Below are 144,179 nucleotides of genomic sequence, written 5' to 3'. Positions count from 1 at the left end.
ACGCCTGCGCCGCTCCGCACTCCGACGGCTACAGACGGAGTGCCAGAGAGCGCTCTGAGAGGGAGAGGCGCCCTCAGAATGAACCACCCGATCAAGCCACAGCACTCTCTTTCAACCATTTATCTCGCGCGCTCTGGAAAGAGCACTCGAGAACGCGCGGAAAAAACCACGCGAATTCGCCATAAGTGTGATAGGGCAATTGCTGTGTGGCTGGACGATAGGGTGGGTCAATGTGTTGAGGTATGTTAATGACTACCTGATTGTGCTGAAAGGCAACGTTAACACAGACATCTAAAGTGTGATTGCCTCGATGTTACATGTATTTGCGGATTGTTCTCCGGGACTAAAGTTTAAGGCTGAGATCACTTCTGAGGGTGCCCTAGAATGTTTATATCTCAATCTTCGATGTGAGCCCTCGCATTTGTGTTGGGCCTATGAGCCTAGGTCTAAGAAAGGGCTCTTAGTATATGAATCCGCACACTCTAAGACAGTGAAAAGAGCCATTGCACTGTCCAGTCTCCGCACCGCCTTCTTTAAGTCATTCCACCATAGGTGTGGTGACAGTTTTTTGTTGCAAGTCAAAAGGTTTTCAAATGCTGGTTTCTCTTTGGGAGTTGTCATGGGCGTCGTAGAATCCTTGGCTAAGGCGTTTATAGGGCCTGATAGTACTGAGGCAAGACAAAAAAAAAAACTTGCCGTTTATGCACAAGGTGTCCCATGGTGTCAAGAAGGTTGCCAGTAGGTACAACGTGCCAGTTGCGTTTTTGGCTCCAGCTAAGTTGGAGTGGCTGTGTGCGGCCGTGAATCGAGGTGGCTGCGTGGGCACACAATGCCAAGTTAATCACCGCAACCCGTTTATCGCCTGCGCATGTGGGGTGGTGTACCTTATTCCGTTGTCCTGTGGAAAAGTGTACATTGATTAGACGGGGAGATGTGTTAACGACCGGGCGAGGGAACATTCTCTGTCCTTAGGCTCCTTCCCGTCTGGCAACCTAGCGGTCCACTCTGACAGATGTGCATGCTCTCCAATGTTTAATGAAATAAAAATTTTAGCCCGACATAAAACTAAGTATGCTCGGAAGATTGACAAAGCTTTTTTTATTGGCAACCATGACGTGGGCTTGTGCATTAGTGTTCCGTCACTTGCCCTGGTTAGTGATGAAATGAATTTTATCAGAAAGGCAGGTGGAGGATGACGTGTTATCGGGCCGATTGGTTTTATGTTTTTCTCGTTTCAAGTTTACTTGCTAATGGCACAGCAGTAAATATTTCAGTTGTAAGACAGCGCTGTGTCTGTGTGTTTCCTTTTACTGGTACTTCGTCTTTTTTGCGCTCTTTTAACCCATTCAATATGACCATCAGCCAACTTGCCGAACTTTACACCTTGTTGCAATCAACGATTAGCAGAAACGGAAAAAGAGGCATCATTAAAGGTTCCTAGTCCAGCGGTGTGAATGTTATATTTTTTTTCTATATGTTTTTCATGTTCAGCTGGCCCCATTCACAAGGCGAAAGGACATCCAGTGCCGGGAATCAAACCCGAGCCAGCAGCGTGTGAGCCCAGCGCGCTGCCGACTCCGCTACGTATATTTTTTGGAGCGCAGCTCTTAGGCGCCGTTTCCGGCTTGAGTCGCGTCTCCGCCGCTCTCGGCGTCGGCGTCGGCGTAACCGCCACGGTGCATTATGGGACGTGTGACGTCACTGGTGACGTCACTCATGACATCATCAGTGACGCCATCCTCATCGTCATCGTCATCAGCACGATAATGTAACTGATGACGTCATCAGTGACGTCACTGATGACATAATTAGTGACTTCATCGTGGTGACGTCATCCTCATCGTCATCATCACGATGACGTCATCACTGGTGCGCCACTGATGACGTCATTGTGACGACGTCATCACGATGACGTCACGTGACCGCACGGGGGTCTCACGTGACCCGGTGAAGACACGTGACCCCGGTGACATCACGTGAGCCCCGCTACATCACGTGACCCCCTTGAGGTCACGTCACGAAAGTCACGTGACCTCACGGTTACACCGACGGCAGCGCCGACGCCACTCGGAGGGAGGGGTAGCACGCAGGATGAGGAGATGAGCAGGAGGAAGGAGGGATATACCCTCCCCTCAGTACCGTTCTCTGGTGCTCGTCAAGAGCGGCGCTCTAATTTGGTGTTACACCGAATTAGAGCACTCTAAAAGCTGCACTCTAAAAAATGAAAGCGACTTTCATTTTTTAGAGTGCAGCTCTTAGGCGCCTGTTTCCCGCTTGAGCGGCGTTGGCGTCGCCGTCGGCGTAGGCGTTGGCGTAACCGCGGAGTGCATTATGGGACGTGTGACGTCACGGATGACGTCATCGGTATCCTCATTGTCACTGATGACGTCATCAGTGACGTTTCTGATGACGTCTTCGGCATCTGCATAGTCACCGTCACTAATAATGTCATCGGTATCGTCATCGACACTGATGACGTCATTAGTGACGTCACTGATGACGTCATCCGCATCGTCATCGTCACTGATGACATCATCAGTGACGTCACTGATGACGTCATTGGCATCCACATCGTCATCGTCACTGATGACGTCACCAGTGACGTCACTGTTGACATCATCGGCATCCGTATGGTCATCTTCATCGTCACTGATGACGTCACTAGTGATGATGAGGTCATCAGTGACGTCACCGATGACGTCATCGTCATCGTCACGTGACCCCCGTGAGGTCACGTGGCCCAATGACGTCATCAGTGTCGTCACTGATGACATCATCATCATCGTCACGTGACCTCATAGGGGTCACGTGACCCCCGTGAGGTCACGTGACCCCGGTGACGTCACGTGACCCTCGTGAGGCAACGCCAGCGCCGCTCGGAGAGGGGAGTACCGGACAGGATGATGAGGTGAGGAGGAGGGAGGAAGGATATACCTTCCCCTAGTACCCTTCCCCTCCTCCTCCTCATCAGGTGCATTCTAATTCGGCGTTACAGGGAGTTGTAAACGGCTTTCATTTTAGCGCGCAGCTCTCAGGCGCCCTTTTCCGGCTTGAGCGGCGTCGGCGCCGCCGTCGCCGTCGGCGTAAGCGCACGGTGCATTATGGGTGAATTTTCCCGAAGGAACCTGAGGTCCTTCCGAAGGACCTCGGGTTCGTTTTAGAGGACCTCGGAAGAACCTCGGGTCTTTTTCGGGAGGACCTCGGGTTCCTTGAGGAGGACCTCAGATGACATCGGGTTCCATCGGGAGGACCTCGGGTTCCTTCGGGAGTACCTCGGAGGACCTCGGGTTCCTTCAAGAGGACCTCAGGAGGACCTCGGTTCCTTCGGGAGGACCTCGGTTTCCTTCGGCAGCACCTCGGGAGAACCTCAGGTTCCTTCGGAGGACCTCGGGTACCTTCAGTCACCTCGGGGAAAGGGGTCACGTGACCCCTCCCCCCGAGAACACGTGACCCTCAGTACCCTTCCCTCCTCCTCCTCAAGCGCTGCGCTCTAATTTGGCGTTACAGGGAGTTGTAAACGGCTTTCATTTTTTTTCTTTATTACATACTCCTCCACGTAAGTGTTTTCTTTTTTTTTTTTGTTGGCGGGTGTATGGCACACACAAGACAGACCCATGAACGCGGACACGAGAGGTAAAATATGCCAGTCAGAGTTTGCCTAACATCGGAGGGTTAAAATTTTATCATAGTCGCAAGCTTTTCCTTGAGTGGAAGCCAGTCATGCATGCATTACTGGCCCTTGAGGGACCCACCAAATAAAATTATCCTCCCACGAAAGTAGTCTTGTGCTTCCCGCACATCAGTGTCAGCGGTACGCAAGGTCATCCGTGCCCTCCAGATGCTGTGCGAGCAGAAAAGCATAACGCAATCAAAACGAACTCCACCTTCATGGTCGACCGACAGGAAACTAATCCCATGAGGGACTAGCGGGGGTCTTTCTGGAAGGTCCGCTAAGCTACGTCCCACAGAAAGACTGCATCCCAACAATCTATAAAAACATGGTCATGTGTCTCCGGCCTCTTACAAAGAAAACAATGCGTACCCTATGGAGCAAGCAGGCCCTTTTCCTCCATTCAGTTTTTAGCCATTTGTATGAACTTTAAAAAAAAAGTATTCACACCGGGAGGAATTAGCATCTTCTTCACCCGCTTTAGAAGATCCTGTCCTGGCCCGCTACAGTACACTGCTGTGTACATATGCGCAATAAAAACAATCTACATGACACCCTTATAAAACCAAAATTCGTTTCACCCTGGTGAAATATTTGAAATTTAAACGCGCTGCTGAAAACTGATATGACGCCAATAACCCCTTAAAATACCCGTAAATGCCCCCTGACGAATCCGCTACGTAGGAGCGCGGCATTATTGAGCCATTTAAAAAGCGCATCGCCCGATCCAACAGGAAAGAAAACAGGCCAAGTTAAAAGAACAGTAAACTAAAGAGTCATCTGGAAGACAAAAAGTCCAAAGTCATATCGAGTGTAGAATGGCTTGAGTCGACCGACGTGTACCACCTCGGACCGTGATAGGCGTCGTGATGATGCTTGCATTACGTCGGTCACCAGTTCGTAGTTGAGCTCCCCGAGGCGATAATGTACCCTGTACGGTCTGAAGTGCCGTTTCAACAGTTTCTCCCTGAGGCCGCGGTAACGAACAACTGTCCACACCCCCTACCTTTCTCCGGGCTGGAAGGGAACCTTCAGAAGACGAAGGTTGTAGCGACCAGCGTCGACACGTTGATGGTCTTGAATCCGGAGTTGGGCGAGTAAGCGGACTTCTGCCCGTCGGGCGTCGCCGCACGCATCGTCAACTGGCTGGTGTGGCAGTATCGCGTCGAGCATGGTCGTCACATTTCGGCCATGCACCAGCCAGAAGGGCATCATCCAGTGGTCTTTTGCGTCGACGTGTTGTACTCAAACGTAACGTAGGGTAACACCTCGTCCCACGTCCTGTGCTCCACGTCGACATACATGAATATACTAGGGAGTTTTCGTAGATGGTTTTCGACGTCCCGCAGCGCTATCCGCAACCCGCTACGGTACCCAGAACTCTACAGTCAAGGCCATCGGCACGCAGGCGCAGTAGCGATTTCTTGGTTGTGGAGAGCTTAGCGGAGGGAGAAACGCGGTCTACGAAAACTCCTTAAAAGGCCTCTGACCGCCAGTGCACTGTTACGTCACAGTGCACTGGCGGGAACTTTGAATTGGGCCCCGTACTTATTTTTTTTGTAAAGTACGCAACTCTATAGTGAAGCATTTTTTTGTGTAATCTCCTTATAGGCCATTTCAACGCCTAGCATAAATTTTTTTTTTTTTTGGCGTGTCAGAGGCTTTTGAATAGGGACGTTTAGGAAACCGTTGCCGTGCTCCGCGTACCGCACTGCCGGAGCCTTTGAATCATGCTTATAAGCGCCCGCCCCGCGGTCATGGTACCACCTGGGCGCGCGCTTAAAAGCATGCCTCAAAGGCTCCAGTAGGGCGGTACGCGGAGCACGACAACGGTTTGCCAAAGGTCCCTAACATCGGCGATGGTTTTGTTTAGCCGTTTTCTCATCCCGTTCGTTGTTCAATAATCTACATATAATCTTTCTGTTAGCCCAAGCTAGAAAGATTATATGTAGATTATTGAACAATGGTTTTACATGACGTGGATGGTTGTTGACAAGGCTTATATGTTTCTTCTTTGGTTTACATCACATTAAACCTCTGTTGCAAGTGCGCTCCACTGTGTGTGTCTTCTTTTACTGGTCCTGGTTTTTTAGCGCTTTTAATCCTGAAACGTCTGTGGATAGTACGCCTTCATTCGACGATGGTTGGTGTGTCTGAGCCAGAGGATCTTAGTAACTTCAATTCATAGGAGACAGACGACCGTGCATGCGAGGCCTCGTGCCGTCTCGTGCTTCACATGCGCAGACCTTTAGCGGGGTTTTCGCACATGCAGAACATCTGAAGTTCCCTCGATGCAATGCGGCAGCGGTGGCGTAGTCAAACTGGCTGGTGAGATCGGCCTATTGCTCTGGCTTGGGACGTCTGGTGCTGGTGTCGTAATTTCTTTGAACCCATTGGAAATAAATCTAGCAAAAACTTTCCTGTCAAAAATATTTACAGAAGTGCAGAAATACCAAGTAATCTAGGCTTGCCGTCAGGGTCTTTAAATTTAGATGGGAGACGCCTCAAATACGTACTACCATTCGGTGTATCACGGTTATCATCAAGGTAATTTCAATTTCAAAATTTCCTCAAAATACGCTCAAAACACTCAAAATGGTCATAATTCTGGATCTTATTAAAAATCTCCAGCGCGCTTGGGGGACACTCCAAGGGTTGTATGACCTCCCTACTGAAAAAAAAATATAAGTTTCATACGGGTTGACCTGTTTGAGTCATACGATGTTATGGACATACGGGGCCCGCATGCAAACAGGTTGTCCTAAATGTGAACGGGTCGCAAAGAGGAGCACCCGAAAGGATACGGGTCGACCCGTAATGCGGGTCAACCGTTGTGCAGGTCCACCCGTGATGCAGGTCCACCCGTACAGTTCCTGTTCATAAAAAGCTTGAGCTGGCAACCCCCGGTCTGCCTTTCGTATTCCGAGGCTGTCCACTAAAATGAAATCCTGACACCCTTCCTGAGAAGAGCATGCAAAAGAACTAAAACAAGGACTCGAAAGCAGGTACAGCTGACGAAACAGATATATTACACGCATGACCAAAGCAAATAACCCAGCACCGTCATCACATCAACGGAAAACTGAGTTAGTTCCCAGAAGTAGCTAAAGCGTGCAGCTTCCTGTTGATATCTTGAAGTTGCTTCGTGATATGCTTGTTCATGAGACCCTTCCGTTGCCTAGGAGACACATCCAAGGATGCTTGTCCTATGTACAGTGTGCTCAACTGTTAAATATAACGCGGGAGCAGTGGCCGAAACTGATATCAGTGCTGTAGAGCGATTAAACCAATGATGCGGCAGAGAATAAGGCGGCTCTTCTTGCGATTGTCCCCACTCCCCGATACAATTATTGCATGCCCCCCTCGTTTCTTTCTTTATCACCCATGCTTTAAATTTTTACTTGTTTGTTCTGCCTTTTTGCCACTCTTCTTGAAAGGCACCGCTAAATCACATCTAGCGATGCATCGCAGAGATTGCGGTTGCGAACCACAGTTCGAAAACACCAGCATATTATTTCAACACCACGACCAAACAAGCCGAGAGATGGTAGAAGCCTACAACATCATGAAGAGCAACAGTTCGTGTGTGAGCCAACCTTCGGTGACTATGACTCCCAGCGAGATGAAGTTTTTGGATTCAGGGTAACCCAAGCTCCTGAGGAAAGAGGAACACCTGTCTACAATCGGATGAAAAAGAAGAAAGAGGCATATTCCACGAGGCGCTAAGCAAGCGCGCGAACATTTGACTCCATGTTTTTAATTTCATTGTCATTCTTCCTTATGTTGTAATAACGAACCAGTTGCTAGTCAGCGCTTTGTCTTGTGTACTCTTCGTCTCTGTGTGTCCTCGTCTCAGTCGCGCTGTTTTTCAACATGAACTCTCACCAACTTGCCCAGTTATCGATCCTTATCAATTTCATTTCTTCTACAAAGGGCTCTTTTGTATGTTCTCACGACTGTCTTTCCAACCCTTCCATGTCATCATCACTCATTGCTATCTACGTGTGCAAGGCAAGGGCGGCCTCCTGGTATGCAAGATCTTCCTCCTGCCCACCGGACCTACAAGTCCTCTGCGGATGGTTGGTACCATCCCCGGGTCACTCGGGAAGACTGTGTCGAGTTTTGCGCTCTGAATGGTGGCAGCAAGTCCGCCATTTCAAGGAATGCCTTCGGATCGCCCGCTCTCGAGGAAGAAATCAACACCAAGCCTCTCGTCTTTTAGCAGGATGGTTAAGGACCACAGCACAGGCCAGTGAGTTCCTTTGGAACCAGGTTCGTCTGACAGTACCATCCAAGAAGAAATCTCATCCAAAGGAAGGTAAAGTTGTCGTCTTGGGCGATCTACCTGTCCCAGAACCGCACCAAAACATCCTGAAAAAAGGACCGAAGTTTTGCTTCGAGCCCACCCTTAAACGCGTTGACAAATTGGTTTTGTCCAGGTTCATTTCACGAAATGTACCAGAGGAGGGCAAGCCTAGGTGCATCACCGAATGTGTAGACGTGTTACTGAAAAATGAAGGTAGCCCCAAAAGATCCCGCAGTTTAGATCCTACGATTAACTTTCTCTCATCCAACAACTTGAATGTTATGTTATCCGACAAAGAGGGGTGTTTTGTAGTCATACCGAATGGTTCATTCTCCGAGAAAGCTCATATAGCTATCCAAAAGAATTTTAGGGAGGTATCGGAACGTCCAGGTGAGATAAAAAGAAGAACCATTAAGTTTCTCACTCAATTCAACTTACACAAAGTCGCGTCAGGAGCCCAAAAAAGAGAGGACCTCACGTTAATAGTGTTTTTCTCCGCTAAAACCCATAAACCCGGAATCCATTTCCGCACCATAGTATCGGAACGCAACACTTGGCAACACGCAATCTCGGGATATTTACAAAAACACCTAAATTCCCTTTCAATCGTTGACCCTTTACGTATCTTCAACTCCAAGGTGGTTATTGATTTTCTACAAGACAGCAATCTAGAGCGTGTACAGCATTCAGCATTTATGTAGAAGACTTATACTACTCTTTGCCTCGTGATGACCTCATGGTAAGCGTTCAAGAGTGCATTTCGGAGTATAACAACGAAACTAAGTTTACAACGCAATGCGGAATAACAGTTGAACATTTCCTTGAACTATTATCTGTGCATTTAAAATCTTATTTTATAGGGTGGGAGGAAAAAGTGTTCGTTCAAAAGTCAGGTGTTTGTATAGGGTCAAGAGTAACGCCTGTACTAAGCGATATTTTCCTCGGGAAAATAGGTAGAGCCCTAGTTCAAAAAGTGGAAAATCACACCATTAAGATCTTTAGATATGTTAATGATTTCTTGGTATTTGTTGAAGCCTCCGGTTGCGAAAAAACACTAGATTACGTCCCTAAAGTATTCCATGAGCTTGGCCAAGGCCTTAGGTTCACTTATGAGACCCCAAAAGAGAGTCGAATTCAGTTTTTAGATCTCCTCGTTGAATTTACAATAGAACACATTTGCTGGTTGTATCATCCTAGAACATCAAAGAGTTTGCTAAACTACCAGTCAGCGCATTTGAAGCTCGTAAAAAGAGGAATAGTGTATTCCTGTTTGAAATCCGCTTTAACAAAATTATGTGTTAACACCGTGGGCGTTAGCTTCAATTCCCAGATTCAAAGGATTAGGGATTCAGGATACCCAGACTCAATTATTTCATCAGCATGCGATAGTTTAATAAAACTTGTAAAGATTAGTTGCAATTTCATGCTGTAAGAACCAGTTAAAAAAGAAAAAAAAGAAAGTTTCGGTCATTCCTTATCTTCACCGCATTTTACAAGGACTTAAAAAAGTCGCATCCAGATACGAGGTGAACGTTGTTTTTTTCAGGCAAAAACAAACTAAGTAGATTATGTTCCGCTGTACGTGCACGCAGGGAGGGGATAGCAAGATCGGAATATAACATATGTAAGGTAAACCATGGGATAAAGTTCGTGTCGTGCGTCAAAGGCGTGGTTTACCGCATTCCCTTCTCTTGAGGGCGCTGTTATATCGGCAGACTGGCCGGTGCTTAAAGATCCGACTAAGAGAGCACCACAGCTCCTTGAAAGACACCGCTAATTCACATCTAGCGATGCATCGCAGAGATTGCGCTTGCGAACCATAGTTCGAAAACACCAGCATATTATTTCAACACCACAACCAAAGAAGTCGAGAGATGGTAGAAGCCTACAACATCATGAAGAGCAACAGTTCGTGTGTGAGCCAACCTTCGGGGACTATGACTCCCAGCGAGATAAAGGTTTTGGATTCAGGGTAACCCAAGCTCCTGAGGAAAGAAGAAGAACACCAGTCTACAATCGGATGAAAAAGAAAAAAGAAGAAAGGGGCGTATTCCACGAGGCGCCAAGCAAGCGCGCGAACATTTGACTCCATGTTTTTCATTTAATTCTCATTCTTCCTTAAGATGTAATCCGTATTGGGGAAAGGCCCGCCCGAAGCGTAGGGGATTAAGACGTCGCCGATCAGGCGAGCATATACTTCTCCCGTGAATCGTCCTTCCAGCCTGACGAGAGTGCCAAGTCCATCCTGAGAAGTAGCTTCCCATATATTAACAGAGCACCGGCCACTGGAGAGCACTTGCTGGAAGTAGGCAGCATCATACCTAGTAAGAACAAAAAGTGTTAGTAAAACGGGTTCACAAAAAAAATCTTATTTCTTCAAAAGTAGCAGGTGTCGATGACACGCTGCCTGGCATGTCCGCCTTCGTCCCTCCTTTTTTGTTTTCTACGATACATACTCCGCGTTCATTCAAAACATTACCTGTGACAGTCCGGTCTCCACAGACGTCGTTTATGGTCGAACCTTGTGCAAAATGTTGACTCGTCACTAAAGATGACGTCTCTCCAATCATCGAACGTCCATGCCCGATGCTCCTGTGCGAATGTTAGCCGCATCGCCCGATGACGAGCTGTCAAAAATGGTTCCTGACAAGCCTTGCCAGTCCACATTCCCGGAGGCGTTGCCTTATCGTGTTTAAGGACACATTAAGGTTGAAGGCTTGCCTGATTTGTTGCGCTGACATGAAAGGGTCATCGACAATCGCTGCAACAATGAGGTGATCATCTGCGACCAGGGACACGGCATCACGTGAATTTTTTTAAGCCTAGTCATAAAAAAAGTCGGCCCGGAAGTGCGCCGGTTGGCGGTGCACTATAAAATTCTACCTCGTTCGGTGGGACTTAAGAGTTACGGTGCCGTCGAAACTGATGGTCGGAATTAAGACGGCGAGTGGTCCTGTCTGCATCTATTCTCGTATCCCTGTTGTTTTGGCGTTTAACTTGAAGCATGACGGACGGAGCCGACCGAGGAGCGACGCGGCGATGCCCGAGATTGTCGAGATGCGGAGTCTGCCAACCATCGAAGCTTGAAATCTGCGTGATAACGCAGAGCAGTGCTTGAGCAAAAGTTCTGACGACGGAGAACGACATCAAAGGTGTAGTCTCTATCGAAGAGTCATCTTGCAAAGTGCTTGCGATCGCGGCGGTCGCGCTTGATTGTAAAGGACGAATCGTGCTGGTGTTTCCTAACCGCGATGGGGTTGTGTAGTGTACGAAATTGCAGTAATCGGTCCGAGCGGTCGAAGGAGTCGCCCACTGATATTTCCTTTCATCGGTGAGTGCATTCACCCTTCGCTGATGAAACGCTTCATTGGCAAGTTCACTAAATGACCACATGCTTGAGAATGAACCTATGGAGAACCACGCCTATATGCGGTCTGTTGCACAGAAGTACCTGGGCATCAGACAGCCAAGCATAAGCACGGTGTCCACAGATGAACTACACCAACGGAAAGTAAGGCGAAGGCACACCGAACTCGCACAGTTCAGAAGCCAGTAGTTATATATATAAGCCAGATTAAACAGATTGCCACGTCTTTTGTCAACCTTGTAATTATTTTGTCTGTCCTGAAAGGGTAACTATTTCATAAGTCAATGTTGTGTTGCAAATCTATTGCTATGCGGTAAATAGGTGTTGTACATATTGTTTTAATTTTCGATGATTCTAATGTAAATAAAATACGTGAATTAAGACACTTCGAGACAAGGGGAACTAGGCTTTACTCGCGGTGACAAAATGAAGCTGCCTCAGCAAGGTAAGTTGATATTCCACAAGCACAGCAGGAGTGGTATAGGTTCACAGTGATTCGTTTTCATTCCTGCGTTGGATCTTCCGAATTTTCGGGCGGACGCCTCGCATCGCTAAATCCTTTCTCTTTGCCGAAGACATCGCGGTGACAACGTCTGCTCTTGTGCGTTTTCGCAAAAAAAAAAAAAAAAAAACGATATATGTGTATATATATATATATATATATATATATATATAGATATATATATATATATTTTTTTTTTTAGCAGCTTGGAAGAGAATGCTAAAGCGCACGGATGGACCGCTGCCAAAGACCGGCTTGCTCGAATGCGGCGTCTCAGCTGAGACGGACTTAAAAAAGCACTGTCAAGGTTGGAGCGCGCGAGCGCATAAGACGCGATTTAAGATTGAGCACTACCTTTGACAGCGCTTTCTTGAGACAGTCTCTGTTGAGACGCTGCTTCGAGCGCGCCGCTCGACTTACATTACGAAGCCTCCTAGAGATTCACCAATGACGTAGGTGCACCGCGAAGAAGTGCTTTAGTTCTGAAATTCCACAGTTCATGCTCTATTCGTAGCGCTCGAGAATTACAAGGCAAAAGAACAACAAGCAGACGCTACGAATACGACACCCACCGCCTCAGCGCTCACGGCCTAGTCCGTAAACACAAGGCAAAAGAACGGCAAGCAGGCGCTACAAATCCGACACCCACCGCCTCCGCGCTCACTGCCTACTCCGTAAATACAAGGCGAAAGACAAGCAGACGCTACAAATCCGACACCCACCGCTTCCGCGCTCACTGCCTATTCCGTAAATACAAGGCAAAAGAAAGACAAGCAGATGCTACAAATCCGACACCCACCGGCTCCGCGCCCACTGCCTACTCCGTAAATTGAACGTACTACAGCTTACCATAATAGCGCCTCTACTAGAACCTACTAGAAAAAGTCACGTGGCGGGGCCGCCTCGTCCCGAGATTCATACCGTTTCCGGAAAAAATGTGTGGAGGGTAGGGGGAGAGGCGGCTTCAGAAAAAGTTGCCTTGCGGAGGCTAGGCTCGGGACGTCATGCCATCCCCCTGTCTGCGACCGAGGTTGCTCGTCTGCGGCTTCGGCGAGGTGCATCTTCGACTCTTCTTTCGTCCCGGTAGGCTCAAATTATTTTGTTTACGGCCAGAAGTGATATGCTCGTCCGTGCTGAAATTGTTCTTAGGGGCAATCCAGACATCGACATTGCAATAACGCGAAGCCTGTTTTCGGTTGATATTGTCGAGAGCACTTTCAAGCTGAGCAGAGAAACGGTTTCCGTTTTACTAGGAAAGAGAGGATCAGAAATTTATCCTGTTGAGTGTCATGCGTAGTGCGTTATCAACCAAGCATGACGTGTATTTAGTCACACCTACGCATTTACCACGCGGGGCTACCATCTCTCGGTGACCTTGCAGTTTCTCTGATAATGGCCACCTTCTTTAAACAACAAAAACAAAATCGAATGTTGTCGTCTTGGGCGATCTACCTGTCCCAGAACCGCACCAAAACATCCTGAAAAAAGGACCGAAGTTTTGCTTCGAGCCCACCCTTAAACGCGTTGACAAATTGGTTTTGTCCAGGTTCATTTCACGAAATGTACCAGAGGAGGGCAAGCCTAGGTGCATCACCGAATGTGCAGACGTGTTACTGAAAAATGAAGGTAGCCCCAAAAGATCCCGCAGTTTAGATCCTACGATTAACTTTCTCTCATCCAACAACTTGAATGTTATGTTATCCGACAAAGAGGGGTGTTTTGTAGTCATACCGAATGGTTCATTCTCCGAGAAAGCTCATATAGCTATCCAAAAGAATTTTAGGGAGGTATCGGAACGTCCAGGTGAGATAAAAAGAAGAACCATTAAGTTTCTCACTCAATTCAACTTACACAAAGTCGCGTCAGGAGCCCAAAAAGGAGAGGACCTCACGTTAATAGTGTTTTTCTCCGCTAAAACCCATAAACCCGGAATCCATTTCCGCACCATAGTATCGGAACGCAACACTTGGCAACACGCAATCTCGGGATATTTACAAAAACACCTAAATTCCCTTTCAATCGTTGACCCTTTACGTATCTTCAACTCCAAGGTGGTTATTGATTTTCTACAAGACAGCAATCTAGAGCGTGTACAGCATTCAGCATTTATGTAGAAGACTTATACTACTCTTTGCCTCGTGATGACCTCATGGTAAGCGTTCAAGAGTGCATTTCGGAGTATAACAACGAAACTAAGTTTACAACGCAATGCGGAATAACAGTTGAACATTTCCTTGAACTATTATCTGTGTATTTAAAATCTTATTTTATAGGGTGGGAGGAAAAAGTGTTCGTTCAAAAGTCAGGTGTTTGTATAGGGTCAAGAGTAACGCCTGTACTAAGCGATATTTTCCTCGGGAAAATAGGTAGAGCCCTAGTTCAAAAAGTGGAAAATCACACCATTAAGATCTTTAGATATGTTAATGATTTCTTGGTATTTGTTGAAGCCTCCGGTTGCGAAAAAACACTAGATTACGTCCCTAAAGTATTCCATGAGCTTGGCCAAGGCCTTAGGTTCACTTATGAGACCCCAAAAGAGAGTCGAATTCAGTTTTTAGATCTCCTCGTTGAATTTACAATAGAACACATTTGCTGGTTGTATCATCCTAGAACATCAAAGAGTTTGCTAAACTACCAGTCAGCGCATTTGAAGCTCGTAAAAAGAGGAATAGTGTATTCCTGTTTGAAATCCGCTTTAACAAAATTATGTGTTAACACCGTGGGCGTTAGCTTCAATTCCCAGATTCAAAGGATTAGGGATTCAGGATACCCAGACTCAATTATTTCATCAGCATGCGATAGTTTAATAAAACTTGTAAAGATTAGTTGCAATTTCGTGCTGTAAGAACCAGTTAAAAAAGAAAAAAAAGAAAGTTTCGGTCATTCCTTATCTTCACCGCATTTTACATGGACTTAAAAAAGTCGCATCCAGATACGAGGTGAACGTTGTTTTTTTCAGGCAAAAACAAACTAAGTAGATTATGTTCCGCTGTACGTGCACGCAGGGAGGGGATAGCAAGATCGGAATATAACATATGTAAGGTAAACCATGGGATAAAGTTCGTGTCGTGCGTCAAAGGCGTGGTTTACCGCATTCCCTTCTCTTGAGGGCGCTGTTATATCGGCAGACTGGCCGGTGCTTAAAGATCCGACTAAGAGAGCACCACAGCTCCTTGAAAGACACCGCTAATTCACATCTAGCGATGCATCGCAGAGATTGCGCTTGCGAACCATAGTTCGAAAACACCAGCATATTATTTGAACACCACAACCAAAGAAGTCGAGAGATGGTAGAAGCCTACAACATCATGAAGAGCAACAGTTCGTGTGTGAGCCAACCTTCGGGGACTATGACTCCCAGCGAGATAAAGGTTTTGGATTCAGGGTAACCCAAGCTCCTGAGGAAAGAAGAAGAACACCAGTCTACAATCGGATGAAAAAGAAAAAAGAAGAAAGGGGCGTATTCCACGAGGCGCCAAGCAAGCGCGCGAACATTTGACTACATGTTTTTCATTTAATTCTCATTCTTCCTTAAGATGTAATCCGTATTGGGGAAAGGCCCGCCCGAAGCGTAGGGGATTAAGACGTCGCCGATCAGGCGAGCATATACTTCTCCCGTGAATCGTCCTTCCAGCCTGACGAGAGTGCCAAGTCCATCCTGAGAAGTAGCTTCCCATATATTAACAGAGCACCGGCCACTGGAGAGCACTTGCTGGAAGTAGGCAGCATCATACCTAGGAAGAACAAAAAGTGTTAGTAAAACGGGTTCACAAAAAAAATCTTATTTCTTCAAAAGTAGCAGGTGTCGATGACACGCTGCCTGGCATGTCCGCCTTCGTCCCTCCTTTTTTGTTTTCTACGATACATACTCCGCGTTCATTCAAAACATTACCTGTGACAGTCCGGTCTCCACAGACGTCGTTTTTGGTCGAACCTTGTGCAAAATGTTGACTCGTCACTAAAGATGACGTCTCTCCAATCATCGAACGTCCATGCCCGATGCTCCTGTGCGAATGTTAGCCGCATCGCCCGATGACGAGCTGTCAAAAATGGTTCCTGACAAGCCTTGCCAGTCCACATTCCCGGAGGCGTTGCCTTATCGTGTTTAAGGACACATTAAGGTTGAAGGCTTGCCTGATTTGTTGCGCTGACATGAAAGGGTCATCGACAATCGCTGCAACAATGAGGTGATCATCTGCGACCAGGGACACGGCATCACGTGAATTTTTTTAAGCCTAGTCATAAAAAAAGTCGGCCCGGAAGTGCGCCGGTTGGCGGTGCACTATAAAATTCTACCTCGTTCGGTGGGACTTAAGAGTTACGATGCCGTCGAAACTGATGGTCGGAATTAAGACGGCGAGTGGTCCTGTCTGCATCTATTCTCGCATCCCTGTTGTTTTGGCGTTTAACTTGAAGCATGACGGACGGAGCCGACCGAGGAGCGACGCGGCGATGCCCGAGATTGTCGAGATGCGGAGTCTGCCAACCATCGAAGCTTGAAATCTGCGTGATAACGCAGAGCAGTGCTTGAGCAAAAGTTCTGACGACGGAGAACGACATCAAAGGTGTAGTCTCTATCGAAGAGTCATCTTGCAAAGTGCTTGCGATCGCGGCGGTCGCGCTTGATTGTAAAGGACGAATCGTGCTGGTGTTTCCTAACCGCGATGGGGTTGTGTAGTGTACGAAATTGCAGTAATCGGTCCGAGCGGTCGAAGGAGTCGCCCACTGATATTTCCTTTCATCGGTGAGTGCATTCACCCTTCGCTGATGAAACGCTTCATTGGCAAGTTCACTAAATGACCACATGCTTGAGAATGAACCTATGGAGAACCACGCCTATATGCGGTCTGTTGCACAGAAGTACCTGGGCATCAGACAGCCAAGCATAAGCACGGTGTCCACAGATGAACTACACCAACGGAAAGTAAGGCGAAGGCACACCGAACTCGCACAGTTCAGAAGCCAGTAGTTATATATATAAGCCAGATTAAACAGATTGCCATGTCTTTTGTCAACCTTGTAATTATTTTGTCTGTCCTGAAAGGGTAACTATTTCATAAGTCAATGTTGTTTTGCAAATCTATTGCTATGCGGTAAATAGGTGTTGTACATATTGTCACGGGTGGTGACCAAAGGAACACTAAATAAACAGAAAGAAAGAAACGTTTAATGTGGCGAACTTGTGCCAAAAATAAAGAAGGAAACAGAAGAAAGCAGAGCGTCGCGGGCGTCGAAGTCGGCGTGTCAGCAGAATCGAGCGCTAGGGCGAGACTGACTCGACAAGGTCGCGGGCGGCCTCTTATCTAGAGTGCGCCGCTATCTCGAAGATTCGGCGAAAGCGGTTCGAGCGTCGGGTGATTGGGGCGAGAATGAACACGCACTTTCTAGAAAACAAAAGCAGGGATAAATGATAGAAGTTACGTGCGGCACATGAATAAACGGGAACTTTCTGGAGGACCGTGACCGAGCGTTGCTTTCTCAGCCTTGCGCGCGGCATTACTCCCCCCTTTAAAAGTGCATCGCCCCGATGCAGTGTAAAGCAAATCAATATAAAAAAGAACGATAAACTAAAGAGTCTTTTGGAGCACAAAAGGTCCACAGTCCTATCGAGCGTAGTACGGCTTCAGGCGCACGACGTGGACGACCTCAGGTCGTGGTGGGCGGCGTGACGATGTTCGTGTTCCGTCGGGCATCACCTCGTAGTTCAGCTCGCCGAGGCGACGAAGTACCTTGTATGGTCCAAAGTACCGTTTTAGCAGTTTCTCACTGAGGCCGCGGCGACGGATGGGCGTCCATACCCACACCCTATCTCCGGGCTGGAAGTGGACGTCCCTGCGACGAAGGTTGTAGCGGCCGGCGTCGACGCGTTGTTGGGCTTCAATACGGTGTCTGGCGAGCTGGCGGACTTCTTCTGCCCGTTGGGCAACCACCTGGGCGTCGTCGCTTCCGTCGAGAGCCGGTTCGTGGGGTAACATCGCGTCCAGCATTGTCGTTACCCTGCGCCCATGCACCAGTTGAAAGGGTGTCACTCCGGTGGTCTCTTGTACGGCCGTGTTGTAGGCAAAGGTGACGTACGGCAGCACCTCGTCCCATGTCTTGTGCTCCACGTCGACGTACATGGAAATCATGTCGGCGATGGTCTTGTTGAGTCTTTCCGTGAGCCCGTTGGTCTGCGGGTGGTACGCCGTGGTGCGACGATGGCTGGTGTGGCTGAGACGCAGGATTTCTTGGGTCAGCTGTGCCATGAACGATGACCCTCGGTCTGTGATCAGGACTTCGGGGGCGCCATGCCGGAGGACGATGAACTCGATGAAAAACTTGGCGACTTCCACAGCAGTCCCTGAAGGGAGGGCTTTCGTTTCGGCGTACCGCGTGAGATAATCTGTGGCGACGATTATCCAGCGGTTTCCCGATGTTGACGGCGGAAAGGGGCCAAGTAGGTCCATTCCGATCTGCTGGAACGGTGCGGTCGGGGGAGCAATCGGCTGCAGGAGACCGGCCGGTTTCGTTGGCGGTTTCTTACGTCGCTGGCACTCGTGGCACGATCGGGTGTAGAGGTGGACGGCTTTGGGGAGCTTTGGCCAGTAATACTTTTCACGAATACGGGCCAGTGTTCGGCTGTAACCGAGGTGTCCCGACGTCGGGTCGTCGTGACATGCTTGAAAGATCTCCTCCCGAAGGTCGGTCGGGATTACCAGCAACCACGGTGTGCTGTTGTCGCCGAAGTTCTCTTTGTAGAGTACACCTTGTCGAATGGCGAAGGTCGGCAATACTCGTGAGAAGACACGTGGCACGGCACCCCCACCCCCTTCCAGGTGCTCGATTAATGCGCGCAGCTCAGGATCGTCCCGTTGACGTCGTGCCATGTCGTCGGCGTTTACAGCTCCTAGGAAGCTCTCGTCGTCATTGTCGTCGCTGCAGCCGGAAGGGGTTTCGACGGGGGCTCTGGACAAGCAGTCGGCGTCGCTGTGCTTCCGGCCGGACTTGTAGACCACTGTCATGTTAAACTCTTGTAGTCGGAGGCTCCATCGAGCAAGACGTCCTGACGGGTCCTTCAGGTTAGCAAGCCAGCAGAGCGAATGGTGGTCCGTGACTACACGGAACGGGCTCCCGTACAAGTACGGGCGGAACTTCGTGATTGCCCAGACGACCGCAAGGCATTCTTTTTCAGTCGTGGAGTAATTTCGCTCCGCCTTGGACAATGTCCGACTTGCGTAGGCGATGACTCGCTCGGTGCCTTCTTGAACTTGAACCAGTACCGCGCCAAGTCCTGCGTTACTTGCGTCCGTGTGAATCTCGGTTTCCGCATCCTGGTCGAAATGTCCAAGAACAGGAGGCGTCTGCAGTCGTCGCTTCAGCTCGTCGAATGCCTGCTGCTGCTCCTCGGCCCATTCGAACTTCTCGGCGTCCTTCGTGAGGTTTGTGAGCGGTGCGGAAATCCTTGCGAAATCTCGAACGAAGCGCCGATAGTAGGCACATAGCCCAAGGAACCTTCGCACGGCCTTCTTGTCTCTTGGCACTGGAAATGCTGCGACCGCGCGAGTCTTCTCTGGGTCTGGACGAATGCCTTCGTTACTAACCACGTGACCTAAGAACTTCAGTTCGTCATAGGCGAACCGGCACTTTGACGGCTTGAGAGTGAGCCCGGCGGTCTGTATGGCATGGAGAACCGTGCGGAGTCGTCGCAAGTGCTCGTCGAAGTCAGCTGAAAATACTACGACGTCGTCCAGGTAGACGAGACAGCTCTGCCACTTCAGCCCTGCCAGTACGGTGTCCATGACACGCTGGAAAGTTGCTGGCGCCGTGCATAGTCCGAAGGGCATAACCTTGAACTCGTAGAGTCCATCCGGCGTGACGAAGGCTGTCTTCTCTCGGTCCCGTTCGTCGACCTCGATTTGCCAGTAGCCGCTCTTCAGGTCCATCGATGAAAAGTATCGAGAGTGGCGCAGCCGGTCTAGAGTGTCGTCGATGCGGGGCAGTGGGTAGACGTCTTTCTTCGTAACCGTGTTGAGCTGCCGGTAGTCCACGCAGAACCGAAGAGTTCCGTCCTTCTTCTTAACCAGCACGACTGGAGAGGCCCATGGACTGCTTGAAGGTTGGATTATGTCGTCATTCAGCATCTCTTGAACTTGCTGCTGGATCACCTCCCTTTCCTTCGCGGAGACTCTGTACGGTGATCGATGCACAGGGCGCGCGTCGTCCTCGGTAACGATGCGGTGCTTGGCAACCGCGGTCTGGCGCACCTTCGACGACGTCGCAAAGCAGTCGCGGTATTCGGCGAGGAGGTTAACCAGCTGACGTCGTTTAGAGTCCGGAAGCTTAGGGTCAATGTCGAGCTGCGCTGGCGACGTACTGTCTTGCTGGGACGGCGAGAATTTGTCAGTAATCGCGGTGATTTCGGCGGGGTTTCGGAGTTCCTCGACGTGGCCCACGGCTGCACCTTTCGTGAGGTGTTGCGTTTCGTTTCGGAAGTTCGTCACGAGGGCCACAGTCCGCCCATCCTGAAGTTCAGCTACTCCCCTTGCGACGCCTATGCCTCTTCCCAGGAGCAATTGGAGGTTTCCCTCGAGAAGAACTTCACCATAGGAAGCTTCATTGATCCCGACAAGTACGAAAACACTCGACCGCGGTGGTAGGTTTACGTGGTTTGCGAGGACTCGGACCGTGGGTGACGTCGCTTGGGGTTCCTCCGATGGTGGAGCAGGTTTTCGTAGCGTCAGCCGGTTTGTTCCGAGGTCGATGACGGCGCCATATTCGCAGAGAAAGTCCATTCCGAGGATAACGTCCCTCGAACAGTCTTGTAGAATGACGAACCTGACAGGGCACGTTTCACCGTGGATCTCGACGCGAGCAGTGCATCTCCCGACTGGTGTAATGAGATGTCCTCCGGCGGTTCGTATTTGGGGTCCTTCCCACGGCGTCATGACTTTTCGAAGGCGGCGGGAGAGCCTCCCACTCAAGACTGAGTAGTCTGCTCCGGTGTCCACGAGTGCCGATGCGTCGTGGCCGTCAATGACGACGTTTAGGTTGTTGGACACCGTTGCAGGAGCGTCGTAGCGATGCGTGGCGTCGGGGGAGTGGGAGCGCTCCGTCGTTCTTGGAGGCTCTTTACGTCGGTCGTCTTCGGCAACTCCACCTCCAGGGGTTGCCGCGCCTAGTTTCCCCGGCGAGGAGCGAGGGGTGACAGGCTTTCACGTCGGGGTCGGTGCATCGGCGAAGCTGGACGTCGCGGCGATGGCGACCGGAACTCTCGGCGGGACGCAGGCTCGGGGGACTGGGGTCGTCGCAGGTACTCGTCGATCTCCCGAGGGCGTTCACCATACCGGGGGCGCGGGTCGTTTGGGTGGAACCCGCGCAGCCCGAGTCGTCGGTATGGGCATCGGCGGTACACATGGTCGGGTTCCCCGCAGTGGTAGCAGAGCGGGCGTCGGTCGGCCGTTCGCCACACGTCGGTCTTCCTCGACGAGGGTTGCTCCGGGCGGACGTCCTGGACTTGCCCTTCCTGGCGTCGAGGATACTGTGGCATCGGAGGGTCTCGTCGGGGTGGCGCCGTGGCCTGGTGGTTAGCTTGCGGCGGTCGTCGGGCCATGGCGGCGTAGCTCAAAGTCGGCTCCTCTGGCGTCGTCATGTTGGTCGGAACCTCAGGTTGGAAGGCCCGATGAACTTCATCTCGCACGACCTCGGCGAGCGACAGGGAGGACGGGCGATCCATAGCGGGGAGCATCTTGCGGATTTCTTCCCGGACGACTTCACGGATGATGTCACGGATGCCTGGGAGGTCGGTACCGAGGTTGTATCCGGATGTCGCCAGAGTAGTCACGCCAGGGTGTCGCTCGTAGTGCCTGGCGCGTGCTAGTAGGGCACGTTCCATATTCGTCGCCTCCGTGACGAACCCGTCCACAGTTGTCGGGGGATTGCGAATGAGACCTCCGAATATCTCGCTTTTCACACCCCTCATAAGGTGTCGCAGCTTCTTCTCCTCTGTAGCCTGAGGATCGGCGCGGGCGCTCAGGCGAAGAACATCCTCGACGAAGCCGGTGACGCTCTCGTTGGGGCCCTGGGTTCTGGTTCGCAGTAGGTCCTCGGCTCTCTCTCGGCGGTGGTGGTTGCTGAACGTAGCCTTGAGATCAGTCTTGAACATGTCCCACGACGTCAAAGAGGACTCATGATTCTCGTACCAGTGCTTGGCGGTACCCTCAAGCGAAAAATAGACGTTGTTCAGGCGCTGCTCATCGGTCCAGCAATTGTGGCGGGCAACGCGTTCATACTGGTCAATCCAGTCTTCGACGTCTTCGTATTGCTCGCCGTGGAATGGAGCAGCCGTCCGCGGTACGACGGGCAGGTAAACGACGGCTGGAGCGGCCGGGGTCTCCGACTGGTTGGCCATCGTCGTCCTCCTTGTTTGCCTGGTCCTGGGTGGCAAGGGTCCTAACTCCGGGGGTAGGCCAAGGTTCCGGCGACTTAATCGGATTTCGGTCTGGTCCTCGTTGGGTTCTTGGGGGCTTGTGTTCGGACTTGCACTCCGAGAACTCGGAGGGGAGCGCTGCACGGGCATGCGGTTACCCCGCACCTCCACCAAAATGTCACGGGTGGTGACCAAAGGAACACTAAATAAACAGAAAGAAAGAAACGTTTAATGTGGCGAACTTGTGCCAAAAATAAAGAAGGAAACAGAAGAAAGCAGAGCGTCGCGGGCGTCGAAGTCGGCGTGTCAGCAGAATCGAGCGCTAGGGCGAGACTGACTCGACAAGGTCGCGGGCGGCCTCTTATCTAGAGTGCGCCGCTATCTCGAAGATTCGGCGAAAGCGGTTCGAGCGTCGGGTGATCGGGGCGAGAATGAACACGCACTTTCTAGAAAACAAAAGCAGGGATAAATGATAGAAGTTACGTGCGGCACATGAATAAACGGGAACTTTCTGGAGGACCGTGACCGAGCGTTGCTTTCTCAGCCTTGCGCGCGGCAATATTGTTTTAATTTTCGATGATTCTAATGTAAATAAAATACGTGAATTAAGACACTTCGAGACAAGGGGAACTAGGCTTTACTCGCGGTGACAAAATGAAGCTGCCTCAGCAAGGTAAGTTGATATTCCACAAGCACAGCAGGAGTGGTATAGGTTCACAGTGATTCGTTTTCATTCCTGCGTTGGATCTTCCGAATTTTCGGGCGGACGCCTCGCATCGCTAAATCCTTTCTCTTTGCCGAAGACATCGCGGTGACAACGTCTGCTCTTGTGCGTTTTCGCAAAAAAAAAAAAAAAAAGATATATGTGTATATATATATATATATATATAGATATATATATATATATTTTTTTTTTAGCAGCTTGGAAGAGAATGCTAAAGCGCACGGATGGACCGCTGCCAAAGACCGGCTTGCTCGAATGCGGCGTCTCAGCTGAGACGGACTTAAAAAAGCACTGTCAAGGTTGGAGCGCGCGAGCGCATAAGACGCGATTTAAGATTGAGCACTACCTTTGACAGCGCTTTCTTGAGACAGTCTCTGTTGAGACGCTGCTTCGAGCGCGCCGCTCGACTTACATTACGAAGCCTCCTAGAGATTCACCAATGACGTAGGTGCACCGCGAAGAAGTGCTTTAGTTCTGAAATTCCACAGTTCATGCTCTATTCGTAGCGCTCGAGAATTACAAGGCAAAAGAACAACAAGCAGACGCTACGAATACGACACCCACCGCCTCAGCGCTCACGGCCTAGTCCGTAAACACAAGGCAAAAGAACGGCAAGCAGGCGCTACAAATCCGACACCCACCGCCTCCGCGCTCACTGCCTACTCCGTAAATACAAGGCGAAAGACAAGCAGACGCTACAAATCCGACACCCACCGCTTCCGCGCTCACTGCCTATTCCGTAAATACAAGGCAAAAGAAAGACAAGCAGATGCTACAAATCCGACACCCACCGGCTCCGCGCCCACTGCCTACTCCGTAAATTGAACGTACTACAGCTTACCATAATAGCGCCTCTACTAGAACCTACTAGAAAAAGTCACGTGGCGGGGCCGCCTCGTCCCGAGATTCATACCGTTTCCGGAAAAAATGTGTGGAGGGTAGGGGGAGAGGCGGCTTCAGAAAAAGTTGCCTTGCGGAGGCTAGGCTCGGGACGTCATGCCATCCCCCTGTCTGCGACCGAGGTTGCTCGTCTGCGGCTTCGGCGAGGTGCATCTTCGACTCTTCTTTCGTCCCGGTAGGCTCAAATTATTTTGTTTACGGCCAGAAGTGATATGCTCGTCCGTGCTGAAATTGTTCTTAGGGGCAATCCAGACATCGACATTGCAATAACGCGAAGCCTGTTTTCGGTTGATATTGTCGAGAGCACTTTCAAGCTGAGCAGAGAAACGGTTTCCGTTTTACTAGGAAAGAGAGGATCAGAAATTTATCCTGTTGAGTGTCATGCGTAGTGCGTTATCAACCAAGCATGACGTGTATTTAGTCACACCTACGCATTTACCACGCGGGGCTACCATCTCTCGGTGACCTTGCAGTTTCTCTGATAATGGCCACCTTCTTTAAACAACAAAAACAAAATCGAATGTTGTCGTCTTGGGCGATCTACCTGTCCCAGAACCGCACCAAAACATCCTGAAAAAAGGACCGAAGTTTTGCTTCGAGCCCACCCTTAAACGCGTTGACAAATTGGTTTTGTCCAGGTTCATTTCACGAAATGTACCAGAGGAGGGCAAGCCTAGGTGCATCACCGAATGTGTAGACGTGTTACTGAAAAATGAAGGTAGCCCCAAAAGATCCCGCAGTTTAGATCCTACGATTAACTTTCTCTCATCCAACAACTTGAATGTTATGTTATCCGACAAAGAGGGGTGTTTTGTAGTCATACCGAATGGTTCATTCTCCGAGAAAGCTCATATAGCTATCCAAAAGAATTTTAGGGAGGTATCGGAACGTCCAGGTGAGATAAAAAGAAGAACCATTAAGTTTCTCACTCAATTCAACTTACACAAAGTCGCGTCAGGAGCCCAAAAAGGAGAGGACCTCACGTTAATAGTGTTTTTCTCCGCTAAAACCCATAAACCCGGAATCCATTTCCGCACCATAGTATCGGAACGCAACACTTGGCAACACGCAATCTCGGGATATTTACAAAAACACCTAAATTCCCTTTCAATCGTTGACCCTTTACGTATCTTCAACTCCAAGGTGGTTATTGATTTTCTACAAGACAGCAATCTAGAGCGTGTACAGCATTCAGCATTTATGTAGAAGACTTATACTACTCTTTGCCTCGTGATGACCTCATGGTAAGCGTTCAAGAGTGCATTTCGGAGTATAACAACGAAACTAAGTTTACAACGCAATGCGGAATAACAGTTGAACATTTCCTTGAACTATTATCTGTGTATTTAAAATCTTATTTTATAGGGTGGGAGGAAAAAGTGTTCGTTCAAAAGTCAGGTGTTTGTATAGGGTCAAGAGTAACGCCTGTACTAAGCGATATTTTCCTCGGGAAAATAGGTAGAGCCCTAGTTCAAAAAGTGGAAAATCACACCATTAAGATCTTTAGATATGTTAATGATTTCTTGGTATTTGTTGAAGCCTCCGGTTGCGAAAAAACACTAGATTACGTCCCTAAAGTATTCCATGAGCTTGGCCAAGGCCTTAGGTTCACTTATGAGACCCCAAAAGAGAGTCGAATTCAGTTTTTAGATCTCCTCGTTGAATTTACAATAGAACACATTTGCTGGTTGTATCATCCTAGAACATCAAAGAGTTTGCTAAACTACCAGTCAGCGCATTTGAAGCTCGTAAAAAGAGGAATAGTGTATTCCTGTTTGAAATCCGCTTTAACAAAATTATGTGTTAACACCGTGGGCGTTAGCTTCAATTCCCAGATTCAAAGGATTAGGGATTCAGGATACCCAGACTCAATTATTTCATCAGCATGCGATAGTTTAATAAAACTTGTAAAGATTAGTTGCAATTTCATGCTGTAAGAACCAGTTAAAAAAGAAAAAAAAAGAAAGTTTCGGTCATTCCTTATCTTCACCGCATTTTACAAGGACTTAAAAAAGTCGCATCCAGATACGAGGTGAACGTTGTTTTTTTCAGGCAAAAACAAACTAAGTAGATTATGTTCCGCTGTACGTGCACGCAGGGAGGGGATAGCAAGATCGGAATATAACATATGTAAGGTAAACCATGGGATAAAGTTCGTGTCGTGCGTCAAAGGCGTGGTTTACCGCATTCCCTTCTCTTGAGGGCGCTGTTATATCGGCAGACTGGCCGGTGCTTAAAGATCCGACTAAGAGAGCACCACAGCTCCTTGAAAGACACCGCTAATTCACATCTAGCGATGCATCGCAGAGATTGCGCTTGCGAACCATAGTTCGAAAACACCAGCATATTATTTCAACACCACAACCAAAGAAGTCGAGAGATGGTAGAAGCCTACAACATCATGAAGAGCAACAGTTCGTGTGTGAGCCAACCTTCGGGGACTATGACTCCCAGCGAGATAAAGGTTTTGGATTCAGGGTAACCCAAGCTCCTGAGGAAAGAAGAAGAACACCAGTCTACAATCGGATGAAAAAGAAAAAAGAAGAAAGGGGCGTATTCCACGAGGCGCCAAGCAAGCGCGCGAACATTTGACTCCATGTTTTTCATTTAATTCTCATTCTTCCTAAGATGTAATCCGTATTGGGGAAAGGCCCGCCCGAAGCGTAGGGGATTAAGACGTCGCCGATCAGGCGAGCATATACTTCTCCCGTGAATCGTCCTTCCAGCCTGACGAGAGTGCCAAGTCCATCCTGAGAAGTAGCTTCCCATATATTAACAGAGCACCGGCCACTGGAGAGCACTTGCTGGAAGTAGGCAGCATCATACCTAGGAAGAACAAAAAGTGTTAGTAAAACGGGTTCACAAAAAAAATCTTATTTCTTCAAAAGTAGCAGGTGTCGATGACACGCTGCCTGGCATGTCCGCCTTCGTCCCTCCTTTTTTGTTTTCTACGATACATACTCCGCGTTCATTCAAAACATTACCTGTGACAGTCCGGTCTCCACAGACGTCGTTTTTGGTCGAACCTTGTGCAAAATGTTGACTCGTCACTAAAGATGACGTCTCTCCAATCATCGAACGTCCATGCCCGATGCTCCTGTGCGAATGTTAGCCGCATCGCCCGATGACGAGCTGTCAAAAATGGTTCCTGACAAGCCTTGCCAGTCCACATTCCCGGAGGCGTTGCCTTATCGTGTTTAAGGACACATTAAGGTTGAAGGCTTGCCTGATTTGTTGCGCTGACATGAAAGGGTCATCGACAATCGCTGCAACAATGAGGTGATCATCTGCGACCAGGGACACGGCATCACGTGAATTTTTTTAAGCCTAGTCATAAAAAAAGTCGGCCCGGAAGTGCGCCGGTTGGCGGTGCACTATAAAATTCTACCTCGTTCGGTGGGACTTAAGAGTTACGGTGCCGTCGAAACTGATGGTCGGAATTAAGACGGCGAGTGGTCCTGTCTGCATCTATTCTCGTATCCCTGTTGTTTTGGCGTTTAACTTGAAGCATGACGGACGGAGCCGACCGAGGAGCGACGCGGCGATGCCCGAGATTGTCGAGATGCGGAGTCTGCCAACCATCGAAGCTTGAAATCTGCGTGATAACGCAGAGCAGTGCTTGAGCAAAAGTTCTGACGACGGAGAACGACATCAAAGGTGTAGTCTCTATCGAAGAGTCATCTTGCAAAGTGCTTGCGATCGCGGCGGTCGCGCTTGATTGTAAAGGACGAATCGTGCTGGTGTTTCCTAACCGCGATGGGGTTGTGTAGTGTACGAAATTGCAGTAATCGGTCCGAGCGGTCGAAGGAGTCGCCCACTGATATTTCCTTTCATCGGTGAGTGCATTCACCCTTCGCTGATGAAACGCTTCATTGGCAAGTTCACTAAATGACCACATGCTTGAGAATGAACCTATGGAGAACCACGCCTATATGCGGTCTGTTGCACAGAAGTACCTGGGCATCAGACAGCCAAGCATAAGCACGGTGTCCACAGATGAACTACACCAACGGAAAGTAAGGCGAAGGCACACCGAACTCGCACAGTTCAGAAGCCAGTAGTTATATATATAAGCCAGATTAAACAGATTGCCATGTCTTTTGTCAACCTTGTAATTATTTTGTCTGTCCTGAAAGGGTAACTATTTCATAAGTCAATGTTGTGTTGCAAATCTATTGCTATGCGGTAAATAGGTGTTGTACATATTGTTTTAATTTTCGATGATTCTAATGTAAATAAAATACGTGAATTAAGACACTTCGAGACAAGGGGAACTAGGCTTTACTCGCGGTGACAAAATGAAGCTGCCTCAGCAAGGTAAGTTGATATTCCACAAGCACAGCAGGAGTGGTATAGGTTCACAGTGATTCGTTTTCATTCCTGCGTTGGATCTTCCGAATTTTCGGGCGGACGCCTCGCATCGCTAAATCCTTTCTCTTTGCCGAAGACATCGCGGTGACAACGTCTGCTCTTGTGCGTTTTCGCAAAAAAAAAAAAAAAAAAAAAACGATATATGTGTATATATATATATATATATATATATATATATATATATATATATATATATAGATATATATATATATATATTTTTTTTTTTAGCAGCTTGGAAGAGAATGCTAAAGCGCACGGATGGACCGCTGCCAAAGACCGGCTTGCTCGAATGCGGCGTCTCAGCTGAGACGGACTTAAAAAAGCACTGTCAAGGTTGGAGCGCGCGAGCGCATAAGACGCGATTTAAGATTGAGCACTACCTTTGACAGCGCTTTCTTGAGACAGTCTCTGTTGAGACGCTGCTTCGAGCGCGCCGCTCGACTTACATTACGAAGCCTCCTAGAGATTCACCAATGACGTAGGTGCACCGCGAAGAAGTGCTTTAGTTCTGAAATTCCACAGTTCATGCTCTATTCGTAGCGCTCGAGAATTACAAGGCAAAAGAACAACAAGCAGACGCTACGAATACGACACCCACCGCCTCAGCGCTCACGGCCTAGTCCGTAAACACAAGGCAAAAGAACGGCAAGCAGGCGCTACAAATCCGACACCCACCGCCTCCGCGCTCACTGCCTACTCCGTAAATACAAGGCGAAAGACAAGCAGACGCTACAAATTCGACACCCACCGCTTCCGCGCTCACTGCCTATTCCGTAAATACAAGGCAAAAGAAAGACAAGCAGATGCTACAAATCCGACACCCACCGGCTCCGAGCCCACTGCCTACTCCGTAAATTGAACGTACTACAGCTTACCATAATAGCGCCTCTACTAGAACCTACTAGAAAAAGTCACGTGGCGGGGCCGCCTCGTCCCGAGATTCATACCGTTTCCGGAAGAAATGTGTGGAGGGTAGGGGGAGAGGCGGCTTCAGAAAAAGTTGCCTTGCGGAGGCTAGGCTCGGGACGTCATGCCATCCCCCTGTCTGCGACCGAGGTTGCTCGTCTGCGGCTTCGGCGAGGTGCATCTTCGACTCTTCTTTCGTCCCGGTAGGCTCGAATTATTTTGTTTACGGCCAGAAGTGATATGCTCGTCCGTGCTGAAATTGTTCTTAGGGGCAATCCAGACATCGACATTGCAATAACGCGAAGCCTGTTTTCGGTTGATATTGTCGAGAGCACTTTCAAGCTGAGCAGAGAAACGGTTTCCGTTTTACTAGGAAAGAGAGGATCAGAAATTTATCCTGTTGAGTGTCATGCGTAGTGCGTTATCAACCAAGCATGACGTATATTTAGTCACACCTACGCATTTACCACGCGGGGATACCATCTCTCGGTGACCTTGCAGTTTCTCTGATAATGGCCACCTTCTTTAAACAACAAAAACAAAATCGAAGAGCGACCTTTTTTTTTTATCGCCGAGTCTCACATCGGTGATTGTTTCGGAGCTGGGAGTGTAACTCCAGAAAACAACAGCGGCATAAGCTGCCAGAGTGAGCCGGTAGATGACGCGTGCAGTCTCTCCGGCCAGCATTCCCGCGTTATGTTTAACAGTTGAGCACACTGTACATGTCGAAGGAATCTGAAAAGAAAAAAAAAGAAACATGGAAATTATCTATGTGCACTGCTGTTAAGTCAAACTCGAAGAAACCCGTCTACCAGTTGAATCTCGCGAGTAGTTCTATATAAAAATTTTAATGAATTTGACAACGAACAGGCACGCTGCATTTAGAAACATTTACTCTCAAAAGAGCGTCGGTAGGTCCTGAGGGACGCTCCATGCGGCTATTCAGAGGCCGCTTTTTCGTTCTTCAAGGTCTCACCGGCTCACCCTCTCCCTGCTTCCTACGAAAAGGAGATATTTTTTTTCTTCCGGGCGACTAAAGCGGTTTCCCAAAAGAACAAAAAAAGCCAGCTTTTTCTGCAAGCTGGCTTTCCCCCAACGTTTTTACCATTCACGGGGAAAGCCAGCTTGCAGAGCAGTTCGATCTATCGAGAGATGCTCCAATTTTAGTTCAATGTAACCACATGTTTCACTATGCATTTTCCAGCCAGCGCTTGTGCCATATAACGAAAGATGCGTTATATGGTGGGAACCGCTTATATAACGGGAGCCTTTTAAGCAATAATGTTCATAACGAGTTGGAGGACGCGAAATTTGGCCACTTCAGGTTACGGTTCCTGAAAGGTCGTTGTCCTGTTGACCGGCCGCTTCCATCTCGGAGCTCGCGGGCTGAAGATGGTGCCGTGTGCGTCGTACTGTCCCTTGGTCCGTTTCCATCATGTAAGACCTACGCTGTCCTGCTTGGCCTTGTATCATTCCCTGCGAAGCCGCACCCGCGTGGATCCAGACCGCTGAGTGGGGGAGGGGGGGGGGGGGGGGTAGCACCTGGCACAGTCTCTCGTCCTATGGCGTCTGTTATAGTCAGACGCCTCTCTCGCCTTACGAACCTTGTACCGTTGTCGATACCTCTTCGAGTGGCGCCAGTGAGGTCTCAGTGTAGTTGGCGCACTCGGAAGTGTTGAACGGAGCTTCCGTCCCATCAGAAGCTCTGCAGGGGAGAAACCTTCAGGCCCTGGGGTAGTCCGGTGTGCCAGAAGAGCTTGCGCCGCATCTGATGATTTCGTCAGCAGGTTCTTTGCAGTTTGTACCGCTCTTTTGGCCTCCCCGTTGCTGTGGGGGTAATACGGACTAGAAGTCACCAGTTGGGCTCCCCAATGGTTCGCGAATCACCGGAACTCGCTCGATCCAAACTGGGGACCGTTGTCTGAGCGTATAACTTCCGGACATCCATGTCTTGCGAAAACTTGTCTGAAGACTTTTGTCAAGTTTTCCGCTGTCGTTCGTGGAAGTTCCTCAAGCTCGAAGAACTTTGAGTAGTGGTCGACGATGACTACATACTTCTTCCCTCTCAGCTGGAGAAGGTCCGTTCCGATCTCTTGCCACGGACGATCGGGTAGAGGAGTTTGAAGTAGGTGGTCTGTCGGAGCTCGTCGATATTGCTGGCATGTAGGGCAGCGACTTACGTATTCTTGTATTTGTGTGCTGACCCCGGGCCACCAGACAGAATCCCTTGCTCTTGCACGGCATCGGACGACACCTTGATGTCCGCAGCGTCTTCTTTCTAGGACCTCTCCTTGCAGACGGGGCGGAATAACCAGCCTGTCGTTCCGCATGAGTAGATTTTGCACAACCGAAAAATCTTTTGCGAGACTGGTGAACTTCTTTAAGTTCGGAGGAAGCATGTCCGCCTCGGGCCACTGTTTTTGGCACAGTCTGAATCCACGCGGGTGCGGCAGTATTCCATAACTTTTGCCGTACTAGGGTCTTTGGACAGTTCAGTACTCAGCCTTTCCAGAAAGGTACCGACAACGGTACAAGGTTCGTAAGACGAGAGAGAGGCGTCTGACTATAACAGACGCCATAGGACGAGAGACTGCCTGGTGCTAACCCCCCCCCCCCCCCCCCCCCCTCAGCGGTCTGGATCCACGCAAGTGCGGCAGTATTCCATAACTTTTGCCGTACTAGGGTTTTTGGACCAGTTCAGTCCTCAGCCTTTCCAAAAAGAAAGAAGATGCTGGAAGAAACTCCACTGTCAGCATCTCGTACTCTCGAACGAATGTTTCACTCCTGTCTGCGTCTCTCGGTGTGACCGTAGAGTTGTCTGTCGTTGTTAGCGGCTCCCTGGACAAGACGTCCGCGGTGTATATTTTCTTGCCTGGTACGTGATAGATACTGAAGTCGAATTCGAAGATGCGCATTCTTAGCCGCTGTAGCCTCGGTGTCATTTCGTCGAGACGTTTTGTCGTTAACAACGGGACCAGGGGCTTATGGTCTGTCTCGACGTGAAATACTTGTCCTACCAAGTAGGTTCTAAAATGGTCACACGCCCAGACGATGGCCAAAGCCTCCTTTTCGACTTGGGCGTACCTTTGTTCTGTCGGCGTCATGGCTCTCGACGCGTATGCCATGGGGCGTCTGTTGCCGTTCTTTTCCTCTTGGAGTAGGACCGCCCCTAGTCCATACGAAGAAGTGTCTGCCGTTAACGTCAGCTGCGCTCCTCGTTTATAGAAGGTTAGGGCAGAAGTATTGCACAGGAGATCTTTGACCTCGGAGAATGCTTTTTCTTAAGGCTCACTCCAGAGCCAGCTTGCATCCTGATGTAGTAGATCTCTAAGTGGCTTAGTCTTGTCCGCGATGTCAGGTAGAAACTTGCCGAGGTAGTTTACCATGCCTAAAAACGATCGTAGCTCTGCCATGCTTTCCGGCGCCGGCATCTTGACAATCGCTTCTGTTTTCTTAGGGTATGCCGCGATGCCTCTCCAGTCCAGGATGTGGCCCAGAAACCTGACGCGATTCTTGGCGATCTCGCACTTTGCGGAGTTCAAGGTCACTCCGGTGTCACGGAGGCGGCGGAGCACCACCTCGAGAGTTCTGTCGTGCCCTGTTTTGTCGCGGCCGAAAACTAGAATGTCATTCATGTGACAACTAATGTGGCAATGCGGCGAGTTGGTTATGCATGTTGAAAGTAGTGAAAGTGCACAATAAAGACGAATACGAAGACGGAGAGGCAAACAGGACGAGCGCTGACTATCAACTGAATTTTTTATTGGAAAAAATATAAGCCGCAAAATAAAACCAGCAAAAGCCACAAATACTAAAAATGTGACTAGTCATCAATGACTCGGCCACCACAGGTGTCAATAAAGTCCACTTTCTTTTTTCCCGGGGCATGTGACAAACATGCCCCGGGATTTCTTCTATTATCCTCAGCATCTCCCGCTGGAAGGATTCTGGCGCCGTCGCGATTCCAAATGGGAGTTTCTTAAACTTAAAACGCCCCACTGGTGTGATGAAGGTTGTCAGTTCTGTTGATTTCGGAGCTAGTGCTGCTTGCCAGCAGCCGGAATTGGCATCTAGTTTGCTAAATACCGCAGCTCCTGCGAGCCTTGCCAGGGTCTCTTCTACCGCGGGCATGATGATGCGCTCCCGCACCAGCTGCGGATTGAGCTGAGTGTAGTCCACGCAGATCCGGATAGAGTTATCTTGCTTTTGGCAACCACCATGGGAGCGCACCACGCTGTGGTGTGGTCGACTGGTTCGATCACGTCCATGTCTTGCATGCGTTGTAGTTCCTTTTCTACGCTGGGTACAAGCGGAAAGGGCACCCGTCGCGGGTAGGCGATTGCAGACGGCTTAGCGTCCGGGTGGAGGTTGATCTTGTACTGGACGTTCATTTTCCCCAGTCCTTGGAAAAGCGATGGGTACTTAGCGTGCAGTTGTTAATCCTACTCTATGTTGCTGTCAGCGTTGACTTCCTGTAAGCTTGGCAGCACCTCAAGGGCTTGAATAGCCGTTCGTCCAAGCAGAGGGTATCTCAGCCGGTTGGTTACGTAGATGGTCTTTCTGGTTGTTCGCCCACTCCAGGTTATAGTTGCCTTGAACTTGCCGGGTGTGCTGAGTGGAGAGTGTCCGGCTCCAAAAAGATCCGTCTCTGTTGGCTCCAGCGCTGCCAAGGCTGTCGCGTCGCACACGCTAGGAGGGACAGCCGTAACGTCCGCTCCTGTATCCACCTTGAACGTTACTTCACTTTAGCTGTGATGAACCAGGGGCTCCCGTTTCCTGAGTGTACCAGCTCGCCAAGGAAGACTTCGTTTAGTCTCTGCCCATGTGCTTGTGATTTTCGATTTTCTATCGCATGCTTTGAAAAACAGACGCTCTCGAAGTGGCCTAGCTTTTTGCAGGCGTTACACTTCTTGCCTCGTGCAGTGCACTGAAGCTGGGTGTGCTTCTGTGAACTGCCACACCATCGGCATGTCCACGTTGAACTGTTAGGACGTCCTTGATTTTGCGACGTGCTCTGACGTTGGGTATCTTTGTTTACGCTTTTTCCTCACGGATGTCTTTTAAGTTCTTCGAGGACGTCGCTTCCAGTCGTTGCGCTGCGCAGCTCTGACTGTTGCCGCTTAACTGTCTCCGACGATTGTGCTGTCGTGGTCGCTTTTTCCAATGTAAGCTGAGCGTCCAGCTGGAGTTTCTCACTGGGTTTTGTGTCGAGCAGTCCTACCACGGTGCGATCTCGGATGAGCTCGTCCCGCAGAGGGTTATACTGCCAAGTATCCGCCAGTTTATGTAGGGCCGTGACGAAGACATCCATGGCTTGCCCGGTTCTTGCTTTCTCGAGTTGAATTTGGCTCGCTCGAAGATGATGTTCACCCGAGGAATGAAGTAGGTGTCGAATACGGCCTTGACTACATCGTAATCGATAAGCTAATCTTCGGTTAAGTTGAGCGAGGAGAGAACATCCTCTGCCTCTCTGCCCATCGCATAAAGGAAAGTGTTGACCTGAGTCGATGCGTCCCGGAGATGGAGTCCTGAGATTATGCGGTAGCGTTCCCACCGGGTTATCCATCTCTTCCAGTCATTAGGATTCCGGAAATCCAACTTCTCCGGGAGCTCGACTGCGAAAGGATTGAAGAAGGATGCCCCTCTGCTGGCCTGGGTGTTCGAAGAACCCGAAACGTCAGCGTCGTTAGGCATGGCGTAGTTCGGCCGCTGGTTCGCTTCCTACCTGGCCGTGGGGTCACGATGGCAACCCTGTTGTCGCTTCTCAGGTCCTCAAAGACGGTAGAAGGTCTTTGATCCCACCGCGGCCACCATGTCGTGTACCGAGTCGGGTCGAGTCAAGAGGACCAAAGACAGGAGCCGCAAGAGCGAGGAGAGCTACGCCGGTAACCTTTATCGAACAACCACCCAAACCTCGAGCCCATACGCGCGCACCGCATCCGTACACGCGCATCAGTCCCGCGCTACCCGAGTCATGCTGATCTGCCAGTCAACACAGCCAGCCAGCGCTTGTGCCATATAACGCAAGATGCTTCCCCACTTATATGACACTCCATACGTGGACGGAACTGTAACGGAAGTAAACGTGAACAAGAAATTGCCCTTTTTTTCTGGGCTATTGAGACGATCCATTTTCTACGTTTTTTTTTCTTGTAAGTTCTCCATTTTTTAATACAGTCTCGGGTAATTTTCATTATAATTATAACACCCAGTTGACAAACGTCGGCATGAAAATATTGGGCAACGAACTGTGTTGCAATGGCGCAATGGCATTGCCGTGGCAACCCGGTTGTTTGCCAGATGTTTACATTGCGCCGTCCACTGAATCGCTGTTGAACAGGTGTGATTTGGAGCCCAACACTTGCCTGACCTGTACGAAGTCGGCGTATAGCGGACGCTCTCTACACCGCCCCGGGAGCGTCGTCTAGAGCAATGCGTCATGGCGCGGCTTTGAAACGCGAGCGTGTCAAGCGTCGTACGCACGAATGCTAAGAATGGCACCACGGGTTGAGAAAGCCGTAGAAGGCCATGTTCATGCAAGTGTCGTTTAGATCCGCGGTGATGAGAATGCGCATTCGCATGGAAACGTTTTTTTTTTTTTTTGGCGCGACTATTGTATTGAAAGCCAGCTGTGACAGCGGGCAGACGAAGCAGACCGCAATAGAAAGGCACGCACGTAGCAGACGACTGAACGGTAGGCAGCCGATGGGAGCTGCGCGTCGGTCGCGTCGGTGGAGTCGGTGTGCAAGGCAGTCTGGGATTGAGTTATTTATCTGGCGTCACTGAGCATGACGTCATGCCGGCTCCTGTGGTATTTAGACGTTCTTGGACATAATGAACAATATGATGATGATATTGATAACGTGCCTATGCTAACACAAAGCACAACACAACAACCCTGTTTGTTTTTTAGACGTGTCACTACAAGATTGACATTTCTGTTCCGCAAGGCTTAGAAATGCAAGATACAGCAGTCAATACACTATGCATATATTTGACATTAATGGAGGAAGAGTAACTTTATTAAACGGCTATATGTTTTCTTCGTTCTCAGACTGCATTTGTGATTTCAATTTATCCCAGTCGTAGGGTGTTCCTCCCGGTATTGTTGAAATCGAAAGCCCCGGCGTGGATATGTAGTCCCCAATTTTATCTACGCACCATCCGTGAATACACATCTGAAAGAAGATGTTGAGAAGATCAGTGACGTCTTATGTAGCAAAACACTAATGAAGTTGCTAAGCCAAAACCACACCGATGCGGTCACAAACGTGAGTGTATCCCCAAAGTAGTAAAAAAAAGACGTCGTAGCAGTGGGCGTGTAATGGGTAGATGAATACACGCGAATGAAGGCTGTGAATCGGGCGGCAGCTTGCGCCACCTGGCCAGTGTTCGTAATTTCAATGGTATACGTTAAATCAATCCCTGGGATCGTTTTTACAAGAAGCGATAACCATCCCTGTGATTGTGGCCTCCCATCTTGTAGCTGCTGTCGTTTGCGTACACTGTACGACTGGACAGATGAGCTAACTATACTCTGTGGCCGGTTAAGAAAATCAGAACAAGCTTCTCTCGCAAAGCAATTTACTATTTTCGTCCAGCAGAGCGGACGCTGGAGAGTAAGCGAGTCCCTTCTCATCACCCCTCGCCTCTTTTGCCGCGTTTGATTTGCTAAAGTGGAAAGAGGGGAAAGCTTTACATGCAGAGCTCGTAATTTTTCAACTTCTTCCTTCTTAGCTTTCCTCGTCAACTCACAAAGCGCGCAGCGTTACCAAATGTACCTGGGCGGAAATACCTCCAGCAGTTCAAGAGGAGGGAAAAAGGGAACTCCTTTCTTGTTCTGACCCTTTCTATGTACACTCGCACGTCGCTATTCCTTGCCAGAAAAGTAGGCCTTCGCTCAAAATTCGGACAAAAGTTGCTTTCCCCCTCTACCGCCCTTGGCTACCGCAGCACTAAGCGAAACTATCATCCGCTAACCCCTAAGCTGACACTGCCGTGGAAGCTACGTGCTCGTTGGGCCAGTTACACTTCCATCTTTTGCCACGGGACCAAGTTTCTTTCGCGCATGCCCACGAACATAGAATGGGGTCACGTGATAAGAGGGAGGCGGCTGATTGCTCGGGCAAGCGCTTAGCTCCCACTGCACTGTCAGCTTAGGGGTAAACGGAGTAGTTTAGGAACGAGAAAGCGGCACAAAATGACAACGGATCAGACGAAGGCAAAGGCGGACAAGGCGCTAACTAGAAATTACTAAAAATTAAGTTTTTAATTGAAGAAATGCATGAATGCGTCGAACTCCTGAATAATCCATCACACAAACGTCAACGCACATTAGGCTCTCATTGGATAAGATACTCTATCTCTTTCTTAAACAGGGAAACCGAGGGAGGACTGACATACGCGCCTTCCTTACGTTATAATATCTGAAATGCTTCCGTCTTCTCCCTCATTACTTTGTTCTTTTATCGCATCATTACTGTGTTTTTTTTCAAGCTGAGGGGCACACCCAGCCCTGTCACAAAGAATTGCCAAAAGGCCCGCAAGGGACGATCTCACAAATAAGGAATGCTCCCTCAGTGGATCATTGACACTTCTACCAGATTGAATACTGCACTGTTTACCACACGATAACGGTATTCTGTTCAATCATGAACAAAAAGGGACCAGTGAGTGGCGCTTTCGGAGCTCCTTGATTGACCCCATTAGCTCGTAGCGTCGCGTGTGCTTGGACTTAAAGGGGAACACTACCCAGAAAAAAACAGTTCCTGCAAAAAAACCTTGATTTTCAAAACTGGCATATTTACAACCACCAACATTTAAAGAGTATTTTAGGAAAATTGCATTAGTTTACATTGCATAGTAAATTTTTTTATGAATTATTTTCGGTTCACCGATGCTAAAGAAAACGCAGCGCTTGGAGCAATTTGAACTAATTTTCTTACATTCCACTTTTTGGCTTAAATTTCACTTCAGGAGAACTATCGTTTTGTTATTACGTAACTTGTACTCATTTTTAAGAGATTTTCATGGTAAAATTTTAAGGGGACGATAGCTATGAGCTTGTACTTTTTTTCTTATTTTTCTAATCTTCCATGCTCAAGAACTAAAATGTTGGACAAAAAATGGAAATAAAAAAAAACAGTATTTGTGTGGCTTTTTCATCATGAAAGATGGTAAAATATAGAAATATACCTCTATAGCTATCTTCTCTGAACTGCCTTAAAGCAATATAATGCATGAAAATAACAAATGTATAAGTAATTTCAAACCGATAGTTTTCCTACGCAGACACGCCCACTTCCATCTTTGAACATTTCCATTTTTTTGTCCTTCACTTAGGTTAACAAAATTTGGCACAAATGTTCTCAACATCAACGGAAACAAGCAGTGTGAATGTCATTTAAATTAAACAAGTGTTTCAAACGTTCACTTTTTTTGGGCAGTGTCCCTCTTTAAGCTGAAATGAAGCATAGGCGCCAAGTCATTAATTATTGCCCTCATTCCACAGACCTTCAAAAGTTTTCCTGTCTATTCGCCACGCAAAAAGTCCCTCTTTAGAAAAACCCCACCGCTTACGCCCTTTGACCTAGTGTCGAAAAACCCTGTCGCCAAATAAAAACGCTATTAACTTCAGTTTATAAATAAAACAAAAAATGCAAATGTTACGTCCGTTAGTTTGAGTCGATAACGGCAACGCGTTCCATTCATTTTGATGTAAGGTAGGTCGTCAACTCGTTCCTTTATTTTGCAAGTAACGAGTAAGTATTTCGTTGCTTGTTTTTTTGTTTACACATAGAATATTAATTAGAAAGCATTTGATACTTAAAAAAAAATGCGTTATGTGTTACGAAGGAACCGACTGGAGCTTTTTTTTCTCTTTTCAAAGTTAAATAAGTGTCCCTTACACTATCGATGCTGCATCAAATTCACAAACACCATAAACACATTTACCTACTGTATGAAAACTCTTTGCGTGATTACTCTAGAAAAGTTAATCTTGCACAGTGGTGTCATAAGAGGGACGGTAAATTCTTTCCCGTCGTCAAAAAGTTTCATCAGCCGAACCCCTTAGACGCCCTAATCTTGCAAGTTAGAGATACACCGAACTGAAATTTTTCATGCGCTTTTAGTGGAACACGTACGTTCTAAAATATACTGCCCCCCCTCCCCCCGCCCCTCACCGCCAAAAAAAGATTAGTGCTATATTGCCGCGTGCACGATCGAGAAGATCCGCTTCTTGGTTCATCTAGAAGATTCGCGTACACACTTACTCCGACCGTAAACGATAAGAAGGCCAGATTGACCGTGCCTAGTCAGTATCGCTCACTTGCTGTTACGCCACCAAATCGCCGCCCGCTTTCCTGCTGTCTCAATGCTCGTTTTTTTTTTTTTTTTTTTTTTTTTTTAATTTGGCACAAGTTCGCTTATTAAACCTTTTACTTTCGGTTCATTATTTTCCGTTTCGTCGCCTTTATCCGTGACAATATGAACATCGGGATACTTATTTTTAGCGCCGTGATGTGCTTTCATTCAGGGACTTTCTCTTGGGACGACACACGGTAGTAGAACTAAGTTTAGGGCCGCTCTCACGATGACAATGATTATAAATTATTAGAGGCGAAGCTCCTTAGGGTCTAGCCTTGTCCGTCCGGCGTTCGTGCTCACATCGTGTGCCATTCCCATCTGTCTTCTTAAAAAAAAAGTGCTGTCGCAGTCGACAGGATTCAAACCTGTGCGGGGAGACCCCAATGGACTTCTTGTCCATCGCCTTAACCACTCGACCACGACTGCGGGACTAGAGGGGGATCTGACATGTGGTGGTAACTCAAGAGCTGGGGATGTCATGGATGAAACATTGCATGTAGCCGCTCAACGTCTATGCAGGAGCGGGCGCTGCGGTCAAATGCTTATATAATCGCGTTAAACTTTGCATGCATTGACTCAACGTTTATTATAGACGAGAGGGCGTTGCGGTCAAATGCTCAACTGTGTATATAACCGCGATCCATATCACACATTCTCTTTCTGACATGGACCGTTGACTTGAGCGGTGGAGATGCATTCCCACGGCTTCTAGTGGATCCAAGCCGATCCGCTAGAAGAACCACTGGCTCTGCATTTCAAAGACCATAAAGCAGTAATATTGAAGTCGAAGCGGAACCCGGAACTCAGCACTACCTATGAGCAATAAAAAAAGTCAGCACCATCAACACTACCTATGAACAAAATCAGTATCATCAGCACCACCAGAGCTTCGCCCCAATGAACATCATTCACCACGTGGAGATGCGGTCATTTTTTTTTCGCGGAGAAGGCTCATTTTTGTGGTAGACCTCTGCGACGAGGCTATAAAAATATTCGTTTGCTTGTCTGTTGTCTGTATGATCGATTCCGAAACGTACTTCTACTTCTGGATGACATGCCAAAACATCAAAATCGCCCCGACCACGAATTGTGTATCGCGACTTAAATATTGGGCTAAATTATTTTTCTCTGTGAAAAGGTTATCTCATAGCGTAGCTACCTATCCAAAACTTAACAAATCAACATTTTCTATCAGAATTGAATTTCCAACTAAAATTACTCCAAAACCTAGTTTAGAATTGTGCGGTACGAAGGCATATTTTAGCTCACGCAATCAATGCAAGGTCCATTTTAAAGCGATAGTTTTATTAAGCCCGTGTCGCAGAAAAGCCGGCGTCACCTTGGTGGCGTGGGACCTGAAATCCTGGATGGTCGATAGGGTCATGACGTCACAGTCACATGGCCTCGCGCGGGAATTTCAAACAACCCACAACGCTCACGTGAAACGAGACGTCACGCGAGCAAAGCAAGTAATTAAAAAACTGACGTGTAATGCGAATTAAAGGTCGCCGCATATTTGAAATGATTCGACTTTCTAAAGTAATTCATTTATTGACTTAAATAAAACATCTTACGAGTTTTAGGCGGGATTCGAACCCACGACTCTTCGGGTGCGAGCCAGACACGCTTCTTCTTTTTATTCGACTAGGCTACAGCACGTTTGCAAGGCTCGTGGACGAAAGGGGAAAATAGGGCTACAAGCACGCTATACCTTCAACTGTAAGAGTGGAAAGCTATTGCTTTCGAGTCTTAAATGTGAAGTTATAGCGTCCTCCGGTATATCCTCAGCGTCTCGGGTTTTTCTGACAGGGTTATTCCTTTTCATGGATTTTGTTATTTTTTAGATCTTAAGTTCGATGTTGGACAAGAAGTTTCAATTATGGGGGAGTGTACAAAATAATAACCCGACAGGGGCGTAGGACTTTCCAATCTCAGAGACCATTCGCTTGACCCGAATAATTTAGGAAAAGTCCAAATAACGAAAATAGAAAGAAACGAGGTGAGGCGCATGGTTCCCAAACAAAGAACCGACCTGTAAGACGGTGCAGTGTGTCTGTTTTCTTGGACTAGCAGAACATAAGGCTGCCGATAAACATTTATTTTCCTGGAGGAATCCCATAATAAAGAACAGCCGGGCAAATTTCTTTTTCGGTTTTCTCTGATTCCCCGAAATCCTGCTTGTGCGTACGAGCTTCTCTGTTTATAGGTATACTCCGCAAAATACATAACGCTAGTTATAACCAAATGACGAATAAGGAAAATCAAGTTGTATGCGTACTCGACCATCCGGACCACATTCGGCTCCGTCAGGCACAAATACCTCTTGCTTCCGAGAACCGCCAAGGCAGCATAAAACGCGGCATTCGGCAGTAATTCGTTGCCCGTCCACTTCCTGTTAAACAAAAATTTAAAAAAAGAAAATAAACCATAAATTTTAATGCATCTTGTTGACATCACAGTTTCTACCCCGACTGCAATATTTACGCGCTGTTAGAAACAGCAGAAGATTTATAAACGTGGGGATGTTGGAACAATTTTGGCAACCGATTCGATTATGAATTAAACAGCGGTGGCATCGAATCAAGTAAAAGTACGATTCGAATACTTTTTAAACATTGGGAAGACTGTAAAATAGTACACTGTCTAGAAAAATATTTTAACGATTTTCTAGGAATTGTTGTGACAACACATGGCTAGCCGACAATGAATATATTTTAATGATGTTAATAAAAAAAAACTGAAACAATATATATAAAAAAAGTCTTGAGGATTGTGGCACATGAGCGGAACCGCGCCAGAGCGCGTTTAAAATTGTTTGCCTTCACTGCGCACTTTCTTCGAACAACTTAGCGCTACCATGTACTTTTTTTATGTTGAGTGGTGGCACCGTAAGAGGCGGCAGCCAATTTAGAAAAGTAACTGTCGTTTCAATACACTTTCCAAAAGCTGTCAGCAGCACTTTTGGGCAAACGTGTAGCCGTAGGCGGATAAAAGAAACCGTACAAATAGAGAAAAATCGGTACTGCAGACGACGATCGGGCCTACGAGAAGAGCGCAGTGACGTCTTACGGTAGTTGTGGGCAGCGCACCTGTGAAAGAAATCTCTGGGCGCTAAACCGTCCTGACTATTAGTAGGAAGATTTTTGAAAAGTTTTTTAAACTATAACAAATAAATTTAATACAAATAACGAAAAAAATAAAGCCGTATTTCAAGTGGCATTACACATGACGAAATTACGCACACCCTTAGAAAATTATTTATTGATATTCTAATTAGCCTTTGGAACGTCGATTATAGCCTCGTTTGCTTTGAGGAGTGAATCCCCTTGGCGATTTCTGCCTTAAGTCACTTAGAAGAACCCTCTCAACCATAAACCAAAGAATAACCAACATTCGCATTCCAATTGGTATAATCTTTGCTTAACAACCAACGACCATTAGCAAATGCATGCAAATAGGAGGAATTATAAAACTTGTCGCTGCCAAAGTGTGCCACGTGTTTTATATATATATATATATATATAGAGAGAGAGAGAGAGAGAGGGAGAGAGTTTAAAGGAAGACTTGGATCATGAGGAGCGTACCGAATCCTCCATGTAATATTTGTGGCCCATTCCTATCCGGGAAGCACAAGAGAAACATCCAAAGGCCCCCCCAAAAAAACACAAAAAAAAACAATGGAGATATAAACAAAAAAATACACTGACACCAACATCAGAGGGTTATAGCGGTTTGATACAAGCCGCCGCACTACCGATAGGTCGGGGCAGCTCCAGCGATTCACAGGGCTGTTTTACCCCAACCAGTACGTATGCGTGGGGACCATATCATGTAACACATTCTTTTGGGGCTAAAGAAAGCATTAAGAGGGGCGGAGCAATATCTCGTGCGATTAATCCTTTCTTAAATACTCTCCACCCTATGCCAGGTCAATTTCTATATAGCGAAAAAAGCGTTGCGGAAAAAGCGTAATTTTTAATATCAAGAAGTTTTTAAAACAACGCCCGAGTCGTTTTGGGCGTCATTCTCGTTAAGAAAAGTATTGTATATAAGTGCGCTTCTATGTAATAGAAGTGCTATTATCCCCACCGGGCACTCCTTGTACGGTGTTCCATAGGTTTCTGTACAAATATCAACACGTCTCTCCAGCAGGAAGTCAACAGGATATTTTGGTATCATCGGTTTTGGTCTGTCCTTCCAGCAACCATTTTCTGTTTTACTGTAAAAGAAAAAAAAAATATAAATAAACCGTTCTTATTTTCTTTCTATTTCTTTTTTTTTTTGTGTAAAACATTTTTTTTTTTAAATTGGAGTTCCTCTTTTAAAAAAATAGCATGCGTTTAGAGAATACGAATTCATGCAACTTCGATGTCTACAAACAAAAGGTCTATTCAAACGTCGTATTTTTACTAAAGAGCGACAGTTCTTGATGGCACTAAAGGTATGCTCCTCTTTTATTTTCAGTTTCCAGCTCTAACACGAAGGTTGTAATGCATTGTCTGACGAGTGTGTTCCAGGAGCACCTTTTAATATATATATTATTAATATTATGGTTGAACGAATCGTTTCAAAAAGATTAAATGAGTTTTACTTGCACTCAATTGTTTCTTGCTCTTTCAGACAGATCTATCTAGGACTATAGCGTAAATAAATATACGGACACAAAACGTTTGATTTTCATTCGAACATATTTTTTAAAGGGGGTGAGAGCTTGGCGAGCGCAGTCTGCGTCATACATTTATCAGACTAGGCGGACATTAGACGAGGCGATAATAGCCAATGTAAATTGCATAATTTACTCGGATTCGCTAATCAACTTTTCAACTATTGGTTTAGGGATCATACTTTAATTGCAGTATTGTCGGCTATTGCGGTTGGAGGCCAGGCTGGTGAAAAGTATTTGGGAGAGGGTAATGATTTTTTATGTACAACTTTGTCCTTTTCACCCTTTTAACACGATTTAGACATGATGCGCTAAAAAAAGTTCCACAAGCTCTGCCCATAATAACCATTGGAGGAGTGACGTATTCGTTTCAATAATGTCGCTATCTCGGTAGCGTGTCCTTGGTAGGTGCGCCGACGGCGCAAGTGAAGAAGTGAGTGAAACTACTAAAGTCAGATACAGTATAAGAAAGACAGTGCAAGGGGGCAAAGAACTCACACGAGAAAAGCTTTTGTGGAAAGGATGACGCTCCTCTTGACTTCAGCTTTCCTAGTAATCCCCCTTTCCCCCTCGCACTGTCTTTCTTATTTTATATCTGAGGCGAGGAGATGTAACTATGACGGGCGCTCTGACCCGTTTGTTGTTTCTACACCTTGTTGTTTACCAACACAAGGCCTGTGAACATCCCCACAGGCCTTCTGGATATGTCCATGCCACCTTCTTCAATAGAACGCAGGGCACAGTGCAACGCAAAAATAGTAACAATAAACGAAGTTACATTTCCGGATCTCTCCCGAAAGCAGTGCCGGATCTCGCCCGAAAGCAGCGGTCATAGAATGCGGGCTTGACCCACTTCGGATTTTGTGCTGAGCTGGGCATATGCATCGTGCCTGCTGCATCCAAATACATCGGTCATGCAGGACGGAGTGGTAACAAATAGCCCCCTCCCCCCTCGGGCAACCGGAGAGCACGAACTTCAGCCGAACGCTGACGCGGCGTTCGGTTACGCCAGCCGATCGCTGAGTCATTGTTATTGGTTGTCCCCATGCGTGTAGTTCTAAAGTTAGTCGCTTGGGGCGCAACTGTCTTATATCCTCCCCAATCGGTCACTCTTCTCGAGCTCATTGTAAGCAAGGTCTGCGGCGCTGTTTTGGGCGCAATTTTTAAATACGACTAAAATTGTGAAAGTTTACAATATAATGCCTCGAAAACTAAGACATTTACTGAAATAATAATAATCCTCCCGACGTCTAACCGTAATTGTCGTCAATACTGCGATTGTAATGTTCCCATGTGGCCGCTCGCGCGGGTAAACGTTGCAGTCTAACAAGGACAATTGTGATGGTGTAAAATCACGTGGCGAAAGTTCGCTGTCATCCAAAAACCAAGAAGATTATCATAACCGATCAACAAAGAAACATGCGCTCCTTTTCCGACAAGGCAGGTGACGGGACATGGCACTCTGGAATTTACTCCTTCAGTGGCTTTCGATGACGTTCAGCAAGTGGCTCATCAAAACCATAGGTATCTCCTCAGTAATTAAAGAAGTTAATTAACACAGTGAAGTTATTTATCTGACTTATCGTGACGATTAGCCCCCCTATAATGTGTACGCCCAGCCGTTTAACTCACCTGCCAAAAGCGCATTAGTGTAGCTTTCAATATTTTTTAAACAAATCTGTAAATCTTAAAATACCCCGTCTAAAGACGTGTGGGATTTTCAATATCTTCCAGTAATATTATCATAAATTATTTTGAAGTTGTAAATGTACGTGAAGTGAATTAGAAGGTTTTGAATAATGTGTAAACTTAAACTCACAGGCTTATCTCCAAGGCATCAGAATACCAGCCTTGATAATAGGTACAAACACCACATATGGTAGCCTTAACTGCCGTTGTAGCTATCCTCTGTGAAGGTACTAAACGCAGGGTACGACAAACAGTTATGATACTCATCAGTTTGTCATGAAAACTGAAATTGCAGCAGAGAATCCACACCTGGCGACATATTATGGTGTGTTCATCATATTTGTTCGAGCCTGTTGTTTTCAGTTTATAACGTGGTATTGCTAAGTGAATACGGGTATAGATGATTGAACTCGGGCGGAGAATTGGAGATGAAGTTCACCTCCACTTGCCGTGTTGGAAATGCATTCCTTAAAATTATTCGTAGAAGGCAGGATGCCCCAGCTCTATCCAAACCCGATCGGCAACCACCGGTGAGGGCGACTGTCATGCAAACTAATTTACATTAAAACTTGGGTTTGGGCTAGTTGGTCCATTACTGAATAAAAGGTTAAAAAGCGCGAACAAACGAGGATAATAAAGAAACACAGACGACAGGACAGGCGCTTCTCTCTTTGGGAAGCGCCTGTCCTGTCGTCTGTGTTTCTTTATTGTCCTCGTTTGTTCGCGCTTTTTAAACTAATTTAGTTCGGGCCTTAGTGATAACGCACGATATCTTATATAATTAATCATAGCTAAAGGCACCATGGATTTGTACGTGGCGGTAATATTGAGCTTGCCCTAAATCAAAAATCTAAATTAAAGATGTTTTTTTTTCTTTTACTATAATGAACAAGGTAAAACTTGTGACGCAAGTGCTGGAGCGCAGAATTTCACTAAATGATACGTATATCAAGAATAAGTGAGAAAAAACGTTCATCGGAAATCGTGTGCTATTTTTTATTATATATTCCACAAACGATTGCAATACCTCGGCTTTAGCAGGTGTATCGCGGTCGCCCATGGCCACGATGCCGCCCGTGACCTCTTCCACGGTACCTCGGCCCTAGCTGAGGTATCGTGGTCTAAGAATTACATGACCCTAGTCAATAAGCACCATTATACAAATGTGCTTAATAAATGCATGTCTTTGTCAATCGTTGTAGAGTTGCTCATCAGAAAAAATAAAATGTACAATAAATACTCTCTTGAAGCTACTCACTGCTTCCTCTTGTAATGTTCAAAGATCGCTTTTTTTCCTTCGTCGCTGAGGCCATAATGATAGGATCCCCCGCCGGGTTGGGACAAAAGGGATCCGTCGCTTATCCGTGGTCCTACTGCGCCCAATCTACATGTATAAAACAAACATGAAAAGCATCAAAACATATCTTGCTCCATTTAAGTGTTCAGGAAGTATTTGATGCTATAATTTACGACAAATAGGGCCCCACCTATAGTAATACTATTAATAAGCTTCACTTTTTTTACCCACGAACCACCTTAGAGGGCGCTTGCCTGGTGCACGTATAAGATGGCATAGGCATAAAAGTAAAACTGAAACAACAAATACACGAAAAATACTAGTTATAGTAGTAAACGGCGTGCTTTCACACACTTTATTTTATGAACTAGAAATGTATTGTTTGTGTTTAAGAAAAAGGTGAAGCGGTGTAGAACTCAAGCTTTTCTAGAAGGTGAGATGATTTGTCCTTCGTTCACTTCCAAGTTTCTGAAACGACTGCCGTAAATTTGACATCAGAGCTTTTTATACTTTTCTACAGAACACGGCCACTGACTTTCAGTGTATTTGAAAGTGAGAATTATTTCGCATGGCCGACTTACATGGTTGACATGCAAAATAAATTCCTGGGATTCCAGAAAGAAATGGCAAAAAAAAAAGGCACGCTCAGAGAAGAAGTGGCAGTTTCATGTTGATCTGTCGACCAAACCATCATATGGAAATATTTGTTTTATGAGGAACGCAGTGGAGCCCTAAGTCCAGTCTCAGTCTTTCAGACACGCGGCGCCGTTTAAAGTGTCGCCACATTTTCCTTTTGTGCCGATCCTTTTTTCTGGTTGTTCTGAAGCTTTCACAGCTGGCGAAGTTTTCTTGAAGAGTCTCAGAGTCCTCCCTTTTGCCTATTCTGGTTTCCTTAGAGCGCAGCTCTTAGGCGCCCCTTTCCGTGTTTCACGGCATCGCCGTCAACGTAACCGCGCCATACATAGCGGGAAAATTGTATTGCTGCTGAGGTCACGTGACGTCAATTTTACCGCTAAATCTGGAGGATAAACTGAATTTGTTAATAGGTGACGTGCCACCAGGTCACGTGATGTCATTTTCCCTTCTAAATTTAGCGGGGAGACTGAATTGGAGGAAAAGGGGGGAGGAGTGGGTGGTGGAGGAGGAGTAGGAGGAGAGAAGAAGAAGGGGTTAGAGGAGGAGGAGGAGGACCGGCATACCCTGCCCTCCTCCTCCTCAGGAGCTGCGCTCTAATTTCGCATTACAGAGATTTTTATACGTCTCATTTTTCTTCTGTCTTGTTTCGCAGTGGCGTCTTGCGGCCCGCGGAGCTCGCGACGTAGGTGTTTGGAACCCGGCCAACTGGATTAAGGCTGGTTTACACTGTTGCAATTGACTACGACAAAGTCCGATGGTTCAAGACTGACAGAAGCTCGAGGAAGCCAGCGGGATTGTCCAAAAATCGCCCACTTCGACGCTTTGGCAGCTGCAGCCATGTTGCCGTGAATTCTGCTTACTATTGATACGCGCTAGCGACGATAGCGCGTTCTCAGTGGCTGTTGACTGTGGCCGACTGCTTGTCAACACAATTGTGTGCATAAAGTTTAGTAATGCGGTTTCCTGGGCGAGTTGGTACTGAAACTTTGAGAGCATGATAGGGGCTTCAAGATAGGGACGAGAGTAAGAACGAGAAAACACAATGCGCTAGCGCATTGTGTTGTCTTGTACTTATTCTCGTCCCTGTCTTGAAGCGCTATCATGTTCTCAAAATGTCTGTATAAGCTTGGCTCAAGCGCTCTTCGCAACGCTACGTGTCCGCTTACCGCTAGGAACGCACCGCGCTCAAACGCAACTGTGCGCATGGGCGTTTAGACCGTGGCTTACCGTGACACGATTCCCCTTTCAAGGCCAAATTCAATTTAAATTCAGTAAGAATTAAATTCTTACTACGTTTGTGTGTGTTTGAGCATAGACTTTATCAATGTTACAACTCCAAGAATAATTTTGTTCGTAGTTGAAGTACAAGTTAAGAATTAGTTCATAGGTTTATTTAGCAACTCAAATTAAACACATTTTCTAAATTCACTAACTTTACTCCATTCAGCAGGTGATTTAGTATATTTAAATACTGTGATGTTCCTGACATACGCACTCGTAAATAAAGAAGAAGTGTTGGGGGAGCTCGAGAGATCGAGGCAGGATCTCGGGGCACAACGCTTATGGAATGGCTATGGTTCTGGTCTCAATCATTGACGTCCTAACATAACAAACTGGCGACGAGGTACTCCGTCTAGGATTGACTTCAAGGAAGCCGCTCAGCGCTACGACAAGGGCCATGTCAACGCTCGGAAGCATCGAACCCTTCGATAAAGCGGGAGGGGATTGGCCAACGTATGCCGACAGAATCGGCCAATTCTTCATCGCCAACGACGTGAAGGAACCGAGACGAGTGGCGGCATTCCTGAGCATCATCGGCGGAAGGACCTACGCGCTACTCAAGAGCCTCGTAGCGCCGGATGCCCCATCAAGTAAGACCTATTTCGAACTTGTCGAGATACTTCGGGCGCATCTGTCACCGAAGCCAATTGTGATTGCTGAACGCTTCCGCTTTCACAAGAGGGACCAGAAGGACAGCGAAACCATCCTTGAGTATGTCGCAGCACTGAAAAAGTTGGCTCAAACCTGCGAATTTGGAACAGCGCTGAGTGAAACTTTGCGGGACCGCTTTGTATGTGGCTTATGCAATGACAGCATACAAAAAAGGCTGCTTTCAGAAGAGGATTTGACTTTCAAGAGAGCGCTTGAAATGGCGGTAGGAATGCAAGCCGCATCCTCCAGTGCGAAAGTTCTACAAGGCTCAGGGTCGTCCAGCGCGGAAGTTCTTAAGGTGGGAAGCAAACCTTTAGCAAAAGAAGGTTGTTCACACTGTGGTTACAAGAATCACGAGTCGGTCAATTGCCGCTGGAAGGGCCTGGAATGCAGAAGATGCGGAAAAGTAGGGCACCTGCAAAGAGTTTGTAAAGGCTCAGCTCCAAAGTTGCAAGGACAAGCGTCTAAACCCTTCAGTAAGCGCAACGAAAAGAAAACGATGAAGGCTGTAACTGTGGAAGATTCCGACGAAGAGATAGAAATGCACGAGCTAAGAAGCGCGCGAAATGATCCGTTAGAAATAACGCTATCGGTCAGTGGAATTCCTTTGAGAATGGAAATAGACACAGGAGCAGCAGTATCTGTTTTGCCATTACAAAAGTACCAGGCTAAGTTTTCGCACCTCAAAAGGCAACGAAGTAATGTCGTTTTGAAGGCATTTAACGGAGCAAAGATTAAGCCCCTGTGGGAAGTACAAGTGAGGGTGATGCATGAAGACAAGGAGTCCAACCTGAAGATGGAAGTGGTCGATTTCAAGGGACCACCTCTTCTTGGACGTGACTGGCTAAGAGTCATGAAGTTGGACTGGGCGAACATCAAAGCGATACACTGTTCCGAAGAGATAGGAAGACAAGAGATTGACGGTCTGATGAATGAATATAAGGGAATATTCTCAGATGAGCTCGGATGCGTAAAAGGAGTTGAAGCCAAACTCAAACTGAAACACGGAATGTCTCCACCATTTCAAAAGGCGAGCCCAGTACCACACGCATTAAGGGATGCTGTGGCAAAGGAACTGCTGGCTCTACAAGAAAGAGGCATCTTGACTTCGGTAGAAACAAGTGAGTTTGCTTCTCCAATTGTCCCAGTCGTCAAGAAGAACGGCGAGATCCGGATCTGCGGGGATTACAAATCCACCGTGAATCCTGTGATTGATGTGGGCAGTTATCCCTTGCCCAGAACCGAAGAGCTGTTTGCAACGCTGGCGGGAGGGCAGCTATTCACTAAACTTGACCTAGCCAAAGCGTACTTACAAGTTCAAATGCACGAAGATTCAAAGAGGTACTTAACCTTGAACACGCATTTGGGGCTTTTTCAAGTCAACAGGCTTCCTTTTGGAGTAGCCTCAGCTCCAGCAATATTTCAACGAATGATGGATCAGGTACTACAAGGCCTGACGCACACCACCTGTTACATTGACGATATCCTAGTAACAGGAAGAACAAAAGCGGAGCAGCTGAAGAACCTGAAAGAGGTTCTGAAACGCCTTAAAAAGAATGGCATCCGACTTCAAAAGGAGAAGTGCGAGTTTTTCAAAAAAGAGGTGTCCTACCTAGGCCATGTCATCAGCAGCGAGGGACTACGGACACTGGATGACAAGGTGGCTGCTCTACGAGATGCACCCGAGCCAAAGAACGAAGCAGAGTTGCGCTCCTTTTTGGGGTTAGCTAACTACTATGGCAAGTTCATCCCAAACTTGGCAACCATCTTGAGTCCTCTCAACCTCCTGCTGCACAAGGATGTCCAGTGGAGTTGGAACGAACAATGTAGAAAGGCCTTCAAGACGCTGAAAGAGAAGGTGACGTCAGCACCAGTGCTGATTTACTTTGACCCAACTCTTCCGATTGTGTTGGCATGCGACGCCTCAGCGTACGGCGGAGGAGCGGTGTTGTCCCACATCATGAAAGACGGGACAGAAAGACCCGTATCGTATGTCTCACGAACACTGTCTACGCATGAGAAGAACTACTTGCAGCTTGAAAAAGAGGCCTTTGCCATTGTTTTTGGTGTAAAAAGGTTCCATTACTATCTGTATGGGTACAACTTTACACTAATAACCGACCATGCTCCACTTCAAAAGATTTTGGGACCTACGACTGGAGTTCCGACGATGACGGCAGCACGCCTTCAGAGATGGGCTTGCAGACTGGCAGGACATCGATACAACATCGTTTATCGTTCGTCTAAGGAGAACGCCAACGCCGATTGCCTTTCAACACTCCCGCAAGCTGCGAAGACTTCAGACGAATTCGTCGTAGATGAAACCTACGTGTTCTACTGCGACTATTTCAGCAACTTCCCAGTGAAGAGCACAGATATTGCAGAGGCTACGTCCCATGATCTTGTCCTAAGGCAAGTCTTGGAGAAGGTGCTCAAGGGCTGGGGAAGTGAAAAATACGCAGAAGAAATGATACCATACTTCACGCGTCGGTTGGAACTATCGGTTCATCAAGGCTGCCTAATGTGGGGCCTACGGGTAATTGTTCCCCTAACTTTGCAAGAGACAGTCCTTAAAGAGCTGCACAGCGATCACTTCGGTAGCGTTCGAACAAATAAAATAGCTAGAAGCTATGTGTGGTGGACCACCATCGACAAAGACATAGAAGACGAAGTGGGAACCTGTAAGCAGTGTCAAGTGCAACGAAACAACCCAGCACAGGCACCGTTACACCCGTGGAGTTGGCCAACACACCCGTGGGAAAAAGTCCATATAGACCTGGCTGGGCCATTCATGAACAAGATGTTCTTCGTGCTAGTCGATGCACATTCTAAATGGCCGGAGGTATTCGTGTTGAACTCAACGACGTCCGAAGCCGTGATAAAATGCCTGCACCAGTGCTTCGCACGCTTTGGACTGCCTGTCAGCGTGGTATCCGACAATGGGCCACAGTTCGTGTCTCAAGAGTTCAAGACCTTTGTCAAGACAAACGGTATTGTGCACATTACGTCTGCACCGTATCACCCGTCGACTAACGGATTGGCAGAGCGATTCATCCAGACCATGAAGAACCACTTAAAGAAGACAACGTCTGAGGTGTCTATTGACACCAAGGTTTCAAGGTTTCTTCTATCCTACATAAACACGACTCATCCAACAACAAAAGAGGCTCCGGCCAATCTAATGATGCGGAGAAAGCTGCGAACCAGACTAAATCTTCTGAAACCCACCATTTCGGACACAGTGGCGAGGTCTCAGTTCAAACAACAAAGATCGAGGCCGGAACACGAATGCACGCTGACAGAGGGTGATGATGTCTACGCGAGGAACTATCGAGAATCGTCAAAGTGGACGCGTGGTACTGTCGTTTCTCAAACAGGACCGGTATCCTTTCAGGTACAGGTGTCCCCCGGCAGGATATGGAGACGCCATCAGGATCAGCTGATCCCGGCTCAGCCGCAACGAGAACCGTCACCAGACAGTACTCACATGTACAAACCGGTGTGTGTCTCGACATCATCGGAAGAGACTTCAGTGGCCAACAACCAACAAACGCGTCCTAATCCTGGAGCGTCAGCGGTCATTGTCGAGGCCGAGGACATCGAGACGCAGACTCCCACAACAAGGTCGGGGTCGAGCGACGTAACGGGAGACATGACTGATGAACATCTCAAAGTGGGGCGGTATCCTACTCGAATCCGACACCCACCAAAGCGTTTTGCAAACCAGTAACTACCTTTAGTGGTTGCTTAATTAAAGGGGGAAAAATGTGATGTTTCTGACATACGCCCTCGTAAATAAAGAAGAAGTGTTGGGGGAGCTCGAGAGATCAAGGCAGGATCTCGGGGCACAACGCTTATGGAATGGCTATGGTTCTGGTCTCAATTATTGACGTCCTAACATAACAAATACCAAATAGCTACGGTGAAAAAGGTAAATGAAGGCGATGCCAAAACCAGCATTCAAATTTTCCAGCGCTCCCCAAGGGGGTGGAGTCACATACATAACATGCAAGTTGAAAGGGCAGTCTAAAAAACACAGCATTTTGCGCGTTTCTTTTTCTTCTCACGTTCAACTAGCATTAATTTCACACCATCAAACTTCTTATAACTCGTCCGGAACAAGCTGTAGTGCCCGCATATGTCCCCAAATTACAACATTTGACTTCACCTTTTCAGTATCGCCAGAAGAGTCTCAGCCTTTCCGACTAAATATCATTTTTCAGTAACTTCGCGAAAAAAAAAGTAATTGCGACTTGCGATTTGGGTAACTAGTTCAGATGTGTCTATAATGTGTTGAACTAATTTTGAGGTAAATGTTTTATCAGGGACTAAAAATGGTAACCGCAAGCCAAGCCAAAAGTCATTTATGAGCAAATATTTGGCGTTAACAGTAACGAAAATGGAACCAATATTTTCATTTGGTATTAATAGCAACCCTAATCGTTAGAAATTAACCGGTATCCAATATATTCGGTCGGTTATTTTGAGTGTTTAAAAATAACAAATTGACGTCCCTACGTGGATTCTTCGACTGACATCGGCCTTTGTAGACGCAGGCATTGTGGACCAGTGGTGCTTTCCATTATAAACTCATGTCAAAGTTGATTTTTAACTGCCAGATTAATAGACAATTCAGCTTCGGTGGACACGTAATTGACACAACAGGTCCTGCTGTGATAATTGCTTCCCCTGCCTGTTTCGCTTTGTCTTTTTCAAAGTATGAACCTGTAACTTATACTTCTGAAATGTTAGACCAACTTCGTGCTTCTAACTGCCAACACACTCGACGCAAACTATAAAAAATCGAGATAAATTATTCTTCCTTCTGGTCTGTCGGACAATAAAATGTGATAATATAGTAAGGGTGCAGACGGGGGAGTCAATGAATTGTGACCATGTTGAATAAACCTGAGACTGAGGCAGAAATGAATATATAAGTCGAAGGAACAGAAAAGGACAGGACGACGTCTTGAGACGTCGTTCTGCCGTCTTCTGTTCCTAACGTCTGTACATTCGTTATATTTGTACAATTAAGGAGCATTTTTATTTTATTTACGTATTTGTAGAGCCATCGGAAGCTTCGAACGGTTTAAAAAATATTACAACGTCTGCTACTAGGGCTTTGGCAAGACGAACGACCTGGCAGCCGCATAACATCAGCCAAGCGGGCGGATGCGGCGTGCTGCAGCCGTCATCGCGTGGATTTCTCGACGTTCTTCTTTGTGGCGAAGGGGAGTCGGTTAAAGCGCAACCAGGTGGAGCGTGTTCAAGCGTCTCTTGAGCATCAGCTGCGTCGCAGAAAAGATCTCTTCTGTGTGCCATAAATTTGAGCGAGCTGACGCTACAAACACAAACACGTTTTAGAGCGCAGCCCTAATGCGCCCGTTTCTATGTTTAGCGGCGCCGGCGTCGGCGTAACCGCGCTAAATTTAGCGGGAAAATTGACGACACGTGATCTCAACACGGATTCAATCCCCCCTAAGTTTAGCGGGGAAACTCAGTGTCTCCGCTAGATTCAGCAGACAAATTAAATTTCTTCGCTAGAATTAGCGGGGAAATACCCCGCTAAATTTGGGGATTTGATTTGGTGTTGATGTCACGTAACGTCAAGATTACCTCTAAACCTATTAAAGAAACTGAATTTTTGCCCTAAATCTATCGGAGGCTCTCCGAAATTTCCCGCTAAATTTAGCGGGGAATTGAATTGGTGCTGAGGTCAGGTCGCATCAATTTCCCTGCTAAATCTAGCAAAGAAACGGGATTTGTTCATGCGTGACGTGACAGCAAGTCATGCGACGTTATTTTCCCCGCTAAATTTTGCGGTGAAACTGAATTGATGTTTAGGTCACGTCGCGTCAATTTTTCAGCTAAATTCAGCGGGGAAACTGTGGGAGGAGGGAAAAGTATGGGGGAGGAAGAGGGGAGGAGGGATACGGAGAAGGAGGAAGGAAGGTAGAGGGAAGTGGGGGAGATAATGAGGATGAAGGGGAGGAGAGGAGGGGAGGGTACGGAGGAGGAGGGGAGGGGCGTATCCTCCCTTCCGCACCCTCTCCTCCTTCTGCATAAGAGCTGCATTCTAATTTCGCGTTACAGAGATTTGTAGACGTCTCCTTTGCTCACCCTTACGGTGAAATGGAGTACATATTTCCACGGACGCCTGCATAACAGCTATGTCGGTTATGGTAGTCTTTGTTATCAAAAATAATTGTGCATTACTCAATTCTCTTGTTCGGTCATCCCCTTCGTTTCACTGTTGAGTTCAGTGGTTTTAACCTTATATTGCATATTTCGCGTGATCTGTTCTGGAATCTAAAATTTACGCGTGCATTAAGCAATGGATTCCAACCTAAATTCAAGATTATAGTAGGTCACGGCAGACTAGGTGGCTACCGTCCGATAGCAACTGAATCAATTATATTAGTTTTCCACCCATTCAGATAGCAGCGATCTATGTCTATAGTCATGTAGTGAACGGAAGCTCGTAAACAGGAAGCCGAGACCAACTTAACAACAGCCGCTAGGTGTGCTGACAGTCAAGTGAGCCGCTGGAACCAATGGGAGTGGTCACTCCTTACGTTACACTCCATGGTCAGTCTTTCGCCTCCGCTCTGTCCTGCCATTACGTCGCTACCGACGCTTGTTATCATCCGCTCAATCTTATGTTGTTTGGGCACAGGTTCGCCCTAGTAAACGCTTAGTTTGCTTCAGTGTTTGTTTCCTTATGAGATGTTACTTGTGACATTTTGGTGGAGGTGCGGGGTACCGCTTTTTATGCCTGTGTTACGTACCCCTCAGAAGATCTGTCGGGCTCGACCTTTTTTTCAAAGCCAGGAAAGCTAATTCCCGTTGACGAACCCGACACCCGAACCAGCTGCCATACACAAGGCCTGCACCCGGAATTCAACCCTCTATTGGCCAAGCCAACAAGAACTGCGGTCACGATGAACACCATGTCGCAGCAAGACGGAACGCAACCGACGTCCATCGTCTACGTGCAGGCCTCGCCGCGGACGCCGGCGACTTTCCATGGGGATCTTTATGAAGACGAGGGCGACTGGTTGAGCCAATACGAGCGCGCCTCCCGGTTCAAGGGATGGGGCACGAGCAAAGCCTACGGAATGTCCACTTCCCTCTGAAAAACATGGGTGTCGTACTGGCGACATGGTATGCCGAGCTGATATCGGAGGTGTCCTCTTCGAAGCTCCAGGCTGCCTCAACTGCAGCACGATTTAGGCCCCTCGAACTAAACTTCGAGCAAAAGCTATTGTTGCCGTCCGTCCACATGGTGACTAGTGCAAGTCAGTGCCTCCCAAGTTCGCACGCATGAATTTTTCCGGACAAGGTGCCTCAGCTGCAGGGGAGATTTGTACTAACTCGAGTGTAAAAGAGTTATTGATATAGACCTTGTCGAAAATGGCCTTCTGCGCATTGCCATTTTTGTCTGCTGGGCTTTGGAACGCCTTCTGAGCATGCGCTGTTGATTTGCTCTGCGGTTGATCAGACGTTAGGCATGCGTCCACAGCTCAGCATTTTTCGCCCAAGTGATAGGCGATGGAAAGGTCCATAGATGATGGGCTTAAAACTCTCCCATCTCCCCCTAGTTTTCTCTTCCCCTCCCAAAGTCGTGATATTTCGACAGCAAATAACAAGTAAAAGGCATAATAAACCAGTGGCAGCGCGATATATCATCATGCTCTACCGCCAAACGATACCGCCCACCCGCAGAAAAGAAAACCAAGGAGAAACATAAAAAAGGCTAAAAGAGAGCGAACCCGAGGTGCCGGAGGGGCGACCGCATCGGTGGCGAGCAGTTGACCTTTGCTCTGTTTGCTCATTTCCACATGTAACCTACTATGGTCTCACGTGATGGTTTAAATCCGACCAAAAAATACATTTTTTAAAACTGTTTCACAAATAGAGTTGAGATTCTCGGTGAGCAAACCATGTTATGATAGTCGCTATTTTGAAATAGAGATATATGAAGTTTGAAAGCGAACAAAAACTGTGTGGCGTAGTAAACTTTGCGTGAAAGTGTCAGCTGTTTCATTTGCGAGGTACGCCACGGACGATTTTTCGTCGAACGCTTTTGTCAAGGTTTTTTAACCTGATACTTTTTGGTGTGTCAGCTTTGTGTCGTGCACTGGATTAAGAATTTTGCCTCTGAAGTTCAGTCAATTAAATTTTTTCTTTGCACGATCTTTTTGGTGAGAAGACCTGCGAAAACAGCACTTCGAAAAAATTCACCTGGTCCTGGTATCAAACCAGGGACCTCTCCATTTTCAATGGAGTGCTCTATACTGTGAGCTAACAACGAGTTAGACGTCAGTACAGCAAACTTGTTTTATTAGCTGCCACCTGTCTAAGAGCAGCTAATAGCTTTAGCCGGCCTTATTTAACTATGGGTGACGTCTCTACCCAGTTCAGCTCGCCTGCACCTTTGCATTAATATCACGTTGTCAAGTAGTCCGATTTCGGGGATAGTGCCCCGTGAATAATTCTTTTAGGGGGAAGGGGTGGGGGGGGGGGGGGGGGGTGCGTAGATACGATCAATACAGAGCATCATAGACTTTTGTGCGATTTCTGCGATAACGAACAATGTTGCGAATAGGACGTCTGTCAGAAGCCCTCCAGTGCCCTTCTGATGGGAACACATTTGGACAATATTGCGCAACAATGTTAGACAAAACAAGTGTTTGGACGGCTGGTCGTCTTAATACCTCCGCGTTCCTTCGCGAACACGTGGAGTAAGCAATGAAACGCAACCAACAGTATCGGTTACTTCGTCTTGGATAAGGGTTTGTAAATAAGTGAAGTAGATAGAGAAGGTCTGAGAATGTGTCAGTATCTGAGGAGCGGGAGTAATAGAGACGTTGCTCAGAACTCGCGATACTTGTTTGCGCACTGCTTTATGAATGAGGCTTTTGATGGTGTCACGTTCAGCGATGGAATCGTCATGTGTTCTGAGACTTAAGACTTCAGTAAGGTGTGAGACTCTCCTTGGAACTAGAAGCCTTTAGTGTCATATTTCTTGAAATTTCTGACAGACTTCTGCAACCTTGTCTACCGCCAATGCGTGTTGCGTCGACAGGAGTTGAAAGTCACCCGCACTAATGCCTTTTAGGATGTGGGTAACATTTTTCGGTTATTTCGAATCAACACTTCGGAAACGTGGGATAATACCCTCAATATATGCTGAAAATGAATTGTTAGAGCTGTTAGACCCTAGTTGCAAACTTGTGTTTTTATATTAGTTTGTGGACGGCGGACCTGCCGGAGATTTCTTTAAGCTTGCTGTTAAAGACGGTCCACGTTGGCAAACAAGTTACATTATTTTTAAACCACACGTTTGGGGACGTCAGACAGGTAGAATGCAAGGTAAGTTAGCTTTGCGTAATCGTTGCATTTGTTCTGGCGGCTAGCCCTGTCCTATGAGTCAAGCCAGTCTTCATCATTGTCATCGCCAAACCCGGAGTACAGTTTGGAGTCTGGCTTCGAGCAACACCGGAACAGACGAAATGTGGGGATTTTATTTGCGCAGCAGCAGAACTGGGACCTGAGGATGTCGTGGTAGAGACGTCGCTTATAATACTATGGCCAGCTATGAATATTAACTATAGCTAGGATTAGTTAGCTGTGAAGCTCCAGAGCAGCAGAAACTTGCCTGGTTGGCCGAGAGATTGCAAGGGGGTCTTGACAGAAGATTGCTGGCAATACTCCTACACTTGCAAGATGAAGACTATTGTTGCTTTCAGGAATTATTTATTACTGTGACCGCTCGGAACGCAGGCCAAATCGGAATGGTCCAGGCTGAGTCAGCTGAGTCTAGAGACGCCTAATGACAATTATGATAATGATGAGAAGAAAAAGAAACTGGTGTCGTGATTATTACGCTGGTGACTATTGGAAGCCTGTGGCAAGACAGTGGCGCCACATTGAGGCTTCTGGCTGAAGCAGTTTGCATTGAACACTACCAGACTGGCTTAGATTATAGTCTGGAGCAGATGACTTTAGTTTCTAAGGAATTTCAGCTTGCCTTTGCACAGCGCTATACAAAATGTTCGGGGTAACACTCGGCGCTAACTTGGTTTATGCGAGACCTGGAAATTGAGAACGCAGATCCCATACAAGCCCCGCCGAAAACCGCCGTGATAACACCGTCTACACGATCCGCCAGCCAACCGCAAAAAGCAATATGATAAGATGAAAAGTGAAACATGCATCTCATGTTTCACATGGTATATGATAATTTTATTTCTATGATGTACAGTTTATTATATTTTGTGTGTAAGCAGATTCACCATTGAGTGTCCATTTTTTTAGTATTTCTAATATGTATAGTTTATTATCTTTCTTTTGCATTTTTATCTTTTTGTGTGAAAAGATTCGTCACAATGTTTCCACTTTTATTTCTATAGTTTATTATCTTATCTTGCCCCGACGCTGGCAGTATGGGGGGCTTCGGCTTTGTCAAGCTGTCTATGTGACAGCTTTTTCTGCAGGCCTCCTGCATCATGTATTTTTGGTCCAAAATAAAACATTATCATTATTATTATTATTATTATTATTATTATTATTATTATTATTATTATTATTATGTAGATCTTATCTACTAATGGCGCTGATAAATAACGTCTCGTAGTAATTTTCTGACCGTCAAGCACGCAAACGCCTCGGAGAGGCATATTCTAGCGCAGATAAAAGAAAAACATGGCGGTATGTTGCCTTCGTCAACGCTCGTCGTCGTTGCCGCTTACAATTTCGGGACATACGATTGAACCCGGGCTCCGATCAACTCCTGCGGGTAGCGTGACGTAAAAACTGACACTGAGCAATGCTGGGCAGAGTAGGTTTTTGAATTTCAAGGTTCCAAACCTTTACCCTGGAGCGAGATCGAAAAACACGGCCGCGGGAAAGCGCAGACACGACCAAGACGCTGCTGGCGCATTTGAGGAGGTACGTATGTATAGAGCTTTACTATGCGATGCGACGTGGACACTTTCGGTGGTGGCGCTGCTCACCAGCTTCTAAGACAGAGCATCGCTCCCCCTTAGGTTACACACTCGCAATGGACGAAGTAGTTCTTACTAAAAGTACTCGTTGTTTGTTTACATATTTTTACACGGTTGAAATGCTTTGCACGTTGGGATACATAAATAACAAAAAATAAGTCACATTGCGCACACACGTGTGTGATATAGCTTGGAAACTGTTTTATACTTAGAGTTTTCACCTGGCACCAGATGTTTTATTTTTCAAAGTCTGTGGTCCTCGAGACCTATGGGTGAAAAAATTCTCCAGGTGGAATCTCCCTCAGAAAACCGCACTTTATTGACGACCGCGCGACTCGTTATGCTTATTCTGTGATAACTGCAGCGATTGAACCATTTGTAGCCTAGTATAGTTCATAATTATAAAACAACAATACTATGTTCTACATAATAATAAAGCAGCACATTTAAGGGGTGCGTAAGAATTACTATCATGACGTAGTATACATATGATTCAATTTATACCTCTTTAATTATGGAACGTGTACGGATATTAATTTTCCCTTGCTAACATTGTAATAAAACCGCTATCTTACAAAACGTTTACGGAAATTCGTTAAACAAGCTTTTTTCGTCTAGAAACACTTGAAGAAATAAGTAGTAAACATGCTTTTGTGAAGACACGAGAGAATATCTTGTTAAAATAATGGGATGGAATAGTTACTTGATCATGCCAAAGACTCAGCCCTAACGGTACCTCAATCACGCAGAAAATTGACATGACTCACAAAAATGCTATTTGCTGCGCCATGTCTGTTGCACCGCTGAAAGATACGCCGTCATCGTAAAGGAGACCAAACTTGTCCTTCGTGCACACTCCACCTATCGTTGGCACACCTGTCAGTAGATAAAATGATCTGCATTTCACTTATGGCGTGCGCGCTTTGCTCATGGTTCATCAAAGCATATATTTGATTGCCCTAAACACGCAAAAATGCGCAATTCTTAGGAATGTTTCCTTTGCTGACTTTTTTTTCAGTTCTATTAATAAATAAATAGTATGGTTCTTATTACCTTACTAATATTTACATCCAAAGATAGGAATGGTCAAGTTCGATCATGAGAAACTAAGAAGTCATGTGGTATACTGCTCGTGCCCTGAACCGCTCGTCGAAGAAAGACCACGTGGTCTATATCTGGTTTGCAATTAGACATGGCTGCCCGTGGCTTTGAATGGAATTTATATATATATATATATATATATATATATATATATATATATATATATATATATATATATATATATAGTCCGGCCTTCGTCTTCCTGACGAAGGCCGGACCCCGACCAAAACGTCGAAGATTAAATCGTCCGTTGTTGCTGTTTTCCACTAAGCGTTTTTTTCTTCTCAGTTTTATACCCACGCCTTCGGCCTCCCGCCACCTTGCCCGTTATATATATATATATATATATATATATATATATATATATATATATATTTATTTATTTATTTATTTATTTATTTCCGTTTTATACATTACAGTATAAAAATTTTAGAAACAAAAATCGTATCACGCCTACATATTATTATCAACAGTTTAGTGTTTGTTTACGAAGTCCAATTTTGGAATTTTTTTTACCGTGTTTTACAGAAAAATAATTTTTTTTTAAATATTTGTATGCATTTTGTCTAGAGGCTAACTAGTATCTTTATAAATACTTGCACTTTAGTGAGGTTACCACAGGTTTTTGTATAAACATGGGTGGCAATGTCTAATAAGGCTTGGATTTGGACTAGTTGGTTTGTCTTTCTGATGTGTACTGCGCTGCAAAGTTACACTTGACACAGAAAGACGTAAACTACGAAATGGTATGAAACAGAGTTGAGAACATGACGTACTTGTGAATGCGCTGCGCATTCACAAGTACGCCATGTTCTTAATTGTCTTCCATACCATCTCGTAGTTTGCGTCTTTATATGTTAAGTGTAGCTTTGCAGCGCAGTACACACCAGAATGGCGAAGTCTAGCACTGCAAAAAAAAGTATGAGGTAGTCTACCTGTAAAACATCATCCTAGATTCCGAGTTGCTGTTCCGTGCTTTCGATTTGGCAAAGGCCCAGGGATATGTACTCACCGATCCAAGACCCATGCGGCCGTAATGTTGGAGGTTCAACAGACTGGCTGTAAATAAAAAAAAAAAAGATAAAGAGTGTATCAAATTGTCAATTTTAATAACCATTGCGTTGCCGGTTTTTTTCTATAATTAAGAACAATAACATCATATTGGCCCTGTAGACATTACGTGAAATACTGACGGGGTCTGAGTTTTCTCTTGTTGACAGCCGCTCGTGTTGACCGCATTTTTGCTCTGTGGTTATCAACCGGAATTTCATTACCTTTTTAGAGCTTTGCAGTCCAGAGGAAATCAAGTTATCGTAGAAAATGAGACCCGAGTAAACACGCAATGATGTTATATGTTTCAGGGTTCCTACTGCTCACACATTTGTATAAACACTCCTTCGAGGACCAACATAAATGTGGAGTTGCATTACAAATGTCTATATCCTTTCATGGCACACTTAGGTAAACAATTTTAATTGATCATGCACTCTAGTTATACCTGTTATTGAATATGCAAAATTGCGTGGGATCAACATGATTTTGAAACAAGGTAAAGCCTAGTGACATTCCTTCTCGTTTATCACTAGAAAATACCTCCGCATTCAATTTCTTCAATTCTCCCAAAACTCGAGTCCAGGACTAACTGTGACGGGTTGAAATAGCTTTTCCAAATGATTCATAATAGAGCATTTTCAAAAGTTGGCGCCATCTCGTAGCTGCTCCGTCGATTCTTCGAGTTCGCCGTTGCTTGGGCCGGCATTCTGAGCATGGATTGGACACAGCTGCGCCGGCATTCGGCGTGTACTCGGCTGAGCTTGAAACAAGAACAAGCGCTACGTCAGCGTGCGGAGAGGTTTCGGGTGCACTCACACGCGTCGTGCCCCAAACAAATGTTTACCGTCAACGTTGCTCGATAGGGTTTTGAAAAGCGTTTCTTGAGATGGATTTAATAAACAAGACTAACCCACAATCGGCCACGTAAAGGTGACGTCACTGCTCCAAACAAACCGTTGCTAGGAGCGTCGCCAGGGACGAACACTTGTAATTAAATTTCACTCCAAAAAAAAAAAAAAAAAAGTTCGTTTAAAGTTGGACGTCATATTTGAACGCTCAAAAAGAATAAATAGACGCTTTGAGGCAGCTTTGTTTGGGCGCCGCCATAACCTAACTTTCATCATTACCACAGCAGGAAAGGTTTTTGCCATTTTAGGTGCTGCTGTGCCCTGCTTCCTAACATATAGCCTCTTCTGGAGGCTGGTCGACGTCTGACTCACCAGCTCGCATCTTGGTGAGGCAAGAGAAGATCGGCAATAGCGGCGCAATCAGGCTAGTGTTTAACGCGTCTACAGGATTGTCAGAAGGGCGAGTGCTCATGCGAGGTGGTTAGGAAACTAGAAACATTCAAACCCTAAAACAAAAAATTATATATATATATATATATATATATATATATATATATATATATATATATATATATATATATATATATATATATATATATATATAAAACGAACACAAAAACACAGTGCTGATCAGTCCGTTCTTTTTTTTTTTCCTCTTCCCGTTTTGGGGTTTAAATGGTAAAGAAGCCTGGATCTCTCCCTTTGGCCTATCGAGACGAAAGTTTGCCAAGAATCGATCGTTTCTGAAGTATCTGCGAAGGCAACTTCCGTTCCTCGAGACGTCTCCAGATGCCTGCTGCCAATGACGGATGCACGCAGAATGAAGAAGTATTTTGTTTGCAACAGCTTGAGTCATTCTCATAATGCTACGATCTGATCGCCAATTTATTAGGGACATGCCAGGTCTAACAAAAATAATCATGTTTATAAAAAAATAATTGTGTTTGTGTGCGATAGGGGATACTTTCTGCCAAAAATCCCGACACGCTTAAAGATTCTCTGCATAACAATAAGGTACTTCATCGTTGAGAGAGGCACCTTTTGATTATAATAAGGCGGCGTTAGGCTCTCCTTTCGATTTTGCAAATTGACGTGCGTCGGAACAAAGAAGCAATAAATTTTACTCTAATATGATTAGTTCGAGACCCCAAATTTATTTTGCAGGCTCTCAATAGGGGAATGCGTTTTGCATCTACCTGTGACTACCACTCGATGAAAAGAAAGTATATTGTTCTTTTATTTTCAACAAGACCCCCCAAGAAGACATAATGTATGTTTACAGGACAGAGCGCTCGATCATACAAATGTGCAGTGAAGCACCGCATTCTGTGTCGCCTTAGGTCTTTGAAACACTTGCTAGCCTGAACTTTCACTTCGCTACACTACACGTCATCGCCGTACCTCATCATCATTAGGTGATAGCACTGATTTCACCCTTCCTATTGCACCTCATCAATTGCCACGAATGGCATTGATGAGGCGACGAATGACTGAAGGAAACTAAACGTTTAATGGGGCGAACTTGTGCCTAAACGAAATAGAATAAGGCTAGCGTCGCAGGCGTTGTTCGCGGCGTAACAGCAGGATCAAGCGCTGGAGTGAAACTGACTCCGGCTCGGCACGCACAGTCGCTTATGCCAACGTTACTAAAACACTCAATTGGAAAACTGCCATAGAGACTTATCTGAAAAAAGTGGCCCCGATCTTTCCTCGAGAACCGTGCTAATCACGACCACAACGCCGCCGATTCTCCCACAGCGGCCACTAGAGGAACTGTACGTTACTTCTATTTTGGCTTTAATCGGCCTTTTTGGAGCCGAAACAGATACAGCGGAAGAGGTGATAGGGGTGCCACCCCCGTCTCCCCAGCGGACGCGCCGCGACTTACTACCGAAGGTAAAATGCACCTAGGTCGGGACACGCTACCTGAAAGAACCGCTGAGGCATGGTTGTATAAAGACAATATTAATTGTGCCGCAAAACCCTGCAACCTAAAGATTTTAAAAACATCACGCGCCCATCATTTGGTACTAAACTCGAATAAATTTCATACAGAAAGAGTCTTTTCCGTTTGTTTTTACGCAGCAACATGCTTTCTAAAAGCTCAAGGTGACCACAGTACAGACAAATGCTAAAGAGTGGCGCTGTTGTCGTAATTAGCTCGGTCTCGGTGGACGCCAGCGGCCCAAGTTTCGTCGGCGAGTTTGCCAACTGAGTGTTCTAGCAACGTTGGCTTATGCACACGCCTGGGCCTCTGGAACAATCGGAGCGTAGAATATACGAACCTCGAACAAAAAACATAGATCTCTAATTGACCGGAATGGGACATTTACAGAAATAGCAAAAAGGCACTTCCGCTCGCAGGAATCAAACCTCTGCCCTTTCCGTGGGCGCAAAGCACGATAACCATTCGGCCACGGACGCACCTGCTCGGAGAGGCGCCTAGCAATATCGAAGACCGTCAGGCGTCGGCCCGCTAGCTGGTGTACCTTTTCTTTTTAATTGTTCGATTGTGTAATTTTTCTTTTATAGAAAGTATTTTTTTATTTCGTTTTAATTCATTTTATATGCCTGTCTGTGTATGTGTGCATTACTTGTGTTCTAAAAAAATGTTGGTATGTAAGCCTCCCCCTGCAATGATGCCTCACAGCGATACAGGTTTATTTTTGTAACTAAAAAGGCTGTGCCTTGTGGACATCCGGCGGCCGCCCAGCTTTGTTGCCCGACTACGGGGCACAGGGGGCGAAGCTTCCCGCGTGGCGGCGGAATCAAGCCGGGCACGCGCACCTCGCGCGCGCCGTCTTAACGAGGCGGAGCAGAAGCGGAGCACGGGCAGTCGCTGTCTGGGCTCAAGCCCCGTTGGTAACGATGTTAAATATATTGATCGTCTCGTTCATGTCATATTAAATGTAGTTTCTTGTTGTTAAAACAGTTGGCTTTGTGTTCTTCCTACGGGTCGGGTATGCAGCAAGGCGATCCGCCTACGATGCGCCTAAGCGTGGTATGCTACCCACTCGCATGAATTTCATGGGGCTAGGTTTCGTCTTCCGGTAACCCTTTTATTCAATCCCCGTGCTTCCGTCACGTCCGCATTTGTTGCATTGGCGTATAGTTTTGCGCGCTTGTGCTGTTTTTTTTTTTTTTTTTTTTTTTTTGGGGGGGAGGCTTTTTATTATGCGCTTGTGTTGCACTTGTGTTGGTTTCTGGGAGGGGGGGGGGGTTCTTTTCTTTGTTTTGTGCTTGCAGCTAAACTTACACGGGAGCAGGAAGCAACCGCACTGGCAGCAGCGGCACAAATGAACATAATCGTGAAGGTTACGAAGATGTGCGACTCCGTGGTGCAGCGCCTGGCCCTTATACCTAACCAGCGTGTGACTCCCCGCAGGAGCCCAGACCACACTTCTTGACTGTGCCAGTCTACGCGGGGTACGACGACGTCAAGTTAGCGGCAGACCTCCTGGTGAGTTTCAGACATACCACCTTGCCTCCCGTGCCTCGGAAGCCTTCATCGTGGACCGAATTCCCCCGCTGGCGTTGGAAGCCAGCGCCAGGTGCTGGTTGGGGTCGCTGGCCTCCTTAACCAGCCTGGCGAACTTCAAGACGAGGCTTCGAGAAGAGTTCCTTCTTGCGGGCTCCGCAACGGAGATTCTCTGAGAGCTCAAGACAAGGACGCTGCACCCGGATGGAAGTCTGGTCCGGTACGTTCGGGCCATGCAAGAGCTCTACAAGAGGGCGGACCCCAATTCACCGGAGTCGGACAGAGTAGCTCCGGTCAGATGACGGTGCCACCCAAGATACCCCACCTACCTCGTCAAGCGCTCCTTCGAGACCCTTGATGAGTTAGCCCGGGCCAAGCCCCTCATCAAAGAAGCTCTTCACACCGAGCGGAACTACGGGCCGCCGTCACCAGCCAAGTACGCGCGAGAAACCGGCATGCGCATGGCGGGACCCCGAGGCCTCCACGCGAGTGGACTGTCCGAATGAGGCATCCCTTCTCCACCACGTCAAACAGGAGAGTCGGCGTGGCATGCATGGCAGTCTCCCGTGCGGGATAAGCGGATGTACGCCTAACTCTCATCGAGAAGTCCCAGGAAGTATCAGCGGGGCCCGTGAGGGTCCCGGGCGGGGGTCGCCATGACAGGTGGGAGGTCAGTGGCCGCGCCCTATCACAAGCTGGGGCCCAACGGAGATCATCACCCAAGCGAACTATCTTTATTAGTCTGCTCCTGCAAGTGCTGAGGAAGACTGGAACACTGGGGTCAAAATCCCGCAGCCATGCAGCATTGACCCCCGCCGCAGCAAAACAAGCCTTCCCAACAAAAGCCGGTCGAAAGTCTGGTGGAGGCCCTCCCATAGTGGTTCTTTACCCAATCACTGGAGGCGGTCCGACGGTCACTTCGGTGCGGGTGGCCGAAGCAGCCAACTGCCTTGGGACTGGTGCTACGAGTGCAAGCAGCCCGGCCATCACTAAAACCAGTCTCCAAGACTTCTGGACACGACAAAGAAGAGGTGGCACGAGACGGCGGTGAAGGGCCGGAACCAGAACCAGGGAAACTATTGCGGCTGGCGACGCTGAAACCAGACAGCCAGTGGCCAACGGCCATTGCAGTCCTTGAGAGCAGCGAGGGCGCGGCACAGATTCCATCGGAATGTCGAATCCAGGCCGTGCCTCACATAATTGAACCGCGCATGACGATTTCACTTCTTGATATTCTCATCGCCGCGCTTTTGAATTCTGGGGCCGCTATCTCGCTTATGGGGGATTTCAGTTTTGAACTCTCCAAAGCAAACAAGATACGCCTCCGGGAATGCGAAACCCATTTGCAGCTAGCTTCTTGTACAGCGATAACAACTGGAGGAGCCGTGAAGGTGCAGACTCTGTTTAGTGGAAAGGAGCGGCAAAAGCAATTTCTTTATCTGTTTGAACTCGTGAAACCTGTGTTCTTGGGCCAAGATTTCATTACAGGCGAAAGCATGACACTCGACGTCTTTTGCGGCGGATACCGGCTAAGACAACAACCGGAGCTGACTCCACTTACCAGACGGGAGGACTGTATCCGTAAACCGCGCACTGCAGCCTACTTCACCCTGGCCTCGAACGTCTTGAATTCCGGCGTTCGAGAATTGTTGCGAAAGTGCCCCGCAAGTAGCCAGCAGAAGCAGGTGCTGCAAGCCCTTCTGCAGTCTTTGTCACCGTTACGTACTGAAACGCCTGGAAAGACTGAAATCCTGCTACACCGCATTGAAGCCGGTGACGCGCCACATCGGAGGTGCAACCCTCGACCGATGAGCGTCCACAAAAGGGCACTGCTAAATGCGGCGCTTGAGGAGATGATCGGCACCGGCTCAGTATGTGAGTCGAAGAGCCCTTGGGCGTTTTTCGTTTTTCATGATCCGAAAAAAAAAAGACGGAACAGCTAGACTCTGTGTGGAATACAGGCGGCTTAACGATGTGTCCGTACGAGACAGCTACCCTTTCCCCAGCCATTTCTTTGTGATGTACGCGCTCGGTAACGCGACCGTGTTTACAACGCTGGGTTGCAGTCTCGGGTTTCTTCAGACCAAGATTCACCCACCAGATGTTTCAGAAACGGCTTTCATCTGCCTCATTGGGCTGTTTGAGTTCACTCGATTGCCGTTTGGCTTGTCTAACTCTCCAGCCAGTTTTCAACGCCTTATGGATGTTGTATTTGGGAACTCGAAGCACGAATTTTTCCTGGCATGCATGGATGACGTGGTTGTTATCTCGAGAACTATTGAGGAGCATGTCGAATACATCTGCATTGTACTTGAGCGAGTGTGAAATACTGGCCTCACGATTCATTCCGGAAAAGTTCAGTTGGCCGCGCCCAAGATTAACCTTCTTGAATTCGTTGTGGATAATGGCACGCTCCGCCCCAACGAACATAAGTTGAGCGCACTAGCGAAATACCGAACCCACAGGACGTAAAGAAAACAAAAATATAATTCGGAATGATCGCATTCTACAGGGATTTCATTCCACAATGTTCCGAGATATCCTAACCGCTCAATCACTTTTTGAAAAAGAGGCGTCAAGCGATGTTCGGCCGAAAAAAAATGGGCATCCGCAGCCCTTTCAGCATCCATGTCTGACAACGCTTGATTACATATCCTAGAGTTGAACAAGCCAATCGTTGTGCAGGCAGATGCAAGCGCATTTCTCTCGTACATGTCGTGTGTATATATATAACACAGATGGGTATATATATATATATATACACACACACATGTGTGTTTTCCGAGAATAAACTTCAGCTACAAGTAGTGCTCTGTGTTCGTTTCCTTTACCTGTGCGTTGTTTTTAGCGCTGCTACACTCAGAAAGATGGATCACCAACTAGCCCAAATGGATACACTTCTATCACAGAAAAGGTCAGTCGGAACCTGAAGATTATGTTAATGGTCTACACCGAGCGCAACAAGGGCTGGGACGCGAGACTGCCGGATCTCTGACATTCGCAACCCGTACGATTACTAATCGGTCAACGGACCTAAGTCCTGCCCAATTGAAGTTTGGCAAGGCGCTCGCGTTTCCGCTTTTTAACAGCCTCCTTTCTACAGAATCTGGGGGAAGGCTTTGCCTCTACGTGACGTTCGCAGAGAATCTGCGAAAGTGCTTCCATGACAACGTTCAAGAAGGACCAGAAAAATTTAACATCGCCCGAGTGAAGCAGTGGGAACAGAACAAACAACGACGTGACCTGCAGTTTGAGGTGGGAGATTTTGCAGTCCAGCGTACTCACCCACTGAGTTACGCCGCTCGAGGCTTCACAGCATCCCTCGCAAGCAGGTTGGAAGGTCCGTTTAGCGTGCATTAAAAGTGCTCACCACTAACTTACAATCTAGTTCACTGTGAGTCTGGTGAAAAAACCGGAGTTGTTCATGTCACCGACCTTAAGCCATGTCCGACCTTAAAACCGTAGTCGGGCAACTCGGCTGGCGGCTCCCCAGCCCAGTTGTCTGACTACGGGGCACAGGAGGCGAACTCTCCCGCGTGGCGGCGGAATGAAGGCGGACATGCGTAGATCGCGCGCGCCACCTTGATAAGGCGGAGCGGAGGCGGCGCAATGGCAGTCGCTGCCCGGACTCAAGCGCCGCTGGTAACGACGTTAAGTGTATTCATCGTCTTGTCTATGTCCAATTAAATGTAGTTTCTTGTTGATGCTGTTGGCTCCGTGTTATTTCTTCGGGTCGGGTTTGCAGCAAGGCAACCCGACCACAACGTGAGCACTCTTGGCTTCTGAAATACAAAAAGAATTTGTTCACGAGAATACAAGCTTGGTTGTTGGTCCCAAATATCAAAGGGCGGTGTAACAATATATGTATTGTGCGGAAATACCGTTTACAGTGAGTCCCTGACGTTCATAACCTATACGAAGCGCGTTCGTTTTTCTCCCGCTGCAATTGTAGTCGCAAAAAAAAAAAAAAAAAAAAAAAAAGTGCAGAGTTCGACTTGTCATTTCGCAGTCAAAACGAGAAGCCACGTGATCTGGAGCCGAGTATATGACGCCAACGTCAATCATAGCCAACTTTGTATTTAGCAAAGCACTGAACATAACGCGGAGTTTCAGACATTGTTATGGTTCGGCAATCGTCGTCATTCCAGCTATTCGACATGAGCCACTATCCGAATGCTTGTGGAGCAAGTGATTATCACTAGTTCATATCAAGTGCTCACGTAATGATCGGGTACAATCTTCAAGCCGCATACAAATATCGTCATTGGGGGATCATGCAGGCTCGGCGGTCTCCAAGCTACGTTATCAGGTTTTTGCGAGGGAGAGGTTCAAACAAAAACGATTTTCTTCTTGAAATTACACCGTAACAAAGACGTTTCTTGGTCAGTAGCCTTTCGCGCGAGTACGTTCGGGTCCCCATTAGTGGCAATAAGCTCTTCTGAAGTCAAAAGAAAATTTTAAGTGAATATCGTTGCACTGCCCTTTTGATGCAACACAGTCGCGTGTTCCATCAAAAAGAACTACTACACCCGCGAAGTCATCGTCTCGTCTGCTATGCTCTTTTTAACAGTGCGGTGGGAGTAAGGGGTTTCCAGACTAATCAAGTTTCTCACTTTCATCACCTTACTCCGCTCTCTGTGTGTGGATATGGGGCAGGAGCGGGACCACGTGGCGAGAGGTATGACTGCTCCAACAAACGCGTAGCTACCACCACGCTGCCAGCTTAGGGGTCGACGAGGTATAGCAAGACAAAACCAGTTGTTAAAGTTTATTACGGCCCTTCATCAACGCTTGATGGCACTGAAACGATAGAAAAGGTCTTTATGGTTAGAAACTGCTGGGACACAATGCTTAAAAAATGAGTCACTTTTTTATAAGAAAAATTTAAATCTCGCTTTCAGCCCCTATGCATTTGTCCATAACAACCGCCATAGCAACGTTTTGTTTGGATCACAGCGCCATGTCATGACGTCATCCCTTACGCAGTCAATTTACACGCGCAGATGCTCTGGCATCTTCATATCAAATAATATCCGCCCGGTTTTATTTAAATATTGGTTTAAGTTTAGTTATTTTTGTAAGATATCCTAGAATGGAATGCGCTGTCTTGTCGTCTACATTGCTCAGATGATTAATTGCGTTGAAAATATACTTTTAGGCGCCCATTGCATATCGCAATGTGCAGTGAAATCTTTTATTCATATTGGGGTAATTACATGTTACATTTTCTGTATTAGCTTTTTCCTCTGGTCTATGCATTTTTTCATGGCATTATGTTGGGTTTCTTCAATGGGCAAATGTTTAGTTCGTTATTATTAGTATTAACTGGTACGTTTTGCTTTTTTTCTATGTCGTGTATTGTATCCCAGTAATAGCGTTCACTGGCTATTAGAGGGTGGCGAAATAAATGAAAATAAATAATTAAGTGATATAAAATGAATAAATTAATATGATGTTGACAAGACTTATAGAGGGAATTATCACTTTTAGATTCCTACTTACCTTTGGAATTTTCAGAAATGACTACGTTCGGCTTCCCTGCTCAGCATCGATATTAAGATTTACTGAGATTACCTAAATGTATAATATACTTTGGTCAAGTCAATGTCAAACCTAAAAAAATGCCCCGAGTCTAAAATGAGAGAAGGCTATATAAGAGACGGAGTCCTGAAATGTTTAGTTCAAAATAATATTTGCGAATAAAATGGAGCCTGAACGAACTGTGCCCGTAAGTCATGTTTAATGAAACTTCTACATTTTTTAACAAGATCTCGTTCATTGCAAAACAAACACCAATATGTCGAACCATGCTTACCCTGTTACAAACAAAACTAGGTCTGCCTCCCCAAATGATACTTCATAACCTAGAGCTCCATCCTTCATGAATTGCACTGATTGGTAATAGTTGACCATGCCATAGAAATCACCCCTTGCGTATCGAAAAATGAAATCGTCATCCACCTGAAAAGGTATAAAACCATCCCTTAGAATAGCTGTTATCATACAGGTGTTTGGCATAAAAGAAAACCGTAATTTTGTCACCGCAAAAATAAACTACAATTTGCCGAATGCTTAGTGTTGGCCCATGTGCAGGACTAGCAGTCAGGACCAGATACAAAATTGTCAGGACTTACCTTTACCTGATTCAAAAATCATCGACGATATTCGAAAAGTTTTAATTATAAAATGAGGAGCGTTCCAGTTAGCGTTCGACTTTCATCTTCATCTATTAGTGGGCTCCGAGGGCCACTTTTTTCCCATTGAAAAGTTTAGAAAATCACTTTGACTTTTTAATTAGGTGGCTGTTAATTGTGAAACTTTGGCAACTGGTCCAAACTGCTAGCGCAATATTAGGGCCGAGGCTGAACGTTCAACATTTCGTCGTTTTTTTTTTGTTTTGTTTTTTTGCGGTGAGAAAATGGCAGTTCTGTTTTCTTCCAGACTTCCGCCATTTGTAATCTTGTAATTCTGAAATACAGCTGCCCCACATGAACAGCCACGATTCGTCACTGGTAAAAGAGTAGCACAAAAAGCATGGGACACAGAAGTAGACACGGGCCGAGCACTAACTTGCAACTAAATGGTATACAAAAAAACACCCAGTAAACATATCTTTCGCACACACACCTGGAAAGTCACATGTATCTTGATGAAATAAATACCATTCAGCGTCCACACGAAAAAAGACAAAATTATCTTCATGATTAAGGGCGGCAATAGAAACAGTGTTGTAATGTTCTGTGTATGTGCACTACACAATATGCAGCGGCATAACGTAACAGGAAGGGCGCAAAATGTACATTAGAACATTATAAACAAACCGTAAGAAGGAAACAGCCTGTACTCAATGCAACCAAAAAAAAATAAAAAAAACCTGAACCCCACCAACAGAATCGTACTCTTTCTTTTTATTGAAAGTACACATTCTACGCCAATGCGATTCTTTGTCACAAGTGTCTATCAAAGCTGCTTCTAGCATCTCCCTTTTCAACCTTTCGTTTTTACGCCCCGCCACTTGCACACCGCTCAATGTAGGTGAACATCCACAAATTTGCAGTGCGTTCGCACGTGTGAACCAAACCGCCTATAAGTGAGGCAGTGTATTCTCGCAGTCTGTCATTTAAACAGTGTTCGGTTTGCCCTATATGCACCCTACCACAACTGAGAGTAATCTTATAAACTACTTCAGTGGCACAGGCCGCAAACTGGCTAACGTGACTGATACACGAGGAAAATAAAAAAAATCTCACTCATTTAAGCGGTCTAAAAGATACTGAAATTTCGTCATGTGTGTTCGCCGCTCTCGCAGATTTTTTGTTGATTACCCAAGAGCCAAGGCCGGGTCAACTCGTGGGTGTAATTAAACGCGCTAAAGGTGATCGAGTCTGCAGCAGTTCAAAAGCAAAAAATTAAAGCAAACAGCTTTTTGAACGTGTGTTTGTCAACGCCTCATTCTCCTATATTTTACTTGAATTCTATTGATAAGGCGAGCTCGTGTAACCAATATGCGTGCAGTGGCTAGCTATATGAATGCGCAAACAACGACCAGGCAGTAAAACCACGCTTTCGCACCGTTCCCTTGCGTGCGTCGGGGGTGCGAAGGTATCGCGTTCGGCTAGTAACTAAACCTATTTTAACACCTCCACTGCTATTATGACCCTCCACTCGCTGCCTGAGAGACTGCGTGGTCTGTAGTTCCTGGTCCACCAGAGCTAAGCGTTAACACACATTTTTGTTTTATGCGGGTAGCGGCAAATCTTCAAACCAAAAACCAAGGATTGAGAAACAAACGCTTCGCACTTGTCGGAGTCTTCTACAGCCCGGCTTAGAGAAGGTCATGCAAGAACGTTTTTTCGTAACTAAAAACAAAGCGGGCGAAAGTAGGGAATCGTGGAGATCATTTGAAGTAGACGACCGCGTACTGGCGCAAGGCCATCGTCGTGGCGAGGCAAAGTGGTTGCTTGGAGTCGTAAAAGAGCGGCGCAATGCTGCCACCTACATCGTTCGGGTGGGAAGGGGACACAGGTTTGTGAATGCAGACAAGTTGTGGCCGTACTCTTTTGAAGCCGCCGAATCTGTGCCTAGCGCGTTTTCTTGTTCACTGCCAAGTTAATTGCAGATGCTCTGCCGGAGGAATCGATCACGAGGCTTCCCGTGCCAGTGTTGGAGTCGACAAGCCCTGCAGCACCGCAGCCGGGGCCGCCTGAAAATGCTCCTCCGCATCAGCCGGATCCCAGTCAGCAACCAAGCCCCGCATCGCAGACGTCGCATCGAACCTTTGCATCACCTCAACAGCTTGAACCTCTGCGGCGCAGTAGTCGTACTAACAAGTTCCCGGACTGGTACAGACCATAACTATTGTGTAACGAAAATAAGGGGACATGATTGTGCTGCCATGCTAAGCGCGCTATGACGTCACTATCGTGACGACTGCTTATCAGTAGGGTTCCGTGTTTTCGGATAAATCCGACACTCCGAAAAACAACCGCCGGTAAAACCTTCGGAAAATTCAGATTTTTCGGATATAATTCAAATTTTGATGTGCCAATGCCCCCCCCCCCTCCAAAAAAAAGCAAAAACATAAATAAAGAGGGTATTTTGCAATTAAGTTTGATCAGCGCACAGAGTCAACGGTCCCGGACAAATGCCACCACAGTTATCTTTCAAATATCGGATGATTGACAAAAAGGGTATTACTGCATATGTCGTCAAGGTTCAGGACGACATGTCTTTCGAATCACGACAAAAGCCTTTGTATTGGCTTGAGTTAGTTCATACTATTTGTGTTTTAAGAGGATGGAGAGGTTGTGTTTTTGTAACAGTTAAAGCTATGGACCATACAGATTGCATAAAACTAGAAAAAGGGCAGTTGAAACTTCCCTATTATGTCCTCTACCACTTCACCTCGCGCGGCCGCGGGGTAGCATCAATAGGATGGTATTTATTTATTTATTTATATCAATACACCCAGATCCAAAGGCATTGCAGAGGGGAGTGGGTTGTATTCAACAAAAAAATTATACAATGAATGACTTAACGGCAGAGCAGATATTAGTTATGAACAATAGAAATTAGAAACAGCAGTTTTAAACCAATCATCCGCCTGGATTATGACGATGGAGGTGGGGAAGCGGTTCCAATCCAAAGAAATCTTGGGAATGAAAGATTGTTGAAATGTGTTCGTGCTACATAGTGGTACACCTACTTTATGAGGATGATCAAGACGGGATGAAACATAGAAAAGTGGTGTGAGGAGACGTTGACTGAGGAATGAGTTAGTGTGAAATACATTATGGAAGGGACATAAACGGGCTACATTTCGGCGTGAGGCACGACTAGGCAAAGATAAGTTAAATTTCATAGAGGTGACAAATGCAGTACGTTGATATTTATGAGGATAAAACAAGCGGAACGATTTTGAACTGCTTCTAGGGGGTTAACCAAATTCAAAAGGCTCGGGTCCCAGATAGACGGCGCGTATTCAAGCTTTGAGCGAAGAAGTGTTTTATAAAGAGTTAATTTTAAAGAGGAGGGAGCTAAAGGAAAAATTACGTTTTAAAAAGCTAAGCATGCGAATAACATTACTAATAACGTATTCAATGTGTATTTTCCAAGAAAGATCAGATGTTATGTGTACGCCCAGGTACTTGTAAGACGACACAGAAAGAAAAAGAACATTGTTAAGACAGCAGCAGGGAGAAACTGAATGATTACGAGACACTCTCATTACTTTGCACTTGGTTGTGTTAAGCTCCAAATGCCAAGTTTCACACCAATAAAGAATAACGTTAATGTCTGTCTGGAGCTTGATAACATCTGAACCATCATCGATTTCATGGCGAATGACACAATCATCTGCAAAAAGGTTAACTGAGAAAGAAATGTTATTGGGCCGGTCATTAATAAAGATTAAAACAGAAGTGGGCCTAATACAGGACCGTGAGGGACGCCGGAGGTCACTGACGCGAGCGGAGATGTATGGTTATTGGCGGTAACGAACTGGAATCGGTTAGTGAGAAAGCATGGATCCAAGCCAAAACATTAGCATCAATGCGAAGGTTATTTAGTTTCAACAAAAGCAACTCGTGTGAGACTTCATCGAACGCGTTCGAGGAATCCGAAAATGCGCAGTCTATCTGGGACCCCCTATCAAGAACGGAGCGCAAGCCTTTAATAAGTAATAAAAGCTGGGTCTCGCAAGAAAATGATTTTCGAAATCTATGTTGAGTAGCGTTGAAAAACAGGTTAGACTCCAAAGAATTAACAAGCTGAAAATAAATGACATATGTTAAAGTATTTTAGACGGTATGCTAGTGAGTGAGATTGGTCTATATTTGTTAGGGGAATGCTTATCACATCCTTTGCGCAACGGAACCAGCTTCCCAACTTTCCAATCGTCTGGGAGGACACCGAGATCTAGCGATTGGGTGAATATTTTTGACAGTATAATGGAAGAATATACATTAGTGTTTTTTTTTTAATTCGGAGTTAACATTATCGACACCAGCACTGGATGATATTTTAAGGTTATCGATTACTCGAGCAATGCCAATGGAATTCATTTCGAAATGTTCCGTAGGCATGAAGTTGCAATGAGGTAATGAACAAGATGACATGTTAATTACACTGGAAAAAGATTTAACAAAAGCCGTGTTTAAAATATCAGCACAGTCTTTACTAGGTATGACACAATCATCCACCCTGATTGAGATTTTGTTCGAATTGTTATCACCAATAATGTTCCAAAACTGCTTAGGTTTAGTAGACAACATATTCGGCAAGGTCTGATTAAAATACACAACATTAGCACCGTGAATAGCAGATTTGTAAGCCTCATATGCGTTCTGATAAGCCCCCCAACGTTTCGAGCAGCCCGTAGCATTTGCAGCGCGAAACAATTTTTTTTTTTGATAGAAAGCCTTTTAATGTAACATTAAACCGGGGTGAATGAGTGTGTGATCTTATCAAACACACTAGCTACGAGCACCTGGAGGTAGTCGCTGGGAAGCTATACGAGCTTCCCAGCGACTACCTCCAGGTGTTTATTTTTAGGTTATCGACGTTTATCGAAGCCACACATATGTGCAACTTTTGCAGTGGGACAAATTAGTATTGCCAATGAAAATAGCACCAACACCAAATCCAACTGAAGAAATATGAACTGAGATAAGCACGTTTTATTTTTTTTCTTCTAGCATTCGTTTACACCCGAATAATTTTTGTTTATTTTTCATAAGAAACACTGCGAAATTAAGCTCCGAATTTCGGAGATTTGAAATCGGACAATAATTCAGCTCCTATAAACTCCAAATTTTCGGAAAAAAAGTAAAGTCCAAAAAACACCGTCAAAATTCGACGGAAAATAATGTCCGACAACACGGGATCCTACTTATCAGCTATAAAAGCACTGGGAACACGAAACTCCATGTTGTTGGGACGGGCATGCTGGCCTCATAAACCCTTTCCACGCTTCTCGCTCTGCCTCCTGTCTCGACTCTCGACCAGCGCGGATGCAACTGTTTGTTGAATCCTAAAGTGTTATTTTTGTAGTTTGCTCCCTTAAAGATGATAAAAATAGGCTTGTAGAACAAATTCGATGTAAACTTAACTTCGATTTACATGGTGGTCAAAACATAGTGTTTTTGGGTACCCAGTCACGTCGGCATAATAGGCAAAAAGGAAGCCGAAACTTGCAGGGTCTGCAGGTAACCTTCCGCAATCGATGTCCTGTTTACCATATCAAGATATAAAGCCTTTGGTGAAGTTCTCGATTCTTCATCGTTGGCAGTTGGAATGGGATATGAAGTGAGAAAACAAACCCCATGATACTGAGCCTGCTTTTTCAGTTTGGGAAAGCTCTTTATGCAAGAGCCGACTTCATGAAGCGTTGCACTCTTTTATAACTTGCTTGTATTTTCTTTGGGAGAAAGATTCATCAATCTGTGGTCAGTGTGGCGACATGCTCACTGGTTGGCATGTCTTGTGGTTGTGTACCGCCTTTGAGCCCAAGCGCTGTATTAATTTTCCCGAATTTTTTCAACACCATATCCCATTTTATCCTGGTCTATATATGGGAGAGAATCATCTTGTCTCTTTTGAGCGAGTAATAGACGTTTATGGTATTAGTGGCCTTTTACACCAATTAACATTTTGGGTTATGCTTTTGTAAAGCCCATAGTACAATGAATCTTTCAACTCGTTTCGGGCAGATGACCTGTCAGCTTTTGCGCCATAAACCCCCAAATCTCTCTTTTTGTAGGGATTTTCTTGATCTGCAGGAATTTTGCCGCGAGCAGGCATACCGCTGGTTGTGATAGCGATGGTGTTTTTTTTTGTGTCTATCCACAGTAAATTGATGCATGTTCTTTACGTCGGTTTTGCTTATGGCGGCACGGATCTCCCTTGTTTAAAAGTGTTCGACGTTCAGTTTTCACACGGGTAGGAGAACAATAGTCTGCGCGGTCGGCTTTTGGGTCGTTTCATCGGAAGACTCGTGTTGTTGCGCTGAAGTTAGGTTGTGTTTACGCTTTTTCCGTCCGAGCACTCGGAGCTCACGCTCCGAGTGCTCGGACGGAAAAAGCCCCCGTTTATTCACGCGCACCCCTTTTACGTATACTCTAGAGGGCGCCCCGTAGCCCACAGCGCCTACACACCCTCTACACTTTGTGAATTACTTCGTTTCGGACCAGTTCCCTTTAGATGCATGGAATTCTTGAAGGTGCCATGCTAACGTGGGGTTGGAAGCTTTCTTTCCCACACTCCGTTTTTGTTCAGTCAGTCAATCATTTTATACACCTCGACGTCTGACCTACGTATTTAAACTCGCACTTTTTAAAGGGACCTCTTAAACCACAGATATCTCAAGTGAAACGGACCTTTCGTAATGCCCTTTCTGACATTATTTCTGTCCCGATTAAAAAATCACGTAAGTTTGCAGAAGTTGAAATCGAACGTGAACACAGTCTCCACTCCGAATTTCTTCGCAGATGCTTTTCTGATATGGTGATATAGTGTCACGAATGTTAGTTTATGACGTTAGGAATGACTGGAGAAAATTGAACGCTTAATGGGGCAAACTTGTGCCCCAAAACAAAATAGAAAAAGGCTAGTGTCGCTGGCGTCGATGGCGGCTTATGAGCAGGATCAAGTGCAGGGGCGAGACTGACTGCGGCTCGCCATGCGGAGCCCCTTTTGTATACGCGTGGGAATCTGGAACAGTCGGCGTAGATGGTTTGGCACGTAGAACATTCGGACCTCGAACAAGCAAGAGATTTATCCAATGTACCAGAACGCGACATTTACAGAAAATACAAAAGAGTGGAACACAATAGCGTTATCGGTCCCTGTTCACACCGCCTTCTCATTTGTTACTTGTCCTCTTTCTGCCAGAGAGCAGGAAGTGCGGCAGGCATGGCCTAGTCAGTAGCGTGTCTTGCTCGCGAACGGAAGTTCGTAAGTTTAAACCCCCCCCCCCCCCCCACAAAATTTTTCTTTTTTTTTCTTTAAGGTAAATGAACTACTTTATGAAATGAAATCATTTTACATATGCGGCGACTTTCAATTCACATTACATGTAATATTTTATCCCGTTTAATCCACGCGTGATGTTACGTTTCACGTGAGCGTTATAAGCTGTTTGAAATTCCCGCGCGAGGTCACGCGGCTGTAACGTCATGGCCCTATTGTCTAATCAGGATTTCCCCGTTACAACTCCAATGACGCCGGCTTTTCTGCTACACGAGCTCAACACGGGAAGGGATGAAGTTTTTAACGCTATCGCGTCAAAGGTGCATCCCTTTGCGTGAGAGCCGAGCACGATAACGATTTTGCAACGGGCGCGCTCCCTCCAAAACAATATCATGAAAATATGGGATAGCAGCTCCTCGGCTGGTCACACGTGGTTCATCCCGTTTAGCTCTGAGTTGAATGGAAAGCTGTCATGTCAGGAAAGTTTCCTAATACCCGGCGCCCTCCTATCTTCCCCACTGCCTTTTTAACGCTTGGCTCACGATAGGGTAGACTACCTTTTCAACGCATTCCCATCCAAGGATTTTGTAACTCACGCTCTAACAATCTTCGACTGACAACTTTGTTTGGGAAGCACCAAATTAGCCATTTTTTACCGTATTCTCGACATACACCATTTTCACCTGAATGTGTAAGTCCAAAACCTCCAAGATGTTCTGTGGTTTCTCTACTGTGAACTGCAACTCCGGGGCAATTGATCTGATTAACTTCTCAAGATACTCACACTTCCCATCTTCAAACGTTCACACAAAAGTATCATCGACATACCTTTCGATGAACCCCACGTCCTTTGTCAACTTAAGCAAATTGTTTACCAACACTCTATCTAAACTGTTGACGTATATTTCAGCTATCAACAATGCGATCGACGAGCGTATGAAGACATTTTTCTTCTGGATGCATTTTCAGTTAGCGTATTTAAGGTCTGTTGATTGCAAATAGAAGTCCAACACTTAAAAGAGTCCTTTACACTGAAATACCCGATTCTGACTGAAAATTTACCAAATTCAACACCAACATTTTGTTCTTTAGAGAATTATGCATTGATTTGACATCCATGGAGAACACCGAACTCTTTCTCCCATGACACTTTTGCATCTTTGATCTCCGGGACAGGACCAAGCATCCGGGAACAAAGCCTGTCTAACTGCAAAAATGTTTCTTGCGAAAATTGTTCGCGGACCAGGCATCCGCAAAGAATGCTAGAACGTTTCTTGCATTGTGTGATGGAGACTGTGGCGCTTGAACTGCATAGATCTCGTCCTTTTGTGTTGGTGGAGATGACCTTGAGATTTAGACTATACGGAGGTGGACTAAATAAACGAGTTCGCTGAGTTTGAGACGTCGTCCTGTCTATTTTTTGCCCCTTCTATGCGTCGATGTTTCGTCTCTACCCCAGTCTCAGGTTGATTCAACAAGGTTGCATTCTATAGGCTGCAGAAATCTCTCGATGTCTCCTTGAATATGAGGGCAATATCCGTGTAAACGATCCTCGGCAGTGCCCACCATGCCGTGAATCGCTGAAAGGACATAATAAAAGCCACATTCGAAAGACTCACTACAAGTTTCAAATTAACTGTTCAAATCACTGCGCAAGCAAACAGTGCGATATAGGACTTGTCGTCATCGGGATGGGATTCGACACAAAGCGGTCCGGCAAAAATCTATCCTTCCAACTTCAAACGGGGCGGCTTTACTCACTCGCTCTTTAGGCAGCAGTGCTGTTGGAGCCAAGACACCATTGGCTCTTAGTTAAGCGCAACTGTTAGAGCGGAGTATCACTCTCTTGACAAGCTTTCGTCTTCTCAATATTCAGTACCGTTCTCATAGATCTAGCGCAGTGTCTTGGATTCCCCCGTGCATGATGTGCACGGGGGAATCCAAGATGGTCGTTTAGCGGTAGTAGCAGGTGCTTCATTTCAACCGTTTCATTTAGATTCTGAAGTCGTCCATCCCCGCCTATCCCTTTAACTCGCAAAATAAGACACACTGCGACGAAGTTTCGTGTGCCTTTGTTTTTTCTATGAAACACGCTAACGAAACACACCAGAATAAATATAAAACTGCGTCATCGAAACTAAACTAACTATGAAACACGCTAACGAAACACACCAGAATAAATATAAAACTGCGTCATCGAAACTAAACTACATACAAAAGGTCGACAATTTTGTTGATCTGCCAGTTAGCGGTAAAGTTACGGGCCAAACTCAGTGGGAGTGCACTGATGTTAACATAAAAGCCGGGCTCCCCAGTGGCAGTCACGAACAATTTTACCTTTGATGGAAAGAGACAAAGAAGGTTTTCCCTCCCTTCAGACGCAGAAACACGTCGCATGTAGCACACTTCAAGCCAGACACGCCTTTGTGGCCGAGGGCACACCGGCCTCTGGCCTGGTTGCTGGCCGGAGAACCGAGGGCATGCACCACACAAGCCACTGGCCGGTCGCCTGCGGTGACCGGCCAGTGGCTTGTGTTACCATACCGCAAGTCGGCTGATGGCATTCTGTGTTTTCTCATGACAACGGTGACCTGGAGGTTCTTTAGTGGAGGCCTTCCAGCTGGACGAAGGACGAGGACCTGGTTTGCAGATTTCGGGACTTGGCGACAAAAACGCGAAAATATTTCAGCGGTATACTTTTTTCATCCAACGCCATGCAGTCTCTTTTATAGACAAGCAAAGCGTTGGCTACACTAACATGAATTGCTTACCCGAAAAGTGGAAGGTACTACCATCGGCACTTGGTGGACCAGCATATCTGACAAGTCAATGCCCCCCATATGTTCATTACAGACCTGAACTCTCACTGGGCAGCTAACTGGCGCTGTTTTCTTTTTTGTATGGCTGTATCTGTGAACATATCCGAGCAGTTTTACGCCATGTGCGTTGCTCACCAGCGGCACAGATTTCCTCCCGTGCCATTTTACAGCAATTATGCCTCCAGATGAACAGTAGTCCAACGCGCCTTTTTCTTCTTCTAATAACACCTTGTCCTCTTGCAGCAAGTTGTTCGCTCCCCCCGCCTTGTTCACGCGAACTGTGCCAACGAAGTGGATGCCCAGTTCGCTCTTCATGCACTTAATTAGATCGTCGTTTGAAAAAAAGTTGTCGAGAAAGGCAATAAAGCGTTGGGGGTTCGATTGCTCTTGAAAGTGTCAGTACGACATTTGCGCCAAACAGGTGGCGTTCATCATCAGGCAAGAGGGGTACGTTAAGGAATATAGTGGATCCGTGGTACAGGAGGAGGTAATGAATGATCCCTGGGGACTTGAATCTGCAAAAAAATTTGATACCCCATCTGGGGGGCTTGTTGCTGACATGCTGTCGCAGATTTCCTGCACGTGTGCCTTTGTAGGCTACCATCACCTCATCAATGCTCTGTTTTCTTTCTGCTGGAATCTTCAAAAATAGTGTTCTCAGGTTTTCAAACAGAGGCGACACTTTGAAGAACGGGTCACCACCCGCTTGTTGAGCAAAGTTATCTGCAAAGTTCACGTAATGTCTGAGTGCCTAAAACCTTTTCAACGTCATGACATCAGCGACTGGGGGAAATCGCCGTCCAGTGACCAACAGTCTTCCAGTAAAGGAAACTTGTAGATTCCCATCAGTACGAGTATGCCAAAAAAGCTTCGGATCTCCTCGGGCATTGTTGCTACAGATCAAACTTTCTTGATGTTGTGTGCTGTATAAGTTTGTCTGGAAGGTTATCAGGCCAATCAACTCGGCTGCGAACATGGACGTGAAGTAGGCGTACGGTGTCAACACCGTATGAATTAGTTCGTGGACCTGTTTTTTGAAACTTTCTGGTCGGCTCTGTTCCATTGTTTTGATTTGGCACGACCCTTACTGGGTCTCTGCGGTCCCTTATCCTTCTCGTCGTCAGGAACGGGAATTGAAACAAGCGCACGGCTATGGCTCTTTTTCTTTTTTGGGGCGCAGGTACCAGCAGCTGTGAGCGAGCGTTTACGACGCAATGAACAGGTTCTCGCATTGGAATCAAAAGTTGTGGTCGCGCATTCGTCTTTGCTTGGTGAGCTTTCTGGTACGTCCGCATATTCTCTTTCACGAGGTACGTCGTCATCGCTTGAGTCAAGCTCAGAGTCACTCGCGTGCAGCGGAACAAACGCTACACCTCGCTCTGTTCTTGGTTTCCCGTAGAGTGTAGTCTTATCTACGAATAAAAAAAAAGATTACTCCTGAATTACAGCAATATCAATAAGCAGTCTTATTTCTAAATTGACAGTATTACCTGCTGCAGAATATAAGCTCTGAGAAGCCACGCGGGAACTAGGACATAAAGCAACAGCGCACTCGAGAAACAGATAGTCTAAAGTCGCAAGCACACACGCACACAAAAAAGAAGTATTTACACAGCGCTTTGGAAGTGTTTCTCTTTTTGTCCTTAAAACATAAAATGTACGCCTAAACATTACCCACCACTTTGAATTTAATACGAGTGCTATTGTCGCTAATTTCTTTTTCAATACCAAAGCCGTAGGAGCATGCCTGCAACACTTTCGCTGTACCAGCATGAGTGAGTATATCAGCTTGAACTTTAGAATTAACCAGCATGAGGTGCGCCTCTATGCCCTAAACTGGCAGCTCAACAATTTTGTTGACTATGATCGCGGACAGCCTGCGAGTCTTTCACACACCTAAACATAGCAATATTTCTATACCGTACCTGATGCATGCTTTAACGAAGATGTAAATTATGAATTCACTCACCTGACATAAACGCTTCCCACGGCGGCCAGTATGCTGCCACCACAGAGGACTCCAGAGAATGACAAAACGCGCGTCTTTGGCCGTTGAAAAAGCAGCATGTGTCCTCGGTTCATAGTTTTGTCGACTATATTAAAGAGCATGTGTCTCAAGCTATACTGGATTTGTAATGAAGCTTGTGGCCGTCAGCAACGTCTTTCAGTTATTGACAGCAAGCCTTGACATTAGTTCTGCGGATCTAGTTACCTCAGTTTGTTAAAATTGTTCGGCCGTCAGAGAGCACTGAGGTTGTTTTGGCCTTGTCCTGCAATTTTCGGCGAAGCTGAGAATGCATGCGGTGACTCGAAGGAGGCGGCGGGGCCCACAGTATCTTCCGAGGGGCATATTTTTTTCTGTAATAGCTTGTAGGGCATAGTGTGCGCGCTTCCTTTTCTTCTCTGTAGGGATATCTGGATTAGTTTTAGACAAAGGCGCATTTGGTCAAATGCTTTCTTCTGCTGTAAGGCATTCGTGGCCATTCTACTAAGGGGAATTTGTTCGCAAGACCTCTGCTGTTTTTCCCCTCGTTTGTACATCCCCGGAATATCCAACCCAGGGCAGTAGTTTTAGCTCGAAGGAGAACTTTCCAATTAAATCTCGGCCACGGGGTTTGCCACAAAAGGCTTTCATTTGTTTGTAGTCCCCTTGACTCAAAAAGAGTACAATAGTGCTGTCAGTCCAGTGGCACGTGTTTCGACTCAGGATGTTTCCTACGTAATCACCCACCCGTTGATATCTGATGCCTACATTCTCCAGTTCTTAAAACCTCCATAGCGTTGATTCCACATCTTTGCGTTCAAACGCCCGACTGGTAGTACGTAGATCGTCGTGGTTGTACTGCAAGCCAAGGAAATCTGAAGCGTCATATGGCCTTAAACATTCTAACCGAAATTAGTTTTTATCGCTGACATCTTTTTGTCGTTGAAACATCTTTGCACTTGGCGTGTCACAATCTTTCACAGCTGGTCACACCCGATCAACATGCTTATACCAGCTATGAATGGCATGCCTCGGAAGAATAGCTCATCCGCAATATGCCCTTCCTTCTCTTTGGCGCAACAAATGACAGTGCTTCAAGCAGACACTCTGATTCAATTGACTGCGAAGTCGTACCTCTACGAGTCGCAGTTGCTGACGCACGGTGCCACTGTTACCAGAGGTGAAAATAGCAGACCTGACTGCCCCAGAACCTTTTAGGTCCAGTTTGCGTGACATATCTTTGGGAATTAATGTCCACTGGTACCAAAATTGGACGTTTGAGTGATTTATACAGCGTAAGGTTGGTCTGCCAGTAGGAGCGACACTGGTTTACACTGTAGGTGAGCAATTTAGCCAGTGCAGTACAACCGCTAGCCTGGGGTTTTTAACGTGCACCACGCAGTAGTGATACATGACCGCACGCCGGTACGATGCTCATCCAGATCGAAACGGGCAGGGGTGGGGCTCGAACCCAGGATCCCTGGGTTCTGCAGCGCTCTGTCGATGATGGCACAAAAGTAAAAGCTCTGGTTTTCCGAAACCGGCCCCGCTCGGAAGGTTTGGAGAAGCATTTTTTTGTCGAAGGAAATCTCCACAGTCCCGGAGCTGTAATTCTGCATGCTTGTGATGACAGTTCATTTCCTATTTTCTCTTGAGCTTGAATTTCGATTGGGGTCAAACATGGACGGAGCGTGTCTTCTCGCGCAACAGGAACACGACACCTATGCATGACAGTCTCCGGCCCGGTGCCTCTTTTCTTGTGTATCGGAAGCACCGGATATCTCCGGATAACTTCTTTTTCCTTTGGTCAAGTGGCAGGTTACCACCGCAAATTTGAGTTGAGTGACTGGTCGATCTGCAGAAGAAGCAACCGGGTTCTGTGTTTGTTTGAAGCACTGCAGCTGCTGGTTTTCTCGCTCGTCACATTTGATCGGTATGCTGTTCTCGTGAAGGTTCAAGACGTGTCACGGTAATCCCAGCTCTTTCCCTAGTTCCCCCGCTTTAGAGAAAGGCACAAGATGTATAGAGCTCATCTTCAACCGCTGAGACTGTGGATGCAGCACTGCTGTAGATGGCTGAGCGGTTGTTCGTATCTCCTTATGTTCCAGCCCTTGTAGAGATATCTTCGCTCATCGTAGATGAAGATGTGGAGCTCACAAGTCGGTAATAATCCAGAACAAGGTCCTTCGTTAACTTTTTTAGTAAGATGTCCGACATTATCGTGGAGTACGTTTCTACTCCAAACCCACAGTCTTGAATCCACGGATGTTGACTTGAAGTGGAATGTGTTTGAACATCCGGCGTAGGCCCTCGGCGCCGTAAGAGAGGAGCGTGGGCCGCTTTTGGTAGTTTTGCCTGGTGGCCCCGTTCGATCCGTCGTTGGTCACCGAATTGCCCGGATAAAATATCGATGGCGTCATCGTGGCAGGTATCTGTGGCTTGCAAGCCTGCGATCGCTGCAGCCGCTGATCCGTTGGTGATACTCTGAAAAAATTTAAACATTTGGAAACGCGGCACTTGCGCGCTCTCTTGAACAGCGCAGCAAAACTGCTCCTAGAAGCTTTGCCACCCTCTAATATCACCGTTGTAGCTCTGGAGCTGTAGCGTCGGAAGCTTGACTTCAGCGTTTTGATTTCTCAAAGCTCGTCCTGTATTCGTCGTTGTTGTTGACTACTTCGGCATCGGCGGCGTTGGTGACTGCAGTTCTCAATGCCGTAGGGTAGACATTTTGATACGCAGCAATGACATCACTAGAGTGGCATCGTCGTCGTATTCGACGACAGTTCTATATTCCGCAGCGAGGACGCCATCTTCAATGTGACTTTAAATTTCGTTGTTGATCTGGCGAAGCTGGGTCTTGCTCGTCGTCAATCGTTCTAAGAGAAATGTAAATGTGGCCAAATCCGCCGTGTAAGATTAGCTTTATTAACCACGCGAGTATTTCGCTGTAGTGGAATCCCGCAGCCGTAGTCGTAAGAGAGAGAGTTGAAGCGGAACATATTGCGAGGTATGAGGATAAATGTGTTAGCAGTCCATCGCTCACTTTATCAGGTAAAGAATTGGCTTATCTTTCACTAGGGTATAAGAGTAAAGCTATACGCACTCCGTCGTGCACCTCGGCCGGAAATGGCTATACGCTCTACGCGAAACTCGTATAAAACGAATGGTTACAACCAGTTTCCCACGCGATGGCATAGCATAGTCATTCCTTGAATGGCAGCCGTGCGGTGCGGACGCAGGATGGATAGCTCCGAGCGAGCGGCGATAACGGCCGTCGGTGGCCGCGGTGAATTAGTTATCTCTGCTGAAAAGGAGTACCGTGTCATTTTGCCGCCCGTTCCTTCAGGTGAACGCATGAAACGCGCAGTTCTGCTGCACTGTGACATCGCCGCAGGACCTTATCGCATCGAGGACTTTCGGCAGCCGCTTGATCAGGTCGGTGTCCTAAGGGAGGTGGTCGGCATAGGGGCTTACCAGATGGCCCATGTCTGGCTACTGGATCTTCGTACGGAGGCGGCCAAGCAAAAGGTGGTCGAGGCTGGGCGGCTCACCGTGAAGGGCCGCACTTGCCTCGTGGTCGACCCGGCACGGCAGGAGCTTCGTGTGTAGGTTCATTGGGTGTCGTTCGACGTCCCGAATGACGCCATTCGGAGGGCCTTCCACGAGTACGGCGATGTGAAGGAGGTCGCTTTTGAGCAGTGGAAGGTGCCTGGTTTCGACGGTGTCCGGTCTACCACCCGGATTGTACGGTTGGCACTTCGGGAGGGTGTCGCTCTTGATCGCCTCCCTCACAAGCTTCGCTTCGGTGGCGCCTTTGCTCTCGTAGTAGTGCCTGGGCGTGCCCCCATCTGTCTCCGGTGCAACAGGACGGGGCATATCCGGCGTGACTGCGGGGCACGCAGATGCTTCGAGTGTAGGGGTTTTGGACACGAGCGGGCCGACTGCATCCGCTCATGCGTCCGAGCCGTGGCACGCGGGGGGGGGGGGGGGGGGGGGGGAAGACGATCGGAGAGAGCTGGTCATGGACGAGGAGGAAGCGGAGAGAGCAGCAGCCCCAGCAACGACAACGACTGAGCAAGTCACCGCGAGTGGCAAAGACCAGAGGCCGGACACGGCCCCGTCGGAGCCGGTCGACACGGCATCTTTGCAGCCCTCGACTGTAGCGTCTGCTCTTGAAGCAGAGCGCTTGCCGACGGCATCGAAGGACAACAAAGAGGGGGCACCGTTCCGGAGAGCGAGGGAGAGCTCAACTCCTCCAAGATGAACTTCGAGGCTGGTTCCGCAAGGCGCCGACAAGAAAGACCCCGGCGATGTGACAAAGGAGCGGAGGCTTCACCAATCAGGACACGAATGGAGGGTGGTTTCCGGGTGGAAAGGGTCTGGCGGCCTGCAGCGGTCGGCGGTGCATGGGGGCGGAGATCCACCGCCCATATAGGCCGCCGCGCAAGGTGAAAGCACCGTGCGGAAAAATATTGAAAGGTAGGCCCCGTATGATCTGATTGGTCCTGCTTTTTGATGTCGATCTCGCTTCAAAGATCTGTGCGAGTTGCGACGCTTAACTTACGAGGGCTTAGTGACTGACGGAGGCAAAGGCAGTTGTACCGCCTCGTGGTTAAGCAGGACTTTGACGTAGTCGCACTACAGGAGACTAAGATCGAGGGCGAGGACCGGACTGAGCATATGGTACTCACTACGGTCCTCGACATACCGGGCTACTGACACAGACGCCCGGTACGACGTCTGTGCCAGTAGGGCGGTAGGGGCGTCGGGGAGGTGTGTTGTTAGTCCGCCAAAGCCTGGGGGCGGTAGTTCAGTCTGTAATAAGTTGTTAGTTCGGCCGTATGGTAGCCTGCGATTTTTCTTTTTCGTCATTTGAATGGCGCGTGATATGTTTATACGCTCCAAACAGGCCGGAAGAAAGACGATTGTTTTTTGAAGTCATTGGGGAATATTGTAATTGTCAGCGCTTTGTTATCTTACTTGGGGATTTTAATTGCGTGTGTTCTACAAGCGACAAGTCAAGCTCAACCCCCTTTGCGGACGCGAGTACGGTGTGTCTAAATGAACTAATTAATGATTATGGCCTAGAAGATGTTGGAGAATGTATAAGTGAAGGGCGAGGGATAGTTTTTACGCATTTTCAGGGAAATAGCCACTCCCGTCTGGATAGAGCGTATTTTCCTTTCGAATTAGTGCCCTTGTGTCACGACTACCAAGTATGTCCGGTAACGTTCAGTGGGGACCATTGCCTAGTAAAGTTCTGTATCCGCGGACGAGGGGAAATTAAGAAGGTTTTTAGGTGAGAACTATGGAAACTTAATTCAAAGCTTTTGGGCGATCAGCGTTTTGTTTCACAAGTCCAGGCTGCAGTTGAACGTATAAAAAAGGGGGACGGAACAGAGTTGTACGGTTCGCGATGGGAAATTTTTAAGCAGGAGGTTAAAATGATTGCGCTCGAGAGAGCCACTGATTTAAAAAAACGAAAATCGAAAAAATGAAACATTAATGCGCTCGAACTTGCAGATGCTGATCGAGGAAGAATGTCGAGCGCCGGGTGCATTTAAAGATGCCATTTCATTCTTGAAAGAAAGGCTGGAGTTGCTGGATAGAGACCGTTATCACGGTGCACTTCTACGGGCTAGGGCAGACAGAATGATAAAGGGGGAGGTGCCCACAAAACGAGCTCTGGGCACCGAAAAAAGATACGCCCGACGGAATGAGATCGCGGAAATCGAGCGGGATGGGTCCGTCACTATACTTTGTTTCAGCTACGGTCTGAGCGCGGGCGATGTTACGAGCCGAAGGGCCAATCCAACAGCCCAAAAAGAGCAGCGTCATGGCGTGCTCTCTGCGCTTGATATGACTAGCCTGTGGATGAGCACGCACAGAGAGACGGCGAATACCGGCTGGTCCTATCAACTGCAGAAAGCAAGCCATGACGTTGTGCCTCTTTCGCTGTTTGATTGGCCCTTCGGCTCATAACATCGGCCGCGCTCGGACCGAAGCTGAAACGAAGTATAGCGATAATGCAGAAATCGAGCGGGCGTTTTTTGATCACTATCGAGCTCTATTTGCGTATAACCCCGTCAACGTCGAACGCTTTAAAAACGAATTTCTTTATTTTATGCCGAGATTGGATGACGAGACTAAAACAGTTCTATAGAGAGGCCAATCACCAATGAGGAAGTAGTAATAGCCATTGAGGCCTTGAACCAGGGGAAGTCGCCTGGTCCTGATGGGCTAAGCGCAGCGTTTTACAAAGAATTGAAGCATGTTTTATCGCCTCTGTTGACCAACGTGTTTAATGAAGCTTTTGACTGCCATGTCCTACCCCCGTCCTTTTTATCGTCCCATACTGTCCTTATTCCAAAAACAGATGATGCTTTGAAACTTCGACTGGTTAAATCGTACCGTCCCATTAGCCTAACCAATGTTGATTATGAAATTTTAATGAAGATTTTGGCTAGAAGGATGCAGGCCGTCATTACTGAAATAGAAGGGTCCTCATCAAACATGTGGCATAAAGGGCAGAACCATTTTCACCAATATTCATACGGCTCGAAATGTCCTAGATATTTGTGACGCCATGCACAGCCGTGTAGCCATGCCTCAGGTGGACCTGGAAAAGGCCTTTGGTCGCGTACAGCACGACGTTCTCTTAACAATTCTGGAGCATGCTAATGTGGGATCAATTATACGGGAAGGGGTCTGCATGGCATACAGCGGCTGTACGACTAGGCTCATCGTAAGCAAGTCGGTAGGAGAACGTATTCCTGTGCAGCGCTCCGTGAGACAAGGTTGTCCGTTGTCGCCTTTATTTTTTTGTATCTATATTGAATCCTTTTGTTTAAGAATTTTGAGGAGCAGTTCAATAAGTGGGTTTCAACTGCACTCTTCAGACGTTCGTGTACTGGCTTATGCTGACGTCACTGCTTTGTTCTGTTCAAATCAAGAAAGTGTTGTTGAGGTCGTTAATACAGTTAAACGTTTTTGTGATGTCTGCGGTAGTAGAGTAAACTGGGACAAATGCATCGGGTTTTTGCTTGGGTACTGGGTTTCAACGCCTAGTGTGTTCGCGAACATAAAGTGGGTAACCACTCCATTCAAGTATTTGGGTGTACCCCTCGAGTAGTACCGCGACAGCGAGCCGTACTGGAGTAGTCAACTAATCGAGCTGCGGGACAAAGCTGAGAAACGGACAGGGAAATAGTTTTTCAATTTTTGCTCGTGCCACGGTTTGCAATGTTTTTCTTGTGAGCAAGTTGTGGTACGTGTTACAAGTTTTGCACTGTTCGCGAGTGAATGTTCAGAAACTCCACCGGGTCTTTGCTGTGTTGATCTGGGGCTCATCATGGGAGTGCATGAGCAGAATGAATCTTTTTCGAAGAGTTCGTGAGGGGGGACTAAGCCTCTCACACCTGTTTCTATGGCAGATTGTGAATTGTTTTCTTTTCTTTCGTGATGCCACCGACCCTTTCTTGCGTGCGGTGTTCCAAGTGAGACTGGGGCGGGCTTTGCCCGAGTTAGTTGTGACTTCGTCTTTTGTAGCAGGGGGCATTCATGGCCACCTTAAAGAGGTGGTTGCCTCATGTCGGTTTTTAGCTGCCCGTTTCTCGTTTGAATATTTAAGTGCAGTATCACGAAAAAATTTATATAAGGTTGTGTGTGATGTTGTTTTCCCTGTGCCAATGTACAGAGCGTTGTACAGTGCGGGTCCAGGACAGGACGTCCTGAAGCGTGTTAAAAAAATGTTAGTGCCTCCCGGTGTGAAAACGTTTTCTTTTTAAACTACATACTGCTACCTTACCGGTAAAGACTTTTATAGATGAGAAGGGCATGTTCGTTCCCTGGGGTGTCGAATGTATCCTCTGTAAGAAGCCCGAGACTATAGAACACGTTTTCCTGGAGTGTTGGGACGGCATCTTTCTTTGGGACGTCCTTCAACGCACCCTAAAGAAAGACTTGCCACTGGACCCCCATGGGATTAGGTACTTACCGGTTGATAACGAGGGTGGCGTCCCATTCGATCTCATAATGTTGCTTTGTCTGCATAGCATCTGAAGGATGAGGATGGCAGTGCGCCACGCCGACCGTGATGCACGGGAGGCACGTGAGTATTTCCGTGAGAGTGTTGTATCATTTGTTGAAACTGTGAAGTCCCAGCAGGAAGTCCCTGAGTGGCTACCGACTATAGAAGGGTTGTTGTTGATGAGACAATTTTAAAAACACACCCCTAGCCAAATGTAGGCTAGTATTTACACCGTAATACGGCTATCTGTTTGATGTTTGAATGTCATGACCCGACAATAAAGAAAAAAAAGATAGCATAGTTGTAAGGTGTCTGCTTCATGCGCATGTGGACGCGGGTTCGGTCCGCGGTCTGGGCCTACTTTTTTTTTCTTCTTTTTTTTCTCGAGCATTTTAATTTGTCGAGGCATTTGGCGATATTTACGACATTACTTTTTTGCGATCAACAATGAAAAAAGAGAGAAAAAAAAGAATGTTGTCGACGACACTTTGCAGAAGTAAATGGTATAAAACTCCTTTTCTGTTGGTGCAATCGCAGACAGCGGGGCTTGGGTTGCCGGCTGGACACTGTCAAGCGGCGTGTACGGGCGAAGTTTTGTTATTAGGAGCCGCACACTGTCGCCGCGAAGCGGTGTGAACGCAGGCGGGGGTGTGTGTTAAAGAGCTCCCTAGTGATACACGCGCCGTTCGAAAAGCGTGACCCAAATGGCATGAGTTCTCCGCGTAATGCGTCTAGCAGTTTCCGGCCAAAGTGCACTACACAGGGCGTATAGCTTTACTCATAGAATAACACTCATGATCGTCATTTCATGGGACGTTGAAGAAAAAGAGGCCAATATTCACGAATGTATCGAAGAGGCGTAGAAGAAAGAAAGTGGAAATAAAAATTGAGTTGTAAGTCAGCGCTGTGTGAGTGTTTTGTCTGCTGTGATTGTGCAACTAAGTGTGATTGTTTTTGTGGCCGGTGGTGACGTATGTTTGTGTGTAAGCTCCTTCTTGCGATGTTATTTTGAGACATAGATAACCAACTCGCCCAAGCCGCCGTTTTGTCCAGCGATATTTCTATTACATCGCGCCCTTCTCCGCATCTTTTCTGGAACCCTAGACTTCTTGTCGCCGGGATCCTTATTTGCGTCTGCCAAGCGCGGATCTTTAGATATTGCATCCAAGTCAAAATGGTGCCGCTTGAAGCCAAAACCTTTTCGATGGCTTTGTCCCCTCAGCAAGTCACGGCACGTGGATGTGCAAGATCCTACGATGTGGATGGCACAGACAAACGAGGCATTACCGGATGAGACTCTCCGTACATCTGTGTACGCTTCCATTTGGGAAAAGCATATGGCGTGAGTACTCCTTCCTTTTAGATAAAATGACTGATCATTTATGGCGACTAACTCTGAGGCACTCCACAGTCTAATTCCCAACCCCCTCCCCCCCCCCCCTCCCCGTCGCAAAAAAAATAAGAAAAAAAGTGGGGGCACTGAGTAACACTGTGCACACTATCGGAGACATACATCTGCCGCAGTTAGTGCAACGAGTCCTGGACTCCTGATTCTTTGTCCCAAGTTCGCGGTAGAATCAAAGAAGTCGGCACCTGAGGCGATCAATGGTCAGAGAATTGGCACTTCGTGCTCCAGAATCTGATTCTGACCGCGTCACCTCCGAAAGAGTAGATATATTCTTACGAAAAAAGTCCCGAGCCTCACCCTTACCAACCAAAAAAATGTGGTGACCTACCTAAAGAAGCATCAACTGTCCCTGATGCCGGCTGATAAAGAAGGAGGATTTGTGCTCATGCACCACGACTTGTTTGGAGAAAAAAGCACTCTCAGCCATTGAGTCCGTTTTTCAACACCACAACGATATCTCACTAAGATCAAGAGCGAAGCTAAAAAAGCGATGTCTGTCAATGTAGCTAAAAAAAATATTTTCGCTTACATAGATTGCTGCGAACTGTTAGGCTTGGAATTATGTTTCACTGCCAAGACTAAAAACAATGGATGCGCGCTCAGAATTGTCTCCAGAAGGGGAACCTGGCAGCAGTCGGTAGCCTTATTTCATCAAGATAAACTAAATCTTCACATGATTGATGATCCCTTCTTAATTTGGAGCTCCAACAAAATAGTAAGATTCCTATCTGAGCGTAACGAGAGCAAAATAAACGCACTTTCAATTGACATAAAAGATCTGTACTACGCACTACCTTAGGACCATATTATACACTGCATTGAGAAAAGTGTTGATTCTTTTGAAACCATCGCATTCCAGAACGCTTCGGGCATCCATCAAGACAGATTTCTTGAGTTGGTTGCCTCCTACCTGCAATCCACGTTCGTCACGTGGGATGAAAATACATACTTGCAATAACAAGGGGTTTGCATAGGGCTTTATATCGCCCTTGTGCTCAGTGTCATTTACCTTGCGAATCATGATAGACTGTTGCTAAGAAGCTTAGACTCCCCAGAAGTTTTGAACATTTTTCGTTACGTAGAGGATTATATCATCTTCCATGACGTCGAAAAAAGCAAGTTTCCTACTATTATGGCCAAAGTTCTGTCCAGTTTCGAAGAGTGTATGAACCTGTTGGGAGCTCACGCACGAGCTGCCCGTTGAAAGGTCTATTAGATTCCTGGATCCACGAACAATTTTATTGACTTTCACGTATGCTGGTTGTACGAGCCACGAGTAAACAAGCCGCTCTTTCACTTCAATTCTGCACAACACTCCAAGTTGGTTAAGACGGGCATCGTCAAATTTTGCCTTAAAAACTCACTTATCAAATCATGCAAACATCCAATAAAAACAAGTTTCTGTGCACAAGTTTGTCACCTGTCATCTGCAGGGTATCCTACTTCCTTATTAACATCACTGGAGTAGAACCTTATAAGCGAACAGAAAAAATTTGTCATCAGACGAAAACCAAGAGACAGGTCAACTAGACCCATTGTTGTGCCTTACATCCACAACGTCTCCCATGGTCTTAAGAAAGTGGTAAACAGGGTCAGCATTAATTTCACCTTCTCGGCTCCAAACAATCTTTCCAGCTTATGGAAAAAAAAAGTTAACAATCATTTACAACATACAGCGAGCTTCACAAAAAAAACACCAGGCCAGTTTCGTTTCATGCACAGGAGGGGTAGTATATCCCTTTCCCGTCTCCTGTGGGAAACGAAATATCGGCCAGGCTGGGAGATGTTTAAACGACCTACTTCATGAGCATAACAACAGCATAACTAAAGTCAAATAAGGACATTTAGGTCTTCAACTCCGTGATCGCGGATCTGCGGCACATCTAGATATGTGTACAGTGCTGGGCAAAAGTTGTAGCAAACTGACTAGAGAGATAGTTGAAGAGGAACATATTGCCAGGTATGACGATAAATGTGTTAGCAGTCCATCGCTCAGATTAACACGTAAAGCATTCGCCTATCTATCACTATTCGATAAACGCACATGATCGTCATTGCATAGAACTTTGAAGAAAAAGAAGCCAATCTTACTAAATGTATAGAAAAGGCGTAGAAGAAAAAGAAGTGCAAATATAAATTGAGTTGTTAATCAGCGCTGTGTGAGTGTTTTGTCTGCTGTGATTGTGTTACTAAGTACGATTGCTTTTGTGGTCGGTGGTGACGTGTGCTTGTGTGTAACCCCATACTTGCGCTGTTTTCTTAAGACAAAGATAACCAACTCTCCCAAGCCGCCATTTTGTCCTAAAATGTGTCCTGGCGTGGGTATTCACATCACGATGTTTTTCGAGGTGAGATGTGCGTGACGTCACTGACTGGAAGAACCAACGTTATTAGATTAGCTTAGTTACGGAACTGCTCATAGACGCCGCATGCACGAACAGTACCCCCCTCACTCACCACGACTCGCCAAGCGTCGCTCGACGCGCCGCCAGACGGCTGCTTTGGTAACTGAATCAGGATAAGTACGTTTCAATGTTACTAGAAACGTAAAAACACACGGAAAAAAAAACTCTTTTTGTAGTATCGTTTATTGGAGTTTAGTACAAAATGGGGCACGCGTGATGTTTTCTAAAATCTTTAGTTTGCTAGGTTTTGCGGCACAATAATATATTTTTCATACAACCATGCCTCAGCGGTGGTTTCAGGTAGCGCGTCCCGACCTAGGCTCATCTTAACTTCGGGGTGAATTCGCGGCGCGTCCGCTGGGGGGACGGGGGTGGCATCTCTGCAGCCCTTTCCACTGTATCTGTTTCGGCTCCCAAATGGCCGATTAAAGCCAAAATTGATGTTAGGTTCAGTTCCTCGAGTGACCGCTGCAGGGTAAATGGCGGCGTTGTGGTCGCGCTTTCGCACTTCAGCTGGGCTCTTTGGAACGCATAGATATGAAACAAAAATATAGATGGCGCTTTGAACGAAGCTTGGCGGATTGAAGAGAGTGAGGAGGGGCACCCCCTTCACGGGAGTTCCACAACTGAGGTAATCTAATAATGTTGGGTAGGACCACTCAGTGACGTCACTCACGACTCAAGCATTCACAGGAACGCCGGGGAGCCTAGAGAGATGCAGTGTTATCAGGCGTGTTTAGTGGTCGCACTCTCGACAACAGAGCTCTGTGATCGCTTACGAGAATGCGCGCATAAAAGGCGATACGCGATTATGGCGGCAGTGCTGTTAGATGCAGAATATGACGGACTCTTTTCTGCTAAACGGAATATGCTTGTTTAATAGGTGGATGCAAGACAAATAGCATGGCATTTTTCAAGATGGAATCTTGGGCGTGTTGGTACGGCACGTTTGTACAGCACGAACCGAAAGCCAGTTGTATGAGGAGGTGCTTCAGGATGGCATTGATGAATATCGAAGACTCCTTCGGGTGCCTCGGACGACATCCGCATCAACGCAAGCCACAAGTTAGAGGATCCCGATGTCACTACCGGCGTCTTGCTGAGCAAAATATGTAAAGTTGCTAGAAACGCGGACAAAAATTTACAGGAGGACACTAAGACTGGTTAAGTGTAGGAATGCAAAAGCATTACTGCGCGCCGCGCACTCCTACAAGCAGCACGTCCCGTTGTCCTCCGCGGCGCGACATGGCTGAAAGCAGAGCGTAGAGCACGTGAAGAGCGAGAATTCCCCACTCCCTCTTCACCTGTCCCGCCCCCCCCCCTCCTCCCCCCTCCGGGCCTCCAGCCACGTTTGACACGTGACCCAAGAGGGAGGAGAGGGAGGTGGCGGCGCCCGCGCTACCCTCTTCCTTTTACCGGCGCGGGCCGCAGCGCCACGAGAGGGCTTGTCTGTGGAGTGACGTGCCTTTGAACTATGCCTCGGCGAAGCCAATGGGCATTTAGCTGCCGTTCCGCTCAGCCAATGAGAGAATGGGAATTTATTTTCCATTTTTCGCGGTTACAGACGCCACCGGCTTCGCTCCACAGGACAGCTAATGCTTTCGCATTAATAAGGCCAATTGCAAAGAGATCTCAAGCCAAGGCGAGGAGTGTTTGTGCAGCCCGAGCAAAAGCCCCCTCCCCCCCCCCCCCCCCCCCCCCTCCCCGTGGAATGTCTACGTCAGCGCGACTCCGCGGAAAAGTGTGACGCTGTTAACACGTGACGCTCATCGCGGGGAGCAAAACGAGAGATTTCTCCCCCGTGTGGATACCATTTTAACGAACGAGCGCGTAAGATTCTTTTTGATAAACACCTCAAAGTGAAGGCATGAGAATTGGGCACAGAGGCTTACCGCGGGCGAAGCAAGAATAGACCAAACTCTGCCGAAGACTGCTTTTTCTTACGTCCTGTTTTTTTTTTTTCGACTGCAAACGGAATCACTGTTTGTCAAGTACAAGGCTGTCCATGACTCAGGAAACGTATAGAATCCTTGGCAAAGAATTTAAGATTGACAACCGAGTTCTCGTCTCGGGTGTTAAGATTTTTTTAACTTCCTTTGTGGCGTGCCCGCCGAATTGTAGCCAGGCCCCGCCCCGATGATCGCGTCGTGAATTCGTCTTGTCTGGTGTTTCGTGAACCATGGCCTGAGCTAGGTCTTTACATGAAAGCTTTTCTCTACCCGCTTCGCCTTTCGACTCCCCCCCCCCCCCCTTCCCCCGCCCCCCCGCCCCCCCCCCCCCCCTTTGTGGGTGTGTCTCGTTCCCGAGGCACACGTCACAGATTTTTTGCACTCAGATGGGCATCGCAAGAAGTAACTACGACAGTAATGAGTCAAACATTTTAGTGAAAAACCTGGGACTGAGGTAATGACAGACGACGACAAGGAAGAGAACGAGAACGTCTCAACGTTCTCCTTCTCTTTCTTGTCGTCGTCTATCAATACCTCAGTCTCGAGTTTTTCACTAAAATGTGTGATATATACCAGCTCACTGGCGCCCTTACGTTCTGCTCAGTAACGAGTAATTATCTAAATTTACCGCACGTGAGTAAGCCATTATATTACTAAATTACCAGCCCAAGAAATTATTAATGTTATTACTCATTGCAGCAAAAGTAATTTGATTACAGTAATCTTATTACTGCCTTCTCTGGAGCATTCCAATCGTTCCATCGAATAGGCTCTGAGAACTACCTCTGACGTTCTGTGTTACCACTTACTTTGCAACGCTAGTATAACAAAAGTGCAATTTAGTTAGTTGCGCGTCAAGTCCTTTGCTGAATGTTTCGAGTGATCTTAACACCTTAAAACCATTCTTCATCCGTGCGAGTCGTTATTCGTTCAGCGGGCCTGTGGTAGAAGGAGCACGTGTTTTTGCTGAGTTAGACCAAATTTTCTATGTTTTTGTGAATTACTCATTAACATTTTTGTATTTGTTATTTCATTAGACGCCAAACGTTTTGGCAACTATTCTATTCAATTTCGATTCGAGCTGAGAATTCACTATTCGCGCAGTTGAAGTAAAAAATAAATTTGCATTAAAAAACTCTCAACAGAATGATCAGCCTCTAAAATGATGAAACATTTAATAGTACGCACAAAGACAAACACATTATTCTTAAACAAAAAAAAATGCTGAAAAGAACAACACATTTATGTATGAGTATAACCTGTCAACCCACGCGCTCAGAATTTGAACACCCCTTCTTCTACTAATCACTTAATATTGGAATAAAATTCATGCACTCAAAGAGTTTCCATACTCACATGAGTTGTTTGGGTCAATATCAGTTCAATAACAGGATTGATCATATCCGCAAATCTCAGTTCAGCCTTGCAGAAGGAACATTTCTGAATTACTGAATGAACAATGACTGTTGCAAGAGTCATTTAGGCACACTTAGACACTTATATGACCGTAATTTTACAAGGAGAATAAAAATCTCAAAACTACTCACGGCATTGAGCAATGCTGAAAGATATTGTTTTACGCCAGCCAAGAGTTTCACGTCGCTTCGCAGAAACGCATCATCATACACAATTTGGACTCCCAGAGACATCATGGGACGCTCCAACTTATCTGCAGTTCAATAAAGTTGCAATGTGGAGTGAATTTTGTATGCATAAAGTCCATCGACGCGCAGGTTGTTTGTAGTAAGATTGTTACCGGTATGTATAATAGGTTTATTGTGAATAATAATAACAATATCGGTATCTTCACGAACATCTACAGGCACCGTAGAATGTCTGTAAATGCTCCACAAAGTGAACGCACTACTGTAATTTCATGAACATAAATAGGCAGGAAACGGCGACGAGTGCTTAGTTATCGCTGTACATAAATACAAGCTGAACAGATTAAGAGGCGGTATTACGCATTTGGTTCCCCCACGCCTTGGACTTTACGTTTGATAATGTTTTACAACCTAGGATGCATTCTGACACTTCTGAGGTTGTACTGACAATGAGTACAAGAGAAACACCTGAGCGCAAGTTTTTATGTTTCTTGTCATCGCTTAATTCACATCCCAAAACGAATCTGTGTTAAATATGAGTGAGTGAAGGGCAAAACAAGATAAAAACTAAAAAAATGTGGGCTTATATTGAATTAGAAAGGTAAAATAAACGAAACTTTGTTTAAACAATTATAATGTTTGAATGTAGTACCATGATATGAGAATTTGTTAGCATTCTTTTATATTATACTCACCAAACTCGTTTTGATTTCGCAGAGACGAAACAGTGGCGGCTGTTACCCAAGCTATAAAAGCTGAAAGTTTTTAAAGACAAAAGTGATAAAAGTTGAAAATAATATACAGGGTGTCCCAGATAACTTCTACCAAATTGTAAAAAACGAAGCACGCTGCGGGAGTGAAATTAAATGTATGTCATTAGGAAGCGTCTTAGGAAAGTGCGAGAAGTTTTCTTAGTGCGCCTTGCTATTTAAATAATTAAGACTAATTAGCTTGCTTTTGAGTTATTTGTTTAAGGGTCAAGGCGTGAATGGTTTAGTTGTAGGTCACATTGAGAAAGACCCATGTAAGATATTTGCAAGATGGTATGCACTGCGCAAATCATTCCAGCCTAAAAAGAAAGCCTCCGACATATTACAAAATCACGTGACAACGATCCCGTACATCGCTCTAGCCACGCTCTCGGTCGTGCTCTGAAGGAACGATGTCCACCTTATCACTTCGTTCGAGTTACCTGCACCGGTGCAGGAGGTGCTGATGAATCGAACAGCCTACTAGCGCGCTGTCTGAGTCAGTTATTTGCGGCAACGGGTTGTCGCGCTTATCTTGGAGCCTTCACCATTACGAAACCCCGTCTCAAACAGCGCGCCAGTGATAAGATGGACCGTGTTCCTTCAGAGCACGTCTGAAAGCAATGCAAGCGCGACAGGCAGGCGTCACGTGGACTTTTTTATATTCCGCAGGTTTTTTTTAGGCTAACATTTAGGCTAACAAAAATAAAGGCGCAAAGAGCATTGAAGACAGGCCCCGAAAAAACGCAAGGACAAGAAGAGACGTAAGCACTGGCGCGCTCGCAACTAACATCTATGGAAAAAACAAATCTCGTATGTAGCCGTGAAAAACCCCTTCGTCACGACAAGGCAAGGTGTAGAACCGTTTCTCAAAAATTAAATTCTTTCGTCGGTAAGGTTATAGACGTGTCACTTAGAAAAAATCGTAAGGATGCAGGCGAGCTGGTGAATATTAGCCATGTTGAATTAACCTGAGACTGGGGTAGAGATGAAACATCAATACGTAGAAAAGACAGAAGATAGACAGGACGACGTCTCAAACTCAGCTCTAGTTTGAGCTGAGTTTGAGACGTCGTCCTGTCTATTTTCTGTCCCTTCTACGTTTTGATGTTTCTTCTCTACCCCAGTCTCAGGTTAATTCAACATGGTTACATCTCACTTGTTCACATCTTGCCTTTTGTTTTGATTTCAAAAAGCCTCGTGAAGCTTCCTGAATATCTTATCGGGCTATCTGGCCAGAAATGTTGTGTTTTTAAATGACGGGGAGCAATGGCAGCGGCTGCAGTGTGTCGCCAGATGTCCTGATGGGGTTGCTCGTGTGGCCGCGTCATATTCACGTGCGGGATCGGTGTAGCATCGGCCAGTCTGACCGATGTATACTGACCCGCATGGTATTGGAATTTTGTTCAACAACTCCCGCTGTGCATTCTGTGCATTTTTCGCGGTGTTAGTTTTGCATTTGTCGGCCGCATCAGCGGAAAAATTTATATTGCGGCACATTCTTGACAGCTTATTAGGGACCGAGAAAACAACTGGTATACGTCGTACCGGTCAGCTTTAAAAGGGGAGCCCCTATTTCTGCAAGAGTTAGAGCATAGCCTCCTCTATACGGAAAAAGCCTGGCACATCGACGACGGAGCCACAGGGAGCGCGGCCGCAGGAAAAAGGAGAGGAGGAGCGCGCCGAACGGTGACCAATATGGTAGCGCAACGCAGAAAGGGCAGACCTAGACAGCGAGCGCTTGGGTCATGAGCGGCCGCTCCCCGAACCACGCTTGTTTTTGTGTTTTCGTCACCGTCGTTTTCGTACTCCGGGAGAATCGGGCGCGGCGATTCGAAAGGGCGCAGGGAGAAACGGGAAAGGGTAGACGTTGAGTTTCTCCTCTCCACGATAGCGACAAGAAAAGAGAGAGAAAAAAAAAAAAAGATTGTTTCTGCGTTTGGCCGCTTGCTCTTTTGTGGCGCTAGCAGGCAAGGTTCTCTCCGCTCCCGTTTCTCCGCCCCTCCTTTCCCATTTACGGCGGCCGTCTTTTCATGCGACGCGCCAGGCTTTCTCCGTATAGAGGAGGCTATGGTTAGAGGCATTGGAGCCAGAGTTGAACCGGAGTTTAGTGCCCTTTAGATCGACTGCAGCGCGGGAGCTACCTTGACTATTTATTCAAAATTAGGTTTGCCTTTTGATGTAGAACTATACCTATTTTTCCGCGCTTGGAAGGGGGTGCCCGTTGCGCGTCGATATCACCAAAACGTTGCCACCGAAGTGACGTCATGGAAGTGACGTCTTTCTCGGGTATAAGTCAGCTGACGTCGGACCACCTGACGTCAATCGATGTCACGTGAACTGACGTCATGTGACCTATACAGCAATTCAGTTTCCCCGCCACATTTTGTCGGAAAGATTGATGTTACGTGATTAAACCTCACGTGGTATATACACCAATTCAGTTTCCCCGCTAAATTTGGCTAGGAAATGTATTTCACATTACCTGACGTCAGATGAACTAAACACAGATTTCGTTTCTCCGCTAAATTTAGCGCGTCACGTGACATACATCTCTCCACCAAATTTTGCGGGGAAACTGAATTGGTGTATACACCACGTGAGGGTTGGTCACGTGACATCAATGTTCCCGTTAAAGGTAGCCGCGAAAACGAATAGGTGTACAAGTGACTTGATGTTAGGTCACGTGACATTCATTTTTCAGCCCAAATTTAGCAAGGAGTATAACTGGTGTCCAGGTCACGTGACGCCAATTTTCCGGCTAACTTTAATAATATAATAATAATATACTCTATTTTTTGGTAGTGTCCATAACGGCCACGAAGGCCTACTTATTGGTACACTATAAACAAAATAACCATCACATTAAAGATGAATCTGTCTTTTGAGGCGCAGGATGAGGCACAGGTTAATCAATACTAGCCACAAAATGAACAAACGCAATACAGACATATACTAAGACGCTACAGATAACACAAACAGCTAAAATCAAAAGAAAACACAATGCTAGAAACGCAAACAAAAATTTCACTTTAGCGGGGAACTGAATTAGTCTGCAGGTCTCGTGACGTCACCTCACGCGACTTCGCTTGTACCGTGGACGCATTTGAAGCTGCTTCAATCAACACATACGGAACGGGTGCATAACCCAAGGTTTCTCATATATCACCCCAATTCATTTCTTGTGCCACCACCTCGTAGTTCTACGGAAATGTATGGCATAGTACACCTTGCACCGACCAAGCCTTTTTTACTTTTTTAGGCCTTGCCTTTTAAAATTAGATGCCGACCTAAAATGTAGACACGAATTCGTCCTTTTTGGCCACAATCTGCGAACAAACGAAAGCGATAGCTGTAGCACGGTCGCGCAATGCGAGTGGAATATAGTGCCGTCACGTGCCTGAAGACGAAAGCGAGACGTGGTTAATTCTCATAGCCGTTGTGGTTGGCGTAGTGGATGCAACTGACGACTACAACTAGTTCTCGGTGATCCGTGACGTAAGTGGGTAAGCGCGGTGGAAGGTTTAAAATCCACCCAACATTACGCGTAGTAACTGAATACTGCCAAAGTGGGATTTCTCATAACGCGAGTATTGTTTGAAAACAGGTCTTTCAACCAAACGACACCAAGATTTTCTCTTCGCCGCGCCATTCTTGGATAGACGGCAGGGCAGGCTTCTTCGCTTTCATCGCGCTGCACGGTCGACTTGAAGTCTTAACTTCCCCCTCCTCGTTCGTGGAGGGGAGAGAAAAAGGTTCTTTTTCATTCTTCGCGCGGCGACGACAACCCTGAGGTCAAAATCTCTGTAAAGTGTGGCCTGTAAAGCTATCCCTTCAAACAAGTTCGATCTGTATTAGTGCTGGAGATAATTTCCGAGCACCTCGCGATAACCCCAGGGGTTTCACCGCGTAAGCCACTTCTCCTCGCACGCCGATGCCAAGCGGTGATGCTCGACGCACGCGCGCCTGTGCAAGATGGAGAAGGTTGACGCGAGCGGCGATAGAGCCACGGCGAAGAGGCGCGGCTGAGATGAAAATCAAGAGATTTCATCAGGACTATGGGACCCTGGTTCTGCCTTATTATAGCAGCCGCCGTACCACCATTTCATTAAACTTTCTCGCGACTTTTAGCTTCGTGACATCGCCGACATCGTCATCTGGAACATCACACGATGACATGGCCAGTGCCGCTCACGGGCGCATTCTAACTACTGTGAATAGAAGGACCGGTAAACAAATGTTTGTAGCATTTCCCTTCTCTTGTACTTCTCTTAAAACATTAATGCCTTCTCAAAACTTTATTTTAAGCACAAATAATATTTTGGTGTGACATGTAGCAGACTTGCGTTCATGGCGGTGTTTGGCACAAGTGGTGCATCACTTCCATCACTGTGCTTATTTTATTGTATCATAACAATTGCATATTGTTATCCTCAGATCAACAAATCTTATTAGTCTTCTTCCCTCTATGAATATCCAAAGTTCCTTAGTGCTTTGAGTCATGTCCGAGTCTCCTGGGTCACATTAATTTTTCTAACATCATGATTAATAACGTAATTATTTTTTTTTTCAGTATATGTATTGACCGATTTTACATTTTTAAAACGGTTGCTGTAGTTTACATTTTTGTATTTAAACGCTTATTTAGGTTTATTTATTTAATTTTGCTCATTTATATTTACTTATTTTCCGTTCTTTGAAATTTCGGCAAATCCCTAATTCGGCCCCTTATCTCAAACGTTTGGAGGTCCCTATTTCAGACTGACGCACGTCCGGCGAACGCGCATGGAGAACAGACGAGTACGGATTCAGGTGTTGTGTCTCGAGTGGCCCTCAAGTGTTCGATTTGTTCAGTAAGCTAGGTTACGCGCGCTATCGCGTGCCGAAGGGGGTTGGGCCTCCTAGAGGACGACAAAGTAAAGGGCACCCTTTGTCTGGGCTCGAGAAGGAATGGTCGTGTTCTTGTCCCCATGCTAACAAAACATGGTGGCACCGACTGGTTAAGGACGTTAGCCCTGAGAGGACTTCAGTAAGAAGTGTACCAGGACGACGACTACGAACCGATGGCAACAGAAGTCGGGATTTCGCAAGAACCTGATGTTCGGATTGCCGTGGAGGCTCCACTGTTCGCATGCCATCCACCGGAAGAGTTCGACTTTTCCAAGTCAGAGGACTGGCCCCAGTGGATTCGGAGGTTCAAGCGCTTTCCAGTGGTGAGTGGACTCCAAGCAAAAAGCGGTTCCGTACAGGTCAGCGCATTAATCTACTGCATGGGAGACAAGAGCGAAGATATCCTTCTCTCGCTGAAGCTGACAGAGGCGCAAATGCAACAGTACGAGGCAGTACGAAATGCGCTCGAAGAGCATTTTATTGTTCGAAGGAACGTAATTTATGACAGGGCCTAGTTTCATTTGCGAGTGCAAGACTCATCGGAGTCAGTAGAAGACTTCATAACAGCTCTTCACGAATTGGTCAAGTACTGCCGGTTCGACAACATACACGACGAAATGATCAGGGACGGCATCGTAGTGGGCGTCCGAGACAGGAAGTTGTCCGAGCGGATGCAGCTCGACGCAAATCTGACATTAGAAAAGGCAACCACAATGGCACGTCAGTCGGAGACTGTGAAGAAGCAGCAAGCTGATCTTCACGTAGAAGGCAGTCTCAATCGAGTTCCGCGGCGTCTTCACCGACGCTCGAGGTGATTGCGAGAGGGCCTTCCAAAAAAGAGTACTAAAGAAACGTGTCCGCTGTGTGGGCGAAGTCCTCATTCACGAAATAAATGTCCAGCTAAACAAGCAACCTGAAACAAGTGCACGAAAATATGACATTTTGCGAAAGTTTGCCGGAGCTCCATGACAGTTAGAGAGGTCAAAACCTAAGAGCCCGCTTTTTTGGAGTCATAGAATCAGCCGAGGAAGACGAATGGAGGATTGTACTGACATTCCAGACAGCTCCAGTATCTTTCAAGACAGACAGGGGGCAGACATCACTGCCATTCCAGACAGAATCTACAGACAGTACCTCAGTGCATTACCTCTGGTTGTGGCCAGAAGAGTAGTAAATGGGCAGAGCCGATCAAAGCTGAACGTACCGGGTGTACTGAGAGCAGATATTCGCCATGAAGAAAAGCGCGTATCCGCCGATCTTTATGTCCTAAAAGAGCTAGACGAACCACTTTTCTCGGGAGGCTACTCTATGGGGTTGGGACGTGTAGAGAGACTGAGTGCGGTAGTTGACACGAAACCTAGGACAGTCGATCCAAAGTGCGAGTTTCCGGAACTTCATAATGCATTGGCTGCGTGCAACAACCTGACAAGATTAAAGTGGCGGTGCAACAATATTTGGTGGGAACGTTTCTCCCTTTACAACATCTCAAGCCTAGTTCACATGCAGCGGTTTTGGCCCTAGACCGGCGCGATTTCTGCCGTCGCGGCGCTCTGGCCAGCACCAGCAATTCTGCGGCACGAGCGCCGCGACGGCAGAAATCGCGCCGCTTTAGGGCCAAAATCGCTGCATGTGAAACCCGCTTTACTGGCACTGGTGGGCCCTAAGAATACTCAAACGCAACGCTACTGACCAAGAAGCGTCCTCGTTGCGGTGGAATTCCAGAGACAAAAGTGGACCTTTTCTTTCAGTCTCTCCTTCGCAAAACTTAATGACGGAGCTGCGGGGACAATGCAAAATTTGATGACGTAAAGTGGGCATTGAAGCACACCCAAATTACGATATTTTAATGCGATTCATAGATTGAACCCGAGCATTGCGTGAGCAGTCGATTTAGGCTCGTGATAATTACTAGCTCGAGAAGCATTCGGGTAGTGTCCCGTGTCCAATCGCTGCAACGACGACAGTGGCCGAGCAATAAAAATGTCGGGAACTCAGCGCGTGTCCTGTTCTTTGCCAACCCCAGCGCGCGGCTATGATCAACATTGGTGGCATATAATCGGCTCCAGACCACGTGGCCGCTTGTTCTGGCTGCGAGTTGAGGGGGTGAACGCTGCTCGTTTCTCTTTATTTTTTTTTCTGGGACTCATATTGCGTGGGGTGAAAAACAAACATGTGTTTCATAGGTCATTAACGTAAGGGATCCGTTCTAAGGGGTATTTGCGCAAAGTACAAAAATTGTTGCATCGCCCTTAGTGGAATCCCTTAGTGGAAAGATAAAAAAAAGAAAATGAAAGACGTTTACAATCACCTATAATGCCGAATTAAAGGCCAGCTCTTGAGGAGGAGGAGGGGAACGTACGGAGAGAAGGTTAAGCCCCTCCTCCTCTCCTCCTTTCCTGCTAGCCTCCCATTTAAGGGAAAATGTTCCGCTACAGTTGCCGGAGAGTTTTTTCGCTAAATTTAGCGGAGAAAATCTTCCCCAAAATTTAGCGGGAAACCTTTCCGCTAAGTTTAGCGGGAAAAGTTTTCCGCTAAATTTAGCAAAAGAAAGAAAAAATGCCCCGCGCGGTAACGCCGACGGCGACGGCGACGCCGCTCAAGCCGGAAACGGGCGCCTAAGAGCTGCGCCCTAAAAAGAGCTCGATAGTATGATCACCCTCGGCGTAATCGAAAGTGTGGACGAGCCCACAGGCTGGTGCTCAGCAATGGTAGTCGTGACAAAGTCGAAGGGAAGCTACAGAATTTGCGTTGACTTCAAAGAGGTGAGCAAGTATGTGGAACGAGAAAGACGTCCGCTTCAGGTGACAGACCACGTACTGGGAGAACTTGGTAATGCGAAGTTCTTCAGAAAAATCGATGCGAATTCTGGATTTCGGGAGGAGAAACAGAAACGTAACTTCGACAGGAGACATGCCGCACGCCCGTTGAAACCTCTGCAAAGCGGACAACACGTCTGAATAATTGACCAGAGGACAACCGGAATGGTTCAGTCTCAAGCAGGTTCATCTCTGTCCCACCAGGTCAGAACGGACCGTGGGATTGTAAGACGCAACAGATTCCATCAGGTACCGTACCTCTGCTCTTCTGGGGTTACTGCTACCAGTGCCATTATGCACCTCTACCGGAGCTACCAGCAGCTCCTTCTAGTGAGCCACAAGGTCGGGCTGTGACTAGAAGTAGACGGAGAGTGAAGCCGGTGAATAGATTGAACTTGTAATTCACCAACCGACCAAAAGGGGGATGTGTTCAGTAAGCTAGGTAATACGCGTGCTATCGCGTACCGAAGGGGGGGGGGGGGGGGGGGGGCTCCTAGAGGACGACGAAGTAAAGGGCACCACTTGTCTGGGCTCGAGAAGAAATGATTGTGTTCTTGTCCCCATGATAACACAACACGGTTTACGGCCTGGTGCAAGAAAAACATCCGCTGGCACTGAATACGGAGAATCTGATCCTCGTGGGACATGCGCTCATTAGAACGCTCGCCACTTGATGCTTGGAACGGCCCAAAGTCGGGCGCTCGTTGCGCCTTTTTGTTATGTAATCTACAGGCAAATATAATATAGCTTCATCTACGTGTGTTTATTGACAAACATAACAGTTACAATCACAAAGACTTGACGTCAACTATAGCCTCCTTTATACTCACAAAGCCTGGATGCTCGACGACAAAGCCATAGAGTCCCCGGTCGCCGATTTGGAGTCCGATGATCTGGTAACACAGAGTATACGAGAGCCATTTCTCGGGGAACGTGGACGTCAGCGCGCGGCTTTTGCAGCGGCGAGGACCCGCAACACAATTTTATGCTCGGGAGAAGTGTGTTTCGGTGTCTTGCCGCAGCGAGGAGCCATTCAACTGGGTCTCCTCCCATCCTTTGTCTGCCGCTCCACCTTTTCCATTTCGGCGGCGCTTCTCGTGGTGATCTGCCAGGCTTTGTTAGTATAGAGGAGGCTATGCATCAACAACAAAAGTGCGAGTGCAACGTGGACGGGCGTAATTAAAGAAGGTAGTAAACACCTTGTTTCACCACTGTATGCCAAATTTTCTGTGATTCGCGGGTCCCATTGGCCGTCATTTTTTGTTGTTAAAAACAACCCAGTAAAATATAGCTAATGCGTTGTTTCGACGAATTATATAGAATTAATGTTAAACAATTTGTTTAACATTAATGTTAAACATTAATGTCAACATGTGTGTTGTTTAAGTGAATCAAAGAGCAGTTTGGAAACGCAAGGGAAATGTACGAGGAAATATACAAGTTTGCGTCATTTTTCGCTTGACTATTTCTTTACTAAATACTTTTTGTTACAAGGTGCTATTGATAATTTGTAGAAATTAACGTGCCGCAGGTCTTCATATTAAAGTATTTTTTATCTTTTGTAAAGGGAATCTGTTATAAACCAAGAATCCGGAGCCGACGAGACAATATGGAGACGTGCAGACTTGTACGTAATCCGTTACAAGTAACGGAATTACTTGTAATCCCTTACATTTATCAGTAATTTAGTAACGGATTAATTACATATTTTCTAGAGTAATTTTAAAGTAATTCCCTTACATTTCTGACGTAACGGATTACTTGTAATCCGTTACATTTTTTTTTTGTCAAAACAACCCCCCCCCCCCCTCATTCTAAATAAAGATTTTTTTTTTTTTTTTTTGTAAAATCGGGCGCAGTGACACTGTTACGGGAATCGACCACCGCAAAGGGAGGCTTGGCACTCTTCAGTTCCGCAAAGCCTTTTTTGCAACACCAAGCCCCTGAGTATCTTTTTTTTTAGACCCTAACATCAATGTAAAAAAAATCCAAATAAACAATTCTACAAAAAAAAAAAGGGGGGGGATGAGGGCAAGTTATTTTCGCTTCTTTTTTAGTCCCTTTGTTTTTTTGTTTTCTTTGTGATCGAAGACGGGGTGAGGAGGGCACCAAGTGATTGTGCGCCTCTTCGAGAAGCTCGAGGCGGTAAGTGCGCCGAAAAGAATTAACAATGTCCTTCTGGGATATAGTGACTAACACTATTTTCATAAAGTCACAACACGAAACTACGCTCCCTCTACCCTACCCTTTTTGTGAGTCAGCTTTTTGCGAGCACTTAGAAAATGGTAATAGTCTTCCTTTCTTCTTCTTCCTCTTTTGCCCCAGAAGGACGCATCTTAACTCAAGCAGATATTTTTACAAATAAAACATAATGGTGGCTGACGTAGAATTGATATTCTGGGCTTGAGGAGAGAGTGAAATTTGTGAGTGGGGCCATAGCGCGGCTTACTTAGTACTCTACCCTTTGCTGCCCGTGGCATTAGTGGACGTCTATCTGGAGAACACCGGAGTAAACTGCAGTCGGTCCGTGCTCCGTGCGTTTTTGAACGGCACCAAGAAAGGTACACACGGCAAACGTGCGTCTACATTTCCTTGTTTTAACTGACGTTCTAATTAGTTGTTGTTATGAGTGTCCTTCTTTTTCTTTCATTACTTATATTTATATACTGGAAACTTTTTTTTATTGACCAACGTCGCAATTGAGGCTCGAACTGTTCGGAACCAAAGGAAGAAGAATATCGAGCCAAACCTTATTTATTATTTAATTATCACCTTACTGTTACAACTATGTTTTGCTATTGATATGACTTCTACAACTTCGCCATTTAGACAATGTAGAATTTTAGTAGATCGGTCCGATGACTCAAATAACGATATCCGATACTTCGTCGCCGTCTTTGCGTATGCATCATATCGTTATCGCGTACCGTTATTGCGAGTATCGGAGGTATCGGAAGGATCTACCAAATCTCTCGAATATCAGGCAACGGCTGCAACGACGAAGCTTTGCTCTACATTCGAGGTAAATAGTACTTCCCTTGCTTCGCTGAAAAAGCTCAATGCAGAGCATGAAGCATTCGTGAGGAACAATATGGCACTCCCATCCAGTGCCTCAGCTCAAATGGTGTTCAGCGTAGCAGTCGACATATTGAGTAAGAAATAAAGCAAAAGGTCTGACGAGACTTTCGAGAGCCAGCTCTTGCTCAAAATAGTCAAGGTCATTAAATGGAACAGGTGGCAACAATAAGAACTTGAATAACCCTCTTCCATTTGTTCCTTACTTGAGGACAATAATGTTAAAAGTAACGCCACGAAAGTAACGGATTACTTTTTAGAGTAACGGTCAGTTACTTTCATGGGAGGGTAATTGTAATTGTAATAAATTACAATTTAGCCTCGAGTAATTGTAAATGTAATTCCTTACTATTTTTCAGTAACGTGTACAAGTCTGGAGACGTGTAGCGGTTTCAGAACAGAGCAGTCTTCTTCATTTTTCACGCGGCTCCATGTCGCGAGGACCCACTCCGTAAATATTATAGACGCTTTGCAGCAGCTGTGCATGGACGCCGCCATAACTGACCTTCAGTTTTTCTTTCCTCTTATTCCGTTTATTTCACTTCATCATTACCATAGCAGGCCAGGTTATTGTCATATTAGACTCAACTGTATTCTTTTCTTAAGCATCGGCCTTTGTAGAGGATCGTCAACTACCGTTTCACTTGCTCGGCATCTCGGTAAGACAAGAGAAGGTCACCAATGGCGGCTGTAATTTGGCGCGTGTGTAAAGCGTCTATAGATCTCGCGACATCGACTAGTGGACATTCCTGTCCGTTTAACATTGAAAGCGCTGTACCGGCTTCCGCACGCGAGTGGAGCGTCGTTGGGGTGCACTTTCACAGACTTCACTCGAGGTCTCCGGTGGTTGTTGTGGGCTGCAGTCACCATGCACCTTTGACATGGCTGATGGGCCTGGTGACGATCGTGGAAGAGCCGGGATGACCTCGATGTTATCTGGCGGCCGCTTACATAGTTGGTCCGCATGGCGTGTTATCACTTTGTACGGAGTTTCGACGGTTGCCACGCGAGCTCCCGTTGTCGCCGTGACTTTTCCAGGAATCCACTTGTTTCCTGTCCCATAGTTTCTGGCGTACACCGGGTCCCCAGGCTGGATCGTCCAGTCTGTGTCTTGGGCAGATGCTGTAGAGTGTGATGGGAAACATGTACCAACTCGCGAGCGAATTTGATATCCCAGCAGCAGTTCCGATGGTGACTTTCCCGAGCTTGATGGTGTCCGTCTATAATTAAAAAGAAGCCTTCCCAGGCTGGTTGTAATGTCGTCGTTTTGTATTTTCTTCAACCCATCTTTTACAGTTCTTACCGCGCGTTCCGCCAGACCATTTGACTGAGGGTGAAATGGTGCGGTCCTGATGGGCGTTTTGTTGTTTTTCGACGTGAACTTCGAGAACTTGGCACTGGTGAAAGGTGTACCATTATCAGAGACCAATGTGCGGGGTATCCCCGAAGTGGCTAAACACATCTCGCAAACACGACACAGTATTTGCGCTTGCGGCCTGTTTCATAGGAACGGCCTCGATCCACTTACTGTGTGCGTCGACCACTACCAAGATCATTTTCTCTCTAAAAGGGCCTACAAAATCAACATGTACTCTGGACCAGCGTTTGTGTGTTTCGGGCCAGTTAACTGGTGCCTTTGACGCTGCCATGGGCAACATTTTGACACAAGCGTCACACGTCGCTGACGTGTGCTCTATTTCCTTGTCCAGTCCAGGCCACCAAAGTTGAGATCTTGCTATAGCTTTCATAGCGGACGCTCCCTGATGACTCTCGTGAAGGAGTTGTTGGAGGCGTCCTCTAGCCTCCCTAGGCAAAATGGCACGGTGGCCCCAGTATACCAGGTCGTGTGCCACCGACAGTTCTAGTTTCCTTCCGTAAAAGGGTTGAAGGTTCGAGTCTAGGCTCTTCTCACATTTGACTATCCATTTATGATGTAGTTCTTGACCTGTTCTAACACTGAGTCTGTAGCTCTCATTTGTTTCAACTCCCTGGTTGTCACGAAACCATCCTCTAACTGCTCCATAGCAAGCACATATTCGGGAAGCTCACCTTCAGCAGCTGTTTCCGCTGCTGCTGTTGCTACTGCCGGTACCGGTAGCCTGCTCAGGGCATCCGCATTTATCATTTCTTGGCCAGGCTTGTATTGTAGCTTGTAGCGGTAGCTTCCCAAAAGCAGCGCCCATCGTTGAAATCGCGCCGCAGCCATAGCGGGAGTCGGGCGGTCGGATCTCAGCAACCCCACGAGTGGCTGATGATCCATGACCAGGGTGAACTCATGTCCAAATAGGTAGTCTCTAAACTTCGTTACGCCGGAGACCAGAGCGAGAGCCTCTCGCTCTAATTGAGAATAATTTCTTTCGGCGGTTGATAGAGTTCTTGATCGAAACCCGATGGGTTTGTCTTCTCCACTTTCTCGGTGAAAGAGAACTGCTTTGATGCCGTACGGTGAAGTGTCGCACTCTAGTCGCAGTTCTTTCGCTGGATCAAAGTGCGTTAGCACCTTTGCCGAGCTGAGGTTTTTTTGCTTTCTGGAACACCGCATCCTGTGCTTCACCCCACGTCCAGCGAGCTCCCTTTTCCAGCAATTTGTAGAGGCTTGTCAACAAGATTGACATATTAGGTACAAATCTGGCGTAAAACATCAGCATTCCCAAAAAAGACCACAGCTGGCTTACGTTTTTGGGCCGCGGTGCTTGCACGATGGCTTCCACTTTCGTTTCTTCTGACGGACTCCCCGCTGCTTCTAGTGCTTTGGCTTGTACATGCGGCCTGGAATGTGACCTCTGTTGCCCAGGATGTTTACAGTTCCGGGCCCAGTGACCACATTTTCCGCAGTGGAAACAAGTCGTTCCTTTGTACTGGCAGCGGTTACCTTCGTGTTCTAGGCTTCCACAGTGCTCACAAACCCTTGTGTGTTGTTGTCGTGGGCGAAATTTTTCGGACCTCTTTCCTTGGACCTTCATCCTGAGGACTTCCGATGGTTCATCCCGAGTCATTTTTTGACGTCCAATTCAGCAGCTTCAGCCGCTACGGCTAGCGCTTCTGCATCTGCTAATGTCAGTTCCCTTTTTGACAGCAGTTGCTTCTGAAGGTTCTTTGACCGCACGCCACAGACGATCCTGTCTCTGAGCATTCTGTCCAACATCGCCGAAAAATTGCAGTTATACGCTGTTCTGCGGCTTTCGACTATGAATTCGTGAATCGACTCTCCTTGTTTTTGACAACGATTGAAAAACCTAAAGCTCTCAGATATTTCGTTTGGCTTCGGGTCGTAGTGCGCATCTAGAGCTGCTACCACCTCAGCATTAGGTTTTTGAGGAGCCACTCTTCCACACACTACTCGAAATGTTTTGGTACCTAGTGCCGCTACGAGCACTGCTCGTCTCTTCGCGTCATTTGTAACCTCATTGCCCTCAAAGTAAGCCTCTACCTTGATGAAGTACGTGCTCCATTTGTCCTTGTCTTCGCAAAACTCTGGCAGCTGGTGATTCATCTTTGAAAAACCCGCAGACTGGTGCGCTCTTAGGATGGACGAAGGATCCCCCTCGCTGTGGGTGTCCTCATAGTCCTGGCTCGTCGCCGCTGTTATAAACCAAGACTCCGGTGCCGACGAGACAATATGGAGACGTGTAGCGGTTTCAGAACACAGCTAGCAGTCTTCTTTATTTTTCACGCGGCTCCATCTGCAGTGAGGACCCACTCCGTAAATATTATAGATCTCGCGACATCGACTAGTATATAACAGGAATGAACTTGGTTTTGTCATAACTATAGCACGAATGATGAGTGTTTCATCTCTGGAAAATATGACAATCTATACAATCTAAGTATAGTGTGACTGCTTACAATGATAAGGTAACTTACCTGAAAGGTTCAGAATTAGCAAGACGAAGCTTTTGACAGATCTGGAAGAGCCCATTGAGACCAGATTTTCCAGAGGACGGTGTTATTTATTAACCACAAATTATGCTGTAATTCCGTAAATCGTTTTCTGTTGTGGTCTTGCTGGCTTGGTCAACCAAAGAATTACCGCAGAGAGCGTGGGCTTATATTATAATCTATGCTAAAGGTTTGCTAGGGAGAAAGAAAAACAATGTATAACATCATGTCGTTGATAACATGTATTCAAGTGATGCTAGTAGGCGTTAAAAATTTTACAGAAGGGTGGTAAACATTTTATTTTATGCACTTACATCTGAAAACAACATAACGGAAATATAAAACAACGATGAAAAAATTATACAAAAAGTCACACCTTACAATATTTCTTGTTAAGAGCGGTCCAAACCGACACGTATTCGGGATTCTTCTGCCGAAACACGTAAACAATTATCTGTTCCGGCGCTCGAAATAGTGAAAGAAATTTTACGTGTTGATTGGGACGGCCACACGGAAAACATGGGCGTATTCAGAATACGGGCGAAGGAGGGAGAGGACACATAGGGCGGCGGAGGCTGGCCTAGATACTTCGCGGTCACGAGTGTAATGCGGAAACTACAAGTGCCTCTGCTGTCTAGAAAATAGCGCGTTGTCTGCTCTGTGACGTGGCCAAGCTGGCGACATCGGTAACGTCGATCGGTTTTAGGAGCGAAGCTCGGTGCCGACCGAGTGGAACGACATCGTCGCAAGGTGACAAAAAGTTCCGTCGCTACTTAGCAGGAAACGGATAAGGGCGACGAAAAAGTTTACTCCCTCTCGCCGAAACAAAACAAAAAAGTTACGGCTGGGCAGGATTGTAACTTAGTCCAACGAAGCCTTAATGTGCGACAATGGTAAGACGAAGCAAGCATTGCGTACCTGATTTACCAGGCAACTGATGGAAAACTACGATATTTGGCATAAACACCACAGTTCACGGGACTTATTCGAAGTCGACGTTTGAGTAGGCATCCTTCGTTTAATAACGTCAGCAGAGTAGACGGAGTCCGCGGTGAGGCAGCACAGTGGTGGTGCCACTTGAGCACGTTCATTCCACCCACAGAAACCATCGTGAAGGAGGTTCACACCACCACGAGTTGTCGACGCACCTTGACGAACAGGGAAGCGACGCTGACAAACCTTACTCCGGCATAGACGGGCACATCGTCACCGACGCAGGGGCTTGACCAAGCGCAGGGATGTTGAACAGTCGTCGGCATAAGAGCCGAATCCTCAAGTCATCGCGTCGAAACTACCGCGCACAATAGCAAATACTGACATGCATTTGCGACAGGAGAGACGTAAGCCGGCGCATAAAAATCACTCCCAGAAGCCAGAAGCGGCGCACCCGACCGAGCCAGCGCCCTGCGCTCGGCGAATCGGCCAGGCCGCTGGGCTCGGCCGCTCGGCGTTGCCGCGTTGTCGGCTTCAGAAACGATCAGCGGCGGGAAGGACGCGGGTTTCGCGATTGGCCACTCCCTCAATACGGAAGCCTCCGTCACAATATGGGACACGTAAGGTTGAGACATACGAGTTCCAAATACTGGTGCTGGAACACGTAAGAAAGAAGCGGAAACGTCAGAACCGGAATGCGGCATCTATACGTGTTGTGGCATACGAGTCCGGAATGCGTGTCGGTTCGGACCGCGCTTTAGTCTTGGTGACGACCAACTACAAATATTTCTTTGTTAAAAGGAGAGAACACTGAAGTTACGACGTGTATCAGTATAAGCACTAATCGAGAATTTCGAGCAGAAACTTACATGCAATCAAATGTCGTAAAGCATATTACCGGTACTCGCTGGGTTTGTAACAATGCGTTACTGTATTAGATAATTCTAATACAATGAATGGTGAACTCTGTTCTTACGTAGCTTATTTTCCGAATGTTGCCCATGAAAATAAACTATGACACAAAGGTCGGCACATAATATCACGACAATTGTTATAGCGCATAAATAAAATATTTATAATGAGTACAATCTTGCTTAACTTCAGAGAGATTACTAGACACTACGTTCCTGACCTATCAGTCACCATTATATCGCTGTCGCGATATTATCTTGTAATTGTATCTTTATCGATGCGGCTCAAATGGCAAAAGCAATTTAACGGAGTTGGATAATATCTGGAGAAGCACATATGTAACATTTTCTAAGTTCTATGGTTTTTTTTATATAACGGTAAACAAATCGATATATTAGTATCGTGTGAATGCGCTAATGCAACACCTATGCAATTCAAATAAACAGAGCAGCCCAACGAGTACACAATAATATTTGTCGTAATTTATAAACTTGTGGTAGAAATCCTTTACATCTATAATCAAACTCCGGCAGCCATATCCAAAAGTTTGGACTAACTAGCGCTGTTTTAAAGTGATTAGTGAGTCTAAGTAGTTGAAAATGAAACTAAAAATGAGTGGCTAAGGAGTAACGGTCCCGCGGTATTCGGGAGCGCGGAGCAAGCGGGCGATTACCTAGTCAGAAGTGAAAAGCGGAACTAACGAGAAAGGATATGTCACTCATGAGTGTAATCTGACTCCAATGTGTAAATGAAGATTTTGTGATTAAAAGAGGATAATATAATATTTATCTATTAAGTTAAAAACACATATGGAATACACGGAAGCCGCGCTGCTAGCGGCATAATCAAATATGACAACGCCCGTAAACGAGGTCTCACTCGTCGTCCAGCGACGTGCTGAGATCGTTTTAGTGGAATCACTGACCTGTAGACAACTCTATTCCGAGAATATTTGCTGCTACGGTTCTTTCTAGATGTGCCCCTCAACAGCCCAAGACAGAAAATGCTTCGTTAGGACTTGCCTTCAGCAGATACCGTGGAAGCCAATACTGGCAACTCCCGCGGAGAACGGGCGAAAGGTGATTGCAGCGCCCCTGGCGAGCTCGGAGTCTCTGTTTGTGGACGAATTCCCCGAAATGCATTGGTTTTGCCTATCTCCGTGCGAGGTGACCAACGAAAAAAAATTGTCACGGACATTCGCTGCTTTGAAAGTTAAAAAATGGGTGCCACCTAATGAGTGAAGGATATTTTCTTCGCGTGGGAAAAATGTTACAGCTTGTAAGGTGCAATTTTGAAGTTCTCCCGAAGAAAACATTCTGTCACAACCTATGTAGGCCAGGCAAAACACGAATTATGCCTTCGCGCTGTTTCGTGAAAAAGGGCAATGTGCAAACATTTCAGAACATAGCTTCGTTTCAACCTTTTTGTTCTTGTCAGTCAATTCGTTTCGTTGTTCCAATTCCCATTTCTCATGAATGTCTTGCTTATAACCGTTTCGTTGAATAGGCGAGCTGGCTAATCCCGCTAAGATCGACTCCGGATGAAGAAGCAAAAGTCAATTTCGAACTACGTACGTTACGACGATGTCAGTATGCTCCGAAAGAAGTCGTTGTGCATATGCAAATATGACGGTATTATAGATTAATAGAAGCGGAGTTCCGTAAAAAGCAGACTTCTCGCGCTTGCAAAGAAAGAAGGGGAGAGCGTCGTAGCCCCGCGAAAAAGGTGATTTCAGTCACGTTATTTACAGTGCACAAATTCCGATTGTTAGCGCGGGGACGACTAACATCTTATGCTTCGCTGCTTTTTTACTTCTACGATAAAGGCCGACACCCGTTGAACCGTCTCCACTCTTTCCATTTTTCAGTCTTCTTTTATTTTTTTTAGGGACGCCACCCTGCCGCGTTCTCTCTTCCTCCTGCTTTTATGTTGCTGTGTACTTGTTTTGCTCTTTTTTTTTGTTTTGTTTGCCTGACGTGTAAGCAATCGCGTACTCTCCCTTTGTTTGGCTTAGTTTTTACTTTCTTTCCTTCGCTTCGGCGCTACTACCAACACCTCCTAGAAGACAAGGCTATAGCCCTCTGAGAGGTTACGTCACAATGGCGGAGGAAGGAAGTCCATGGCGCAACTACGTGAGAATACGTTATCGACGTGAAAAAAATGTTCCTTGACAAGCGGCGCGGTGGCGTTCGTTCATGCGCGTTTATCCGACATTAATATACGTTTTAAAGGCGCAGTCTTGTACAATTTATTATACATAAAATATAAACGTAATATACAACGCGCTACCAAGGTTGAGAGTACCAAATTTATATTTAGAATTATCCCCGTAACCGCGGGACTACGTGCAGTTCCGCAGCACCCCACACTTTTCGAAAGGACCGGCTGCGATGCTGCCGATGCCACATGGCTCCGATTCTGGTAAATTTACGTTGTTTGTGAGCTGCTGACTGTCTGAAAAGGAACGCTGAGACATCTCAGCAGGGAAGGAAACCGAAAAGAAATCCAGTCATTGTCGCAGGGAGCGCACACCAGCAAGAGATGGGTCGACAACGCTAAGCCTTTCGTCGCCGCTGGTCTCGTGTGTGGTACTTTTGAGACTTGTTTCCCGTCGTATTTCTGTCATCACCGTAGTCTCGGGTAGTTTTTTTTTGTGTTCGCTTGATACTACGGCATTTACGTGGATTCGTGAAACGAGTCCTGCTACGGTTTGAGTGACGTGTGACAACTAGCCAACGAAGACTCTGGTCGATTAATCGATAGACCTCTCTCTCGACAGAGAGAGGCTTCTTGGAGTTCGTGTTCAAATGTGTTCGTCACGGATATTGTGGGACGTATGGATACGATCGACAGGTGAGAAACAACTTATTTACGGGCTCTCTTGGTCATGTAGGGCGCAAGTAAAATGCTGTAATCGTTTTTTTTTTAATCGCATGATAGATTGCAATTTTCTTTGTCGTTATTCGTATGCAGTCGCGTCGACATTTGTAAATATGCGCGGTAATCTAGTTTTTACTGGAAGGTAAATAACAAGTTTGTCTGATTATTGAAAGTGCGTTGTTCGTGGTTCTGTGTTTATTTATACTAAGGTTATTGTATTGCCGTTACCGCGTTTGTACTAGAATCCTAACTATTAGGGTAATAGTATTATTATATACAAAATAAGTTATGTTTTGTTCTAAGGCAGCTCGAGCCCATAGGGAAGGTAAATTAGTAGACTAAGTAGTACGTTTAGTACCCCTGCCACACGGAAAAGTTAATATATTTTCATTCAGTCATATAGGATTTAATCAGCTCGCGGTCTTGAGTGATTATACGAGCGCCGCAAGCGGATTTGTCGACCCCATAATGTCATTCGATCGAAATTACATTAATTTTGCCATGTGGCCGGGGTATGATGCAAGAATTCAGTGACTGCACGCCATAACGTCGCTTACAGGATCGCAAGTGACACTTGTCTTGCCTTGTCCGCGTTGACTACGTCTACCTGATTTTTAACTGTTCTGTTTTGCTGTTTCCAAATCACTGCGTGTCTCGCCATTTCGTCGAAGTATTTTTGTAAAAAATATGCATTCCTACAACAATAATTGCATGACTCAATGTTTTCGACTTAAAACAATCACATTTTTCTATAGACGTCTTATACGCATATCTCGTGCCATTTCGTACCGATTATTTAGCGGTGTAATATTTTGCTCGTGTAATAAAATGTTTTCTATACCCGTTGCTATGTGCAGCTTTCATTTTAGCTAATATGACACGCGTATGTGGCTAAAAACGCGTTACGACGGTCGATCCACGCGCGTTGCCTTCGCTTCGACGCGCGCCCCGATGGCCTTCCTTTGCGACGTCACGAGAAGAGCGCTACGGCCTTGTCTTCTAGGAGGTGTTGCTACTACCCCCGGTTCGTCTGTTACGATAGGCCGGGACATTTTGAGGGCCGTCTGCAACTTTGTTGTTGTTGATGTTGTTTTCTTCCACCGTCGTCTGCGATAACCCCCTTTTTTCGTCTTCGATTGAGTTTCTATTCCGAAATCCTCAGACGTGCTTTTTGATATTTATTAAATATATTAAGAAGTGTAAGCTCGTTATGCATTTTTATTCTAATTTTATTTGTGTACGCCGGCCGGCACGTCTGCTACTGGTCATCGTTTGTTGATACACCGGCCGCATTCGAGCATACACCAGAGCATACTTAGAGATGGCAGGCATGCCATGTACTGCCTATCATTGCAAGAACAAGTTTTTGCGATGTGGTGAAAAATCTTTCTTCCGCTTCCTACATCAGCCCACGGACACCTACGTCAACAAGTACCTGAATGTACTTTTAAACTGCTTCGTCAAGCGAGCGAACGAGCCACCCGCCAAAGTCACTGGAAAAAGAAATGCGAAAGCAAAAAAGGTTACACACTGCTAGCACATATAGAAGATCGCTGCCTGCGACTAAAACATTTGTGCGACTCTTTTTACCGGGCAGTGTGAGCTGAACTACCTTATTTATTTCCCCTGTTTTGTTTTTAGTTCGTACCTACGCCGCGAAAGCAAATAAACAAACTTACACCAAGCCGCTGAAAAAAAGGGAAGCTTTCTTCTTTTTTAATTAGTTTGTCTGTTGCTTCCGCTTTGTTTGTCGTGAACGCAACACCGGCGGCGACCACCAGCTATTCATTTGCTGCTTTTCATTTTTCTTTCTATTTTCTATAAGCGCCGCAACGATCGCCGTCGTTGAAATAGTTTTTTGCTGGGTATCTTTGTATCGTCTGCTAACTTCTTCGTTTTATTCGCCGTTGTTCGCTTCTCTTCCCCGTTTCTTTTTATTTTCGTCGGGAATGGCCACACCATTTTTTCTGCAAAGTTCGGTAAGTGTTTGCACGGTCATTTCAGTTCATGTCAGTTCATGAAAGGCGAGTATGTGCTTTAATTGCAGAATGTCTGGAATATTGATTTAATACAATTTGCATTGAAATAGGACCCTAGAGATGTGCATGTTTTTTTCTTTTAGAGCGCAGCTCTTAGGCGCTTGTTTCCGGGTTGAGCGGCGTCGGCGTCGTGATCGGCGTCGGCGTAACCGCGGGGAAAATTTCCCGCTAAATTTGGCGGGAAAAATTTTCCGCTAAATATTGCGTGGAATATTTTCCGCTAATATAGCGGAATTTTTTTCGCTAAATAGAGCGGAAATGTTTTCTACTAAATTAAGCGGGACATTTTTTCGCTGAGTTTAGCGGGGAATTTTTTTCGCTAAATTTAGCGTATATCGGAACAACCATACATTTCCATTTCGGAAAAGTCTATTGTGTCTAAGGGTGGATTCGTGAAACACATCGCAATGATTTTGGTAGTTAGAAACCTTGACATTTAAGTTTCCGAGATTCGCTTCCAGCAACTGTTCGTCGGCTTGAAAAGAGGTGTGTCGGTCTGATCGCTTTTAATTCGAGTGTTCAAATAAAAACAAATAAAAAATAAATAGCTTTGTTTTGTTTTTTTAAGAAGTTGTGCAAATCTTGTGAAAAGTAATCCTTGGAAAGCATCCCGCCTGAAGAGCTACTCCAACCATGGTTCCGAATGCACTAGTCCTCCTGTTGCTAGCCTCAGGTAACACTTAACTTTATAAATTTTGTTACTTAACGTGAGAAGTGTCGTATTAGCCTCTAATATACCAGCATTTTTATTTTACAATTATCTAATCCCGGTTTACAAAACGCCATTCAGAGTCGACTCTTGCAGTCTTTGGCAGCGCTTATCACCCGAGGGAAAAATGCTGAGTCAGTGAGGTGTGGACGCGCGCGAAGTGTCTAATATCGCGGACAACAGGCAAAAGCGCAGGCTCAGAAGGCGTTTCTCAGCCAAGCAGACAAAGATGGCAGCACGCAGAGCCCATTTGTTGGAAAGATCCAAAGTTTCTGACACCCGAATAAACGAGACTCACGAGTCCCAACCTTATCGCTTGGCAGCCGATCAGATTGTGGGCGATGAGAAGGCCGAACAACGCGCGCCACCAAGCATTGGGAAGAAATACAGAAGCCCGCTCTGGCCAGTGACTAGAGTGGCACCGTCTTTGACTCATGAAGTTTCCAGTAGAACATTTTTAGCCTGAGCATGGCCCGTTGCCTCCCGTCGTCCTTCGCTTGCGCGTGCTCGCCAGAGGAGTGCAAGTATGGGCGTAGGCCTAAATTTATTCTGGGGCATTTTATGATACGTGCATTGTATTTGTGTGTACAGACTAGTGTGTGTATATGTCTTTTGCTCATCGCCATTTTTTTTAGCTGAGAGTACGATGCTTCATTCAAACTTGCGGCAAATTGCGGCGGTGCCGAACGCGGTTGCTTAAAGTTTCAACGCAGTTTCACGCGCATTTGATGATGACGACGAGCGGATCCGCTTCGCGGTTGCGATTTAAACGCCACTGTGAATGCCGCATTAGGCCTTTTGAAACAAGCCTCCGGCCTTTGTCGTACAGCCCAACTATCGCGCGTTACATAAAGAGTATCGATATATCAACATCAAGCGGTATTCACTTAGTTTCACTCCAAGTCCGACGGGAGATATTGCCGGAATCAAGCAAGTCAATGACTACTGAGTGCTGGTCCCTGGCTAGGAATACATATTCTCTCTCTCAAGCCAAGAAGCGCCGAAAGTGCCTTCTCACGCCGCCCGCCTCTTTGTGGGTTGGCCTATTCAGGCTGAACCAACCACGCACACTGAATGCGCAGCGAACTTGCGCTTTTTAATTGCGTGTGTGATTGGTTTCGCCGCTGATAGGGCAACCCCAGAGAGGCAGCGAGCGCCGTGATGGCTACCTTTTGAGGCTGCCGATGAAAGCTTCGGCTGCGGTCGAAATTCGCGATCGGCCAATCCATATAGCTTGCTGGAAAATGCCTACCTGATCGCTAATTTACAGCGAGGCAAATCATGCTAATAGGGGAGAGGCAGGTGAAAATCTTGCCAATTTCGGCGATGCTAATTATAGTCGTGCCGTCACGAACAAAAACCCCAAGAGGGCGCCACCGAAACATCTCGCCTCTAATAGAAGAAGGAAAATTCGCGGAAGAGGGGGAACTTTTGTGCCGTTTATAACATTGAACCGACTACACACCATTAAACACCGGAGAGGTTGCCCCGCTTATAATTTCCACCATTAAATTGGTTCGACATAATATGCACTCACCTCGGAGGGTCTTCGTCCACGAACGCTCTGCAGCTTTTTGTCGAGTTGCCCCTTTCTGCTTTCCACCTCAAACTGCCTGGCTGGTTCGAGATTATATAGGTGAAACATCAGAAGAACAAAAATATTGCACCGGCGCAGTAGGAAGAAGCGCTTTGTGACTTCATCAGAACATATGGTGGCAGTATGCACCTATGGCAAGTGTTACACGTGGCCGGTTTGCGCGTCGGTTGTTTCGGATAGGTTAATAAACGAACTCACGGAGAATGGCCCGCACGACGTTCTGTCATATAAAACGAAATTAACATATATAGATTATATTTTAATATATTCCGTTTTTTTTATTCTTCCATATTTGTTTAAAAAAAAACAACATGAGAGCTACACTTATGCGGTTTGTGAGAGTGAGTTATACGCCCAGGGGGACATTTTTTGGGTGGCTGATCTTTGCGATAAGTCGGCTAATTAATTAAAATTCACTAATTAACATTCTAATTAGTGAAATAGAGATATTGTTCCAATTAGAAACAATCTGAGCGTCGTCCAAAATCCATAAATCAGTCATTTTCAGAAAGACTTTGAGCGCGTGAGAAGCATAGTAGTGAACTAAAGTTACCGCTCGTGAAGCAGGTACAAGGCTAACGGTTTCGGCAAGGCGCCAGCGCACTTTTCCGCCTCTTATCCAGTCCCAGCCCTTTTGCTGCTCCACGAGGGGTAACTTCAGCACACTACTGCGCTTCTCATGCGCTCAGTCTTTCTAAAAAATACTGATTTAGGGGTTCTGGACGACGCTCAGCAAGTTTCTAATGGGAATCATATGTCTATTTCACTAATTGAAAGTTAATTAGTGATTTTTAATTTATTAGCCGACTTATCGCAAAGATCAGCCACGCACCCGGTATATATATATATATATATATATATATATATATATCAAACAATGGCAAATTAGATGGACAGACCTTTTTTTTTTTTGCAAGTGAAGCCTTGAAATGATTTTGCTTCTGCAATGGCAGTTTTTTTTTTAATTGGCTCAAGCCGCGGCTGTGTAATTTTGTACAAATTATTGTAGTATAATATATATAATAAACATCTCTTCAACGCAAACACGAAGAAACAGGCAACTGAATGTTTGGCAATACTTCCCACGCCAAGTCAGCACCAGGAGGGAATGATTATTGGGAAAGTAGAGTCCTCGAGAAGAAATAACCGTTCTGTGTTCCTCATCAAACAAGGACTACCGCGACAATCTGACCCAAAAGGGATAATTGTTGCCGCTAACACATCTGAACAAGACGCTATATTCTCAACGCTCATCGCCCACGAAGGTGGTAAAGAGCTTGTCACAAGAGAGATAGAGACAGAGAGAAAAAACTTTATTTGTCTGTAAGATGGTGACCTTCTTCGGTTCCTTCAGCTGCTCCACATGGTCGGCAGTTGAAGTCTGTCCGCGACCTCTTGCGCTCTTTCCAAGGCCCGGGACTGGACGTCCAGGTTCGGGCTGGCCAGCACAGCTTCCCATTGCTCAAGTGAGGGAGTTGAAACTAGATTGCCGGAGGCGGATCCTTCGCGCAGTCCCAGATTATGTGGTCTAAGGTGGCAGGCTCGCCGCATAGTTCACGGTACGGGTTTACTAGATCGGGAAAGATATTGGCGTATGTCCACGGGTTTGGCTGCGACCGCGTTTGCAGCCGCCGCCACGTGGTAGCCTGTTCTCGGCTGAGCGAAACGTGCGGAGGAGGCAGGCTCACTCTAAGCTCCCTGTAATAGTTGGTTATGGCCTGATACGTATCCAGCGCCTCACCTCGTGGGGCCCCGACGTCCAAGTCCCCATCACCTGCTCGGCTGACAAAACCTCGAGCATATTGGTGAGCGGACTCGTTCCCTGGGACGCCCACGTGGGCCGGGACCCATACCAGATCCACTTCCTTCCTATCGTTTGGCATCGTGCTAAGACTTTTGTATGCAGTGGTGGAGATACATCCCCTCGAGAAATTGCGAAGGGCCGTTTTGGAATCACTTAGAATGGTGTTGGTGCTCTTTTGAACAATCCCTAGTGCTATTGCGGCCTCTTCGGCCTCTTCCACTCGGCCCGTGATCACCGTGGCCGCTACCCTGCGCGAGATGCTCACCGCACTCACAGCGAAAGCATGTTGGCCTGTAGTAAGGTTGTATTGTGCCGCATCAACGTACACGGCACTATCGTCCCCTTGATATTTTTTGCTTAACGTCTTCGCCCTGGCCCTCCTCCGGCCTTCGTGACGACCCGCTTGCATGTTCTTGGGGAGAGGTTTGACACGAATTATTTCGCGCATCTCTACCGGTAAAGTCATCTGGCTTGAAGGATCTCCACTCCTCATGCCTAAGCTTCTCAGGATGCAGAGCCCCGTCTCAGTCTGCCTGAGCCGCTGCTCTTGCGATATGAGATGTGCCTCAATGAGCTCTTCAAGAGTGTTGTGAACCCCGAGAGATAGAAGTCTCACGGTGGACGCGTTCCTGGGGAGACCAAGAGCCGCCTTGTACGCCTGCCTTATCAAACAATTCAGCTTTTCACTCTCGGCCTTCTTGAGGTCTAGGTAAGGAGTGGCGTACACGATCCGACTGATTACAAAAGCCTGAACAAGCCGACATGCATTGCGCTTTTTCATGCCCTGTCGCCTAGTCGCCACGCGCTTAATGAGCCGTATAGTTTGCTGGACCGATGTCGTCAACCTGTCCAGCGTTACCTTGTTGCATCTGTTGGATTGTATGTACATCCCAAGCACTCGCATTGTGTCTACTTCCGGAATTTCGTTTCCCTGAATTTTCAACTGTATCCTGTTCGGCTTCGTTTCGCAGGCCCTTCCGTTATTACGGATAACTAGCAGTTCCGACTTTTGTGGGGAGCATTCCAGTCCTGCCCAACGGGCGTGGGCGTCAACGATGTCCGCCGCCTCTTGCAGAGCCGTCTCGATTTGCCCGTCTGATCCCTGACTCGTCCAAATCGTGACGTCATCAGCATATAGGGTGTGTCTAGTACCCTCTATGCCGTTAAGCTTCCTAGGGAGCGTGATCAGCGCGGTGTTGAATAGAAAAGGGGATAACACCAACCCCTGTGGCGTACTCCTATTTCCCAGTGGTATGTGTGCCGACTTTAGATCCCCTATGGTGAGTTGCGCAGTCCTGTTAGACAAAAAATCCCTTATGTAGTCGTATGTATGGCGCCCTACGTTTAGTTCCGAGAGGTTGCAGAGTATCGCCTCATGCGAGACGTTATCAAATGCCTTCTTCAAATCCAACCCCAGGATGGCCCGCGTACCGTGGCCGCTTCCCGGGTCTACGATTTCGTTAGAAAGCTGTAGCATCACGTCCTGCGTGGACAGGTGCGGCCTAAAACCGATCATCCTGTATGGCATGAGGCGATGGGTTTCTACGTGGTTCTGTAAACGCGTGAGAATTACGTGCTGCATGAGCTTACCCAGGCACGACGTGAGGGAGATAGGTCGGAGGTTCTCGATGTCCAACTTCTTGCCAGGCTTTGGTATGAAAGTTACTTTGGCATGTTTCCATGCCGACGGGATGTTCCCTCCCTTCCAGCACTTATTCATATAGTCTGTTAAAGCCTGGACCGAGTTGTCATCCAGCTTTCTAAGGATTTTGTTATTTATTCCGTCCGGCCCCGCAGCCGATGTCGTCCGGAGTCTCTCCATCGCAGCCATCACTTCCGTGCCCTTGATGTCCGCATCTAGTGTCTCATTCTCCATTCCACTGTACCCGGGGGCTCTATTCCCATCTTGTGTCGTGTTAATGTATCTACCTTTCAAGTCCTCAAGTAGTTCTTCACCCGTCCCATCGTACTGATGTAATATCTGGTTCAGGCGTGTCCGAGCCGCGGATTTGGTCGTAGTCGGGTCTAGGAGGCGCCGCACCACAAACCACGATTTCTTATTTCCCAGTTGCCCGTTTATTCCGTCACATATCTGCCACCACTGTTGCGTGTTGAGTTCATTGGCGTGATCTTCAATCTCCCTTTCCAGCCTGGAAATGCGGAGTCTGAGCTTCCTATTGTTTTTGCCCGTCTTCCACCTGCCCAGTAGGGACGTGTGAGCCTCCCACATGTGCATGAGGCGTTTCTCTACCGCCGGGTATTCTTCGGTGGTGCACCTCTCCGGTGGCCCGCTCTGCGTCTCGCTTGAGATCGCTTATCCAGGCGTCCAGGTTGGTAATACCGCCGTCTGCCCGCTTCTCCGTCGTGGTGCGGAATTTATCCCAGTCAGTAATTCTTACCGGGGGTGTTCTGCGTTTGTGTTGCGGCATGTCGAAGGTAATAGAGACTACATAGTGGTCGCTGCCCGATGGCACTCCTGTATTAAGCCACTCTGCCCCCTGAACATTCCTCGTCAACATGAGGTCGGGGCTCGTATCTTTACTAACGCTATTGCCTATTCGAGTTGGTTGTTGTGCATCGTTTAAGATTGTTAAGCCCAGGTCTTGAATGATTTCCCAAAGCTTCGCACCCTTTGGATTTCCTTTAAGATATCCCCACGCCGGATGTCGCGGGTTAAAGTCCCCAGCGACGACAAGCTGTGCTCTGCCCGCTAGCTTTACCACTCGTCTGAGGAGGTCCGGGACGACCGAGCTCCTGTCCCTAGGAGAGCTGTATAAATTAAGGATGAAAAGGTTTCGTCCCCCTTTTTACTGGGAATCACTTCTACCAGGGTGTAATCCGCCTTGGATCCTTCTATCTCATGCTGAATCACTGTGATATTTCTGTAAACTAGGGTTGCGGTGAGCAAATCCCGCTTCTCCACCACGTCTAATTGATGGTGTGTTTTATAGTTGGCTAGAGAAACAAGCCCCCTATTCTCGTGCAGCGCTATAATGTCGGGCTTGGCCTCGACATTTTGGATGTGCAGGTGCAGGTGGCCCTTCTTCTTTCCAAACCCCCTGCAGCTCCATTGCCACACCCTAATTTGTTGTTCGCGTTGATTGTTGCACGCCATCCTGAATTTCTAGTCTCTGACGAATAAGCTCCGTGAGCTCATCGAATCTTCCGTTCATGTACACAAATAAGTGCTCCATTTTAGTCTCTAGGGCGGTGATCCTAACGTCGTGAACGTCCATCCGTTCCTTCAGCTGCGTTAAGAGTTCTGATCTAGCCGTCAAAGTGGGCCTGCCCTCCTCCAAGGGAACTTGCCTCCTCTTCGGCTCGCTCCGCTCAACCTCCTCCTTGTTTTTGGGAGGGGCTTGCCTTTTTAGCGTATTCACCGTTTCGGTGTCCATCGCGTTCTGAGTTCTACCCTTGGCGCCACCCTGCGTCCCCATCGTGGGGGCTGCGGCCTCTATCACTTTTAGTGCTACCGCTGGCGAGTCTGCCACAAGTTTCTCGCTCGCTTTTTTTTTTTGCGTGTTGTGTACCTTAATCTGGGACTGCAGATCCAGTATGGTATTAGACATCTCCCTCACCTGTTTACGAATGGCTTCCATTTCCTCGTCTTGTTTCCATCTGACCGATTTGCGTCGGACCGATGGGCTCCTCCCCCGGCTGGAACTCCTTTTCCTCCAGGGGTCGCCCGTCTCTGCTGAGGACCGTCCATGATCCTCTACCAGGGGTGGGAAGGAGGAAGAACGACTTCTGTACCCGTTCTCTCGCTGGTGCTTGTCCCGGGGTCTAGACCTGCCTCGATCTCTCGTTCGACCATCCGTCCCTTGCTTCTCCTCTTTATCAAAGCTGCTCCCGTACTTGTGCTTGATGAAGCGATACTTGCAATTTCTGTTGACGGTATTGTGGCCCCCGGTGCATATGATGCACTTGGGGGTGCATGTAGGCTGCGCCTCTTCCGGCATGGGTGGATGCTCACCACCACAACGGCGACATAGGTTCCGGCGAGGTAACGGGCACACATCTGTCCGATGCCCCGTCTTCCGGCAGTTATAGCATGCCTCCACACGGTCGTGAAAGGGAAAAAGTCGAAGGTCACTCACCAAGTACCGGATCCACCTTGGTAGCTCCCTTTCTGCTATCGTGACGATCATGTGTCTTGACTTGCCCAGCCGGCGTCCGCCGACCACGTTGAGGTTGGGGTTGCGTTTCCGGAACTCGTCAAAAATTTCCGCGTCCGTTTCGTAGCTGTATGTATTGAAGGAATTGCTTTTCGATTGACTTTTTTCTTCTCATGCCTCCGCACCAACAAACAAGCGCAAACAAATTCAGCCATCTTCCAGCCAGTTGAAAACACTGCAGTGGGCAGCTTTAAACTCCCAGCCGTCGATCTGTGCTATGTTTATACCGGGCATAAAATGTCGAGTCACTCGTTTATGGATGCATGCCCGCCGCCTGAGGTTTCGTAGGGAGAATACGTCCCACAAAGATGGCTGCTCGCAGAAGGTGATTACTGGAATGGTCTTTTCGCAACTCCGATGGAGAAGCGGTAGTTCCAAGACGGCAGAAGAGACGGTGAGAGATTCTCCAAGATTTCCCGTGCCACTGCTCGCTGACGCTGGTCAATGGGTTAAAATTAATTGAGTTGCCTACCACACAAAGCGTTCAGGGCAGGCGCATATCACTGGTGACGGAGATAGTAACGTGCGTGAAGAAAATGAGCATGTTGACTATTAAAAGTTGCAAAGCGGAACGCAGCAATTCCTATTTTAGCGGAATCGCTTTTCTTCGTTACAACGACGTGATGCATTAACACGCCGACCAGAGCCATACGGATTACAGCGGTACCAAGGCCGACAGTCTAGAGCACTGCACGGGCCCGGCCCAGCCCGAAACCCCGAGCCTGGCCCGGCCCGGTCCAAGGGCCGGGCTCGGGCCCGGTAGCACGCATTTTCTCGGTCCCGGGCCCGGCTCGGGCTTCAACACAATTTTTCGGGCGGTTCGGCCCGGGCCGTGGCTGGGCCGTCGTTGGGCAGTCGTGTGCCGCAAATTCTAAATTTTTGATAAAAAATTGTGCTCATTGATCTTCTATGTTCAATGAAAACAAACAAACAAAATGCAAAATTACTAAGGCGACGTTAAAAAAAAATGCATTTTGCACTTGTAATGTTTTCACGTGGGTAAAAGTTAACGTAAAGATTCGTCCAGCTTAGTGGGAAAGTGCAGTCAAGGAAAGGAGGGCACTCCAGTCGTAAGGTACAACATGAGTGTCTTTATCCTCCGCTTTTCAAACTAAAATAAAGCAGAAAAAACGTGAGCTTGATTTTCGCCTTTGTGCAGGAAGCCTTACTATGCCGCCAAAGGTAAGCTAACTATAGATATTTTTATGCTTGTACAGCGTTTTGAAGATGGACTAGCGCGGTTGGGATTGTTTCTTAACAAAAACATGTAGAGAGGAACATTCTGTGAAACGAATTGAACAACGAAAAGTTGAATATCTCTTCAAGAAATCCATAAATCAAATATTCGGCACTTTTTTTTTTTTTCTAAATCACTTATGAACTTCATATCTCGACCATAGTCTCGAAAATACACCTTCTGATTCGGGATATTTATGGTGGCAAAGAAGCTCGATTCAAGTTTAGAAGAAATTTAAATCAAATATGCTCGCTTTATGCTTAGACAGTTTTGACGTTAAAGTCTGCAAACGTTTTGAGGCTCATGTATATAATCTGTCGGGCTCAGGCGGGACTCAGGCTTATATTTAAAAAAAAAAAAATTGTCGGGCTTGGGCCGAATTCTGCCGGGCCCGGGCTGTGTCTCTTCCGGGCCGGGTCGGGCCGGGCCTGGAAATTAAATATTCTCTCGGGCTCGGGCCGGGCCGGGCTCGGGCCGTGCCTTTACCGGGCCGGATCGGACCGGGCCTGGAAATTCTGGCTCGTGCAGTACTCTACGACAGTACTTGCCACCCTTTCCGCCGCCGTCCCCGATGCTCTGGTTCCTCGTGCGCCCACGAGAGGGCGAGCGGCAGGCTTGAGCTGTGAATTGACCTTCTCTACGTATCTGTTGTAATCTTGCGGCAAAAATATCGTTTTGCTTTCACCACGGCAGCGGCAGATGTTCAGACTTTTATACCCGCTCACACTCAATGAGGTTTTGCTCTTTCTATATTTTTACAGTAGTTCTTGGTAGAAATGTCGTGCTTTTTGACCCCGCATTCATCATACTATCAAGGTATTTAAAGCCGACAGTAAATATTAAACTATCTAGTATAGCATAGGGTGCGGCACTATTTAAACTACTAGTATTTAAAATACGTACTAAAGAGTATCTGACGGCGCACTACCTCCCCCATTTCGGCGCAGCCTTAGCCTCGTCGTCGTCTAGCTACTCCGGCGAAGCACGGCCGCCCGCTACTCTGCGTAGCCGAGAAGAAACACAGTCACCACACTGTCATCGTCTAGTGACGCTGACGCATGTTCCGTCTCTGGTGGTTGAAAATATAAGGGGGAACGGTGTCCGAGTGGGCTAGCGCACAGCAGCTCGGAGTACGTGGGGCGAAAGCTCGCGCTACAGAACTCATGTATCCTGGGGGCTATGTTGCACGTTTTGGACTCCCAGGAGACTAGGAAGAAGGAAGTGATGTCAACGACACAGCAAACGCAGATTGGATGTTGACAGGAGAAAACAAAATCAACATCCAATCGGCGTTTGCTGTGTTGTTGCGTCACTTCCTTCCTCCTAGTCTCCTGGGATTCCAAAACGTGCAACATAGCCCCCCTGGGTTCAATCCCCACCCCTGCCCGTTTCGATTTGGATGAGCATCGTACCGGCGTGCGGTTGTGTATCACTACTCCGTGGTACACGCTAAAGACCGAGGCTCGCAGTCATACTGCACTGGCAAAATAGTTCATCTATAGTGGGTAACAATGTCGGCTTGTTTTGGCAGACTAACTTCCAGCTGTATAAACAACTGACGGCAAATTTGACTTTTTGACTTTTTAGAAATGATAGATGCAGACTGCGTAGCTCGAAGAAGACGATTTGCAGTCCAGGCACGCGATTCACCGGAACGATCATCGAGCTGCCGCCACCACGACAATAAACCGCCGTTATATTTCCATCTCAGGATTTGTTTTTCACTACGATGCCATATCCCACAAGTAGCTATTTTGTCAGTCGAATTTATTACATATCAAATGAGGGGTAGCTGTCCCTTGTAATTATATACTTAAAAATTGAAAAATAATTCAAAATCACGCTATCAAACGATTTGGCTCTTTTTGCGATCTGATACGTATGTCCAAAACTCGAATCACGCAGCTGTTTCAGTACAATACACCAATTCGTGTTTACAAACAAACCGGAGCGCATGCACGATAGGGTGCAATCAAGTAAGCACGGGAGCGCTAAGGTAGCACGGTCGCTCACGCATGAAATGCTTCCTCTCAAACAGATCCCACTTCTTCAGGCCTTTCTCGGTTTTGTACTATCACCGGGTCCATCTCAGGTCATCCTTGGTGTCAGCAATCCTGGCGGATCCACCCGACTGGCATCTTTTCGCGACGTTTCATCCTCCATGCGTCAGCAGGAACCGCCCCCAAGCACCGTGACGTCACCCTGGTCGCAAGCATTCCTAGCATTCCAAGATCCCAGCCTACATAAGGGCGGCGCAAGCCACTCCTTCCTCAGGTCGAGTCAGAGCTGCATCGCTGCAGTTCGTCGCGTCGACAGCTATAGTTCGGATCGAGATCGCCTTTCACGGCATCCCGCCTTCGCACCGCCGCCCTCTTGATACTTTTTCGGGTGGCTCCCTGACCGTCGTTGTGCGCCAGATCAACTGCTCGCAAACACAAGCCTGGAAAGTAGACATCCCTCGCCGACACCACAAGACGACCAACGGAACAGCGACTGCTCCCACGTTCAGCCCCTGGGAGGACGGAGGGTATCCTCCGGCCTCCCATACTCATGCTCTCACCGGCGTCGCAATTTCGGGCTGCCGTCGCCATGGCTACGCCCCCAATTGTGATTGCGGAACCCGACACCAGTGCGAACACAATGGCAGCCGGCTATCTCGACAACGGTCAACAACCTGCGGAAGCAGGGAAAAGTGGCAAGCTCGTGGACGGCAGCAAAGGAAACCATGACAACTCAATTTCCAACGACACTTCTGACTCTGACGTGACTACATCAGGCCCAGAGGACCGAGATGACGAGGACTTCATTTCTGTGAAGACAAGACGCAAACGGAAGCGCAAGATCGAGAGCGCCAGTGATGAGGAAAGCAGAAAGAAAGACATCGTTTCACTCGGTCTGACGGTCATCTTCGCACCGCAAGACCCGACGATACTTCTGAACAAGCTCAACGGCCTGAAGCTCGCGGAGGCTCTAAATAGTCACGCCCCTACCGAAGTTGGTAAAATTCGCTGCAACAAGAGATTGAACATACTCGCGGTGGACACACAAAATCAAGAATCCACAGCGTCCTTGCTGCGAATCAGGAAGCTCGTCGGCATTGCAGTGCGGGCATACGAGCCTCGGAATCCGAACGCTGCTGTGGGCATTATTCGGGACGTTGACGCAAGCATCTCGGAGAAAGTGTTGCTTCGGAACCTAAGCGCGAACACGACGAAAATCACGCAGGAGCGTCGTTTTGCTGACACAGAAACGGTTCGCGTCACTTTCGCTTCAGCGACCCTACCGTAACACGTATTTCTGGGCAGAGTACGACATAAGGTCGAACTATACGTTGATCGACCAGCGCAGTGCAGGAAGTGTAGCAAGTTTGGACACGTCAAGGCAGTTTGCACTCGCCCCGAGGTGTGCACCAGATGCTCTGGCTCCCATGCGAGCGAAAGATGCGAAGCCGAAAGGGCCAAGTGCGTGAACTGCAAGGGCGCACATGAGGCAACCTCGAAAGACTGTGTGATCCGGCAGCAAGAACGAGCCGTAAACAAGTACAAAACAATTAAAAAAGTAGACTTCAAAACTGCCCGAGCTGCCGTCCGAAGCCGCGGCCAGCGCAACATCGAACACGACAACGTGATCGTTCTTCAGAACCGTTTCAGTGACCTTTATGATGAGACGCAGGACCTCCCCTCCGAGCAGAGCAACGCATCACAGAGTGAAACACGGAGTTCGCACCCTGCACGGCGTGCATCATCAAACCCTGAATCAGTCTCTCGGGAACAAGGTGCATCGAGAAAACAGCGCGTGGAGCCTCCAAATAGCATTAGAGAGCAAGGCACATCCCAACATTCATCGCAGCGGACAGCACAGCGGAATTCATACAGTCATGCGCTCCGCACTGCCTCTGCTCAAGCGCAATCACAGCCAACCAGCAACCGTAACACCTCCCGAAGCGCGACCGGCAACGAACAGCCCAGCGTGATATCCTCACTGGGGACCCTTGCACGAACTGTAATGCCAGTGGTCACGGAACTTCTGAAGCCGTTTGACTCCCCTGATATACGGGACTTCGTACGAAAGTATGAAAGTTTGACTCCCCTGACTGCCTGATATACGGGACTTTGTACGAAAGTATGGAACGCCCATTGCAATCTTTATCGAATCAAATGCATCTTCAACGCTCCGCATCTCCGGATATGAGGGTCATCATTCCTTTCCTGATCGGGAAAAAAGTCGTATCACCGTGTGTGTGCGCACAGACATTTCAGTTGCCAGGAAAGAAGTCTCCCTTCACACTACAGCCGATTACGTGTGTCTCAAGCTTCAGTACAAAAACATATTTTTCACAATCATCGCGATCTACATTCCGCCAAGAGTGCATTTCTCTGGCGAGGAAATTCAGGCCGTGCTGCAGGAAATTGATGGACCTTTTCTTCTTTGTGGCGATGTCAACGCACACAACCCGCTGTGGGGCGGAGATAAACTTGATGCGAGAGGAAGGCTCCTAGAAGACATTTTCAGCTATTAAAACATGGGGGTCCTTAATGATGAAACATACACTTTTCTTCGGGGAGAGCTCAAGAGCGTCATTGATATCACTGCGGTTTCTTAGGACTTCCGTCTTCCCGTCCGATGGATGACAAATCTTGACACCAGGGGCAGCGACCACCTGCCTCTACTCATCTCCCTCGACGGCTTTGGAGGAAGAAGGCACAACCGGACAATTCCATATACAAACTGGAGTCGTTTCAGAAACGAAACAGAGTCAGCATATAAAAATGGTGCAGGAGATACAGACATCACTGCCCGCATAACATCATCCTTGACATCCAGCACGAAAATGGTGAAACTCCCCGCCAAATACCTTGCGATCGACGCAGATTATGAGAAGTTGCGAGCGGTCCGACGTCGTGCTGAACGACGTGCCAGGCGAACTGGTAAAGCCGCGGACTGGGCGGAAGCACGACGAACCCTGGCGGTCGTACGACGACACTTAATTCGACTCTCTATGCGACGTTGGAGAGGTACCTGCGGTTCAATGGACCCTCACAAGCCGTCAACGAGACTGTGGAACATGACCCGAGGTCTCAAGAAAACACCCAGGCAGAAGTTTCCCTTCCGAGCCTTGGCACTTTCAAAAGGAATCACTGAGCGTGCTGCAGCCAATGCGTTCTGCCAGCTCCAGCAGCGGCGCCCTGCGAGCGGTTTGTCACACGAGAAAACCACTGAAGCCGCCGTGCTACCGGCGCTAGACGAGGCTTTTACCATGAGGGAACTCAAAAGTGCTCTACAGGAGTGTTCCCAACACACCTCTCCAGGCCCGGATTGTGTTACATACAAGGCGCTAGCCAATCTGAGACCCCTCGCCCTCGGCGCCCTTCTGCAACAATACAACGTCAGTTGGAACACAGGACAGCTCCCAGAGTCATGGAACAAGTCTCGCCTCGTTCCCATCCTGAAAGCAGGAAAATCGTCTCTGTCGCTTGAGTCATACCGCCCCATTGCGCTCTCCAGCTGCATTGGGAAGTTGATGGAGCGTATGATCCTAAACCGTCTGCTCTGGTACCTCGAAAATACAGGGGTCTTCCCCGAGTGCATGTCGGGGTTTCGTCGTGGCCGTTCTGCCATTGAAGGCGTCGTGGACTTAGTCTCAGATGTTGAACAGCATCGGAGCCGTCGTCTCTCCGCGGTAGCTGTGTTTCTGGACATAAAGGCTGCTTTCGACAGCGTGGAACGCTCAGCAATACTCACGTCCCTCATTAAACTTCGCGTACGTGGTCGAATCTACAACTGGATATTGGACTACCTTCAAGGACGCACAATTTACCTAACCACGACAGAAGGAAACAGTGACTGTTTCTCCGTAACTGCGGGCGTTCCACAAGGGGGCGTCTTGAGCCCCACACTCTTTAACGTCGTCCTGGCCCACTTGCCGCAGGAACTTTCAGAGCATGTAAAGATGTCAATGTATGCCGACGATCTGTGTATCTGGTCTTCGGGCCCGAACCGCGCAGTAATCTGTGGAAGGCTCCAGAGAGCACTCAGCAGAATCGAAAGATACCTGAACTGCAGAGGCCTACACCTGTCGCCCAGCAAATGCGTCGCTATGGCTTTCACCAGGGGAAGTTGCAAGCGTTTTCCCATACACATAGGAGAGCAAATTATCCCCTACGTCAACAAGCACACCTTTCTTGGAATAGTTATCGACAGGCGGCTGACGTGGGCACCTGAAATGAACAGACTTCGATGCAAGGTCAACTCGTACGTGAACATCATGCGGTGCCTTTCTGGCTCGACATGGGGAAATTCAGCCGCCCTCATGCAGCTACACAAATCAATGGTACTGGGAAGTCTGCGCTACAGTCTGCCTCTCCTGCACCGGGTCAGTTCAACAACCCAACAAGGACTCTTGGCACTGCAGGCAAGAAGCCTCCGCGTTGTGCTGGGAGTGCCCCGAGCGTCGCCTTCTGCAGGAGTTCTAGCAGAAGCGCACGAACAGCGTATAGAGGCGCTCCGTGTTCAAGAGACCCTCCGGCACTACAGTCGTTTTTCAACCCAGCGCGAAGCGCATCATCTGGCGGGCCTGCACACCTCACGTCCAGCGTCGAGTTTTGCAGAAGTGGTAAGAAACCACGTCGAAGCCTTTCCGGCGAACGCTGCACCGTATCGTCACCCCCAGCGAGCACCTTGGACATGGCTGACACCAACGGTCCACCTCTCAATACCGGACGTAAGCAAAGGCACAGCCTTCGGTTTTGTGAAGCGGCACCTCACTCAATATTACATTGAAGAGAACTACAAGAACGCCATCCAGATATACACAGATGGATCAAGCACTGCGATGAGCTCGTCCTCTGCAATCTACGTGCCGGATGCGAGCATTTCGGAAGGGTACAAACTCTCCCACCGTACATCGTCCACGGCATCCGAGCTCCACGGCATCTTGCAAGCGTTACACTACATAGAGGCAACTTCTCCGAAGAGCTATGTGGTGTACACGGACTCAAAATCGGCGTAGGCATCCCTATCAACCACAGCCAAAAAGTGCGCATACCCGGGCCTGCAACAGGCTATACTCGATAAGAACGACACCCTGCACAAAAAGGGGTATGCCATTACATATCAGTGGGTCCCAGGACATGTTGGCGTCACTGGCAACGAGATAGCCGATATGACAGCAGCTCGGGCGCACAAAAACGAAAGAACAGAGGCCATTCCCGTTGCAAAAGCTGACGTGAAGAGCGTTCTCTTTGGTGTCGCAAACCAGATAACGGCAAAAATCTGGGAGCAACCTGGGGGCCACCCTTATCACCTGTACAACTTGGACCCCAAGCTTCAAAGAAGAATCCCTTGGAGCACACCTCGGAACCAACTTTCAGTTTATTTCAAACTTCGCCTTGGGGTCGCCCGGACTGGCCGCCAACGCTACAAGTACAAGCAGCGAGATTCCGCAAACTGCGTGACTTGCCATACCGAGGACACAATCGAACTTGTACTCGTTAGCTGCAAACGATACGAGAAAGAGCGTGTGATCCTCCCTAAGGAACTGAATCTTCTGGATGACCAACCAATGACCATGCGAAAGGTGCTAGGACCCTGCACCAACACTCGAAACCAAGCACGGGCGTTTAAAATACTGATGGATTACTTAGAATCAACTGTTTTGCTGCAAACACTGTAGTCGCAGAAGGACGCTCAAGAAGGTCGCCACCTATAACAGAAACAGAGTAGCAAGCGGGGGCAAATAAGCCCTAGCTAACATCTCTGTCGCTCGATAAACCAAATTAGCAAATAAAAAAAAATAAAAAAAAAACTCCTTCTTCAGTGGGCACGGGAACGCTAAGGCAGCGCGGTCGCTCACGCATGAAAATGCATGAAATGCTTCCTCTCGTACAGGTTTGTAAACATTTCTCGTTGCATGCTTAGAGTACAAACAATGTGAACATTTTACTATTCCCGTGCCCCAAAGTGTTACTTTGTCTCGCTTGTGAGTGTGCGTGCGTTATTGGTAATCTGCTATTCTTGTCCGGTGGCATTGAAACAAATCCTGGTCCCGCCCCTACCAAGGATGAATTGGAAGCGCAGGTGAAACAACTTGGTAGTATGTACGAGCTACTGCAGAAACTCGATGCTCATGTAACCGGCTTTGCGGCGGGACAAGCAGCCCTAAAAGCCGATGTCGAGGCGATACTTGGCAAACAGGCTCAACTTGAGACTTCGGTGGCGGCGCTAAATGCGAAACTTGTTTGGAGGCCTCGTGCGCAACCCGCCGGGCACCGTCGAAGCCTTCGTCACCGTGGCGACAAACATCGAGCGCGCCCTCCAAGCGCGCACTTCCCACTACCAGCGGCATCCAAGCGTCGCTGCAACCGCGCTGCTTAGCGGCAAAAACTCTTCTGGTGCGGACATTCGCGAGATTATCCGGGAGGTCGTCCGGGAGGAACTCCGCCAGTTGCTGCTAGCCGCAAGTCGTCCAGCGACACTCTCCATCGCCGGGGCTGTGCGCGAGGAAGTACAACGGGCGGTCCATCCTGAGGTTCCCATCAACACGACGACACCGGAGGAACCGACTTTAAGCTACGCCGCTATGGTCCGCCGAGCACCATCTGCCCCGCGTCCGTACATTGCGCCTCCCCGACGTGTGCCTCCAGAGCCGCACCATTCCCGACGACAGGAAAGTCGGGCGCACGTTCGTCCAGAACAAGCCCAGGACGTTCACCAAGAGCGACCCTCGCCGAGGAAGACCGACGTGTGGCGAACCGCCGACCGACGCCCGCCCTGCTACCATTCGGGGGAAGCCGACCATGTCTACCGCCGTTGCCCGTACTGGCAGCTGAGGCTACGCGGCTTCCACCCCGACGACCCGCGACCGCGCTACGGAGAGCGACCTATGGACATCGACGAATACCTCTGCCGTTCGCCATCACCACGACCGTCTCCCCGCCGCGGTTTGCAATCGCCGTCACCGCAACTCCCTGCATCGCCTTAGCGTAGGTCCCGCCAAGAAAGCCTGTCCCCCCTGCCTGGCCGGGAAAACTAAGCGCGGCAATACCGGGAGGTGGTATTGCCGAGGACGTACGACGCCAATATCCTCCACAAACGTCGGAGGGCTCCCACACTAGCGACAAGACGCATCAGAACGACGCTTCTGTGACGGTGTCAAATAACCTCGACGTTACCATCGACGCCCACGACGCGAAGGCAGTCGTCGACACCTGAGCGGACTATTCTGTTTTAAGTGGGAAGCTCTCTCGCTGCCTTCGGAAAGTAATGACGCCGTGGGATGGCCTGAAAATACGAACCGCCGGCGGACATCTCATCACACCAGTGGGAAGGTGCACTTTGCGCGTGGACATCCACGGAGAGACCTGCCCCGTGAAATTCGTCGTCCTCAAAGACTGTTCGAGAGACGTCATCTTCGGCATGGACTTCCTCTGTGAGTACGGTGCGGTGATCGACCTTGGAGCAAACAGGTTGACGCTGCGAAAGCCCGTGCTACCTCCGGAGGAATCCAAAACGTCGCCAGCCGCCGTCCGAGTCATTGCGGACCACCTGAACCTGCCGCCACGGTCGAGTGTTCTTGTGCCCGTCGTGACCGATGCAGTTGCCAGTGGGAAAGTCCTTTTGGAAGGCAATGTCCAACTCCTTCTCGGAAGAGGAATAGGCCTCACAAGGGGCGAAGGCAGAGCTGCAGGATGGACGTTGTGAGGTCCTTGTGACGAACTTTCGACCGGAGGCGCAGCATCTCACGAAATGTGCCACAATAGGACATGTCGAGGAACTCCGGGCCGACGCCGGAGACCTCCTCGCCGAGTTCGACGACTGCTTTGCGACGACGTCGAGGGTGCGCCAGACAACAGTTGCGAAACACCGCATCATTACCAACGAGGACGCGCTCGCTGTGCATCGGCGCCGTACCGGGTCTCCCCAAAGGAACGAGAGGCCCTTCATGAACAAGTACAGGAGATGCCCAACGACAACATCATTCAGCCTTCGAGCAGCTCGTGGGCCTCTCCAGTCGTGCTTGTAAAGAAGAAAGACGGAACGCTTCGATTCTGCGTTGACTACCGGCGGCTCAACGCGGTCACCAAGAAAGACGTGTATCCGCTCCCCCGCATCGACGATACGCTGGACCGGTTGCGCCACTCCCAATACTTTTCGTCGATGGACCTTAAGAGTAGCTACTGGCAGATCGAAGTCGACGAACGGGACCGAGAAAAGACTGCCTTCGTCACGCCCGACGAAGGCAGTTTGAGTTCTAGGCGATTTCCTTTGGACTGTACACGGCGCCGGCAACGTTCCAACGTGTCAAGGACACCGTCCTGGCAGGCCTCAAGTGGCAGAGCTGTCTCGCTTACGTCGACGACGTCGTGGTATTCTCGGCCAACTTCGACGAGCATTTGCGACGCCTTCGGGCCGTTTTTGAGGCAATCAGGACCGCAGTACTCACCCTCAAGCCGACGAAGTGCCGGTTTGCCTACGGTGAACTGAAGTTCCTGGGTCACGTTGTGAGCAACGAAGGTGTAAGTCCTGACCCTGAGAAAACTCGCGCCGTAGCGGCCTTTCCGCCGCCCACCGACAAAAAGGCCGTCCGAAGATTCCTTGGACTTTGCGCATACTACCGGCGATTCGTTCAGGATTTCGCCAAGCTTTCTGCGCCGCTAACACGCCCTACGAAAGATGCCTTGAACTTCGAATGGGGTGGAGAACAACAACAGGCATTGGACGAACTAAAGCGATGGCTTCAGTCACCACCGATTCTCGGCCACTTCGACCAATAAGCCGAAACGGAGGTCCACACGGACGCCAGTAATACAGGACTCGGAGCGGTACTGCTCCAACGACAAGACGGTGCGGAGCGCGTGATCGCATACGCTAGCCGGACGCTGTCGAACGCGGAATGCAATTAATCGACGACCGAGAAGGAATGTCTGGCCGCCGTCTGGGCCCCATCACGAAATTCCGCCCATACTTGTACGGGACTCCTTTTCGGGGGGTCACCGACCACCATTCGCTGTGTTGGTTAGCGAGCCTGAAGGATCCATCGGGACGCCTCGCTCGGTGGAGCCTACGACTGCAAGAGTACGGCGTGACCGTGGTCTACAAGTCAGGCCGAAAACACAGCGACGCCGACTGCCTGTCCAGAGCCCCTGTCGAGTCAGCTACCGGATGTGCCAAAGACGACGACGACGACCACTTTCTTGACGCGGTGAGAATTCACGGCATGACAGCGCTCCAGCGGGACGATCCTGAGTGGCGTGCACTGATCAACCACTTGGAGGGACGAGGGGGTACAATTCCCCGAGCCTTCTCGCGTGACCTGCCAAGATTCGCCGTCCGGAGAGGTCTCCTCTATAACGAGAACTTCGGGGACAACAACTCCACGTGGCTCCTGGTCATTCCTGCTAGTCTTCAAAGAAGAGATTTTCCAAGCCTGCCACGACGAAACAACATCTGGTCCCCTTGGCTACAGTGGGACTCTTGCACGGATCCGAGAAAAATACTACTGGCCCAAGCTCCCGAAGACTGTCCACCTCTACGTCCGTTTGTGCCACGAATGCCAGCGAAGCAAGAAACCATCGACGAAGCCGGCAGGTCTACTG

The 144,179-nt window shown here is 47.3% G+C and overlaps 1 protein-coding gene across 1 annotated transcript; it reads right to left on the bottom strand.

The window, feature by feature from the left end:
- Window positions 1–36,182: 36,182 nt before the first annotated feature.
- Window positions 36,183–116,339, bottom strand: LOC115328081. Its single transcript, XM_040222732.1, has 11 exons — window positions 116,285–116,339; window positions 101,586–101,645; window positions 100,834–100,955; window positions 100,643–100,708; window positions 73,041–73,186; window positions 62,859–62,905; window positions 61,513–61,621; window positions 47,130–47,255; window positions 43,609–43,738; window positions 41,798–41,911; window positions 36,183–36,329 (listed from the first exon to the last, which is right to left on the bottom strand). Exons 1-11 carry the CDS (start codon window positions 116,337–116,339, stop codon window positions 36,183–36,185), a joined length of 1,122 nt encoding a protein of 373 aa, XP_040078666.1.
- Window positions 116,340–144,179: the final 27,840 nt, after the last annotated feature.

The sequence above is a fragment of the Ixodes scapularis genome, unplaced genomic scaffold (assembly GCF_016920785.2).
Source record: "Ixodes scapularis isolate PalLabHiFi unplaced genomic scaffold, ASM1692078v2 PGA_scaffold2__306_contigs__length_199485367, whole genome shotgun sequence".
NCBI classification, from domain to species: Eukaryota; Metazoa; Arthropoda; class Arachnida; order Ixodida; family Ixodidae; genus Ixodes; species Ixodes scapularis.
This window is presented reverse-complemented; position numbering and strand designations above follow the sequence as displayed.

Bases quoted from the DNA above. Each gene is read 5' to 3' on its own strand.
- LOC115328081 (XM_040222732.1), bottom strand. From the start codon at position 116,339: ATGGGCTCTTCCAGATCTGTCAAAAGCTTCGTCTTGCTAATTCTGAAC. The intron at 101,646-116,284 runs GTAAGTTACCTT...AAAAACTTTCAG, and splicing joins GCTAATTCTGAACCTTTCAG to CTTTTATAGCTTGGGTAACA. The intron at 100,709-100,833 runs GTGAGTAGTTTT...TCCTTCTGCAAG, and splicing joins TTTCAGCATTGCTCAATGCC to GCTGAACTGAGATTTGCGGA.